Genomic DNA, 144,179 nt, shown 5'->3' with positions numbered 1-144,179 from the left:
TAGTTTTACTCATAGCTTGACCTATCCGGTGTGCCCTAAGAACGAGATATGTGCAGCTCCTATCGGGATTATCGGCACATCGGGCGGCTTTGCTGGTCTTGTTTTACCATTGTCGAAATGTCTTGTAACCGGGATTCTGAGACTGGTCGGGTCTTCTCGGGAGAAGGAATATCCTTCGTTGACTGTGAGAGCTTGTGATGGGCTAAGTTGGGACACCCCTGCAGGGTTTGAACTTTCGAAAGCCGTGCCCGCGGTTATGTGGCAGATGGGAATTTGTTAATATCCAGTTGTAGAGAACTTGACACTTAACTTAATTAAAATGCATCAACCGCGTGTGTAACCCTGATGGTCTCTTTTCGGCGGAGTCCGGGAAGTGAACACGGTCTTGTGTTATGCTTGAACGTAAGTAGTTTCAGGATCACTTCTAGCTTCATGACTGTTGCGTTGCTTCTCTTCTCGCTCTTATTTGCGTATGTTAGCCACCATATTTGCTTAGTGCTTGCTACAGCTCCACCTCTTTACCCTAACCTACCCATAAGCTTAAATAGTCTTGATCTCGCGGGTGTGAGATTGCTGAGTCCTCGTGACTCATAGATACTTCCAAACAGTTGTAGGTGCCGATGATACCAGTGTAGGTGTTGCAACCGAGCTCAAGTGAGAGCTCGATGAAGATCTCGATCGTTGTTTTGTGTCTTTACCCGGTTGATCAGTAGTGGAGCCTAGTTGGGACGATCGGGGATCTATCATTTGGGGTTGTCTTCTTTTATTTTGGTTCTGTAGTAGGACCTTGATTGTACTTTGGATGATGTATGGTTAACTTGTTATTTGTGTGAAGTGGCGATTGTAAGCCAACTCTTTATCGCTTTCTTATTCAGTACATGGGATTGTGTCAAGATTACCCTACTTGCGACTAAACCACCATGCGGTTATGCCTCTAAGTCGTGCCTTGACACGTGGGAGATATAGCCGCATCGTGGGTGTTACACAACGTATCGCCGATTTGTGCCGGCAACGGGGCATGGAGCAGTAGCGCACCGATGCTCTGAGTCGCGAGCAGAGCGCCCACAACTGGGACGACTACGTGGAGGCCGGCGCCCGACAAATAGCCCTAGAGGCTGTCGTACACGCACGCGTCGCGTCTCCGAATTTTACAACCAGCTCGTCAAGTGTGTTTCCTGCTTAGAAGCCGAAGCTTCGGTGGACCATGTCGGCATGGAAAGGGCCAATGCGCGCGAGCAACGCGCCCTATCGCACCTCTGGCAAGTCCGAGGCGAGGAGGAGGACGTCGGCGCCGGCCCTTTAGCGTGTACCGCAGATGGCAGCCGACATCGTCTAGTTAGCTAAGAGTAAGTTAGTACTTGTACACTACTAGAGTATTAGTGGGAGTAGATACTTAACTTGGCTATGATGGCTGTCAACGTGGAAGTTAAGTATTCTATATCTGGAGTAGACCTGTTACTTTGCTTTCAATGTTGAACTTTCCGTTTAAACGTATGGAATGGCATGTTGTTTTTTTAAATGGGTTATATTTGTCTGCCACGGGTTTAGAGGCTGACTTGTCGGCCTACTAGGTTGACACGTACACAATCAGGAGATGAGTGTACGTGGAGAGGATGACAGCAGGGACCCAGCATGGTCATGGTAGTATGCAAGCAAGTGCCTCCTTATTTTAATCTAAGAAAAATGGTTCCTCCTAATGGACTTCTGACATCTAGGTCCCATGTTATTGTAAACGTAGTCAATAAACGAGAGAAATGCACAACGAGCGGCTAACACCAGGGACCAGCAGCTCGCCTAGTTTTTTTTTCGAGACGGAAGCAGGGTGTCAACTGGGCTGTGCGTGGCACTCTGGCCTATCTAGCCAACCTTTTATTTTATGTTTACCACAAGACCAGCCCAACAGTTTTTTCTTTCTAAAAATGTCTAGCCTAGTTTTTTTCCTTTGCGGAATACCCAACCGAGGCCTACATGCTTTGTGAGACCTGCTGGGCTGCAAATATTTCACGACAAGGAGAGCTTCATTCGGCTTGCCCAGAAAATGGGCTATCAGTCATCAGAAAAACGGGTTATACATTTTTTAAACACACCAAACCGGCAATTAGTTTCAAATTTCATTTTTTTCATTTTGAGATTTTAAATTCCATTGATTTTTATGCGTGGACAATTATTTGGATTATATATTGATATAAAATTATTTTCCAAATTAGCTTGAATGTGACTCGAAATTTCGGGATTAAAAACAGTTCATACCGCACCGAAATATGCAAAATTTCGTATAATTTTTTAACCATGGCCACAATATGGGTTGTAATGCTAACAAAAAGAATATGGGATCCAAAAAACCTTAAGAATTAGCAAATGGGCTATAAATTATTAGAAATAATGGCCGACGAGCTGTATGCTATTTTCCACATATTTGAGGCTGACTTGTGCGTGTACAATAGGTTGGCGCGTACGCTTTTCTAAAAAAGGTTGACGCACATGCAACGCCGTGTCAACTTAGTCAACACACGAGAGCAGTGAATGTTGGATGTCCATCCAACGGCCGTCGTGCTTCTTCAGTCTTTGCTCTTCCTGCTCCAGCTGCTCAAACAAGCAACGACGGGACTGCCTGCTCCCACCTCCCATGGCCGGCTATGCTGTCGCGCAGGCCTCATCGCCCCACCCTACTCCCATGGCTGGCCTGGATATCCCTCTAGTCACCCACACATGTTCTTATTCTCTGGCGACGGCAGATGAACTAGTAAACCATCGTACTCCCCTCTACATGGGAAACAACTACCGAGTCTTTCCTGGCTCTGTGTTGTTCCCTTACTATGCACCGCCATTGTCCACCGCCCTGGTGCTCTCGGCGCGGCTTGGTCAACATGGTCAACGAACGACACCCATCGGAAGAGGACTGTACATGGAGACACTGACAGCTGGGTCCACAACTGCACACCAGGAAGTACCTCCTTATTACACGCAAAATAATGATTCCTCCACTTGACAGCTGGGACCCACAGGAATGGCCTGTGTATTTCGCAAAAAAATGTTCCATCCGCTGATAGCTCAGACCCACCAGCTATACAATACTAGGGAAAACCTTATACACAGAACTTTAGCAGTAGCGCGTGTTAAAAGAGCACGCTAGTGCTAAGTAGTAGTAGCGCGTTGGCGTAAACCGCGCTACAGATATAATTGTAGATGTAGCGCGCCTGAAGATAAAACCGCTACTACTAAAATTGCCACTACTAAGCCGATAGGCTACACATAGTAGTAGCGATCTACTGCGAACAGCGCTACCGCTACTTGCTTTGTAGCAGCGCATTTACGCAGGAAGGCGCTACTGCTAAAGGAAATAAAATTAAATGGAAAGCAAATAGAAAGTAAATGAAAATGAAAGAAATAGAAAAAGGAGAAATGAAAAAAATGTAAAGAAAAATAAATGAAAAAGGGGAAAAGAGAAAGGAATAGCAGTGGAATGCGCTATAGCTAACTTAGCAGTAGCACACTTCCTGGAACGCGCTACAGCTACTTTTGACTTAACCTCGCGGTTCGTTCTTCCCCACGGCCACTTCCCCCAAATCCCAACTCATCCGTCGTCGCCGTCGCCCATCGGCCGCCTCGCGCTCTCCCGTCGCTCTCCGCGCACCCTCGACGCCACCCCCGACCACGAATTTGACGCCGCCCCCGACCCCGATCTTGATGCCTCCCTCCGTCGTGCGCCCGAGCTCTGACCCCGACCTCGACGCTGCCTGCCCCTCCCTCGCCGCAGGCACCCGAGGTGAGCACGCCTGCTCCTCCCCTCCCCTACCTCTGCCTAGGGTTCTTCAAATTTTAATTGCATCAAATTAGTTAGGGTTCATCTAGAGGTGGAAACGAATCAGATGCGGATCGGATAGTGCTCTTACCACTTCCGTTTTCATATTTACAAAAACGAATACGAATGCGAATACGGATGTTATCGGATACAAATGTGGCTCGGATGTTTTCTTGATTCAGAACAGATACGAATAATAACGACATATTGCTTAAGTGTATTAGTCAATAGCTATGTGACATAAAGTATTCAACTTGTGACATACAATAAGTCAATGATAAATAGGTTTATGAATAAACACTATTGTAATGCATAATAATTTCTAAGGTTAATCATAAAATGAGTAAAATTTGACCACTTATTTGACTTTTAAGTTGGATAATTGGATTATCTGATCGAATACGAATATCGGATATTTCGTGTTATCCGCTACCACTTTCCACCCCTAGGTTCATCAAATTAGATGGTAATTAGGGCAGTAGTTCCTAGGTACTAATTAGTTAGTAAGAACTAGGTACTAATTAGGTACTAGTTTATTTTTATTTATAGTAAGTTTATTTTTAGTAAGAACTATTGAATTAATAGAACAAGCAGGACATGTCACATTTGTTGTTATTTTTTAGTTAAAGCAATTAATCCCGCATCGACATTGACGATGACTATCCCGATTCCTCGTCATCGACTCGACGTAGGACACCTGCTTGACCAGATGAGCCATGTCTAGGACTAGGCTCCGCCGGGCTGGTACTGGGAGGCACTACCTACCAGGGGGCGCAGCTTGGTGAGGAGTCAGCTCGTCGTTGACTCGAACCTTCTTTGGTGGCAGTCGCGTGGGCCAGTGACGGTCCAGAGGCTTGACGAAATATCGAGTGCCCTAGAATTGTGTGTTGAGTATCCTGGTAGTTGCCTTCGATCGATTTTCAATTAATGTTTCAACTATGAACATAGGAAATGTCTCACAACGAAAAGGATTTTGGTATTTGCGAATACTGTGAAGACGAGCGCGGCCTGTGCGACAGAATCTTCCTAGATGATGATAGGCGCTTCAGCATCAAGCTGGACGAGAACTTCGAAGTGGATACAGTAAGTCACAACGACAAATCTTTTTTGTTATTAAGCATGACATCTGCTTCATTTGCTTCAACTTATAATATATTTATTTTACTATTCTACTAGCGTATCCCCAGCCATGCAAGAGTTTTTGTCTTGGATAAGTGTGGGGACCCCGACTCATAAGTCATGATCACCGAATGCACGTGTACAGTGATCCCAAAGATCAATGCTCACTGAACACACAGAAGCTAAATAACAAGAGTCTTACATCCATACATATCGTCTTACACAAATTATGACCATTATGGTCAAGTCTCACATAGATAAAACCACAAGGGCTGAATACCAAATAAATTTTACTAGCGGAAATCTTTGTCGATAAGTAGAACCCATGCCATCTGCCTTAACCCTACAGGCATTCTGACTAGGAAACGTCCTAGTTCGCATGTTCGTCTCCAAAGAACTCTTCATCGAACTCCTATTCTTCCATGCTTGGCCAATTAAATAACCAGTGGCAAGCCAATGAGTACTTTGAATGTACTCGCAAGCAACCCATGTTTTGGCTCAAGATACAACAATGCATGACATAGGTAATTTTTGTAGAAAGCTAATTTTGTTGTGTTATGACATGTTCAACAACTAGTAAAACATGCATCATATGAATTCAAGTAACCTTAGGAATTGGTTACAGATATCAACATAAAGGGAGTGGGCTCCAACCCAACTCATCCATGTCAAGTCCTTTAACTTGACCCAAGTAGTTCTTCCCACACACTAGTTTGTAAACAAGTGGACGTAGCCCAAGAGCGGTTACCCAACTGTCCTTGTCCGTGGACACGGCTATTCGAATAGTTTTACACTCTGCAGAGGTTGCACACTTTACCCACAAGATCCGAGGAACTTCTGTGTCATCCACAACCTGCGGTACCTCAAGTACCCGGGGTAAGCACCCGATCATTACCTTTCCCTAGACTACACTAACATAGAGTCCACTCGATTAGTAGCAACCCTCGTGCCCAACATTTCTCATCATAAGAATTTGGAGCCATGCTCCCATATTCATCTCATACCACAAGCACGGGGTACCAACGGTGTGTCCGGTGCCCTGTAAAAATAGTCATGGCCGCTCTACCTTGCACGACCCCGTCCCGAGAGAGCGCAACAACAACTCTCTCGTCACTAGTAATGCGGGCTCCAAGCTAGTATCGGCCTAGGTAATCAATAATGCCCTTTCCCATATAAGGGTAGACTGGTTGCGCATGTAAGGTTGGAATAACGGTCGCAACTTAAACCAATCCATTTTGAAAACTACACACACACTTGCCTCGGTACACCACTTCGTCATCAAGTGGTTACCCAACTCATTATCTCCCTCGGGCATAAGTGGCACCTGACGGGGTTTTCGAAAAGTTTATGAAAACAATCTTGCTTCCATCACCATGCATATACCCAGCCCATTTGCGTTGTAGGTACTTAGCATCCTAACTACACCCACTCACATAACCCTCATAGAAAGGTAGGGTCATGCATCATGCAAGTGTCAACGAGAAAAATAGTGGAAGCAAACCACCTCAAGTGGTTACCACATTATCATGACTTTGATGCAAGCAATAAAAGTGCCATATGACATGCATAAAAAGGGTTTCTTAGACATGGTCAAAGGGCTTCTTGCCTGGCTCAGCAAAGTCTTCTGGGTCTTCAAAGTCTTCTGGTCCAACTCCATCGTCAGCAACGCAATCTATCATCGCAAAATAATAATGAGAAAAATAAGGCAATAATAAAACAGAAAACCAAAGTGCTCAGAAAAAGGTCAACTCATTTTTGTTAAATACTAGGGTGAAAACTAAGAAGGGGGAAATTCCTAGTTTTGGTCTTGGAGTGGCAGAATAGGAGAAATGGATTTTCAGAGGGTTTTAAACATATTCAAATTTGAATTTGAATATGAACAGTACATAAAAGTTGTTTGGGCATGAGTGAAAGTTATACCATTAAATAGGTGGGATTTTTTGAAAAATATGGGAGTTGGAATTATTGCATTTGGATGAATATTTAATCTTGTGGATTTTTTGGAAAAGTGACAGAAAAGGAAAAGGAAAAAGGCCACTGTGCAACTGGGCCAGAACAGCCGCAGTGCACAGGACCAAAGGTGATTCGGCCCAGGCGAGCCGAGCGGCACGCGCGCGCCAGGTTTGAACATGAAGGGCGGGGCCCAGGCGCTAGTGAGGGAGAGGGAGGCGAGGGAGAGGAGAGGTTGACAGGCGGGGCCCGCCTGTTATCCCTAACCCTGCGACACAGGGCCGGCGAGCTCATCGGCGATGTTTTCGGGCACGGCGGGGTGAGCTGATGGCACCGTTGGACTCCTCGTCGTGTCGCCGTTCGGGTGGTGCCACAATTGGCCGGAGGGGAGCAACGGTTCACCGGCGACGAGGTCCACGACAGAGGAGCATCGGACGTTGATGGCTCCAGCCGTTTCCGACAGCTACAGAGAGGGGAAACAGGGGGAAACAGATCAGTGGAGTGCGGGGGTTCCAGATCGGGGCTTAGAAGCAGCGGGGACTCCTGTACCACGCGAACTCTGGCGAGCTGAAGCGGCGGAGCTCGAGCTCGATCTTGAGCTCGGGCGGCTCTGGAGAGGAAATCGGGGTGCAGGTGGATGATTTGGTGGTGCAGAGGGTGAGTGGTGAGGAGAGGAGAGCTCGGGGAGGCCCTTAAATAGGCGAACGGTGGGGTGCCGTGGACCCGTGCGCCGGCGAGCTCCTGCTCGTCGCCATAGGGCTCAGGAGGTACTGGCGCTATGTCTGGGGTGTTTCTGGGCCTGGACTATGCCGAGGGGAACTAAGGGAGAGAGCGGGGGAAGGCCAGATAGCATTGCGCATGTGAGCCACGCCATTGGCGCGCTCGGGCGGCCGGTGCACGTGCGAGCAGGGGAAGGATAGAGGGAGGAAGGAGGGGGCTGACCAGCTGCCGTGTCTCAGACACGGAGGCGCATTGTCGGGCATGCTGGGGAGGCCCGAGGTGGCCGGAGGTGGTTGGCAGGAGCCAGCTACAGTGCCTGGCCGCACTTTAGCATGCTCTGGAGCGTGCAAATGGCATGCCATGGCATTTTATATGCCTTGTAGGCACGACCACTGATGTATGGCTACCCTAGGGGGCAGTAAAGAAGAGGGGAGGGGCATTGGGTGCCCTGGAGAGCCAGTAGGAGAGGAGTGGGCTTGAGATAGAGAGGGAAATGGGATGTCCAAAGAGAGAAAGTGGGGTTTTACCCCTCCAATAATTGAGCTATGGATTTGACATTGTTACTGGAGGTGCAAGGGGACTAGGAGGGGCTGTCGTAAAACTTTGAGCCCATGGAGATTAGTGGAAGGGGCCAGAATGGTGTTTTTGGAAATATGGCAGAAGGTGTTTGTTGCTTGTTTGGGTAAGCAAATGAACTCCATTTGGCATAATACTCCAGAGGGTGAAATGTAATATATAATTAGGGCCTCACACCAATTTTGAGCTCATTTGGGCAAAGTTTCCAATGCAACTTTTGTAAACCCTAGAAATCAATAGAAATGCATTCACCAAGATCTAGTCATGCAAAACCATTCCCCTTGACGCACCACTTGGTCTAGTGTCATAATTTGGGCTTTTGAGCATGACCACAAAGTTTGGGGGCATTTGGAATAAGTTGGCAATGTAAAGTTGTTCAAACTTGAATCTGGACAGAGAGGGTTTCGGGGCACTTTGGTGAACCAAAATAGTTTGGATTGAGCTGACACTTTTCAAGGTCATCATACTACGCATATGTGACTTGCTAGAATTTTCCTGGATTTATTGGAAAATATTTCTTGTAGAAATATTTCAAATCCTTGAAATGGGCAGAAATGGTTTTGGGAGGTTTTGTCCAATATTTTGAACATGACCATGTGTTGAAACTTTTATATATGGAAAATATATGTCCACTGCGTTTCCCTGATTTTTGTCAAATATTTTTGAAACAATAAAACAATTGTTCCCTATTAAAGACAATTTCTGGCCTTAAGAAAAAGCTTTTAAATAAAATAGGAAAATAACTTTTAAAATTATATTTTTGTGGTTTATGGGAATCCTATATCTAATAGGTTTCAAATATACTCTTTGAAATATTTTTCATACCCCAAATCAAGTACTTGTAGTGCAAACCTCAATTCAAGGGTTTTTGGAAAACTAATTTTTGAAAATACTATTTGGCCAAATTATTTTTGTAAGAAAATACTATATTGCACTATACAGATGGCATGATCATTGAGCAGAAATTTGGGGCAAGGAGATGAAGTACATAAGGTGGAGTAGTTGACTTTAAAGAGCACTTGAAAATCACAGAGAGAAAACCAACTCCAAAATAAAAAGCCAAATAATACAAAAGTTTTTGTCAAACCACACTTTATCATGATTTATTAGCTTATAAGTGTTGTGGCATGAAAATCAGGGTGTGACAATAAGATAGGTTTCAGCCCTATGAAAACTACTATGGAGGTAAAGAGAGTTTACTTGAAGACCGAGCATGGTTATACTTTCCACGCAAAATTATACAACGCAGACACCTACACCTATTTTAAATGCAAAACTTGGCAAGCAGTATGCAAGACTTATGCATTTGAGCCTGATATGGTTATCACCTTTGATATTCGTCCTGAAGAAGATATTGAATGTAATATCAACATCTGGGTCGATGTGCAAACGCCTCCAGTTATACCATTATGTGAGTTTCTCAACCATATTTATGTCTTCGATATTGTTTATTCAAAAATAGTTGACAACTAATTTCTATTGACAGCTTATTTCCATTCAAGCAAACATGTCCAGCGCTTGGTAGACATGACCGTCCACTGTCCCGGGGCTGAACTAAACTGCGTGGAGATAGGTCATTATGTTTCATGGCTTGAGGATCTTCATACTGTCAAAGACAGATTATTTTCCTGGATTTAAAAATCTTAGTACTCAAAACATGCGACCAATATTGTTCGTATTGAACTACGGTCACATCTATTTAGGAAAGATGGTAAAATGTTTACTATTTGTCCTTGGTGCATCTTTTGCATACATTATTTTTTAAGCTAAACTTCATTGCTAAGTATGTTACTATACGATGTCCTTCAACAGGGACTGCCGATGAATGTTGTGCCTTATTGGATCGAGACTAAAGGTCGCATGAGAATGGTTAGCTTACGGCCAAGACATCCTACAATGCACTTTAGTGCATTCGGGATTTCTAAAAGCGAGGAATGCTTAATAGTGAAAGACTGGAGCAAAATTGTGAACGATCGCAGAGAAGTACTAGGGGCAGCAATCAGAAGTGCAGCCCATGATTAGGAGACAGGTTCATCTGCATGCTCCAACATGATGAAGCAAGAGTGCTACACATGTTTTATGCTATTTTACCTGAGAGAGAGCAGCAGGAGTGATTAGCTAGCTAGAAATGAGTTTGAAGATGATGATGTGCTACACTATGACTATGATGATTAAATAGCTAGTGTTGGTGGTAATGACTATGATGATTATTATTAGCTAGTGTTGGTGGTGATTAGATAGCTACCGCAGCTAGTGTTTGGTGGCGATTAGCTAGCTAGAATGAGTTTGAAGATGATGATGTGCTACACTATGACTATGATGATTAAATCACTACTGTTCGTGGTAATGACTATGATGATGATTAAATAGCTTGTGTTCGCGGATTAGATTCAAGTGGAGGCAACATGTGGTGCACATCGAAAGTAGTACTAGTCCAAACTAGATCAAGTTTTGACTAGTAGTATACTTTTGACATGCACCACATGTTGCCTCCACTTGAACCTAATCCACCTTCATTTGACACACTGTTATGCACATAATGATATAACAACCTCATAATTGGTATTGTACCAAAATTTGTATAACGGCGTATAAATGCACCAAAAATGAAAAAATGAACAAAAGAATACTAGTAGCGATGGAGAGTAAACACGCTACTACTAGCTGTATTAGCAGTACCGCTGGAAACAACACACGCTACGGCTATGTGTATTAACAGTAGCGTGTGTCACATGCGCTACTGCTAAGGAATAGCTGTAGCGCCTTACTAGTAGCACGGTGCCCCGCGCTACTAGTAGGCATTAAACCCGCGCTACTACTAGGGTTTTCCCTAGTAGTGATATCTTTGCACGCAAGGAAGTGCCTCCTTATTACGCACAAAAAATGAATAATCCCCCTACTAGCTGGGACTCACCATAGTGGGAGGCTGACTTGTGGGCGTACTAAGTTGACACGGATGGAGGGCTTTGTCAACTTAGTCAATATGAACGATTCTAGCTCCAGTGACCGTACGATGTCCATCCAACGGTCGTAGTGCTTCTTCAACCTCTGGTCTTCTTGCGCCAGCCACCCAAACCAGCACTGGTCGTGCCGCCTGCTCCCGCGTCCCGTGGCCGGCTCTGCTGCCACACAAGCCTCACCGCCCCACCCTACTCCAACCTCTGGCCAGGCCATCCCTCTACTCACCCACAACCCCTGTTATTTTGTGATGACGACATCCCCACACCATGGCCGAACCAGTCAACCCTCGTACTCCTCTCCGTGTGGGAATCCACTGTCGTGTCTTCCCCAGCTCTACGACGTCCCCTTCCTAGGCCTCGCCATCGTCCACCGCCTTGGTGCTCTTAGCCCGGCGTAGTCAATGTGGTCATGGAATGACTTCCATCGGAAGATGACTGTACGTGGAGAGGCTGACAGCTGGGTCCATGACCGCAGCAAGGAAGTGTCTCCTTATTACGCGCAAAATAATGATTCCTCCACCTGACAGCAGGGACCCACCTGACTGTTGGGGAACGCAATAATTTCAAAAAAATTCCTATGCGCACACAAGATCATGGTGATGCATAGTAACAAGAGGGGAGAGTATCGTCTACGTACCCTCGTAGACCATAAGCGGAAGCGTTATGACAACGCGGTTGATGTAGTTGTATGTCTTCACAATTGACCGATCTAGCACCGAAGGTACGGTACCTCCGCGATCTGCACACGTTTGGCTCGATGATGTCCCGCGAACTCACAATCCAATAGAGCTTCGAGGGAGAGTTTTGTCATCACGACGACATGATGATGGTGATGATCTTGCTACCGGAACAGGGCTTCGCGTAAGCACCACTAAGATATAACCAAGGTGGATTATGGTAGAGGGGGGCACTGCACACGGCTAAAAGATTAATGATCAACTTGTCTGTCTATGGGGTGCCACCCTCTCTATGGCGCGCCCTAGGGGAGTCCTACTCCCTCTGGGAGTAGGACTCCCCCCTTCCAAGTAGGAGTAGGAGAGGAAGGAAAGGGGGGCCGGCCCCCTCCCAATTCGTATTGGGCTTGGGGGGCGCGCCTCCTTCTTTTCTCTTCCCTCTCCTCTATTCCACTAAGGCCCAATAAGGCCCATATACTCCCCGAGGGGTTCCGGTAACCTCCCGGTACTCCGGAAAATGCCCGAACCACTCGGAACCATTCCGAGTCCAAATATAGGCTTCCAATATATCGATCTTTACGTCTCGACCATTCCGAGATCAAATCCGGGACTCTGAACTACCTTCGGTACATCAAAACACACAAAATCATAATATCGATTGTCACTGAATGTTAAACGTGCGGACCCTATGGGTTTGAGAACTATGTAGACATGACCGAGTCATGTCTCTGGTCAATAACCAATAGAGGAACCTGGATGCTCATATTGGCTCCTACATATTCTACGAAGATCTTTATCGGTCAAACCGCATAACAGTATATGTTGTTCCCTTTGTCATCGGTGTGTTACTTGCCCGAGATCCGATCGTCAGTATCTCAATACCCAGTTCAAATTCGTTACCGGCAAGTCTCTTTACTCATTCTGTAATTCTACATCCCGTAACTAACTCATTAGCTACATTGCTTGCGAGGCTTATTGTGATGTACATTACCGAGAGGGCCCAAAGGTACCTCTCCGACAATCGGAGTGACAAATCCTAATCTTGATCCATGGCAACTCAACAAACACCATCGGAGACACCTGTAGAGCACCTTTATAATCACCCAGTTACGTTGTGACGTTTGGTAGCACACGAAGTGTTCCTCCGGTATTCGGGAGTTGCATGATCTCATAGTCATAGGAACATGTATAGTTATGGAGAAAGCAATAGCAACAAACTAAACGATCATCCTGCTAAGCTAACAGATGTGTGAAGTCAATCACATCATTCTCTAATGATGTGATCCCCTTAATCAAATGACAACTCATGTCTATGGTTAGGAAACATAACCATCATTGATTCAACGAGCTAGTCAAGTAGAGGCAAACTAGTGACACTCTGTTTGTCTATGTATTCACACATGTACTAAGTTTTTGGTTAATAGAATTCTAGCACGAATAATAAACATTTATTATGATATAAGGAAATATAAATAACAACTTTATTATTGCCTCTAGGGCATATTTCCTTCAGTCTCCCACTTGCACTAGAGTTAATAATCTAGATTACATTGTAATGATTCTAACACCCATGGAGTCTTGGTGCTGATCATGTTTTGCTCGTGAGAGAGGCTTAGTCAACGGGTCTGCAACATTCAGATCCATATGTATGGTGCAAATCTCTATGTCTCCCTCCTTGACTTGATCGCAGATGGAATTGAAGTGTCTCTTGATGTGCTTGGTTCTCTTGTGAAATCTGGATTCCTTTGCCAAGGCAATTGCTCCAGTATTGTCACAAAAGATTTTCATTGGACCCCATGCACTATGTATGACACCTAGATCGGATATGAACTCCTTCATCCAGACTCCTTCATTTGCTGCTTCCGAAGCAGCTATCTATTCCTCTTCACACGTAGATCCCGCCACGACGCTCTGCTTGGAACTACACCAACTGACAGCTCCTCCATTGAATAAAAACATGTATCCAGTCTGTGACTTAGAGTCATCTGGATCAGTGTCAAAGCTTGTATCGACGTAACCATTTACGACAAGCTCTTTGTCACCTCCATATACGAGAAACATATCCTTAGTCCTTTTCAGGTATTTCAAGATGTTCTTGACCACTGTCCAGTGATCCACTCCTGGATTACTTTGGTACCTCCCTTATAAACTTATAGCAAGGCACACATCAGGTATGGTACACAGCATTGCATACATGATAGATCCTATGGCTGAAGCATAGGGAGCACCTTTCATTTTCTCTTTATCTTCTGCAGTGGTCGGCCATTGAGTCTAACTCAACTTCACACATTGTAATACAGGTAAGAACCCTTTCTTTGCCTGATCCATTTTGAACTTCTTCAAAACTTTATCAAGGTATGTGCTTTGTGAAAGTCCAATTAAGCGTCTTGATCTACCTCTATAGATCTTGATGCCCAATATATAAGCCGCTTCACCGAGGTCCTTCATTGAAAAAATCTTATTCAAGTATCCTTTTATGCTATTCAGAAATTCAGTATCATTTCCGATTAACAATATCTCAACTACATATAATATCAGAAATGCTACGGAGCTCCCACTCACTTTCTTGTAAATACAGGATTCTCCAAAAGTCTGTATAAAACCATATGCTTTGATCACACTATCAAAGCGTATATTCCAACTCCGAGAGGCTTGTACTAGTCCATAAATGGATCGCTGGAGCTTGCACACTTTGTTAGCACCTTTTGGATCGACAAAACCTTCTGGTTGCATCATATACAACTCTTCTTTAAGATATCCATTAAGGAATGCAGTTTTGACATCCATTTGCCAAATTTCATAATCATAAAATGCGGCAATTGAAAACATGATTCGGACGGACTTAAGCGTCGCTACGGGTGAGAAGGTCTCATCGTAGTCAACTCCTTGAACTTGTCGAAAACCCTTCGCAACAAGTTGAGCTTTGTAGACAGTAACATTACCGTCAGTGTCAGTCTTCTTCTTGAAGATCCATTTATTCTCTATGGCCTGCCGATCATCGAGCAAGTCAACCAAAGTCCATACTTTGTTCTCATACATGGATCCCATCTCAGATTTCATGGCTTCAAGTCATTTTGAAGAATCTAGGCTCATCATCGCTATCTCATAGTTCATAGGTTCATCATGGTCAAGTAACATGACTTCTAGAACAGGATTACCGTACCACTCTAGTGCGGATATTACTCTGGTTGACCTACTAGGTTGGGTAGTAACTTGATCAGAAGTTTCATGATCATCATCATTAGCTTCCTCACTTACTAGTGTAGGAATCACTGGAACTGATTTCAGTGATGAACTACTTTCTAATTAGGGAGAAGGTACAATTACCTCGTCAAGTTCTACTTTCCTCCCACTCACCTGTTTCAAGAGAACTCCTTCTCTAGAAAGGATCCATTCTTAGCAACGAATATCTTGCCTTCAAAATCTGTGATAGAAGGTGTACCCAACAGTCTCCTTTGGATATCCTCTGAAGACACATTTCTCCGATTTGGGTTTGAGCTTATCAGGTTAAAGCTTTTTCACATAAGCATCATAGCCCCAAACTTTAAGAAACGACAACTTGGGTTTCTTGCCAAACCATAGTTCATAAGGTGTCGTCTCAACGGATTTAGATGGTGCCCTATTTAACGTGAATGCATCTGTCTCTAAAGCGTAACCCCAAAACAATAACAGTAAATCAGTGAGAGACATCATAGATCGCACCATGTCTAGTAAAGTATGATTACAACGTTCAGACACACCATTACAATGTGGTGTTCCAAGTGGCGTGAGTTGCGAAACTATTCTGCATTGTTTCAAATGAAGTCCAAACTCATAATTCAAATATTCGCCTCCATGATCGGATCATAGAAACTTGATTTTCTTGTTACGATGATTTTCCACTTCACTCTGAAATTCTTTGAACTTTTCAAATGTTTCAGACTTATGTTTCATTAAGTAGATATACCCATATCTGCTCAAATCATCTGTGAAGGTGAGAAAATAACGGTATCCGCCGCGAGCTTCAATGTTCATTGGACCACACACATCAGTATGTATGATTTCCAATAACTCTGTTGCTCACTCCATTGTTCTGGAGAACGGAGTTTTAGTCATCTTGCCCATGAGGCATGGTTCACAAGTACCAAGTGATTCATAATCAAGTGATTCCAGGAGTCCACCTGAATGGAGTTTCCTCATGCGCTTTACACCAATATGACCTAAACGACAGTGCCACAAAGAAGTTGCACTATCATTATCAACTCTGCATCTTTTGGATTCAATACTATGAACATGTGTATCACTACTATCAAGATTTATTAAAAATAGACCACTCACCAGGGGTGCATGCCCATAAAAGATATTACTCATATAAATAGAACAACAATTATTCTCTGATTTAAATGAATAACGGTCTCGCATCAAACAAGATCCAGATATAATGTTCATGCTCAACACTGCCACCAAATAACAATTATTTAGGTCTAATACTAATCCCGAAGGTAGATGTAGAGGTAGTGTGCCGATGGCGATCACATCGACTTTGGAACCATTTCCCACGCGCATCATCACCTCGTCCTTAGACAATCTTTGCTTAATCCGTAGCCCCTGTTTAGAGTTGCAAATGTTAGCAACTGAACCAGTATCAAATACCTAGGCACTACTACGAGCATCAGTAAGGTACACATCAATAACATGTATATCAAATATACCTTTCACTTTGCCATCTTTCTTCTCCGCCAAATACTTGGGGCAGTTCCGCTTCTAGTGACCAGTTCCTTTGCAGTAGAAACACTCATTCTCATGCTTAGGTACAGACTTGGGTTTCTTCACTTGAGCAGCAACTGGCTTGCTATTCTTCTTGAAGTTCCCCTTCTTCCCGTTACCCTTTTTCTTGAAACTGGTGGTCTTGTTGACCATCAACACTTGATGCTCCATCTTGATTTCTACCTCCGCAGCCTTTAGCATTGCGAAGAGCTCAGGAATCATCTTATCCATCCCTTGCATATTATAGTTCTGTACGTATGTGTACACTATATTAACGGGACTGTGTGACATGCTATGTCCGCGCCTCTACTATGACACATGCCCTTCCTTACTCGGCCACGGTTCATCGCTGCAGCCTGCTAACAGACCGATCGACCAGTATGTACGTACGCATTCGCGACCAAAATGACAATGCTACATACGCTTCGACCAGGTGGGTCCCGACTATCAGGGAGGATAAGGAGGTACTTCCTTGCGTGCAAAGATACAGCTGGTGGGTCCCAACTAACAGGGGGAGAATCATATTTTTTTGCCCGTAATATGGACGCACTTCCTTGCGTGTGAAGATGTAGCTGGTGGGTCCTAGCAGTCAGGGGGAAATGTTTTTTTGCGAAATATGGTGGCCCGTTTGGTGGGTCCATGCTGTCAGGTGGAGGAACAATTATTTTATGCATAATAAGGTTGCACTTCCTTGCTACGGCCGTGGACCCAACTGCCAGCCTCTCCACGTACAGTACTCTTCCGATGGAAGTCGTTCCTTGACCACATTGACCACGCCGCGCCGAGAGCACCAAGGCGGTGGACAACGGTGAGGCCTAGGAAGGGGACGACGCAGAGCCGGGAAAGACGCGGCAGTGGATGCCCACATGGAGAGGAATACGAGGGTTGACTGGTTCGGCTACGGTGTGAGGCTGCCATCGCCGCAGAATAACAGGGATTGTGGGTGAATAGAGGGATGGCCTGGCCAAAGGTTGGAGTAGGGTGGGGCTGTCAGGCCTGCGCGGCAGTAGAGCTGGCCACGAGAGGCAGCAGCAAGCGGCACGACCGACGCTGGTTTGGACGGCTGGAGCAAGAAGACCATAGGTTGAAGAAGCACTATGGCCGTTGGATGGACATTGTACGGTCACTGGAGCTAGAATCGTTCATATTGACTAAGTTGACAAAGCCCTCCATCCGCGTCAACCTAGTAGGCCCACAAGTCAGCCTCCCACTATGGTGGGTCCCAGCTATCAGGCGGAGTATTCATTTTTTTGTGCATAATAAGGAGGCAGTTCCTTGCGTGCAAAGATATAGCTGGTGGCTCCGAGTTGTTAGCGGGGGGTACTTTTTTCGTGAAATATAGAGGCCCTTCCGGTGGGTCCTAGCTGTTAGGTGGAGGAATCATTATTTTGTGCGTAATAAGGAGGCATTTCCTTGTGTGCGGTTGTGAACCCAGCTGTCAGCCTCTCAACATACAGTCCACTTCCAATGGATGTAGTTCATTGAGCATGTTGACCATGACGGCGAGGCCTAGGAAGGGAACGACACAGAGCCGGGGAAGACTTGGCAGTGGTTGCCCATGTGGTGGGGAGTACGAGGGTTTACTGGTTCGGCTACCATCGCCAGAAAATAACAGGAGGTGTGGGTGAGTAGAGGAATGGTCTGGCCAGTGATGGAGTAGGGTGGGGCAGTGCGGCCTGTGCGGCAGCACAGCCGGCCACGGGAGGCGGGAGCAGGCTGTCCCACCGGCGCTAGTTTGGGCGGCTGGAGCAAGAAGATCAGATATTGAAGAAGCAGCATGGCCTTTGGATTAACATCCCACGGTCACTCCTGCTAGAATCGTTTGTGGACTAAGATGACAGAGCATTTCGTACACGTCAACGTAGTAGACCCACAAGCCAGCCTCCAAATCTGTCCCAAACAACATACAGCCCAAAATTTCTAGCCAGATTCGAATTAATTTAAAAACTAAACATACCTTAATTTTAATCCCATGAAATTTTACCCGCACAAAAACAATGAAATTTAAAATATCAAAATCCGAAAGAAAAAAGTATTTCGGAACTAATTGCATATTTGCTGTATTTTTTCATTCTACACCCCATTTATTATTACTCATAGCCCATTTCTTATTACTTATAGCCCATTTTCTGGGCAAGCCTGAATGCATCCCTCCTTGTCTAGAAAGATTTCCGGCCCAGCAGGGCGTAGAAAAGCAAGTAGGCCTATGTTGGTTATTCTGCAAAAAAAACAAAATAGCTAGGTTAGTCATTTTCAGAAAGGAAAAAAACTAGGCTGGTCATGTGGTAAACATATGAAATAAAAGCCTGGGCTAGACGGGCCACAGCTCCCACACAACCCAGTTGATACCCTTCTTCGTCCCAAAAAAAATTGTGCACGCTACTGGGTCCCTACTGTCATCCTCACCATGTAAAGTCGTCTCCTTATTCCTCTTAGTTGTTGACCATGTTGACAACACCAAGGGCGGCACCGCGGTGAGCGAACCAAGGCGGGCGACTATGGTGAGGCCTCGGACAGGAACGAACAGGAGCCGGGGAAGATGCACAGAGTTTTAGGGTGCGATGTGGCCACAATGCATGCCCGGCATCACAGCCAGCCGTGGGAGGTAGGAGCAGGCGGTCCCGTCGGCGCTGGTTTGGCTTTGGCGGCTGGAGGAAGAAGAGACTGAAGAAACACGATAGATGTTGAATGTCAATCCAACGGCCAAGGTTGGCACAATCGTTTGTTGACTAAGCCGACACCAAGTAGCATGTTTTTTTATATACAGGAAGAAAAGAAAAAGTGGGCTCGTTTGCCTCATAACATTCCCGAAACTGCAACCGTTCGATCTTGCGTCGCAACTAAAACTGCGAGGAAAATGTGTTTGCTTGCCTTCCTCCTCCGAGGGAATATTTGCCACATAAGTGACTAGCACCCTTGGTTTTCAACCGAGAGGTCTTGGGTTCGAGTCCCAGGAACTCTCAATTTTGTCCTCCTTCCTTCCTCGCAAAAAAAGAAAGAAAATCAAAGACTTGTGAAGGCATACAGAACAAGCTAGTGTACCAGTAAAGAGACGTTGTTGAGTTTTAGAAAAAAGAGAGACGTGCTCCTATAGCTGCTTCGAATCCAAACCTAGACTATGACTATATATGGTGCTATTCTACTTTGCAAGTAATGAAACTTACATATCCAACATTCGCTTCTCCTCTTCTCTACTTACTCTGCCTAGCATCAAAGCTCTGGCCGCAGCAACCATGTCCACTGGTTGCTCGTCCACCTACTCTTCAGCGGGCAACAACTAGATATGCGCCAAGTCACCACCCGTACATCGCATGTGGGTCTCATCACACCCCCGCAGGCACACGCACCGCAGCCGGTTACTCATCACAAATAGCTGTCGTTGGTGTGGTGCCACTACTGCAAATCACGTAGAATCATCCATCATGTCTCAACCACAATCCTCAACCCTGGCCGAGTCTTCAACAAATGCCCGACTCATGGGGTAATAATATGTTTAAGTGTTGTTCTGTTGGTTTCAATTGCTGATTTTTTTAATAGTTTGGTTGATGATCCTCCAATTTGATTCATGCAGAAAAGGGAAGATTCATGTGATTTTTATTTCTGGGAAGTTGCTGATGTGGGGGAATGCAATTACGCTAATGATTTGGTTAGCCGAGGAATCCCAACACCAGCAGGTTGGGGTGTTGGAAAAGTAACTAAAGGAATGGCAGAAGAGGAAGATGCAGAGCAGAAGGTTAAAGATGCAGTTCCTCTGATCATGGCCAAGCAACAACTGTTGAACGGCCTTGACAACAATGAGGATATGAAAGAGCTTGTGAAGATAATTTTCTGATTTCGGGTTCCGGCAAAACCCTTGAGGTTCGAACACTAGGGTGCGCACAAGGATCTCCCCCCCTCTCTAGCTCGCACACTCTATGATCTCACGGCCTAGCTCGTCGAACCCAAAGAACATGAGACACAAGATTTATACTGGTTCGGGCCACCGTTGTGGTGTAATACCCTACTCCAGTGTGGTGTGGTGGATTGCCTCTTGGGCTGGGGATGAATAGTTACAGAGGAAGAACAACCTCGCAAGGAGAGGTGTTCTTGTGCTTGGTGAACTTGAGTGGTCGGGGTGCTATGGATTCTATCTAGGTCTGAACCTCCCCGTTTCCTATGGTGGTGGCTAGTCCTATTTATAGAGGCCCTAGTCCTCTTCCCAAATATTAAGTGGGAAGGGATCCCACAACGGCCAAATTCGAAGGGAGACAACTAGTACGAGCTCTCCTGACAAAAGTAGTCTTCGCCTGCCAAAGGCTCTCGTGGTGACGCCATCTTGGGCTCCATAGTGACCTCCATCCTGCTGTCACACCCTAGCTAGTCATGCATTAGAGTGTTGCATCATGTTTACTTTTTCATCAGAAACTTGAAATGGGGATGACAGAACCCCCAGTCCCCTCTGATAACCAACTAGGGTTTACTAAAATAATTTTCAATGAACCTGAAATGCCCTTCTAAAATGTCCATCATTTTTGCCTTGGTTCAGAACCTCTGCCAAAAATGGTGCACACTTTTCTAGGCCATCCTAGGGTTCTTGAGTTAAATCATAACTATTTGAATTTGGGCATTTAAAATAATATAAAATATTTAAATGCTCAAATATCTCCAAACTAAAATGTTTCATGTTGGAAATATTCCAACTATGGACCAGGAGTAGTTTGGTGATTTTTGGAGTTGCCTAGGTATTTTATTTAATTCAACAAAGTTGCAGAAATATTAAATAAAACAGAAAACAGAAAAAAACTAAAAGGGAGAAGCTTACCTGGGCTCCTCCCTGTTCAGCCCAGCCAGCTAGCCAGCCCAGCACTGTAGCTCCCCGTCGTCTTCCTCCCCACGCCCCGAAGCTGCTGCGTGCTCGCGCGCGCGCGGCCGCGCGGCCACCTCCTGCTTGCCGACGCCCCCTGGCCGCGTGGACGACGCCCGCAGCCCGTCCCGATCCCCCCTGCTCTCGCTCACTCTTCCCCGTTTCTCCCTCGCTCTCTCTCGCTCTCGGCCGAACACCACCGTCGCCGCCGTTCGCCGTAGCCACTGACTCCGGCCACCCCTCGCTCCCCCGAGTAGCTCAGAAGCTCCGCCTCGACTCCCTCTTCCTCCCCACCGCTCCACGAGTCCCCGGAAGCCCTGCATCGCCGCCACGTCGCCGTTCCCCTCTTCGGACTCCGACCACTGTCGCCGACGAATTCGCCGTCTCCAGCGCGTCCCCGAGCCCGCTTCGACGCCCACTGCAACCGCGGTGAGCTACGCCACCGTTTCCCCCTCTTCTCCCCCTCGTTCCCTCACAGTAGCTGCATCCCCACCTCGGCCGAACCTCCGCCGTCGCCGAGCTCGCCGTCGACGCAGCTCCGGTGACCATTTGGTCACCCCGGCGAGTCCAACGCGTTCACAGAACCCAGTAGAGCATCCCTAGCGCCTCACTTTGCTCGACTTCGAGCTCCAGCACCACTTCCGTGCACGACCGAACCCCGGCGGCCGCAACCGAGCTCGCCGCCGTCGACTCCGGCCACCCCGACCCCAACGGACTCCACCAAGAGCCGCGGGTCGTCCTCAGCTTCACTCCGGTGGTCGCCACGTTCCATTTGGTGGCCGAAACGTCCAAAACCACTATCGCCGCCGCACTGTTGGTCGCCGCCGGCCAGAACTCCGGCGAGCTGACGTGGCCTAGTTAATTAACCACTAACCCACCACCTACAGACGCTGACAAGTGGGCCCCAGGGGTTAGTCAAAGCTAACCAGCCCGGGGTCAACGCGGGATTAGCCCCTGTGACACTGACGTGTGGACCCCACACGTCAGGTTTGACCCGAGCCAGCCCTGTTGACCTGCTGATGTCACTATGATGTCAGGCTGACGCAGTAAATGATATTTCTGGATTTAAATTAAATCAGGAAATTCCAGAATATTATTTAAACTTCAAAAATTCATAACTTTTATTCTGTAACTCCAAATTGGACAAATAATATATGAAAAATGATCAGAAAAATCCAATCTATCCATCTGTACCATTTTCATGCATGATCAAACAAGTTAAGTTGATGTTTTAATCAGAACAAGGAAAGGCACTTTAAAAGGCCATATTTGAATTTGAAATTTGAATCTTGGATTCAAATTTGTTCAAACCCTTCTGGTTTTAGTTGCATTAGCCCAACACACTCATATTGCCATGTTTCATGCATGCATCATATTGTTGCATATTGTTTGGTGATGTTTGTGTATCGATGTCCTTTGCGACAGGATCTGTTCCCGAGGAGTACCGTGATTACCCTAACGAAGAACCGTATCCGTGCAACGAACCATCAGGCAAGCAACCAACCATTTGATCATATCGATACAATCCCATGTTCTCGCTCCTGCTCTCTTTTACTGCATTAAGACAACGCGATTCAAACTGCTGTGTGTTACGGTAGTTGAACCCATTTCCTCTGCATGACCTGTCATTGCCACAGTAACTAGATGAAACCCACTAGCATGTGTAGGAGTTGATTGAGCCATATGTATGTGTTGTTCCTACCTTGCTATGCCTGCTATGCTTAGAGTTGTGTCAGGTCTGGTTCATCTGGGTGATGGGCTAGAGTGAAATGATTATGTCGGTAATGAGAGTGATGTGGTGAACACGATTTGGTAAAGGTATCGATGAGAGGCCATGTAGGAGTACATGGTGGGTTGTTTCATTGAAGCCGACCTTAAGCACTGAGATCTGTATGTGTGATTTAAGAATCAGCTACTACCATGCATTGGGCCCGAAACCAATGGACCCTCTCGACTTCTTATTCACCCTAGTTCTCCGTCCAGGAGTTGCAAGTAGTTTCTGGTGTTTGTAGCCTACTGGAGGCCGTGGACAGCGCTGACCGTAGGGGTGGGCTGTGATGCGGTAGGTACGTGGCACGGTGTACCGAATACCCGTTAGGTATCTCGGGAACCCTGTTCACATCGTTCGGGGCCGTATGGGAAACCTCGGCCGGACTCCCTGCGGATGGAACCCGAATAGGCGATAAACCTGGACTGGAGGCTTAGGTGATTAGGTAGGTCGTGGCCGACACCCACGTTGGGCTTCCGCTTGAAGGTTGCCGAGTACATGTCGTGTAAACGACGATAAGTGGTGAGAGCGTGTATGAAGAAGTACACCCCTGCAGGGTTAACATGATCTATTCGAATAGCCGCGTCCGCGGTAAAGGACTACTTGGTTGCCTATACAGTTCATAGACAAGTAAATGGAAACTATTAAAAGCCTCAAGATAAGTGTGAGTGCCGAGGATGGCTCTTCCGTAGGAAGACGGAGGTGGATCCTCGGTAGTGTATTGAAGTGGTGAGTAGTGGACTCATGTGCGCAAAACATTTCAAGTTGGTGTATCGTAGGCTAGTCTAGCCAGGAGTCAAAGCTGGCTTGCTGCAATAACTCCACCGACCCTTCTTGATACTATGCATGTATGTAGGATCTGATGTAAGTCTTGCTGAGTACCTTTGTACTCATGTTGCTATAATCTACATTTTTACAGAAGACGCTGCAACCCCTTCTGATGGGTTCTATGTAGACGTTGACATCAACGAGTAGGCTAAAGACCCAGGTGGTGACCCTGAGCTTGTGATGGACCACATAGTATAGTTAGGCTTCCAAGCCTCTTTTATTTTACTAGTTGTCTGTACTCAGACAAGTTACTTCCGCTGTTGGCTTGTATGACTGTATGACTTGTATGTTGGGTCGTCAGACCCGTACCTGTGTGTATGATATGTATGGCTCCCTGAGCCTTAAATAAAGTACTTGTGTCATAGAGTCATGTTGTGATGCTTCGTTGTATTTGCACATATCGAGCATATTGTGTGTATGTTTGAAATGCTTGGTATGTGTGGGATCTGACTATCTAGTTGTTTATCTTTAGTAGCCTCTCTTACCGGGAAATGTCTCCTAGTGTTACCGCTGAGCCATGGTAGCTTGCTACTGCTCTGGTACACTTAGGCTGGCCGGCATGTGTCCTTCTTCGTTCCTGTGTCTGTCCCTTCGGGGAAATGTCACGCTTTGAGTACCGGAGTCCTGTTAGCCCGCTACAGCCCGGTTTACCGGAGTCCTGCTAGCCCAGTGCTACAGCCCGGACCCACTTGCTGATGACCGACACGTTCGAAGCTGGGTCATGGATGCCTGTCCCTGTAAGTCTGTGCCACTTTGGGTTTACGACTAGTCATGTCAGCCCGGGCTCTTTATCATATGGATGCTAGCGACACTATCATATACGTGAGCCAAAAGGCGCAAACGGTCCCGGGAAAAAGGTAAGACGACACCCGTGGGGATACCGTGCGTGAGGCCGCAAAGTGATATGAGGTGTTACCAGCTAGATCGATGTGACATCGAGTCGGGGTCCTGACAGCCGTCCTGCTGGTCTTGGTCTTGTTGCACCGATATGGAAACCTTTGCCTGATGCCTCGGGACTCCTCGTCTGCACCAAAGAGGAAACAAGGACAATGCGCGCTGGGGCCCGCCTGGCGCCCGCCTGGCTCAAGTCGTCATGGCTTGTGTCACAGAGACCTCGTGAGGTGCCCCTCGCCTTGATCTCTCCGCCCCTCGCGAGCCAGCCTGGTGAGGCCGCCCCTGAGGAGGTCTTGTGTCATCCGCCTCGCGAGGCTTGGCCCCTCGCGAGGGTCTTGAATGTTTGCTAGTGAAGATGGGCCATACAGGGCCACTGGCGGAGCCACTTTGCGGGCCGCAGGCAGGCAAGTCTGGGGACCCCCGTTCCCAGAATGCCGACAGTAGCCCCTGGGCCCAAGGCGCGCTCGGGCTTGGCTTCGACGCGAAGCCAAAGGGCAAGCGCGGAGCGCCATGCGCCCCATCAGCCTACGGCCACGGTTGGCGCGTGGCAACCGATTTGATGTGGGCGTCTCCGCTTCCCCATGCTGCCTCGGCAACCTCTCGACTTGATGGGTCCTTGCTGCATGCAGAAAAAGATCATTATTACCTTAGATCATGGAGGCCGGCGGTTGGCCTCCCCTTGGCTATAAATGGGAAGTGGGGGGCGGAGCGCCCGTCACCCGTCTCTTCCTTGCTTCTCCCTCTTCTTCTTCTTCCTTGCTCTACTACCGGCAGTGACACCCATGGCGCCTGCGAAGAGGCTCTTAGTTGTGGAGAAGGGGAAGGCTCATCGGAAGGGGATTGACTCACCCCGCCCATGAGGGGGCGCGGCCGTGCCCGCAAGCACACCGTGACCCCCACTGTGGCCCCTCGCGGCCACGGTGGTGCCTCTTCTCGTGGTGGCAGCCGCCCAGGACATGGTAGTCCTATTGATGAGGTGAGGCATGCCGTGGTTGCGCGGGCCCCTCGGCCGCGCTTCTATTCGGCGGAGGTGACGCCGGAGTTCATCGTGTGGTCGGAGAACCCAGCCGGTACTTGGCTCTAGCTCCTGCGCTTCTTTGTCGGTGAGCTGCCTGCCAGTGGCGCAGGCGGTCTTTGGCTGCAGGCAGACGGCTACTGCAGCAAGGCTTCCTGGGTCGCACTCGAGGTCTCCGCCGCGGGCAACGCGGTCCTGGCTCGCGGCTGGCAGACGTTCGCCCGCACGTGCGGATTGGGCAGGCGGTGCGCCCTCCACTTCAAGTACGACGGTGACGCGACCCTCTTTGTGAGGGTATTTGGGGAAGATGGTTGCCGCGTCAGGTGCTGCCCCGAGGACAACGACGGTGACGAGGTACTCGGCCTTGGCGACGGTCGTGACGAGGAGGGAGGCGGCTTCGTCCTCGGCGCCGGCCATGGCCCGTCCAGCTACGGCGGCTCCTCTTCCGACAGCAGCTCCAGCAGTGGCGGCTATGACCAGCCGCCACACCGCTGCGCCCGCTTTGAATGTGGTGGCGGGTCGTCCCGTCACCGCGCTGCAGTGAAGCGCGAGGAGGGGTCTGGCTAAACCCAGGAGAGCGCCACGGGCCCGTCCTCGTGACCTGCCGCGGGAGCACGTTCCGCTTTTGTTCCGTTCTTCCTTTCCTTCCTGCATTAGAGAGAGACAAGTATTTTTCATTTCGGGACTGGGCATCCCTAATACCTTTGCCTTACTCTCGTGCAATGACAAGTGAATAAACACTCATCGTGAGAATAACACATCTAGCATGGAAAATATTAGCCACCCCTCAGCGCCTCGCGAGCGGTATGAGCACACAAAAGAGAAATTTATTTTGAATATTAGAGATGGCACATAAAAATTTGCTTAGAACGGAAAAAGAATACCGCATATAGGTAGATATAGTGGACTCACGTGGCAAAACTGGTTTGAAGGGTTTTGGATGCACAAGTAGTGATCATACTTAGTGCAAAATTGTCAGGACCCCGACTCAATGCCACATCGATCTAGCATGTAACACCTCATATCACTTTGCGGCCTCACGCACGGTATTCCCACGGGTGTCGCCTTACCTTAGCCCGGGACCGTTTGCGCCTTTTGGCACACGTATATGACAGTGTCGCTAGCATCCATATGATAAGGAGCCCGGGCTGACATGGCTAGTCGTAAACCCAAAGTGGCACAGACTTACAGGGATAGGCATCCATGACCCAGCATCGAACGTGTCGGTCATCAGCGAGTGAATCCAGGCTGTAGCACTGGGCTAGCAGGACTCCGGTGAACCGGGCTGTAGCGGGCTAACAGGACTCCGGTATTCATCGCGTGACATTTCCCCGAAGGGACAGACACAGGAACGAAGAAGGACACATGCCGGCCAGCCTAAGTGCTCCGGAGCAGTAGCAAGCTACCATGGCTCGGTGGAAACACTAGGAGACATTTCCCGGTAAGAGAGGCTACCAAGGATAAACAACTAGGTTGTCAGATCCCACACATACCAAGCATTTCAATAACATACACACAATATGCTCGATATGTGCAAAAACAACATGGCATCACAACATGACTCTACAACTCAAGTATTTTAATCAATAGGCTCCGAGGAGCGAGATATTACAAACATGGGTCTCATGACCCAACAATCAGAGCATACAAGTCAAAGCACAAGCGGAAGCTATCATGTCTGAGTACAGACATCTATAAATGGAAAAGGCTGAGAAGCCTGACTATCTACCAAATCCTGCCGAGGGCACAAGATCGTAGCTGAGGTAACAAGCTAAACGTCGAAGTCCAAGCGGAACTACTAGTGAGACTGAAGTCTCTCTGCAAAAACATAAAATAGGCAAACGTGAGTACAAATGTACCCAGCAAGACTTACATCAGAACTATCTACATATGCATCATTATCAACAAAGGGGATGGTGGGGTTTAACTGCAGCAAGCCAACTTTGACTCGGTGGCTATCCTGAACTACGACTGCAAGCGACTCTTTTGAGGTGGCGCACACGAGTCCACATATTCACCATATCAATACACCACTATGGATCCGCTCCCGTCTCCCTACGAGAACGCCATCCATAGCACTCACGCTTATCTTGCGTATTTTAGAGTATCCACTTTCACTTGTCTATGAACTGGTATAAGCAACCCAGAAGTCCTTTTCCGCGGACACGGCTATTCGAATAGATCATATTAACCCAGTAGGGGTGTACTTCTTCACACACGCTCTCACCACTTACCGCCGTTTACACGACATGTACTCGGCAACCTTCAAGCGGAAGCCCAACGTGGGTGTCGGCCACGGCCTACCTAAACACCTAAGTCTCTAGTCCAGGTTTATCGCCTATTCGGGTTCCATCCATGAGGAGATCCGGTCGGAGTTTCGCTCACAGCCCCAAACGATGTGAACAGGGTTCCGTGACACCAAACGGGCGCCCGGTATACCCGGCCACGTGCCTACCGCATCACAGCCCACCCCTACGGTCAGCGCTGCCCACGGCCTCCAGCATACTACAAACACCAGAAACTACTTGCAACTCCTGGACAGAGGACAAGGGTGATTAAGAAGCCGAGAGGGTCCATTGGTTTCGGGCCCAATGCGTGGTAGTAGCTGAATCATGGATCACAAACACAAAACTCAGTTCCTGAGGACGGCTGCAATGAGACAACCCACCATGTACTCCTACATGGCCTCTCACCGCTACCTTTACCAAATCGTATTCACACACTTAGCTCACACATAGTAGGACATGTTCACACACCTCTGATTCATCCCGGATGAATCAGACCTGACTCGACTCTAAGCAGTAGCAGGCATGACAAACAAGCATGAATGAGTAGGCACAACAGGGCTCAAACAACTCCTACTCATGCTAGTGGGTTTCATCAATTTACTATGGCAATGACAGGTCATGCAAAGGATAAAGGGGTTCAGCTACCGCAGCAGGTAACAGATGAATCGTTGTTGTCCTAATGCAGTAAAAGAGAGCAGGAGCGAGAGAGTGGGATTGTATCGGAATGAACAAGGGGGTTTTGCTTGCCTGGCACTTCTGAAGATAACATTGAGTCTTCATCAGTGTCAACGATCACATCATCGGTATCGCGTCTATCGAGAGGGAACAAATACCGGCAACACAGAAGGGAACACAATCAATGCAATGCACAATATGATGCATGATCATGACATGGCAAAATGGATGTGTTTTGGGCTAATGCAACTAGCAACAGGTTAAATGAAGTTGGTTTGAATACAAGATTCAAATTCAAACTCCATATGTGGATATTTAAATGCCATTTAATTGATTTGTGCTAAACAGCATCTATAAGTTGTTCTAACATGCATGAAAATGGTACAGATGGATTCCTTGAATTTTTCTGATAATTTGTCATATATAATTTATTTAATTTGGAGTTACGGTTAATTTTCTATGATTTATTGAAGTTTAGGGCATTTTCTGAAAATAATAAATCATTTAAGAATTATTTAATTTCCAGAAAACATTTACTGCGTCAGCAGTGCATCACCGTGACGTCAGCAGGTCAACAGACGCTGCTGCTGGTCAAACCTGACGTGTGGGGTCCACACGTCAGTGACACAGGTTAGTTAACCGGGTTGATTAGGGTTAAACTAATACTAACGAAAATGTCAGCAGGGATGGGCCCACATGTCAGTGGCTTAAATAATTAACTAACTTAATTAGTGTTAACTAATCTAACACCTAAACTAATTAACAGGGGCTGGCCCCACCTGTCATCGACCCAGGGGGGGTTCTGCCGTGGTCAAGTGGGTCAACCCCACCGGCGTCTCGACGCCGGCGAGGTCCGGGACGGTGGCGACCGTCGGAAACATGCTACAGGGCACGGACGAGGCCGTGCTTGGGCTCATTGGAGAGCCCTTGCTCCCACACGTCGAGCGGTGCGGTTGCTAGGTCGTGGGGAGGCCGGAGCTGACGACGGCGAGCTTGGTTGCGGCCGCCGGAGCTCGGTAAGACACGGGCGACCACTAGGGAGCGCGAGAGGGCGAGCTGCGGCAGGCAACGGGCTCGTGGAAACGTTCTGAGCACGATGGTGCACTCGGGTGGGAGCTCCAGTGGCTGCAGTGACGGCGGCGACGAGGTCAGCGGCGGCCGGAGTTCGGCCGCGGCGGAGCTATGGCCTAGAGCTCGCAAACGCGAGGGGAAAGAGAGGGGTTCTGCACGGAGGCTCACCGCGGAGCTGTAGGGAGGGTTAGTGGGCTCGGGGGCGCGCCGGAGTGGCCGAATTGACGGAGAAGGGCGCCGGGCCGAAGCTTGAAGACGATGTCGATGGCGGCTGCTCGGGGCCCTCCTTGTCGCGTGAGACGTCGAGGAGGTCGAGGGAGGCACTGCGGAGCTCTGGGAGGCGTCAGGGAGGCGAGAGGGTGGTGGTGGCCGCGGCGAACGGCGTTGGTGGCGACGGGTTCCGCTCGGGCGAGGAGAACAGAGGAGGGGGAGAGTGTTCCGGGGAGAGGATGAGGACGCGGGAGAGTGAGGGAGAAGTGAGAGGGGGTCGGGGGCTGTGTGGCGTCGCGGGAGGGACCAAGGGAGGAGGAGGCAGCCAGGCAGGGAGGAGGTGGCCGGGGCGCGTGGCCGCGCGCGCCGGGCGCGTGCCCGTCCTCCTGGCAGAGGAGGAAGGCGACAGGGGAAGGAGGTGGGCTGGGCCGGCCAGATGGAGCTGGGCCAGGTAAGTGGCCCAGGTGGCCTTCTCTCCCTTTCTATTTATTTCTGTTTTGTCTTTTACTTATTGTTTTCTAATTTTTCTGCAGCTTTGTGGCTTTATTAAAAATACTAAATCAATCCCAAAAATCATGCAACTGCTCATGACCACTGCTAGAAATATATCCTACAGTAAACATTTCAGTTTGGGATTATTTGAGCATTTAAAATATTTTATAGTATTTAAATGCCCAAATGCAAATAAGTAATGATTTAAATTCAAAGTCCCAAAAATAAATCCTTTTAAAATGTTCATCATTTTTGGTTTGGATCAAAACCCTTGCCAAAAACATTAAACATCTAAGGAGAGCATTTTGGAGCAATGAATGAGATTTTAGGGTTTTTGCCCATCTTTTATTTAGGGTTTTGAGGCTTCCAATTTCCTTGAGTTCAAATTTCAGAATTTAAACATGATGCACACATGAAGCTAGCCTAGAGCATTACCAGAAGCTAGGGATGTGACAAAAATGAAGGCTAGCAAAAGATTGAGAAGCGACCAACCAAGAAATGAATAATCTCATAAGCGAGCATTAAGCATAATTAACACCAAATAATGAACCACAAGTAGGATGTAATTTCATTGCATGACTATTAACTTCCATGCTTGCATGGGGAATCATAAACCTTAACACCAATATTCTTACTAAAGCATAATTACTCATCAACATGACTCACATATCACATCATCATATCTCAAAACTATTACAACGAATCAAGTTTATTTTGTCCAATGATCTTCATGAAAGTTTTTATTATATCCTTCTTGGATATCTATCACTTTGGGACTAATTATCATGTGTTGCTTTTGATAAGCTCAAATAAATATGTGAAGATCATGACCATAATATTTCTTTCTCTCAAATTAATTTAAGTGAACCAAGAGAGTATTTCTTGAAAATTTTACTATCTCTCAAATAAATCTAAGTGAAGCAAGAGAGCATTTCTTCAAAAATACTAAAGCACATCGTGCTAAAAAAAGATATAAGTGAAGCACTAGGGCTAGTCCATAGCTCATAAAAATTTAAGTGAAGCATAGAGAGAAATTCTAACAAGTCATGACATAATTTTGGCTCTCTCAAATAGGTGTGTCCAGCAAGGGATCAAGACTAAAAACACAAAGCCAAACAAGCAAAGACTTATATCATACAAGATGCTCCAAGCTAAACACAAAGTATGTGACGAATAAAAAAATGGCTTCGAGTAAAATACCAATGGTCGTTAGAAGAATGAGGGGATGCCACTCGGGGCATCCCCAAGCTTAGTTGCTTGCTTCTCTTTGGATAATAACTTGGGGTGCCATGGGCATCTGCAAGCTTAGGCTCTTCTTACTCCTTATTCCTTCATCCATCGTAAGATAACCCAAAACTTGAAAACTTCAATCACACAAAACTCAACAAAACCTTCGTGAGATCCGTTAGTATAAGAAAACAAATCAATAATATAAGTATGGTAGCAAACTAATTCATATTTTATCCCTCCATTATATCTACTATATTCCAACTTTTCTATGGCAAAAACTCATCAAAGAAAACCATAGAATCATCAAAACAAGCACACAACGCAAAGAAACCAGAATCTGTCAAAAACAGAACAGTCTATAGCAATCTGGATATTTCAAATACTTATGTAACTCCAAAAACTCTAAAATATTAGGACAACCTAGGCAATTTGTATATAAATCTTCTTCAAAAAGAATTTGTATTTTATTGCTCTCAGGTTAGAAATGAGAATTGTTTTCATGAGCACAAAAGTTTCTGTTTTTCAGCAAGATCAAACAACTATCACCCAAGAAGATCCTAAAGGCTTTACTTTGCACAAACACTAATTAAAACACAAAAAACACAATCCTAACAGTAGAATAATTGTTCTAACACTCAAGAACATAAATCAAAAAGAAAAAATAAATTGTATTCATTGGGTTGCCTCCCAACAAGCGCTATAGTTTCACGCCCCTAGCTGGGCATAAAGCAAGGATCTAAGTTTTGTCATCTTTGTTTCGAGATCCATAAGATTCCCTCATGATTGATTCATATGGTGGCCTAATTATTGTTCTAGGGAAGTGTTCCATACCCTTCCTTAGTGGAAATTGAAACTTAATATTGCCTTCTTTCATATCAATCACGGCACCGATAGTGTGTAAAATGGTCTACCAAGAATAATTGGACAAGGCGGATTGCAATCAATATCAAGAACAATAAAATCTATGGGCACATAATTCCTATTTGCAAGAATAAGAACATCATTAATTCTTCCCATAGTCTTTTTAATAGTAGATTCTGCCAAGTGCAAATTTAAAGAACACTCTTCAATATCGGTAAAACCAAGCACATCACATAAGATTACGAAATTGTAGAAACACTAGCGCCCAAGTCACACAAAGCAAAACACTCATAATTTTTAATCTTGAATTTGATAGTAGGTTCCCATTCATCCTGCAATTTTTTAGGAATTGAAACTTATAATTCCAACTTTTCTTCTAAAGCTTTCATCATAGCATCAACAATATGTTTAGTAAAAGCTTTATTTTGTTCATAGGCATGGGGTGAATGTATCATGGATTGCAACAAATAAATACAATCAATCAAAGAGAAACTATCATAATTAAAGTCTTTCTAATCCAAAAGAGTGGGCACATCACTAGTTAAAGTTTTGACCTCTTCAAACCCACTTTTATCAATTTTCTCAACAATATTTTCACCCTCCGAATGATCGAGACGCCTTCTAACTAAAGTTGAATCAGCTCCAGACCCTTTTTCATCAATATTAACTTTACTAAACAAGGAATCAATAGAAGAAACACCAATCATTTTAGGATCTTCATCACTTTTACGAAAGTAATCACTAGAAAACGCTTTTTCTAAAAATTCTCTTTTAGCTCTAAGCATAGAAGTTCTTTTCTTACTTTCATCCATAGAAACATAAAGAGCTTTAATTGATTCCTCAAATTTAGGCACAAAAATTTTAATCTTGAGAATTTCTACATCATGATAAATTCTATCAACACTTCTAGACAAATCATCAATCTTATTCAACTTTTCTTCTATGGTAGTGTTGAAAACTTTTTGTGTGTTGATAAATTCTTTAATACTATTCTCAAGATCAGAGGTGTTCCTATTATTATAAGAAGTATTTCCATAGGAATTACCATAATTATTAGAGAAACTGCTAGAAAAAGGCCTAGGATTAAAATTACCTCTATAAGCATTGTTATTGAAATTGTTTCGTGAGATAAAATTCACATCTACGGCATCACTATTTTTCTCAATTAAAGTAGACAAAGGCATATCTTTGAAATCAATAGGAGCACTTTTACTAGAAACCAATTTCATAAGAGCATCAACTTTTTCACTCAAACAAGAAATTTCATCAACTGAATTAACTTTTTTACTAGTAGGAGCCCTTTCGGTATGCCATTGTGAATAATTTGCCATAATATTATCAAGCAATTTGGTTGCTTCACCTAAAGTAATTTATATAAAAGCACCACCCACGACTGAATCTAAAAGATTATGAGAAACAAAATTCAACCCCACATAAAAAATGTGTATGACCATCCAAAGATTTAACCCATGAGTTGGGCAACTCCTTAGCATCATTTTCACCCTTTCCTAAGATTGTGCAACATGCTCATGTTCAAGTTGGTTGAAATTCATGATCAGGGTTCTAAGGGAAATAATTTTTGCGGGCAGAAAATACTTAGTTGTAAAAAAATCTTTGCACTTATTCCAAGAATCGATACTATTGCGAGGCAAAGAAGAAAACCCAATTTTTGCAGAATCACGCAAAGAAAACGGAAATAATTTCATCTTCACAATATCATTGTCCACATATTTTTTCTTTTGCATATCGCATAATTCCACGAAGGTATTAGATGGGACGCGGCATCCTCATTAGGAGTACCGAATAATTGATCTTTCATAACAAGATTCAGCAAAGTAGTATTAATATCACAAGATTCTGCACTAGTGGTGGGAGCAATCGGAGTGCCAATAAAATCATTGTTGTTTGTATTTGAGAAAATCACACAACTTGGTGTTCTCTTGAGCCATGGTGACTATGCTACAAGATTGCACTCAAAAATAGATCCGGCAAGAAAACTGCGAACAAAAAAAAGGCGAATAAAACAGCAAATTTTGTGAAGTGGGGGAGAGGAAAATGAGAGGCAAATGGAAAATGATGTAAATTGCAAGGAGATGAGATTTGTGATTAGGAACCTGGTAGATGTAGATGATCCTCCCCGGCAATGGCACCAGAAATTCCTTTTGATGCAGCTTGAAGCTACGTCGGTATTTCCCCAAAGAAGAAGGGATGATGCAGCACAGCGAAGGTAGGTATTTCCCTCAGTGATGAAACCAAGGTTATCGAAACAGTAGGAAAACCAAGAAATACTACATAAACAACATCTGCACACAAATAACAAATACTCGCAACCTGTAAAAGGGGTTGTAAATCCCTTTCGGGTAACGGTGCCACAAATTGGCAAACGGGCGTGAGCGAGTTGTAAATATTGATAGATCGAATGCCAAATAAAATAAATTTCAGCAAGGTATTTTTGTATTTTTGGTTTAATAGATCTGAAAATAAAAGGTTAATAAAATACATCGCAAAGACAAATAATATGAGAAAGAGACCCGGGGGCCGTAGATTTCACTAGTGGCTTCTCTCAAGAAAAAATAGCAAACGGTGGGTGAAAAAATTACTGTTGGGCAATTGATAGAACTTCAAATAATCATGATCATATCCAGGAAATGATCATTATATAGGCATCACATCCAAGATTAGTAGACCGACTCCTGCCTGCATCTACTACTATTACACCACACATCGACCGCTATCCAACATGCATCTAGTGTATTAAGTTCATGGACAAACGGAGTAATGCAATAAGAACGAGGACATGATGTATACAAGATCTATTTATGTAGAAATAGACCCCGTCGTTTTATCCTTAGTAGCAACGATACATACATGTCGGTTCCCCTTCCGTGACTAGGATCAAGCACCGTAAGATCGAACACACTACAAAGCACCTCTTCCCATTGCAAGATAAATTGATCAAGTTGGCCAAACAAAACCCAAATATCATAGAAGAAATACGAGGCTGTAAGCAATCATGCATATAAGGGATCAAAGAAACTCAAATAACTTTCATGGATAAAAAGAGATAGATCTGATCATAAACTCAAAGTTCATCAGATCCCAACAAACACACCGCAAAAGAGTTACATCATATGGATCTCCAAGAGACCATTGTATTGAGAATCAAACGAGAGAGAGGAATCCATCTAGATACTAACTACGGACCCGAAGGTCTACAAAGAACTACTCAGGCATCATTGGAGAGGCACCAATGGAAGTGGTGAACCCCTCCGTGTTGGTCTCTAGATTGGATCTAGTGGTTCTAGACTCTGCGGTGGCTGGAATTGATTTTCGTCGACTCCCCTAGAGTTTCTGGAATATTAGGGTATTTAAAGATCAAAGAGGCGGTCCGGGGGGCACCCGAGGTGGGCACAACCCACCAGGGCGCGCCTGGGCCCCCAGGCGCACCCTGGTGGGTTGTGCTCCCCTTGGAGCACCCCCAGGCGCTTCTCCGGCTCATTGGGTGTCTTTTGGTCCAAAAAATCCACAAAAGGTTTCACTGTGTTTGGACTCCGTTTGATATTGATTACCTATGATGTAAAAAACATGCAAAAACAACTACTGACACTTGGCACTATGTCAATAGGTTAGTACCAAAAAGTGATATAAAATGACTATAAAATGATTATAAAACATCCAAGAATGATAATATAATAGCATGGAACAATTAAAAATTATAGATACATTGGATACGTACCAGGGTGCAACGCGAACATGACAAGAGTGATGTACAGTCAAAACCGATTAACCGGTCGTCACCAGAACCACTATTCACACCAGAACCTTCGCTGCTCGGCTACGACAGCCACTGCCCCAAAACTACACCTCCTCTCTAGCCCATTCCCCCACCTTTCGATCCCCTAGCCCGCATCAAGCGTCCCCTAATTCGCCGGAAAGCCATGGTGCACCGCAAGATCACGTACTACAAGATGCTAACGCCAGAGCGTCACGCAGAAATCGTGGCAGCGGTCGGTGCCACAGACCTCCGTTCCCAAGCTCGCTTTGCGGTGGGCCAATCCCCGAGTTCTCTGGAACCAAGCTCAGAGGAGGAGGAAGCCGATCCAATGTTCATGGCAGAGGTCGTGGGGCAGAAGGCCCCCGATGCGTATGAGATGATGGACGTCGACTTCGTGCCGGCGTCCGGCTCCCCCATGGTGCAGGCGGACCAGCGATTCAACCTGGTGATACTAAAGGAGGACCAGGAGGCGGAGGCTCAACTCGACACAGAGCGCGGAGCGTGCGCATGCCGCTGCCATCAGGCCCTCCTGCAGGCGGAACCGGATGTCATGGATGTGAACCGAGCAACGGAGGCTCAACTTGACGCGGAGCGCGCGGATGCCGCTGCCATCGAGGCCCTCCTGCAGGTGTAACCGGACGTCCTGGACTTGAACTGGGCGGCAGAGGCTCAACTCTACATGGAGCGCGCGGATGCCACTACCATCGAGGCCCTCCTGCAGGAAGAACTGGACGTCCTGGACTTGGACCGGGCAGTGGAGGCTCAACCCGATGCGGAGCGCGCGGATGCCGCTGCCATCGAGGCCCTCCTGCAGGCGGAACCAGATGTCCTGAACTTGAACTGGGCGGTGCTCTCATTCATGCAAAGCACCCGCACGCTCCGCTTGAACGAGCGGTTGGAGGCCGAGGACAACCATTGAGGACAACCACGGTGCAGAGACACACGTCGGCAGCTATGGCTTGTTCGCGTCAGTGGCCAAAGAAGTCGAGGTCGTCTCGTTCCGCGAGCAATGATAGTTTTTGTTGTTTTTAGGGATCTTTTGTTGTGCAAAAACATATATTTATGCAAGTCGCCTGACTTTCATCATTTGGTTCAGTCGACCATTTCAAGCGGTTGGATGAATATCCTACGTCTCCTAACCCTTCTTCCTCACCTCTTCTTCTTCCCCAACAAACTAGCGCATGGGCCGTACGAATCTTCCCCAACATGTGGTTGGATAAACATATTGTATGAATGGAAATTGTGTGTCAGCGGTAGGATGGCTGAGTTTGGTTTGATCACATGCGGTAGCACGTGTTAGTGAGGGTGTGTTCCCTTGGTTGGGTTTGCGGCGTGCAAGAGCGACTGTGTGAGGGTGCGGTGCGACCACGACAGCCATCCACAAGTGTACCTCCTTTCCATTTTGAAAACTTTAGGCAAGGTTGGCAAAAATGTGTGGCAAAGTATGGCAATGCAAGGCCTAGACCCAAACGGGATACAAGTTCGAATATGATGTGACGGCGAGAGATGCCCTTGAGTGTCTATATGCTAGGGGGAGGGGATAGAGGCATGTGAAGAAAATATTTTGTGTGTGTCGGCGTCCTGGGAACGGGGGTACCCAGGACTTGCCTGCCTGCGGCCCACGGCGTAGCTCCGTCAAAGGCCCGGTACGGCCCAACTTTAGCAACAACAACTCAAGACCCTCGTGAGGGGCCAAGCCTCACAAGGCGGATGACACCGAGACCTCCCTGGGGGGCGGCCTCGCTAGGCTGGCTCCTGAGGAGTGGAGATATCAAGGCGAGGTGCACCTCGCGAGGTTCACATGACGTGAGCCATGACGACCAAGGCCAGGCGAGCGCCAGCGGGCGCAGTGTACCAGTTTCCCCTTAAGGAGGCAAGCATAGGCGCGGAGTCCCGAGGAATCAAGCAAAGGTTTCCATATCGGTGCAACCAGACTAAGACCTCCTGGGCAGTAGGAAAGAGGTCATCGCGGAGCCCACCTTGGCGTCACCACCAGAGGCTTTCGCAAGCAAAGACTACTTTTGTCAGGATAACTTGTACTAGTTGTCCCCCTTCAAATTTTGCCATTGTGGGATCCCTTCCCGCCTTACATTTGGGAAGAGGACCAAGGCCACTATAAATAGGACGTAGCCACCACCATAGAGGGGGGATCATTCAGATCATCCTCTCATCCACCAGCTCATCGAGCTCAAGAACACCTCACCTCCTGAGGTTGTGCCACCACTATACTAGTTCATCCTCAACCCCTCGAGGCAATCCACCACAAAGCTAGACTAGGGTATTACACCGCAAGGTGGCGCAAACTAGGATAAAATAGTTGTGTCTCTTGTCCCTTGGGTTCGTCGAGCTAGGCCGTGGAATCGTTGAGCAGGCAGATTGGGAAGGGAGAGTTCTCCGCACGCACCTTGGTGTTCGAACCTCTCAAGGGTCTGCGAAACCCTGAATCCGAGATTTGGCGCACCAGGTAGGGGAGCGTCTTAGCCTCACTTCTCCGTCCGCTTCGGCTCACCAACCTGCTCCCATGGCAAGCACTGCCCCGCCGACTGGGCCGACGAGCGCGCACGGAGGTGCTGCGGGCCTTCGGGCTTTCTCCCCCGCCTTGCGACAGGTATAGTGGCCGCCTAAGTTCGGGACGGAGATGTCACCTTGCTACAATGGCACGACAGATCTGGCAGGTTTCCTACAGGCCTACGAGGAGGCCATTTGGGCAGCCGGCGGCGACGACAAGGTCATGGCCAACTGGTTCCCCATGGCCCTCACTGGCGTACTGCGCACCTGGCTTCTCAGTCTGCCAGGGTCTTCTGTGACCTCCTGGGAGGAGCTACGTGGCCTCTTCGTCACACACTTCGCAGCACCGGTGCCCCACCCTGTCGCAGCCCTCCTCGGCAGTTCTCAGGTGCCGCCCTTGGACCGCCACATCAAGCAGTTCTTCCGCCAAGTGGGTGCCGCCCGCGTGCTGCAGGGAGCTCCTCCAGGATGAGCGACACCAGAGGCGGACCTCACCTTCGACTCAAGAGACCATCCTGTGACCACCGCGGGCGCAGGCACGCTCCCGATGCTCTGCACCCCCACCATCTACAACGTAGTGGTAACCAAGACCCTCATTGACGGTGGGGTCGGGCTCAATGTGCTCTCCATGGAAGCTTTCGGCTTGCTTCACGTGTCACATGGCTGGCTCCGCCCAACCAAGCCGTTTTCCGGGGTCGGCGGCGGCTCCACCAGCCCCCTGGGGCAGATCCGCCTCCCGGTCACCTTCGGCACCCGCGACAACTACCACACTGAGATCATCGACTTTGCCATCGCCCGCATCGGCCTCTTGTTGACAGAGGCGAAGGTGTCCCGATGTTTCGATGAGATAGATATCATTTTCTATGGGAGTCGACTTTGACGATCCAACAACGAGTGTGTGAAGACGTCGCGCCTTAGCAATCGCAAAACCAACTTTTGAGGGTTATTGACCACGCCGGAGCACGATCAACCTGACCACGAGGGTCTATTTCCTGCGAGCAAACGAAGAACAAGCAAGAAACTGAGATTGCAATCTGGATATTGCAAATTAAAGAGGAAAGCTTTATTAATGAAGGTGGGGTTCTGTGACGTCTTGGTCTGGTCGTTGGACACAAACGAAGTACGCGAAGTTGCAGCTATGGCGAACTTTTAATCTAAACAAAACCCGAAGTCTAAACGACGCCCTAAGGGCTGTATATATGGAGGAAGAGGGGGAATTTCGTGGCCCTTGGAGGAGGGTTCGGAAACCAACCCTAACTCTTGTTTCCCCACACATACAGACTCTAAAATCAGCCTATACTTAAGTATTTCGAAAATACATGGGCCTGGCCCAATAATAAGGTGACGTAGCACCTAGAATAACCTCTGGACGAAATTTATGAAGTGGTGTCTTGTATATTTCATCCAAGGCTTCATGCACTCCTTATGGTGGCTTCAAAGTCCTGAAATCATCACTTGTAACTCCGTTCTTGATCCCCTTGCGCATGCCATCATCTCCATGCTTGAACTTGCTCCAAAGTTCATCTTTCTTGTCCAAGCTAGGCCCTTCATTTGTAAGCAAAACAAATGTATCCAATTTAGGCAACATCATATTCTCATGAACATTAGAATCATTACCAAGAAACGGAAGTACCTGATAATTCAATTGGCGTGCGCGAGCTCTAGTAATTGGTCCAGTATGTATAGTAGTAGGGGATGTGGGTGTAACAATGGTATTGATGTCCTCATGAAAGTTCATCTTGCTCACCCAAATAAGGCTTCAAATCTGCAATGTTAAAAGTGGGACTAACCCCAAAATCTGCAGGCAGCTCAAGTTTTATGCATTATCATTTATTTTCTCTCACACCTTAAAAGGACCATCAACACATGGCATTAGCTTTGATTTGTGCAAATTAGGAAATCTATCCTTATGCAAATGTAACCAAACAAGATCTCCAGGTGCAAACACGACATGTTTTCTACCCTTATCTCCAGCAAGTTTATATTTAGCATTCATATGCTCAATGTTTTCCTTAGTTAACTCATGCATTTTTAAAATCAATTCAGCATGTTCTTTAGCATCAAATTTAACCTTCTCCGAAGATGGAAGAGGCAACAAATCAATAGGTGCACGAGGTAGGAAACCATACAGAATTTCAAAAGGGCACATCTTAGCAGTAGAATGCAATGAACGATTATAAGAAAATTCAATATGAGGCAAGCATTCTTCCCACATTTTCTTATTATTCTTCAAAACAGCCCTAAGCATAGTAGACAATGTTCTATTGACTACTTCAGTTTGTCCATCAGTTTGGGGGTGACAAGTAGTACTGAAAAGCATTTTAGCCCCCAACTTAGCCCATAAACATCTCCAAAAATGGCTAAGAAATTTAGTATCACGATCTGAAACAATAGTGTTTGGCACACCATGCAAGCGAATAATTTCACGAAAGAACGAATCAGCAACATTAACAGCATCATCGCTTTTATGACATGGTATAAAGTGTGCCATTTTCGAGAACCTATCCACGACAACAAATATGCTATCCCTCCCCTTCTTTGTTTGAGGTAAACCTAAAACAAAGTCCATAGATATATCCTCCCAAGGAACACTAGGTACAGGCAAAGGCATATATAAACCATGAGGATTGAGTCATGACTTAGCTTTTTGACATGTAGTGCAGCGAGCAATAAAATGCTCAACCTCCTGTCTCATCTTTGGCCAAAAGAATTGTGTAGCAAGTATATCCTCCGTCTTCTTAACGCCAAAGTGTCCCATTAATCCTCCTCCATGTGCCTCCGGCAACAACAAAAGACGAACGGAGCCAGCTGGAATGCATAGCTTGTTAGCACGAAACACAAATCCATCGTTAAGAATGAACTTGTTCTACGTTCTCCCTTCCTTAAAATTCTGCAATACATCTTTTAATTCAGCATCATGCACATATTGATCTTTGATGGTCTCCAAACCAAATATTTTAAAGTCAAGTTATGAAAGCATAGTATAACGACGAGACAATGCATCAGCAATAACATTTTCTTTACCCTTCTTGTGTTTAATGACATAAGGGAAAGTCTCAATGAATTCAACCCATTTAGCATGTCTACGGTTGAGTTTTGCTTGACTTAATGTGTTTCAAAGATTCATGATCAGAACGTATAACAAATTACTTGGGCCATAAATAGTGTTGCCATGTTTCTAAGGTCCAAGCAAGAGCATATAATTATTTATCATAAGTAGAACAGTTCAGACTAGGCCCACTCAATTTTTTCAGAAAAGTATGCAACATGTTTGCCATCTTGTGATAACACACCTCCTAATCCAATTCCACTAGCATCACATTCAAGCTCAAAAGTCTTATTAAAATCAGGAAGCTGGAGTAAAGGAGCATGTGTCAACTTATCTTTCAATACCGTTAAGGCATCTTCCTGTGCGGTACCCCAAACAAAAGGCACATCCTTCTTTGTAAGCTCGTTGAGAGGTGCAGCAATGGTGCTGAAATCTCTCACAAAACGCATATAGAAACCAGCGAGGCCAAGGAAACTCCTCACTTGTGTGACCGTTTTGGGCTGCGGACAACTCTCAATAGCTTCAATCTTGGCTTTATCAACTTCAATTCCCTGTGGAGTAACAACATAGCCCAGAAAAGATACTCGGTCGGTGCAAAAGGTGCACTTTCCAAGGTTACCAAACAAACGTGCATCACGTAGAGCAATAAAAATAGCACGTAAATGTTCCAAATGTTCCTCCAAAGATTTACGATAAATCAGTATATCATCAAAATAGACTACCACAAATCGTCCAATGAAAGCACGTAAAACTTTGTTCATTAACCTCATGAAAGTACTAGGTGCATTAGTTAACCCAAAAGGCATGACTAACCACTCATATAAACCAAACTTAGTTTTAAATGCGGTTTTCCATTCATCTCCCAATTTCATATGAATTTGATGGTATCCACTACGCAAATCAACTTTGGAGAATATTGTAGAGCCACTCAATTCATCAAGCATATCATCTAGCCTAGGAATAGGATAACAAATAGTAATATTCGCTCTACAGTAAATATTCAAAAAAACGAATAGTAATATTATTAATGCCTCTACAATCAACACACATACGCGACGTACCATCCTTTTTACGCACTAGTATAATCGAAACAACACAAGGACTAATATATTCACGTATATAACCTTTGTCGAGCAGCTCCTGTACTTGACGCATAATCTCCTTCGTCTCCTCTGGATTAGTACAGTATGGTGCATGGTTGGGTAGCGATGCACCGGGAATTAAGTCAGTTTGATGCTCAATACCTCGAATAGGTGGTAATCCTGGTGGCACGTCTTGTGGAAAGACGTCAGCAGACTCCTACAAAATGTGAGTGGCAGCAGGGGGCAAAGAGGAAGGCACGTCCTCGAATGAAAATAATGCCTCTTTGCACACAAAAGCATAGCGAACAGATTTGTTGAAATCTAGCTCATCAATATCAGATTTTGTGGCAAGTAAACATGCACTTTTCAATTTAATTTCAGAAGCAACACTAGATTGTTTAGTATTAGGCTTCATTTGTTGCTCAAATTCTTTGGCCACAATCTGATTTTCACTCTTATTTTTCTCCTGTTTTGCTTTATTAGCTCTATTAATATCATCTTTCAAAATGGAATCAGGAGTCACAGGAAGCAAAGTAATATGGCTATCCTTATGAACAAGAGAATACTGATTATTTCTACCATGGTGTATAGAATTTTTATCAAATTTCCATGGTCTACCAAGTAATAAGGAACATGCTTGCATGGGTACCACATCACAGTCAACATAATCAACATATGTAGAGATACTAAAATGCACATGAACAGTACATGTTACCTTAACCTTGCTGCTGTTGTTGAACCAATGGATGTAGTAAGGATGTGGATGTGGTCTTGTGGTGAGAGATAGCTTCTCCACCATCTCCATGCTAGCCAAGTTGTTGCAGCTCCCTCCATCTATGATGACGCGAATAGAACGTTCCTTCACAACTCCCTTTTTATGGAACAAATTATGCCTCTGATTTTGCTCAGCTTGTGTAACCTGCACACTCAAAACACGTTGAGCAACTAAACATTCATACTTGTCAGCATCTTCAGCAGCCATGTATGGCGTCTCATGATCAGAATCATCTCCACCGTGTTCTTCATGTGTAATAAGAGCCAAAGTCTCCTCATCATAGTCACTAGCGGACTCATACCCACCATCCTCAGTTGAAATCATCACACGCTGAGATTTGCATTCTCTCGCAAAATGTCCTCTTCCCTTACAACAATGACAAATAATATCACTTGTGTTCTCTCTTGATGCCATGGAAGAAGAAGAGCTATGCGCAGGCCCGGCAGGTGTGCTCTTGGCAGATAGTGGTGGTTGTGCCTGCTTTCTTGTATCATGACTGGAGGTGGAACCTGATGGAGGTGCTGGTGCAGTGGAAGTAGAGGATACACGTGGTGTCCATGATGAAGATCGACCTGCAGAAAAGTTAGTTCACGCCAATGCTTGTCGATCATGCACTTCACGTTCAGCTTTACAAGCAAGATGGAATAAATGAGTGATATTATTATACTCCTTATACTCTAGAATGGTCTGAATCTATCTATTTAATCCACCCATAAAACGTGCAAGCATAGCTTCATTCTCCTCAACAATACCACATCTAATCATAACAGTTTGTAATTCCTGATAACATTCTTCTACAAAAAAAATTCCTTGTCTTAAACGCTGCAATTTTTCAAGTAATTCACGTTGATAATATGGTGGAACCCAACGAGTATGCATAGCAGTTTTCAAAGCAGCCCAAGTAGCTGGAATAGGATACAATCTACAATGTTCAGACCACGAAACACATGCAAAGCTAGTGAAAGCAAAAACAATAGCAGGAACACGTCTCTCCTCAGGATATTTCAAACATATAAATCATTGTTCAGTTTCTAACTCCCAAGTAAGATATATATCAGGAACATATCTACCCTCAAATGGTGGAATATTCAATTTCAGTTTAGGGAGATGGTCATGATCTCGTACCTAATAGGGAGCCCTACCATTGTCATTATTTGCATGTGGACGACCTGGTGGTTGTGGTGCTGGTGGTTGCACGTAGTTCTGATTTTGATCAACCTCATCCTTGTAATCTCCCACATAATCATCCTCCTCCGCATCAGCAGCAGGAGCCACAGAAGAATCAACAGCGGCACCAACAGTTTGACTAGGCACAAGAGGGACACGGCTCGCTCGGCGGAGGGCTATTTCGCGACGTGGAGGTAGTCGTCGTCGTTGTTGTTGTTGTAGAGGTGCATTGGGTGCAGCGGTGGTGGTGGTGGAAGACGCGCGAGCAATTCATTAAACTTGTTACCGAGATTTGTTTCGAACGTCTTCTCCATGCCATCTATCTTCTCCATGGCCTCTTCAAATCTGTTTAGCACATCTTGCACCTATCCACTCATCATTTGCTGAAATTTATCATGCAACTCATTATCCGTCATGTTCTCCTAGTCAGTCTCATCGGCTTGTGATCCTGCCATGGTTAGCAGCAATAGAAACATACAAGAATATGATCCTACAGACTACTAACAAGGTGGTGGTGGGCGTCACAAATCCGTCAAGCAAATCTCAAATTCTTACCAGTTCTTACCCAGCAGCAGGCGGTGATCGGCAACCGTCGTAGTCAAAACTCTCAAAGCTTGGATAGAGCGATTACCAGGGAGAGTCAAACACACGACGTAGATGTATGTGGAGCTAGGAAAGCTGATAATATGGTAGCAAAAAGGGTCAGCAATAATCAATTCAAAGTTGCAAAGTTTAATAAACGCTCAACAACGGTACTGTGCTGGTCCTAGGCTAGACCGTGCTAGAGACACGAGCCTAGAACACTAACAAAATCACGATGCTGCATGTAAACAAGGGAGGAGCACGCTCTGATTTTTTTCACTTCTTTTCCTCTTTGCTCCGCAGCATTTTTTTTTGAAAAAGTCTACAAATGGTCTAAAAACTGCCTAGCCAGGAATTTTCCAGACTTAGTATTTTTTTGAGTTTGGAACTATTTTTGTACTGCGGGTAGGACGGAAGTTGGGGAGTCCGACTCTGTCACGACTCCGAGTATGGCGTGATATGGAAATCGAAAACAAAGCGACAAATATTGGACTCGGACTAGGACTGGTGGCGGAGATGAATCTGGTGGAAACTCGGACTGGTGACGGATATATGTAGGGCCGTGGAACTCGGACTGGTGGCGAATCGGTGATGGAGGTGGACCCGGATTATCATGATGGCGGTGGATATGTGGTAAAGGCAGCGGTGATGACGGTGGTGGTATATGGCAGCGGTGATGACGATGGTGGTATATGACAGCGGTGATGACGATGGTGGTATATGGCAGCGGTGATGACGATGGTGGTATATGACAGCGGTGATGACGATGGTGGCATATGGCAGCGGTGATGACGATGGTGGTATATGGCAGCAGTGATGACGATGGTGGTATATGGCAGCAGTGATGACGATGGTGGTATATGGCAGTGGTGATGACGATGGTGGTATATGGTAGCGGGGATGACAATGGTGCGGCGGCGGCGTGACAACTTGTGAATAGAACTCGAAACTCTAAAGGACTAGACACTAAGACCAGCAACTAGACACGACGATGCAACCGCAAATTCAACAATTCAAAACCCTAAAAAGATTATGCAAAGGCTCAGATTGGTTCGGATATGATTAACTAACCCTAATTTTTTTGGCTTTTTCGTGGACTGTAGGTATGAAGAACAAACTCGATCTAAACTACGAAAAACTGTAAAATCTCATCGAGCAACTTGGAAATCTGATACCACTTGATAGAGGTGAAGGTGTCCCGATGTTTCGATGAGATAGATATCATTTTCTGTGGGAGTCGACTTTGATGATCCGACTACGAACGTGCGAAGACGTCGCGCCTCAGCAATCGCTAAACCAATTTCCGAGGGTTATTGACCATGCCGGAGCACGATCAACCTAACCACGAGGGTCTATTTCCTGCGAGCAAACGAAGAACAAGCAAGAAACTAAGATTGCAATCTGGATATTGCGAATTAAAGAGGAAAGCTTTATTAATGAAGGTGGGGGTCTGTGACGTCTTGGTTTGGTTGTTGGACACAAATGAAGTACGCGAAGTTGCAACTATCACTACAAAAAAATACACTTTCGTGATGATACGTGTTAGTCACAGTAGGTCGCTTTTTTGTCATGCATGTACATCCATGACAAATTTATGACAGAATCAAGATAGTCATACCTGTGCTGTCGTAGAAGTGTTCCATGACATTACCAAAATTATCATCACGGAAGTGTCCACTTCCATGATGATAAATCGCGCGTCACAGAAGTGCTTTCGTCAAGGGTGACCAACACGTGGCATCCACCGTAACGGAACGTCGTTAAGCTATCAGGCCGGCTTTTGGATCCGATAACCCGTTAACAGCCCTGACCAATGGGAAATTTCCAAGTGTAAAATTCTTATTGGCCGGACGAAACACGTGTCATCTCGTCAGTGGGTCAGATAGGCGCCTATGATACGTCGACACGTGGCACGGCCCAACAGAGGCCCATTCCTGTAAAAAGGCCGGCCCGTTTGACTTGGTCAAAGGTGGCGGGCCGGCCCATGGAAAGCCTGTCAACGGCCTGTTCGAATATAGCCCATTTACAGCCCGCTAACCCAGGGCCCGTTACGCCCTATCCGAATTAGACCCAGTAGCGTCATCTGGGCCATCCAATATGATTCCAGCCCGTTTTCACTTCTGGCCCATGTATGGCCCATGACGTCTTTCGGCCCATATGAGGCCCTATGTAACTCTTGGCCTACTAACGGCCCGTGGTGAAACTGGCCCGTAATGAACAGTGTATCACTTTTACACCCATTAACGGCCCGTGGTGAAACTGGCCCGTAATGAACAGTGCATCACTTTATACCCATTAACGACCCGTTATTCCGTTGGGCCGTTTCCAGCCCATGTTATCTTTCGGCCTTCTCAGAGCCCATTTATTATTGGGCTCATTTCCAGCATTCGTTTACTTACGGCCCGTTACTGTCATTTTCTGCTTGTGGGCCAAATTCAGCCCGTGGTTACAGTCGGCCCGTTTGTGGTCCGTTAATACGTTGGGCCGATTTCATAGCGTCATCAAATACGGCCTATTAACGATGGCCCGTTATGGTCGGCCCATGAACGGACGATTCTAACTCTAGCCCGTTTACGGCCATAATGCGGTCTGTTTGGCCCATGTTTGGCCAATCGATTATATGGCCCGTATAAGGCCCATTGATAATACGGCCCGCAGAAGGACCATTGTTTCTACGGCCCGTAGAAGGCCCATTGTTTCTACGGCCCGTAGAAGGCCCACTGTTTCTACGGCCAGTAGGAGGCCCAGTGTCACTACAGTAAATATTAGCCCATGGTTATTGTGGCCTAGTTTAAAAAATAGGTTATTGCAGCCACTAGCTAACCGCGAAAAAAGAGCTGCAATGACTACAAGAAAACAAATAAACAAGACAACAAGGAAATAAATACGCAAGCAACTAGCGCTAGGCTATCACGGCTATTACACATATTACATCCACTAAGCATCAAAGTTCGCCACCAGTGCAAATATAGGGAACAAAGCAGCATATCATATACACTGGTTGTCAAAGTTGGCGACTAGCGCAAATAAACGCCGCAGCAAAACAAATCCAGAACTGAAACCACTTCAGAAGATCTCAAGAAACAATATCCTGGGTACCCATAATGCTGGCAAGATGCTTAGCAAGCTTATTAACTTTCTCTTGTTTGGCGCTTAAATCCTCCAGCGCTTGCTGTTGCACCAGAAAATATGCATCTGAATTCTGCAGGGACTTCCTCGGTCCTTCAGCTTCCTGTCGCAGCACATCTGATTGATGTCTTTCAACTTGAAGTTGAGACTCAAGAAGATGAACTGATGCAGGCAGCGAGTTCGAAGAGCTTGTGCCAGCAGTAGTGGCCAGTAACTCGAACACTACATCAAGACAGGACTTTTGGGTTCCCTCACTGTTGTCAAGATAGTTTTTATCAGCTTTCTTGGAGACCAACAGGGATGTTTCACTATCTTGAACCTTATCTGCATTACTTCCTTTACCATTGGATAACGTGGTACTGTTCTCCAATATTTTGTCCGCATTCTAAAAGAGAAACAAGCAGACACATCACATGTTTACCATGTTGTATATGAAACTCATTTTGGTAAATGAGTTCAGTAGTAAAGTGGACAGGATAACAGCATGAAACAAACATATATCTATGTACCATGGTCATTTTATGGTCTATATCATTCTAGTTTTTGTTGCCAAATCAAGATAGAGACATAGTTCAAATAATATTTGTTCAAGACAAAGCAGAATAGACAGAATATAAGTGTGGGTAACTATAGAGCAACAACAACACTTGTAATGTGCATGACATGAGAACATAAATGTTTATTCAATTGAAACTGAAATCAACATAGAGCAGGTTACAACAGCAAACCAGTTAAAGAAACAAGTTTAAAACATACCTGTTGCGTCATTGGAGTTTCAATTCCATCCTTCAAATTTGAAAATAGTTGGTATGAGTAAATACAGTCATGCAAGAGCAAAGGAGTATGAACCATAGCTACAGAACCTGACCTGAGAACAAATCTTCTTGTCCTTTAAGCGTTGAGTTGGGATTCGGAGTGGTGGTCCTCTTGCTTTGGGCACTACAGTTCCCTTACTAACTGCTCGTGTTTGGGTGCTCTGTGGTGGAGACGGTGTTGTGTCAACTGGAACTGGGTTACTATCTGCCGGGGTTGGGGTTAGAAGGGGTGTAGCTGGTTCTCTGTCCAACTGGGTAGGGGTACAATCTGCGAGAGTCTGGGTTATGTGCGGTGGATCTGGTCCATGGGCAAGTACAACTGTGGTTCTATCTGCATCAACTGGTAGCACTATCTTTTCTGACGACCGTGTTGTTACTCCCTTAGATGCTGCCATCACGCTCTCCAATTCAAATGGCTGATAAGCAAGAAAATTAATTGAAAGTATAGACATTGTATGATAGACAGGTGCAATGGATAGTGGGGAATAAAAGAGGGCATGAAATAATTCATATTTATGTTGTCTAACCAAATAGGATAGCATGACACAATTTCACATATATGATGGCTAACTAAACAGGATAGCATGACACAATTTCACATTATGATGGCTAACTAAAAAAGATGGAAAGACATAGTTCAAAATATGAGACTATGTAAACAGGATGACATGACATAACTATATAATGTGTTTATTAAATAGGTTGGCATGCCATAATTCACATACATTCACGGATAGAATGTCATAATTCAAAATATGATGACTGTAAACACTAAATAGGATGAGATGATATAACTAGATGATGTCTTTATTAAATGGGTTGCCGTGCCATAATTCAAATAGATGATGTGTATGTACTATGTAAACATGATGGCATGATATAATTCAAATATATGATTTATATAGTAAGCAAGTAAGCAGATGGCAATCCATATATGATGTAAAAACTAAGCAATGCAAGACAACATGCATGACATGGGTAATATAACCCTGCCAAGTTTGATCATAGATCTCAGGGAGAAAATAGGACTGGTCATCAGTCTCTGAATCCTCCTCTAAGGAGCTCTCTATAACCAGCAAGATGTCTGCTTCAGCAGGTAGCATTGCCTGCTCTGAATACCTTGTTTTCACTCCAGATACTTCCATCACCGCTTCAAATGGCTGATGCACAGGAAGAGTAGTTGAATATACAATCGTTGTCGACCAATGGAACACGTAATACAAAAAAATGATAGCATGGTATAATTCACATACATGATGATTGGCTAAACAGCATGGCATTGCATAATTCACATATATAATGCCTTTGCAACAAGATAGCATTGTATAATTCACATATATAATGTCTTCAACAAGATGGCAATGCATAATTCACATATATGGTAATTAGTCACTGAACAGGTGGCATTCACACAAAGCATGTCTAAACTAATCAAATGACATAGCAATGCGAGACACCATACGCACTATATGAGCAACATAACCCTGCCAAGTTAGAGCATACACCTCAGGGGGAATAGGACTGGTCATCTGTCTCTAAATCCTCCTCTGAGGAGCTATCCGTAACTAGCGAGATATGCGCTTCGTCAGATAGCATACTCTGCTCTGAAGACCTTGTTTTCACTCCAGAATTTGCCATCACCGTGTCAAGTGGCTGATGCACATGAAGAGCAGTTGAATGTAATAACATTTTTGACAAATGTAATATGTAACACAAAAAAAGGATGGTCTGATATAATTTACATATAAGATGACTGGCTAAGCAGGATGGCATTGCAAAATTCACATATATGATGCCTGGCTAAACAAGATGGCGTTGCATAATTCACATAAACGATGAATAAACTAAATAGATGGCATTCACACAAAGGATGTCTAAACTAAGCAGATGACATATTTGATGTATAAAGTAAGCAATGCAAGACACCATATGCATGATATAACCAACATCAGCATGCCAAGTTAGAGCGAAGACCTCAGGGGGTAAATAGGAGTTGTCTTCTCCTTCTGAATCCCCCTCAGAACAGATGTCTTCCTCTCGATTACAATCCGAAATGCATGGAGGGGGGGCTGCCTTTGCGCCTACCATGGAGCGATGTATGCATGAAATTTTATTGCCATGCAAGGCTCGTCTCTTTTGCTCTACATGTTCAGTTCCATTGTTTACAATAACTGTCATGCATAGGAATAAAACATAGTGAGATTATGTAAGGAGTGCATACAGAAATCCAGAGTGATGGTAGCAACCTATGGATAGACCCAAAACCAATAATAGCAGGCAGATAATGGCTTCCGTTAAAAAATACAGATAATGGCTTCTTTACTGTTTGTTTCCCACCCAACATGAAACTCATAGTAGACACCGGAGATTAACCAGATAGTAGATAGATACTATTGATAGCGGCCCCGATATGTACCCCACAACCATTTAAAAACTCAAGTTTGACCATTAGTTTGGAGCTGACTCAGAGTCTAATCAGTGAACAGGACGATAAAGTAGCATGTAATATTAAGCAATGCATAATGTAAGCAGACACGAAAGAGTGAGACCTCTCTTGCGGACCCGTGTAGTCCTCGAGGTCATCTGCTCGGTTGATGACGGTAGTGCAGTTTTCATGGCTGGCAGCGGCGGGGAAGAAGATCTGAGGCGGCGAAAGACAGTCTGGAGGCCGGATCCCTGCTGTGCTGGACCCTTCTGTCATTGGAGCAGCTGAGCTGGAGTGGACGACGGCGCAGCAGGAGCGGGACAAACCACGCAAGGTTTTCTTTGACAACTATCTATAAGAGAAGTAATTCTGTAAGGGCTCATTTGAATTGGAGGATTCCAACAATGCAGGGATAGGAAATAGACAGGAATAGGATAGGAATGCACGTGCAAACCATAGAATTTAAAAACACAGGATTTCTGCCAATCTGGGTGTTTGATTCACAAAATTGGAAGATCACAGGATGCAAAGAAGCATGGTGACATTAAGTCAAATCACAAGAAAATGTACGGTTATAATGCTATTATGCTACTATCTCTTAGTCTTGTGCTTCATGAATAGAAATTTGAAAAGGAGGACAAGTGAAAATTAAAATTCCTACGTTTTTTTCTTTCAAGGAGACACTAAAGGAACAAATCCGTGTGCTAAGTGGACAATATATATAACATGTAGAGTAAAAAGAGATGCAACAAGTGTAGAACCTCTTTGGTGAAGCCATGTCGATCTCAGCGTGATTAGGTTGGCCGGTGAGGATGCTCTGGCTGACTTGGCTGTCGCAGGAGGGGAAGAAGATCATAGGTGTCTGGAGATGGAGCCCGAGGTACTGCTCCGCTGTGATGGAGGGCTTCATCGTTGGAGCAGCTCCGGTGAGTTGTACGACGCCGAGGCTGAAGCAGGACAAGAGAGACAATGAACAACGTTAACCCGAGTGGAATTCTAATAGCATCTCCAATACATGACGTAAAATACATAACCACAAAGTGCTAGATGGAAAATACATCAGCCGCTCATCTCTGAACTTCACTGTCGAAACTGAATTAACTGTCGAAACTGAACTTAACTGTCGAAGCTGAACTTAACTGTCGAAACTGAATTTTGCTGTCGAAACTGAATTTTGCTGTCGAAACTGAACGCACTAGCAAGGTGAGGCTACACGTCGGTCGATTGACTTTTTCATCTCTGGTCAGTCAATTTTGCAGCCATTGGATACGAAATCAAGGGCCTGCGGTTCATCTTCAACCTCCACCCCCCTGAGTCGGCCAAACAGCAGCCCCCCGCCGCCCACGGCCGGCGGTGCGCCGCCCCACCCACCCCGAAAACACTCCCCACCGCCGGTCCGCCGCCGCCCCGGCCATCCCTCTAGGCCACCCCGTGTCGAGCTTTTCCTCTGGCGATCCCCACGCCACCGCCCCGCCAACGCCCCACCACCGCCGGCGACCACCGCCCCCATCCTGAACCCTAAGATAGATAGTGGGGTATCTCTCCGGTGAGCCCCCCTCCCTGCTGCGGCTGGTTCTTCCTTCACCCCGGCGAGCCCCCCCCCCCACCACCTGAAAATCGACTGACCCAAAAGTCGATTCAGTCGAATGAAGTGTAGCTAAATCGGAGAAGCACCAAGCAAGAGCAAGAGCGAGAGCAGCAACGCGAGCAAGAGCAGACCAGTCAGGGGACCGAGAGCAAGAGCAGAGGAGTAGCACGAGCGAGAGCTAAAGCAGCATCAGGTCCTACTAATGTGGACGTCACCGCCGAGGGAGTGACGCCATGGAGGAAGTGGCCGGCGACGCCGCCGTGGATGGAGCCGCGCCGTGTCGGCTCGGGACCGAGCGCCGGTAGCACCGTGAGATCGAATCAAGAAGAAAATGCGGCGATTAGTGTACAACCTCTTTGGTGGCGCTGATTAGGCTGCAGCTTCATCCAAGGAAATGGTGATGATGATGCTCTTCCGGTGGTGCAGGTGAAGACGGCGGTGTGGGAATGGAGATGGCCCGAAGGATGAGGGGAACGTCGGGGCAACTCCTTGGAGGTAGAGGACGGGGTGGCTGAACCGGTGGGACGATGAGATCGATGACGGATCCTCATCCGGTACAGTGGATGAGGGACGTCGAGGTGTTGCTGTGGACGACGTCATCGGGGAAGAGGCTCTGGCTGTTTGGCGGACGGAGCAGGGTGTGGGGTTTCGTCGCGGGTTTTCGCGGCCTCGGTGTACGAATGGGTGGGCGGATGGGATGGCAGTGGGGAACCATGGCTTAGAGATGCGCTTGTCCGAAATGTGGGGTAAGTTACGAAAGTACCCCCACCGATTTGAGGCGGTTCTTTCGGTTCAGGGGTACCACGGGCATTTCACGTGTCTGGATTTCACAGGAGGTGGGAGTTTTCGCACGCGTTGTAATTTTGGAATAGCAAGGCGCGGGTTGAGATGGAGGGAGTTGTCGGAGCACAACGAGACAAAGATATATCTTAAATATTTCGGGCTAACAAGGCACGGGTTGAAATTTCCGGACAAGCCTAACGTGTACTGTCCCAAATCAATGCGCCATACAAATGTCATTCAAAACTTTGAATTCATGTTATATTCAATTAAAATATTTCGCTACGTGTATAATGCATGCAACCTACTACTCAAATGAACGTTTTAGTGCATTCCAAACGTATATACTACCGCTTCAATATGAACTAAATTTGAATTTGTTTCTCTATTTGAATAAGATCTACAGTAATGATTGTTGTGAAGTCAAAGCATTTGAATTCGTTTCTCTGTTTTAATAAGATCTACAATCATCATTATTGTCAAGTTAAACCATCGTTTGTGTATTATCTTCACAGCACACCACATGATTAGTCTCGAGTTACATATGAACTATGTGTACTCCTATATGAACTCCAACTAGATTTTTTGAATCCACTTTATTTTGATTTCAAATCACATTACATTTCTAGCTCTAGCTAGATCTTCATAATCTAAACCATGTCTCATATGTATAATGTGTTTATCACATTATGTATGGTGCCCTGCCCCCTACACCTACAAGTATGTAGATGTGAGTTGCAAACACCACACATTACCACAAATTCAAATAAAATGTGAGAATGTTCGATATATAGTATTGTTTAGATTGTTTGATATTTAGTTGTAAGCTGCGAACGGAACACATTATCACAAATTCAAAAAAATGTGAGATTGTTTGATGTATAGTATGGTTTAGATTGTTCGGCATTTAGCTGTGAGTTGCAAACGCCATGCATTATCACATTATGGTATAACATGTGCACAACACGTGTATCACCACTATATTCATGCATGCAATGTTTAAAACACTATGATCTCGTATTCAAATATATGAATCCGCTTTCATATCAAATTATGATCTTTGTTAGTCTCTTACACCCACACAATCCTCTAACCTTTGTAGCTACCACTAACTTTCTCTCGTGCATGCACATGCCCTCCTCGCCCCCCCCCCTCCCTCGACATTCTATCCACCTGGCACATTCATTTTTTTCTATAGGTCGTTCTCCCAGAGTCTCCACAACTCCTTTACGACACACACCGATCGATAAACCTCTCCAGCGGTGCCTGCCTACAACATACAAACACACCTTCAATCTCCTCCTTTATGTGTCCTTGCCTCGTGTCTCTCATACGGTCAAACACATGTGTAAACTCTCGCCCCTCTTTTCATCGCTCTCACAACCGCACACTCCTCCCCCTATCTAGCTAGTAGTTGGGCCTCTCGCACCACCTCCTAGCTCCATTCTCTCTATCTATCCGTCTCGCTGGGCCTTATTTGCCTCTAACAAATGGACATACACCGACCGATCTCTCGCTATACATATAGCTAGCTAGGTCCTTATAACTCGTTTTTACCCACATGTCAGTCGATCTACCTCATTAGTTGTGTCTCTCCCTTCCTCCGACAAACAACAATTGATCTACCGATCTAGTTAGGTTTGCTTACCAAACACATGGTTCCCCTTCATCATCCATGGATGCGTCCCGACAGATCTATCACGCACAGGCACACACAGAAACACATCCCCACTCTTATTGATAACATTGCAGTTCCACCCTCAGTTGTCTAGTAGGCCTCTCCCACCATCTTCGAGAAGCAACTCCATCACCCATCCAGCACTCTACCCCTCTCCCTCCCTCTCTCCCTCCTCTCTCTCTCTCTCTGTCCCATCATATTTCCCGTCCTTCAGTTATGTATGGATGTCGACCTATCTCCCTCAAGACATAGCTGGGTCTCTCCTTCTAAACACATATACGAGTCGTTCTACCTCTATAGTTAGGCCTCTGCCTACCCCTCCCACCACCCCCTCCCCCCCACACACACACTGATACATTGAGCGCTCTAGTCATGACTCCCTGCCACACACAAACTTGACGTGTGCCCTCTAACGTTCCGATAGGCTAGACGCCCTACATCTTTGACTTGTACACACAAACAATTTCGATGGCTCTCTTCATCGATCTCGCACCCACCCACTTGATCCTCTCTTTGACTCTATCGATAGCTATGACCCCTCCCTCTCTTCTCGTGGATTGCCCGACCCTCTATGTATGATATGGATAGGCCTTCATTTCACACACATTACATGCAAAATTTTGTTTGAGATGTCATCGACACATATTCCCACAAATAATTCACGAAATCAACCCCCCACCCCACCCCCACCCCAAAACAAAAAACACTCATGAACGCGGTTTGTATCTCTCACACACACCCCACGTAGGTGGGGGACGTGCACGAAGAGAAGAGGTGCATGCACGGTGTACGTACTCCCATCTCTTTCCCAACCACACCCGCGTGGGTAGACGGTGGAGCTCATTTCTGTACGAAAAAGGTAGCCCACGTGGTAATTTGGCACGTGTACTGGTTGTCCACTTGGTGGAGGGAGGATCGTCTACCACGGGTGAACAAACAAATTGCGACTTGACGTGTTATGTTAAAAAAGAGGCAAACCATGTGGGGCCTACCTTAGAGGCAAGGCTCTATACACTAGAGTACTTTTGATGTGTCCCGTCAACTCGTAGAATGAGGAGAAGCTTGCTTAGTACGCCATCTCCCCGCCCACGGGCGCGGTGGCTCGCAGGATGAGGTGAAGCTTGCTTACCACGCCTTACGCCCGCTCCCCCGCCCATGCGCGCGGTGGCTCGCAGCCCGAGGAGAAAATTTTACTACTCCCTCCGTTTACTCCTCGTCCCTACTACCTTGGTTATAGAGATTATACTATCATATTGTTTGGAATATATATGTCCTTTAGTAGATTTCAACATGAACTACTAGTACAAACTCCAAACACTGATGTATATAGACATATTTTAGAGTGTAGATTCACTCATTTTGCTCCATATGTAGCACTCTCCCTCGCCACTCGACCCTCGCCCACGTAGTGGACGTGCAGCAATTCATTCGGTCTCATATAGCCAGAACGATATATACTGCACTACCATTATTGCTGGACTTCCCGAAGAGGCGAAGAGCCAATCACAAGGTTAATATCTTGGAGATGCCAAGCGCAAGGTTATAGGAGAACGAGTAGTAGGTGCCACGTCATTTATAAATAAAGTTTTTTTTCTTCAGTGGCACGTACGCAATATGATAGGTTCATATGGAGAGAAAAGGAAACCGCTCCACTATATACATAGTCAGGACGGGCCAGCCTACACGGTTGCTTGCTGGGGTTGCTCTCTTCACACTCTCTCGCAAAAAATGACTATGGCCACATCTCTAACATCCCGGTGGATCACATCCGCTTGGGGAAGGGGTGGATGCTTAGTGTAGATGCGGTGGCCATAGCCGACGGCGAAAAACCACTTTCGGGACGTCCAGATCAGGGGTCCCCGCCATTCTCTCTCACAAAGCCGGTGAGGTTGCTTTCGTCCCTTGCTCACTGCCGCGACGTGGGCAGTTGCCGCCTCCCGCCGCCCTCCTCAAGGTTGAGCTACGTCCCTCATGTACAACTCCCTTTACAGCCGGCTTGCACCACTGCTCCAGCTGCCCACATCACTCCCTGTGGATATTTCTCTACTTCTTTGCCCCACACATACCTCTATTGGCTTCTACATACTGTATTTGTGATGAGTTTATGTCTCATCAACTAGTCCCAGTAATCTTATTCTAATCACACTTGTTCAATTTCATTGCGACAGGGATGCTCATCTCGATTTTGGTGAAACTACACAAAATGATCCGATGGTCAAAAGGTTGCAAACTTCATTTATTAGGAAGCTCGAACGTTGCCAGCAAATTGAAGCCTGGTCAGGGTTCACGGTTCAAGGGCTAGGGACTACATGGATCATTTTTTTCTTTAGCTTCCTTTGTTCCAAAATAAGTGTCAACTTTAGTAGTAGTACAACTTTGTACCAAAGTTTGCACAAAGTTGAGAAACTTATTTTGGAACGGAGGGAGTACATATTTGCTATGATCTATCAATCATTGAGATGCAATAGCATGCATGTTAGTCTCCTTTGTATTTGATGAAATGTCGCAATGGGCAACCTTGGACGCAAGATACATGTAACAGAAGCTGGAAGCTTCATAGCATTGTACAAATTTATCTCACTGATAAATTACAGTACGTACTATACTAGTACTTCCTCTGTTCCTAAATATAAGTCTTTGTAGAGATTTCACCATGAACCACATGCGGATCACTGAGCCTGTGTGTTTTCACTTCTCTTGCACGCCTCTGCTGTAAGAATGGAGAAAATTGTAATCCAGTAGGTATACCTCCTTTCGCCAAAAGCGTGGGACATCCGGCAGTCCTATGACCTCAGTAATAAAGACCAATGAGCCGTCAAATCTCATAGACCCAGCAGTAAGTTGGACAGATGAAGAAACCATCACTCTTGCGCCAGTGAGAGGTCGCGTCCGCTCTGCCCGGGCATGAATGCGGCACCGATTCTTTGGAGCGACGCTGACCATTTCAGGCGAGAAGCGCGCGCAGGCGATGGAGAGGCTTTGGGTGGGCCAGGCTGGTCAGGAGCGGCCGTGGCAGCTGTCCACATGTCCCTACTGGACACGCCCGGAAACGAGAGGATGCACCGACTCTCGCGGCTAAAAGCGTACACTACACAACATCTCTCTTTAGGAGTAGGTCGATCTGTCGCTCTCTCTAACACACACATGGTGTTAAACACACACGCACACACACACACGCGCGCGCACACGCACGCACCTTGATCCCGTTGCACCTTCTAACATGACTTATTACACCTAGACGGAGGGAGTAGTAAGTATACGAGATTCAGGAATGTATAAAAGGTTATTTCCCTCTCGTTGAACATAACAGGAGGGTTGTGTAGCTGGTTAGCCTGTTCGCTCATCAAACTTGAGGTATCGGGTTTGATAACTACACTTGAGCATAATTTGTGCCAGGAGGATTCTTTGACTGGTCAAAATGTTTTCTAGGGTTTGCATGCTTCACACTCTCTCTCCAGTATATATATACACACTGGAGCCTCAGCGCTTGTAGTTGCTCTCTTCACACTCTCTCGCCCTCTCCCGCTGGAGCCTCAGCGCTTGTAGTTGCTCTCTTCACACTCTCTCGCCCTCTCCAGATCTAAACAAGACTTCGTTGGCCTCTCTCTCCCCTCACTGCTGCTCAAAGAGCCTGCAGGATCCGTCCGCCGGGAAGGGAAAGGAGGCTTAACGTTGTCGCCGTCGGCGAGGGACTACCGACGCAGCTGTTCACTTTCCACCCAGCGGCAGCGCGGGAGGGCCTCCGACCCCTTCTTCTTCTCCACCATCCCATCGCCCGCCGAACCACGCCCCAAGAACCTTAAGGTATAATTTACTTACTCCACATGTATTGCTCTAGCTGCATGTATACCATGAATCTAGGACGCGGTTCAAAGAGGAAAGGAGTGGGAAAAGTTGTATATAGCATGAATCTCAGACATGGTTCAAAGAGGAAATGAAGGGGGAAAGTTGTATAGCATTAATCTAGGACGTGGTTCAAAGAGGAAAGGAATGGGGGAAAGTAGTGGGGAAAGTTGTATCGCATAAATCTAGGACGTGGTTCAAAAAGGAAAGGAAGGGGCGAAAGTACTAGTTCAAAAAGGAAAGGAAGAGACAAGGCTGTAGAGTTTGAGCAGGACTAGATTTGCTGTGCTCACACAGGGAAAGGCGTCTGATAACAAAACTGGGACCAACACGGACTGATATGGAGTTTTTTAGTCCCTACACCAAAATGTCCCTGTAAACAAACACCCTCTAATAATGTCGTTGCAAAATTGATGCAATGCCACAGTTAAAAGCAAATTACATGTTTAATGAATTTTATTGTTAATATAATCTCTATGTTAATATTAATCAATGTCACCGTTTGAGAAATGCTACTGTCTTGCTTTCTTTCCCATTTAGATAAGGTAGATGCTTCTTTTTGTTGGCTTCTGTGTCATCCACCGTTATTGACCAATAATTGTTTCCTTTGCACCTGTGTGTAAACAGGGTTATCTGCTTCACCTCGTTGCCATTGTGACCTTTTGTTGCACTGCACAAAACACTTTTGTTTTAAGAGTGTTTTGTGCAGTTCAACCAAAATGTCACACCGACAACGTTGCTTGATTGCTTGATCTTAGTGGAACTGCACAGGAGGAGATCTTACTTCTTATCCGTTAAGGTGAATTTGGTTCAGATCTTCCTCTTGTGAGTTGTTTGAATTCCGCATCATGAGAGGTCAGTACTAGCCTTCTTTCACATGATTCTGTAGTGTGAATTCATATGTTGGGCTACTTGTACAATAATGTTGCTTGATTTTAGTGAACTGCACAAATGGAGACAAGACTTCCAATCTTAATGTGCATCGTAATATCCCATTGAGGTAAGATAAGGATATTTCACAACTATTGGCTTGTATTTTGCCACTTTCATCAGAAAATTAAGTTTAGTACTATACTTGTGCTCCCTAATGGACATGCCAAATCTTACATTGAAGGCGAAGCTTGTTTGTTATTGAACCAAGTGATGAAGGGGAAGAAAAACAAAAATCAACTCCCAGTGCTGTAATGAAGCACTGGAACTGTGATGGCACAAGTAATGATATAGTTTTGCATATTAATTTATTGCTATGGCTGGAACGAGCAATTGTTTTGCCAATGATTTGATGCCACTCTTAATGTAATATGTAATTATCTCTACTTGTGCAAACAGGATTTTCTTTGAAGATACCATATATTTTAGTGGAACTGCACAAGAAGATGTTGGGAACATTAAACTAATCGAGGAGTATATAGTAAGCTTGGCCACCACCATAGATGCTTCATCTGTATGCTCTACACAATAAGCCGCCTGACAAAGGTTGGTACTCGCCCACTGATTTCATCCATATGATTGAGCTTTGTCATCTCTATTGGTGTTGTGCTACTGTTTAGATACTCTCATGAAAAAGTGGTATTGTCCTTGAGAAGTGCTTCATCTGTGTTGTTTTAAATATTTCCTTTCCTTTTTTTCGAGCAAACAGTGATGCTAGCATTTATTAGTCCTCTTGTCATTGCACAACAGGATCATCTTCCTCTGAAGAAGAATATGGAGTATGTGAAGTGACTAGTTCCGATTATGCCAGGATGAAGAAGCCCTGTCTATCTTATCATCAGAAGGAGCAGTTGAAGGATGGTCACATTACTCCCCACAAGACCAAACTAACTTCAGCTCAGAAGGACTGACAAAATCTCCATTTTTTGCTGTTGTTCTAGGATTCTTTCTGGTGAGTTCCATTTTTCTAAAAGTGTGCTCTACATGGACCATGTATGTGCCTATTGAAACTGTCAATTCATAGTACAGTTTGCTCTATACTAATCACTTTTTTGTATTTGTGCAAACAGGGGTGCTCAGCTTGATTTTAATGGGAACTGCACAAAATGTTCATGAATACATCGAATCATTCATTTCCACCACAAGAAAGGAGGTGCCGATAAGTTTAAGGCGTTGCAACATATAAGGGCGAAATCATACAAGCTACGCGCGAATTTGGTTGATTTTGGTGGAACTGCACCAAAAGAAAAGCTGGTTTATTTAGCACGAGGTGCCATGTCAATGTCTGTACTGATGGCAAACCCTGTCCATTACACAATCGCGGGTATTTGATATTTTGGAATGGGACAACCTTGTAAAATTTTCTCATTGATTTTAGCAAGACCTGCGTTTGATATTTTTGAATGGGACTGTCACATCCCTAGTCTGGTATGACCTAGACCAGCTAGTCATTTGTGCATCATGTTTAAATTCCATTTAATTTTGAAATGAGGATTTGTGAAACCCTCAGAATCATTTTTGAAATGACCCAAATAAAAATTTCTCCAAAAGGGTCCAAGAAAATGCTCATCTTGCTCTCTGAAAATATTGGACAGAGATAAAAATCAAACCAATATTTTTAAGAGCTCATAAGTATTTATTTTGGGCATTTGGAATTAATGCATAAATATTTGCATTGGAAATATATTAGTTATATATATTAATATATGTCCAAAAAATATGCCACCTGTTGGGGAGCTCTGGAATAATGCCACTAGTTCCTACAAAAATGGGCATAAGGAAATAAATAGATTTAGTATTCTTACTAAATCAAAACATATGTCAGAAAAATAGAAAAGAAAACAGTAATAAAAAAAGGATACTTACCTGGGCCTCCTCCTTGTGCAGCCCAGCAGCAGCCAGCGCCGGCCCAGCCCACTGGCCCCTCCTCTGTAGTCTTCGTCCTCGACAGGGAGATGGGAGCGTGCCCGACGCGCGCGCGCTCCGCCGCGCCACGCCACCTCCCTCTCTGCCTGCCTGGCGCCCTCCTCGTCGCCCTGGAACGCCCCGGACGTCGCCACGCCCCCCCGTACCCTCTCACTCTCTCTCGTTCCTTCCCCCTCCTCTGCTCTCTCTCTCTCGCGCAGCCTGAGCGGAGCTCATCGCCGCCGTCCACCGTTGCCGTGGCCACCGGCCTTCCCTCGCCCCTCCGTAGAGTCCAGAAGCTCCGCCACGACCCCCTCTACCTCCTCGTCAAGCCACGCACCTCCAGACGCGCTCCATCACCGACGCCATCGTCTTCTTCACCACCGACGCTGGAGATCGACCTCGCCGCCACACCGCCGTCCGGCCTCCCCCGAGCTCTCCGACGACATCCTTGAGCCCGCCGTGAGCCCCCACTTCGGTTCCCCCTTCTCCCTTGCCTCCCCGCGCTCTGTAGCGAGCCCCGCCATCGAAGCCGAGCTCCGGCCGCCGCCGCGAGCTTTGCTCCGGCGAGCTCCGGCCTCCCCAGCTCCTCCCACCTGCCCCACCAGATGCGTGAGAGCCCGGGCTACGCCCCGGTGCCCTTAGTCGCCGCCCCCGTGGCCTGTATCACGGACGCCGCCGCGTCCAGAGGTCACCGCCGATGACCTCGCCGGCCTGACGGGTGGGCCCCATCGGCCAGGTGATTAGCTTAGTGCTAATCACCGCCTAATTAACCACTGACACTGACCAGTGGGCCCCGACCCCTTAATCATTTTAATTAAGCAAATAACTCCACCTGTTAACTAACTGTGACACTGACGTGTGGACCCCACACGTCAGGTTTGACCCCAGTCAGCCGCAGTTGACTGCTGACGTCGTGCTGACATCATGCTAGCGCAATAACATATTTTCTAGAATTAAAATAAATCAGGAAATTCCAGAAAATGATTTAAACTTCGAAAATTCATAGAAATTCAACCATAGCTCAGATTGAAATAATTTATATATGAAAAATTATCAGAAAAATGCAACCTTTCCATATGTACTAGTTTCATGCATGACAAACCAACTTATACCTACTGTATAAGTGAAACACTAAAATGGCTTATATAAGGGCTTAATTTGGAGATGCATTTGAACCTTTGGTTCAAATGGATTTCAACCAAATGGATGCTAGTTGCATTAGCTCAAACAACATCACATCTACATGCCATGTTCATGCATCATATTGTTGCATATGTTTGTGTATTGATTGTCGACACTGTTCCTTCTCGATAGGTCCTGCTCCGGAGACCGTTCTAGAGTACCTGTCTGTGAAGCAGTGCCTCCCTTGTTGATTTACCAGGCAAGCAAACCCCCTTGTTCATTCCGATAAAATCCTACTCTCTCGCTCCTGCTCTCAGTTATTGCATTAGGACAACAACGATTCATCTGCTACTTTGTGCTGCGGTAGTTGAACCCATTCCTCTGCATGACCTGTCATTGCCACAGTAAATAGTTGAAACCCACTAGCATGTGTAGGAGTTGATTGAGCCATGTTGTGTTCCTACCATGCTATGCCTGCTATTGCTTAGAGTTGTGTCAGGTCTGGTTCATTGGGAATGAATTGGAGTGTTACGATATGTTCTGATGCTGAGAGTGAAGTGTGTGAACACGATTTGGTAAAGGTAGTGGTGAGAGGCCATGTAGGAGTACATGGTGGGTTGTCTCATTGGAACCGTCCTTAAGCACTGAGTTCTATGTATGTTGTCCAATGACTCGATACTACCACACATTGGGTTCCGGTAACTCGACCCCTCTCGACTTATTAACCAACTTGATCTCTGCCCAGGAGTCGCAACTAGTTTCTGGTGTTTGTAGGTAGTGCTATTTTTCTACCAAGTGGCACCCGGCAGGGTGGGCTTGGGACAGACTAGGCACACGTGGCCTGGTGTACCGAGTGGCACCCGGATGGTGGGCTCGGGAACCCTGCACACATTGTTTGGGGCCGTGAGCGACACCCCGGCCGGATCTCCTTACGGATGGAACCCGAATAGGCGATAAACCTGGACTAGAGTGTTGTGTGGTTAGTCAGGTCGTGGCCGACACCCTCGCCAGGCTTCGCTTGAAGGTTGCCGAGATACATGAGTGTGCATGGCGGTAAGTGGCGAGAGCGTGTGTGAAGAAGTACACCCCTGCAGGGTTAACATGATCTATTCGAATAGCCGGGTCCGCGGTTATGGACTTCTTGGATGCTTACATGGTACATAGACAACTTGAAGTGTATACTCTAAAAAGCTCAAGACAAGTGTGAGTGCTATGGATGGCCTTCTCGTAGGGAGACGGGGATGAATCCATAGTAGTGTATTGTGTGGTGATTAGTGGACTCGTGTGCGCCATATCACCTCAAGAGTTTCTGGTAGTCGTAGAACAGGATAGCCACTGAGTCAAAGCTGGCTTGCTGCAACTAAACCCCACATTACCTTCTTGATACACATGCATGTATGATAGGATCTGATGTAAGTCTTGCTGAGTACCTTTGTACTCATGTTGCTTTATTTATGTTTTTGCAGCGGAGACTTCGGTCTTAATAGTGTTCTCATGGATTTCGACGAGTAGTTTGTACCTCAGCTACGATCTTGATCGGATGTTGTAGATAGTCAGGCTCTTCAGCCTTTTTCATTTGTAGATGTCTGTACCCAGACATGTAATGCTTCCGCTTGTTGCTTGTATGCTCTGATGATGGGTCTTGTGACCCCTGTTTGAAATAAAGGCTATGATGGCTCTTTGAGCTTTATCTATGTGAGTTATTGGGTTATGCTGTGATGCCATGTTGTACAACACATACTTGCATGTTATGCGTACGTGTAACGTGTATTGCTATGTGTGGGATCTGACTATCTAGTTGTTTATCCTTAGTAGCCTCTCTTACCGGGAAATGTCTCCTAGTGTTTCCACTGAGCCATGGTAGCGTGCTACTGCTCCGGAACACTTAGGCTAGCCGGCATGTGTCCTTCGTTCCTGTGTCTGTCCCTTCGAGGAAATGTCACGCGATGAATACCGGAGTCCTGTTAGCCCGCTACAGCCCGATTTACCGGAGTCTTGTTAGCCCAGTTGCTACAGCCCGGATTCACTCGCTGATGACCGACACGTTCGATGCTGGGTCATGTATGCCTGTCCCTGTAAGTTAGTGCCACTTTGGGTTCACGACTAGCCATGTCAGCCCGGGTTCTCTGTCATATGGATGCTAGCGACACTATCATATACGTGTGCCAAGAGGCGCAAACGGTCCCGGGCATGGTAAGGCGACACCCATGGGAATACCGTGCGTGAGGCCGCAAAGTGATATGAGGTGTTGCATGCTAGATCAATGTGACTTAGGATCGGGGTCCTAACAGCCTTGGTATCAGAGCCTGACTGCCTGTAGGATTACCAAGCCAAACTGGTCGAAGTTGAGTCTAGAAATTCTTTAGTTATGTAAGGGAATTGATTGTGGGTTGGAACATAAGGCTCTTTTTACTCCTTATACCTCATGGCCTTCTGATCTGAGTCATCCTATCTTTTCTACGGGGTTAAGGAACTAGGAATTCTCTCCCGTCTATCAGGATCACGTGTTACTACTCCGTAGTCCCATAGGATTGGTTGATCAGAGTCTTATCCCCAGTTTCGAGTATTTCCGGTGTAGCCTATTTAGTTTGATCTCAGAACCTTTGGCGATGATGTTGAGTATGTTATTACCCCATTTTAGTAGGATGTCTCATTCTGAGCATTTTACTGCCATTATGCTGCCGAAATTGCCCGAGAAGTTCGAGAGTTACTAATTATCCTATCCTACATTCTATAACCTATAGATGCTGCTGATTCCGTCCTTGGTTTCGTTTCTCAGGATGTCATCAGCTAAGCGAAGTTCTGTTGCTCGTAGCCAGAACCACGGATATGGTAGGGATGAGGATCCTCCCGACCCGCCTTCGTTGACAGAGTTCATGTTAGAAATGGAGAGGAACGAGCGTGAGTCTAACAGTTTGTTGGCACGTATCGAGGAGAACACCGCACATCAATCCAATAAGTCTGCGACCATTCATGACTTCATTCGCTTGCACCCACCTACCTTTCATCATTCCATCGAGCCACTCGATGCAGATGACTGGCTCCATAGCATCACTCATAAGCTGCGTTCCACGAGCGTAGCTGAAGATGACAAGGTCACCTATGCCACATACCACCTGGAAGGTCCTGCTGGTCTTTGGTGGCAGAACTATGAGGCTATGCTTCCAGCTGGCCAGATTCCTACCTGGAAGGATTTCATTGAGGCTTTTCGCGAGCATCACATTCCCCGGGCCCTCTTTGATTGCAAGAGAGAAGAGTTCTGTAGTTTCACCCAAAGTAAGATGGCTGTTGATGCTTACAGCCGAGAGTTTGAGAATCTCGCCCGCTATGCCACAGAAGAGGTGTCCACGGACGCCAAGAAGCAGGCTAGGTTTCGGAAGGGTCTCAACCCCAAGTTGCGTCGTGATCTCCACCTGCATCATTGTGATACATTCCAAGCCCTTGTGAACAAGGCCATCAATGCAGAGACAGCTCAGCTCACTTACGAGGAGTCTCGTAAGCACACCCGTGATTTGGGATCGTCCTCTGGCTCTAGTTCCCAGAAGCGCCGGATTTGGGTTCCAAACTCCGCTCTTCCTCCCGGATATGCACCGAGGCCATCCCATGTGGTGCCTCCCCCAGCTCAGTCATATGTTCCACCCAGGCCTACTGGTAGACCGCTTGTCAGTGCGGGTCCACGTCCAACCTCAGGGACTTGCTTCACATGCGGGAAGCCAGGACACTATGCACGTGACTGCTCTCAGACTAGTTATGCTCCACCCCAGCCCGAGAAGACTGTTGGCTGTGTTAAGCCATCACGCAAGATGATCAGTGTCAAGTCAGCCCCCACTGAACATGGACGTGTGCATCACGTCTCAGCTAAAGGCGCTCATGATGATCCGGATGTCGTTCTTGGTACACTCCTTGTCAATTGTCACCCAGCATCAGTTCTATTCGATACTGGAGCATCTCACTCCTTCATTTCTGAAGGCTATGCTCGTTTGCACGACATGTCATTTTGTGATATGCCAACTCCGCTTGAAATCCAAACCCCAGGGTCTAGATGGTAGACCACCAGAATCAGCCATGGTAATGAAATCCTTGTTGACAGACTTGTATTCCTTGCATCACTTGTAGCCCTCAAGTCCTCAGATATTAATACCATCTTGGGTATGGACTGGATGACAGCTCATCATGCCAAGATTGATTGTTACACAAGATCTGTTCAGCTTACACACCCATCTGGCAAGATAGTCACTGTCTCCACTAGAGTTGCAAAGCGTCAGCTCTATTCTCTTAATGCCAGCCCTCTTCCAGACCTTGAAAATATCCCGGTAGTCCGTGACTTTTCGGATGTCTTTCCAGAGGAACTGCCAGGTGTTCCGCCTGAGAGAGATGTAGAGTTCATCATAGATCTTATCCCAGGAACTGCTCCAATCTCTAGGAGACCCTACAAGATGGCACCCTTAGAACTAGCCGAGCTTAAGAAACAACTTGATGAGTCCTTGCAAAAGGGTTTCATCCGTCCCAGTTCTTCTCCTTGGGCTTGCCCCGTCCTCTTCGTCAAGAAGAAGGATGGTACGGACCGGATGGTTGTAGATTATCGTCCCGTTAATTTGGTCACGATAAAGAACAAATATCCGCTCCCCAGGATCAACGATCTGTATGATCAGCTCGCTGGATCCTCAGTCTTTTCCAAGATGGATTTGAGGTTAGGTTACCACCAAATCAAAATCAGAAACGGGGACATCCCCAAGACGGCCTTTGTCACTCGTTATGGCCAGTACGAGTACACTGTCATGTCCTTTGGCCTAAGCAATGCTCCAGCTACTTTCTCCCGCTTGATGAACTCGATCTTCATGGAGTACTTAGATAAGTTCGTCGTGGTTTACCTCGATGATATTCTTATTTACTCGAAGAACGTGGAAGAGCATGCCGAACATCTTAGACTTGTGTTAGAAAAACTCAGAGAGCACCGTCTTTACGCCAAGTTCTCCAAGTGCGAATTTTGGTTGCCAAAAGTGACCTATCTAGGCCACGTGATCTCTGGTAAGGGCATTGCTGTCAATCCCGAGAGAGTTAAGGCCGTTCTTGATTGGACTCCACCTGCAACCGTTAAACAAGTTAGGAGTTTCCTTGGTCTAGCTAGCTATTGTCGCCGCTTTGTTGAAAATTTCTCCAAAGTAGCCAAACCCCTCACGGAACTTCTCAAGAAAGATAAAAAGTTCGAGTGGTCCCCACAGTGTGAGTACAGTTTTCAGGAACTGAAAAGACGCCTGACTTCTGCTCCCATACTTGTGCCACCGGATTTCACAAAGGACTTTGTTATCTATTGTGACGCCTCACGACAGGGACTAGGTTGCATTCTTATGCAGGATCGTCATGTGATTGCCTATGCATCTCGACAGTTGCATCCTCATGAGGATAATTATCCTACACATGATCTAGAGCTTGTAGCCGTAGTCTATGCACTCAAGACCTGGCGACATTACCTTCTTGGTAAACATTGCGAGATCTACACCGATCACCAGAGTCTCAAGTATATCTTCACCCAACCGGATCTGAACCTTAGGCAAAGACGTTGGTTGGAGTTAATCACAGATTATGATCTAGGGATTACCTACACCCTAGGCAAAGCCAATGTCATGGCTGATGCGCTAAGCCGTAAATCCTATTGCAACAATCTCATGTTGCAGCAAGGCCAACCACTTCTCCATGAGGAATTCTGTAAGCTTAATCTTCACATTGCTCCTCACGGATTCCTTTCTACCTTGGTGGCGAAACCTACTCTTGTGGATCATATCATAGAAGCCCAGAAGCATGATACGGGGATTACCCGGATCAAGAGAAACATTGCCAAAGGTGTTGCTGGTAGTTTCTCTGTTGATGATCGAGGTGTTGTTCTCTTTGGGAACCGCCTGGTGGTCCCCAAGAAGCAACATCTTCGGCAGTTGATTCTTAAGGAGGCGCATGAATCTCCTCTCACAATTCATCCCGGTAGCACTAAGATGTATCAGGACCTACGCCAGAGGTTCTGGTGGACTAGGATGAAGAGAGAAATCGCTGAGTTCATTGCTAAATATGACGTTTGTCGTCGTGTTAAGGCAGAGCATCAAAGGCCTGCTGGCACCCTTCAGCCTTTAGCTATTCCTGAATGGAAATGGGATAAAGTTGGTATGGACTTCATCACCGGCTTTCCCAGGACCAAGAGAGGGAATAACACTATCTTCGTAGTCGTTGATCGTCTTTCCAAAGTGGCTCACTTCCTTCCTGTTCGAGAGAGTATCACTGCTAGTCAGCTTGCTGACTTATACATTTCTCGAATAGTGTCACTTCATGGTGTTCTACTAGAGATCAATTCAGACCGTGGCAGTCTTTTCACTTCTCATTTCTGGGAGAGTTTCCAAACTGCCATGGGAACCCATCTTTCCTTCAGTACCTCTTTCCACCCCCAGTCGAGTGGTCAGGTGGAACGGGTCAACCAAATTCTCGAAGACATGCTTAGAGCTTGCGTTATCTCATTCGGTATGGATTGGGAGAAATGTCTTCCTTTTGCCGAGTTTGCTTATAACAATAGCTATCAATCCAGTCTCAAGAAAGCTCCTTTTGAGGTTCTCTATGGACGAAGATGTCGAACACCTTTGAACTGGTCAGAAACCGGTGAAAGACAATTCTTTGGACCGGACATGATCCAGGAGGCAGAAGAGCAAGTTCGCATCATTCGTGAGAATCTGAAAACAGCCCAGTCTCGTCAAAAGAGTCAGTATGATCGTCATCATAAGGATATGACTTATGAAGTTGGCGAAAAAGCTTACCTTCGGGTTACTCCCTTGAAGGGTACCCATCGTTTCGGTATCAAGGGCAAGTTGGCTCCTCGTTACATTGGTCCCTTTCGCATTCTCGCTAAACGAGGAGAGGTTGCCTACCAGTTGGAACTACCCCCACATCTTTCTCGAGTTCATGATGTCTTCCACGTCTCTCAACTCAGGCGTTGCTTCTCGGATCCCATCCGCGGAGTGGACCACGAAACGCTTGATCTCCAAGATAACCTCACATACCGAGAGTACCCGGTTCGCATTCTTGATCAAGCAGAGCGTGTTACCCGATGTCAGAACATCAAGTTTCTCAAAGTTCAGTGGTCTCATCATTCCGAGAGAGAAGCTACTTGGGAGCGAGAAGATCGTCTTCGACTGGAGTACCCCACTTTCTTTTCGTTGACCCCTGAATCTCGGGACGAGATTCTTCCAAGTGGGGGCGAGTTGTCACATCCCTAGTCTGGTATGACCTAGACCATCTAGTCATTAGTGCATCATGTTTAAATTCCATTTAATTTTGAAATGAGGATTTGTGAAACCCTCAGAATCATTTTTGAAATGACCCAAATAAAAATTTCTCCAAAAGGGTCCAAGAAAATGCTCATCTTGCTCTCTGAAAATATTGGACAGAGATAAAAATCAAACCAATATTTTTAAGAGCTCATAAGTATTTATTTTGGGCATTTGGAATTAATGCATAAATATTTGCATTGGAAATATATTAGTTATATATATTAATATATGTCCAAAAATTATGCCACCTGTTGGGGAGCTCTGAAATAATGCCACTAGTTCCTACAAAAATGGGCATAAGGAAATAAATTGATTTAGTATTATTACTAAATCAAACATATGTCGGAAAAATAGAAAAGAAAATAGTAATAAAAAAGGATACTTACTTGGGCCTCCTCCCTGTGCAGCCTAGCAGCAGCCAGCGCCGGCCCAGCCCACTGGCCCCTCCTCTGTCGTCTTCGTCCTCGACAGGGGGATGGGAGCGTGCCCAACGCGCGCGCGCTCCGCCGCGCCATGCCACCTCCCTCTATGCCTGCCTGGCGCCCTCCTCGTCACCCTGGAACGCCCCAGATGTCGCCACGCTCCCCCCCCCGTACCCTCTCACTCTCTCTCATTCCTTCCCCCCTCCTCTGCTCTCTCTCTCGCGCGCAGCCCGAGCGGAGCTCATCGCCGCCATCCATCGTTGCCGCGGCCACCGGCCTTCCCTCGCCCCTCCGTAGAGTCCAGAAGCTCCGCCACGACCCCCTCTACCTCCTCGTCAAGCCACGCACCTCCAGACGCGCTCCATCGCCGACGCCATCGTCTTCTTCACCACCGACGCCGGAGATCGACCTCGCCGCCATGCCGCCGTCCGGCCTCGCCCGAATTCTCCGACGACGTCCTTGAGCCCGCCGTGAGCCCCCGCTTCGGTTCCCCCTTCTCCCTTGCCTCCCCGCGCTCTATAGCTAGCCCCGCCATCGAAGCCGAGCTTCGTCCACCGCCGCGAGCTTTGCTCCGGCGAGCTCCGGCCTCCCCAGCTCCTCCCACCTGCCCCACCAGATGCGCGAGAGCCCGGGCTACGCCCCGGTGCCCTTAGTCGCCGCCCCCGTGGCCTGTATCACGGACGCCGCCGCGTCGAGAGGTCGTCGCCGACGACCTCGCCGGCCTGACGGGTGGGCCCCGTTGGCCAGGTGATTAGCTTAGTGCTAATCACCGCCTAATTAACCACTGACACTGACCAGTGGGCCCCGGCCCCTTAATCATTTTAATTAAGCAAATAACTCCCCCTGTTAACTAACTGTGACACTGGCGTGTGGACCCCACACGTCAGGTTTGACCCCAGTCAGCCGCAGTTGACTGCTGACGTCGTGCTGACGTCATGCTAGCGCAATAACATATTTTCTGGAATTAAAATAAATCAGGAAATTCCAGAAAATGATTTAAACTTCAAAAATTCATAGAAATTCAACCATAGCTCAGATTGAAATAATTTATATATGAAAAATTATCAGAAAAATGCAACCTGTCCATATGTACTAGTTTCATGCATGAGAAACCAACTTATACCTACTGTATAAGTGAAACACTAAAATGGCTTATATAAGGGCTTAATTTGGAGATGCATTTGAACCTTTGGTTCAAATGGATTTCAACCAAATGGATGCTAGTTGCATTAGCTCAAACAACATCACATCTACATGCCATGTTCATGCATCATATTGTTGCATATGTTTGTGTATTGATTTTCGACACTGTTCCTTCTCGATAGGTCCTGCTCCGGAGACCGTTCTAGAGTACCTGTCTGTGAAGCAGTGCCTCCCTTGTTGATTTACCAGGCAAGCAAACCCCCTTGTTCATTCCGATAAAATCCTACTCTCTCGCTCCTGCTCTCAGTTATTGCATTAGGACAACAACGATTCATCTGCTACTTTGTGCTGTGGTAGTTGAACCCATTCCTCTGCATGACCTGTCATTGCCACAGTTATTGCTGAGAGTGAAGTGTGTGAACACGATTTGGTAAAGGTAGTGGTGAGAGGCCATGTAGGAGTACATGGTGGGTTGTCTCACTGGAACCGTCCTTAAGCACTAAGTTCTATGTATGTTGTCCAATGACTCGATACTACCACACATTGGGTTCCGGTAACTCGACCCCTCTCGACTTATTAACCAACTTGATCTCTGCCCAGGAGTCGCAACTAGTTTCTGTTGTTTGTAGGTAGTGCTATTTTTCTACCAAGTGGCACCCGACAGGGTGGGCTTGGGACAGACTAGGCACACGTGGCCTGGTGTACCGAGTGGCACCCGGATGGTGGGCTCGGGAACCCTGCACACATTGTTTGGGGCCGTGAGCGACACCCCGGCCGGATCTCCTTACGGATGGAACCCGAATAGGCGATAAACCTGGACTAGAGTGTTGTGTGGTTAGTCAGGTCGTGGCCGACACCCTCGCCAGGCTTCCACTTGAAGGTTGCCGAGATACATGAGTGTGCATGGCAGAAAGTGGCGAGAGCGTGTGTGAAGAAGTACACCCCTGCAGGGTTAACATGATCTATTCGAATAGCCGGGTCCGCGGTTATGGACTTCTTGGATGCTTACATGGTACATAGACAACTTGAAGTGTATACTCTAAAAAGCTCAAGACAAGTGTGAGTGCTATGGATGGCCTTCTCGTAGGGAGACGGGGATGAATCCATAGTAGTGTATTGTGTGGTGATTAGTGGACTCGTGTGCGCCATATCACCTCAAGAGTTTCCGGTAGTCGTAGAACAGGATAGCCACTGAGTCAAAGTTGGCTTGCTGCAACTAAACCCCACATTACCTTCTTGATACACATGCATGTATGATAGGATCTGATGTAAGTCTTGCTGAGTACCTTTGTACTCATGTTGCTTTATTTATGTTTTTGCAGCGGGGACTTCGGTCTTAATAGTGTTCTCGTGGATTTCGACGAGTAGTTTGTACCTCAGCTACGATCTTGATCGGATGTTGTAGATAGTCAGGCTCTTCAGCCTTTTTCATTTGTAGATGTCTGTACCCAGACATGTAATGCTTCCGCTTGTTGCTTGTATGCTCTGTATGATGGGTCTTGTGACCCCTGTTTGAAATAAAGGCTATGATGGCTCTTTGAGCTTTATCTATGTGAGTTATTGGGTTATGCTGTGATGCCATGTTATACAGCACATACTTGCATGTTATGCGTACGTGTAACGTGTATTGCTATGTGTGGGATCTGACTATCTAGTTGTTTATCCTTAGTAGCCTCTCTTACTGGGAAATGTCTCCTAGTGTTTCCACTGAGCCATGGTAGCGTGCTACTGCTCCGGAACACTTAGGCTGGCCGGCATGTGTCCTTCTTCGTTCCTGTGTCTGTCCCTTCGAGGAAATGTCACGCGATGAATACCGGAGTCCTGTTAGCCCACTACAGCCCGGTTTACCGGAATCCTGTTAGCCCAGTTGCTGCAGCCCGGATTCACTCGCTGATGACCGACACGTTCGATGCTGGGTCATGTATACCTGTCCCTGTAAGTTAGTGCCACTTTGGGTTCACGACTAGCCATGTCAGCCCGGGTTCTCTGTCATATGGATGCTAGCGACACTATCATATACGTGTGCCAAGAGGCGTAAACGGTCCCGAGCATGGTAAGGTGACACCCGTGGGAATACCGTGCGTGAGGCCGCAAAGTGATATGAGGTGTTGCATGCTAGATCGATGTGACTTAGGATCGGGGTCCTGACAGGGACGCCCTTCGTTGTCAGTAGCGTCGATCAATTTTTTCTTTATTCTTTAGTTGTGAAGTAAATATTGCCTCTGACATGTGAGTCGCTGAGATGCATAATCATCGATTGTTTTGAATGTTCTCTATGGATTGCCAGGCCTGTATGTTTGATTGCAATGTACAGAAACGCTAAAAAGCTGCTCAAACTCTTTGTACTCCTTCTGTTCCTTTTTACTTCGCACATTGTGTAAGTGCATACTTTTTTGTATAAGATTGGTCAAAGTAGAGATACTTTGACTGCAGACAAAACTTGTGAAACTGCTGCAAACGAGGTGAGCACCTTGGGAATAATGCTAGTATGTATTGTTTTGCACGTTCATCCAAGGCTAGTGATACAGGAATTCGAACTAATCGAAATAAATTCATTCATACACGGTCGGATTTCATATAAACATGGCGGATTTCATTACATTTCAACTATAAAGGGGTGCGCTGGATGTATAATTAATTAACCGGCCTATCTTGTCATAGCGATTAGGGCAACTAGGAGCCAAATGATCAGGATCACCACATGACAAACACCTTTCTTCTTGTCATTCTTCTTCTTGAAGTCCGTGTGTTGCACAGCCTTGTTCTTCCCATCAAACTTTGCTTTACCATCAAACTTTCCCTTGTTCTTGAACTTGTGGGGCTGGAAGTTCTTCTGTACCATATTGGCACTAGATCCTCCCTCAATTCCTCAAGAATGTGTGTCCTTTGCACTCGCCTTTTCTTCCACATCAAGAGTGCCAATGAGATCCATGAAGGAGGAAGCTTGGTGATGAAGGAGGTATAATTAATTAACCGAAGCTACCCTCCTGTGTCTCACTGAGCCGAACAGAAGCTTCAGTGACTTAACTGCAGGTGCAGTTGCATAACTGACATGTGGCCTGTTGGGCCCACGTGTCAGTCAGCCAACTGCACCAGCAGTTAAGTTGAAGCAGCATTATTCTCCATCAGAACTCCCCGACTCCACGTCACCGCCAAGAAGCTAATCGGCCGTCAATGGTCAACCCGCCTAGCTTGGCTTTAACAGGAGGGTAGCAGCGGTGGCCTTACTTGGACCCGAGCGGCGGCGACCTACCGTGTTTTACTCTTCCTCATTTTCTGTGTGGCGCGGCCTCGTTGGCAGCGGGGCGGGGCCTCGGCGGAGCCGGCGATGTCCTCTGTCTCGTTGCCGGTGGGCGGCGCCTCAGCGGAGCGGTGGAAATCCTCCCCCACGTTGCCGGCAGGGTGGGGCCTCGGCTGACCCGGCGATGTCCTCAGCCTCGTTGTTGGCGGGGCGGGGCCTCGGCGGAGCCGGCGGTGTCCTCTGCCTCATTGTTGGCGCCGCGGGGCCTCGGCGGAGCAGGGCCTCATCGACGCCAGCGGAGCAGGGACTCGTCGGAGCCGGCATTGTCCTCTGCCTCGTCCTCGGTCTCGCCAAACAGCGCCTCGCCCGCTTCATCGCCCTCTTTGCTAGCCTCTTTGTAGGCGGCCGAAGCCTCCGCCACCCGCATGCTGTACCGCCAGCGCTCGAGGCGGCCCTTGTGGGCGGAGCAGTATGAGTCGAGCAGCGCCTCCTGCTCCGCCCGCTCCGCGGTGATCTGCTCCTCCGCCTGCAGGTGCTTCTAGAGGAGATGGTGGTTGTAGGCGGCATCGGCCTGCGCCTCCCGGAACTGCTCCTGACGCATCTGCCTCACACTGTCCATATATTGGGCATGGGCCTCGCTGATGGTCATGGTGCAATGCACCAGCGAGGATGGCGCGGAGGAGGGGGTTGGCGCCAGATCGTCGACTACCATGTTCTCCATTGGGACGTCGTCATCCTTCGGCTACCTGCCGGCCAGCCGGTCGGCAGCAATGACTGCCATACACACGACCTTTGGCAGACCCTGGATAGTAGAGCGGGATATACCCGATCGATTTACGAATCGCGAGGACGTTCCTTGACACGTGATGATGACTACCTATTCGGACATGACAAACCTTGTCACACCCGAGCCGACAACCGCAGACGGACCCCATCGGAGCTACGTCACGACGTGGCCCGATATAGAGGTGCCACACACCCACTTTGCTTCACCGATGAAGTAATGGATAACGAATTCCCTGAAGGATTCAAACCCGTTAACATTGAATCATACGATGGAACAACCGACCCCGCTGTATGAATCAAGAATTTTATTCTCCATATCCACATGGCCTATGGAGACAACCTGCATGCCATCGAATACCTCCCACTAAAGCTCAAAGGGCCAGCTCGGCACTGGTTAAACAACCTGCCTGAAAACTCTATCGCCAGCTGGGAGGACTTGGAAGAAGCCTTCCTTGACAACTTCGAAGATACATATGTCCGGCCACCAGATGCCGATGACTTAAGCCACATAGTCCAACAACCTGGAGAGTTAGCCAGAAAATTTTGGACTAGGTTCCTAACCAAGAAGAACTAGATCATCGACTGTCTGGATGTCGAAGCTCTAGCGGCCTTTAAACATAGCATCCGCGACGAATGGCTCGCCCGCCACCTCGGCCAAGAAAAGCGGAAATCCATGGCATCCCTCATGGCACTTATGACCCGCTTTTTTGCGGGTGAGGATAGCTAGATGGCTCATAGTAAAAATATGGCGAGCGACGCAGGCCCCTCTGAGGCCAAAAACAACAACGGCAAGCTTCGACGTAACAGACACAAATGCCGAAGCAATGGTACTAATACCGAAGACACTACAGTCAACGCCGGATTCAGCAGCTCCAAGTCCAGTCAGCGGAAGAAACCGTATAAGAGAAACATTCAGGGACCATCCATCCTGGACCGCATACTCGACCGTCCGTGCCAAATCAATGGCACCCCAGACAAACCATCCAACCATACCAATAGAGATTGCTGGGTTTTTAAGCAAGCTGGCAAGTTAAACATCGAGAACAAGGAAAAGGGATCACAGAGCAAGGATGATGACGAGGAGCCCCTGCAGCCAAACACAGGGGGACATAAGAAGTTTCCCCCTTAGGTCAAAACAATGAACATGATATATGCTACACACATCCCCAAGAGGGATCACAAGCGCACACTTAGGGACGTCTACGCGATAGAGCCAGTCGCCCCAAAATTCAATCCATGGTCATCGCGCCTGCTCACTTTTGATCGTCGGGATCATCCGACCAGTATCCGTCATGGCGGATCAGCTGCACTAGTCCTAGACCCAATCATTGATGGATTCCACCTGACGTGAGTCCTCATGGACGGTGGTAGTAGCCTCAATCTGCTCTATCAGGATATAGTGCGCAAAATGGGCATTAACCCATCACGGATCAAATCCACAAGGACTACCTTTAAAGGAGTCATAGCAGGCGTAGAGGCCTGCTGTACGGGCTCAATCACACTACAGGTTGTCTTTGGATCTCCGGACAACTTCCAAAGCGAGGAGTTAATCTTCGACATCGTCCCCTTTCGCAACGGCTATCACACACTGCTTGGACGAATCCCATTTGCTCGATTCAATGCGGTACCTCACTACGCTTACCTCAAGCTCAAGATGCCCGGACCACGTGGCGTCGTAACAATCAATGGAAATACGGAACGCTCCCTCCGTACCAAGGAGCATACCACGGCCTTAGCAGCAGAAGTATAGCCCGGCCTTTTCCAGCATAATCTTGATTTGGCGGCTGAGCCCCTGGACATCATTAAGAGAGTCCGGACTGTTCTGCAGCAAGACAGCCCGGCTCGTCAAGAGCTTAACTAAGAAATTTGGCCTTCTTCCCAGTCCCAATCAAATGGCAGCATTCGCACCGCGCGTACATAACTACGCACTCAAAATTCCATGGGCATCAACGGAGGCATAGCTATTTTATGATCCACAATTCGGCTAGACCGGCCCGGACACTCATACTTTCACTATTACCCTTTTTTCTTTTATTTTTCCTTTTTTACAGGCCTTTTCTGGCGGCTTGACCATCGACTCTTTTTGAAGGATAAAAACACCAGGACAACAAGAAGCGTGGACGTACTGGAAAACTCTTAGGTGATCTCTTTAACGATCCCTTTACATATCTTTGGACCCATACGCAGCTCTCTCTTGGTGAAGGCATAGTAAATAGCCTTTCTGCTTATTGCACTACCTATATAAATGTGCTTTAATGCACCAATGAAATTATAATTGAAACAGTTTGCGGCCCAAATTTTCACGGCTCTAGCTTACCACTGGTTCTTCTTTTTTCTTTATTTTTTTCTTTTCCTTTCTGGTAATTCTATCAGGTAACACCTGTACACTCGGGTGTGTTTCAATTTGCTAGGGGATTCATAGCACCCCACACTATGGCAACAAAAGTCCAAACACTTTTTATAAGTATAGTTCGGCACCCCGAATTTAGCATTATATGCATTGGCTCTGAATCATGTCTTTGGTCAATAGTTGGGTTGCCCGGCTCCTGTGCTTGCTACCTTACGTTCCGCTATATCGGCTAAGGTAGTAAAGGGAGAACTACTACGATTGTGCCTTGGTTTATCCAAAGGAAAAACTCAGTAGAGAAAGCCGAAAATTGACTGTCATGATGTGGCGAGAGCCGGTCAGCTGTTCGGAGGTTGCAAATCGTTGGAGATTTCTTCCGCATCATGCGAAGGATCGATACTTCCAGATTAGACGCTTGAAGCACTCTAGCTCGGATACTAGGGGCTGCGCCCATGTTTTTATTGTTAAACTCCTATGGCTAAGTGAGGGCGTTAACGCCGCATAGTCTGATTGTCTGGTTCGTTGCGCTAAAGAACTCCTTCAAGGACCATATAATTGGATCAAGATTGTTTAGATTCCATCCCGAACACATCCGTACTACCTACATGGGGGCAGAAGCCGACGACTGGAAAACCCTCAGATTTCACATAACATAGCCGCACAGGAGGAAAAATTTAAATACATAACAAGTATTATATTGCAAACCCGCTTTGTTCTATCATACAAGGTAGAAGGAACTTGAATACATTCATTCAAAAATAATGTCCTGCGCACACTGTGTTGCTACACTGCGAGACCCCTCTAGGACATCTACAAAATAGCGCTCGGGTGTGCGGTGCTCCTTGCCCTCCGGTGGCCCCTTGGTCAGCTCAATGGTGTCCATCTTCGCCCACAACATCTTGCAGCGGGTGAAGGCCATGTGTGCACCTCCAATGCAGGCCGATCACTTGACGGCATCCAGCCGAGGATAGGCGTTCACCATCTACATAACGAGCCCGAAGTAGCTGCTGGGCATAGCTTCGGCTGGCCATTGCCGGATTATCAAACCCTTCATGGCTAGATCGGCCACCTTATGCAGCTCCACCAGCTGTTTCAGCTGATCAGTGAAGGGCACGGGATGCTCTGGCGCAAGATACTACGACCAGAACAATTTCTCCGTGGAGCTCTCTTCTTCGGCTTGGAAGAACTCTGAGGCGTCGGACACACTGTGTGGCAGATCTGCGAAGGCCCCTGGAGAACTCTGAATCCGGGTTAGTAAGAAATACTTCTTCTTTATATATTTGCTTTGCATGCTAACCACCTTACCCGCCGCGATCTTCCTGTCCTCTTGGATTTCTGGGAGGGCACCATGGGTAAGGATGGCAATGGGTCGGGTTTGGATGGGGTTGAACAATATCGAATCCATATCCATATCTATGAAGACACTCTTTGCCCGCCCATGAAAAAATCCATGGGTGAAAAATTGTGTCCATGTCCAAATCCGATGGATATCCATATCCACTGGATATCCATTGGGTCCTCTTGAGACATAACACAATATTAACATAAACTCTTCCATTCTTCTCCTCGTGGCAGGCTAGGCTTCACTTATGGTAAATCAACATCCAGTAACAACCTAAGATCATTTAGTATTTTTCTAACAGATGAGAATTACGAGTCATTTAAGAAGGATATAAAAATAAGGGTTAAGGGAAGAAGTGTTGGAGTATGTTACAGAGGGGATTGATTGTCAACTTATAAAAGTTATGATGGGGATTGTGTAATTTCTTATGCATGTTTTAGATTAAAAAAGTGTAAAATTGCCGTGGGACATGTGAACGTGGGGCAGGGATGACAGATTTTTTTTCCCATTAAGTCATACTATCGGGTCGGGTTTGGATATATCCATGGGTACAACATTATATCCATGCCCTACCCACGAACAATTGGGTCGGGTTTGGACGCCGCCCATGGACACAAAAGCATATCCAAACCCTATCCATTCGGGTCGGATATCCATGGATATCCATGTCCATGGATAAAATTGCCATCCTTAACCATGGGCTTCAACCCGAGCCGCTTCCGCGCTTTGACGAGCCTTGGAGAGTTCGGTCTCTCGAGCCGAAACATCGCCCTCCAGGGTCTCGTACTTCTTCACCGCGTCCTAGAGCTCTTGCTAGACCTTGTTCAGCCAGGCCTTTAGCTTCTTGCGAGCCGCCTGCTCCTTGACGGCTCTCTCCTTGGCTTCAGCCAGGGCCGTTTTCAGGGCCCCGGCCTCGGTCGTCGACCCTACACATATAATGACACTATGGTCAGTATACATTATTTACTCTTTCGGAATATATAGCGAGCCATTGCATACCTTGCTGGTCTTCCAGTTGCTTCCTAGCATGGCCAAGCTCTTCTTTGGCCCGCTCCAGTTTCTGCTTTAGTCCGAAGACTTCGGCAGCATGAGAAGTCATGGCCAGCAGCGACGCCTGCTTATTAACATCAGACACACTTGGTTAGTTTCCTGCGAAATTTGATTGATCATCTGTCCGGCTTGTCTTTTCGAACACCGGACAGTGTCTCAGGGGCTACTGTCTATGTGGAGATTTTCTCGGTTAAACGCCGCTTACCTCAAAACCTGTCAGCAAGCCGCTGCAGGCTTGGGTCAGTCTGCTCTTGACGGACTGAGCCTTCTCAATCACCGTACCCATAAGGATACAATGTTCTTCCATAATGGAAGCGCCTCGTAGCGCTTCCAACAGATTATCCGGCACCTCTGGTTAGACAAAGGTCGCCGGTGGGACGGGCGCGCCTCCTTCTCTTGATGGAGGATGCTTGTCGGACTCCGGGGCCATATGGATCTCCGGATCCGTTCCCAAAGGGGGCCGAATCGAGTACGGCCCCCATCGTCAGTCTCCATGGGGGCTTGTTCCCCCATGTGTTCGGCGGCCGAGGTATCGCCCTCCGGCCGCCTTGATGGCCACCCAAACCTCTCCCTGGCCTAGGAAGGTCCTTCGGGACAGCACCTCGATGTCTCCGTGGGCCTCAGGAGAGTAAGCGGCCGGTGGTGTCTCGCTGGCCATCTCCTTTGAGTCCAACAAGCCTCTTGATGAGGAACGCTGGGAGCTGTCATGGGCCGGACTGCAATAGCATAATTAATCATGTCAATACGACAAAGAGGAGAGGTTAGATTTATGGGCATGTACGAGTCTTAGCACTTACGATGCGGCCCGAGGCTTAGTGCGGGGGCGTCGCTCCGGACTACTATCGACGTCCCATGCGGAGCTGCCCGTGAGCGGGCCTTTCCCCTTCTTGGGCGCCTCTGCCTCCAGAATTGTGGAGGCCTCCCTCTTCTTCCTCCCTCCATCAAAGGGAAAGTCGCACTTCTCCTCCTCATCGTCGTCGTCTTCGGCGACGGAAGAACGGCTCTTGTCTTCGGACGTCGCGTCCGAAGTGCCCTTGCGGCGGGGGCTACTCCGGACCCCCTTGGCCTTCCCCATGGCCTTCTTCACTGGCATCGTATAGGGCGCCGGCACCAGCATCTTCGCTAAACGCGGAATGACTGATTCTTCAGGCAGCGGAGCCGGACACCAGATCTGCTTCACCCTCTCAATCCAGTCCTAAAGAAGCTATGATAATAATAGCTTAGATATCATCCTTGAAACAAGCAAGTAGGGGATGCGTTAAAAATAACATACCTCGTTGGCGAGGTGATTGATGTCGTGCCGCGGTCCCAATCCATGGTCGGCGGTGTCTCGTTGCCCTTGAAGAGCAACTTCCAGGCATCTTCGTGAGAAGTTTCGAAGAGCCTCTTCAGGGTATGGTGCTTCTTCAGATTAAACTCCCATAGAGGGCGGCTTCGGCTTTGGCACAGGAGAATCCGGCAAACTACCATCACCTGGATTATATCGACAAGCTTGATATCCTTGTCCACCATACATTGAATGCGCGTCTGCAGCGCTATCAGCTCATCTGACGATGACCAATTCGGGCTCTTCTCAACCCAGAAGGTGAGCTGCATTGGAGCACCGGAGTTGAATTCGGCAACGGCGGCCCAATTTGTACCACCGGGTTCTGTGATGTAGAACCATTGTTTCTGTCATTCCTTGACAGTCTCCACGAAAGTGCCTTTCGGCCAGGAGACATTAGTCAGCTTGCTCACCATGGCACCTCTGTACTCCACGTGCTGGCCATCCACCACGTTCGGCTTCACATTGAATACCTTGAGCCACAACCTGAAGTGGGGTTGGATGCGGAGGAAGGCCTCACACACGATGATGAACGCCGAGATGTTGAGTAAGGAGCTCGGGGATCGATCATGGAAGTCTATCCCGGAATAGTACATCAGCCCGCGGACGAAAGGGTGGAGTGGAAACCCTAGCCCGCAGAGGAAATGAGGGATGAATACCACCCTCTCATTGGGCTTCGATGTGGGAACGACTTGCCCCTGGGCTGGAAGACGGTGGGCGATTTCCTTCGCCAGGTACTCGGCCGCCCGAAGCTCAGTAATGTCCTCCTTGACGGAGGAGACCATCCACTTGCCTTGACCTCCGGATTCGGACATGGTTGAGTGCTAGCTTGAGTGGGAAGAAGATGAGAGCTTGGGTGCTGGAGCTCAAGAGTGGAAGGGCAGAGGAAGAGAGAAGCGTGGGAGAAGAAGGGGGAATCCTTATCCCCTTATAAAGGCAGTGAATATCGAACGCCTCCCCACTCGCCTTAAAACTCGCCTATTCCCAAGGGCTGTGTAAACAGGCACGGCTTGGTTACCCACACCCGAATTGATGAAAATCCCGCAATAAGGAGACACGATCTCTGCTTTGGCAAGACGTGCCAATGGCAACCGCGTCTCGAAATGTGTAGCGGCAGACGAAAAACGGTTCCAAATTATGACCGGGCAAACGTGATGTCATAATACAAAAAGTTGTCAGCGGATTGGACTTGTGGAAAATTATATTCCCTCTGTGGTTGCCTGTAGTGCGTGTGTTGCAGGTCCGAACACATTCAATACGTCCGAATACTATCTTGGAGTTCGGAAGGAGGAACCCGCCTTGCAATGCCGAAGTCAGATCTACGCGCCGGATACCTTGTCATTGAAGCCAGGTTCAGGGGCTACTGAGGGAGTCCTGGACTAAGGGGTCCTCGGGCGTCCGACCTGTTAGCCATGGGCCGGACTGATGGGTTGTTCTCGATGTCCTGGGAACGGCGGTCCCCAGACTTGCCTACCTGCGGCCCACGGCGTGGCTGGGCTGGCAGGTCTGTACGGCCCATCTTCATCGACAAGGCATTCAATACCCTCGCGAGGCAGACGAGGCAAGACCTCATCAGGAGCGGCCTCGCTAGGCAGGCTCGCGAGGGGCAGAGAGATCAAGGCAGGCAAACCTCGCGAGGCCCTCGTGACGTGAGCCATGACGATCGAGACCAGGCGGGCGCCAGCGCACAGTGTCCTTGTTTCCTCTTTGGTGTCAAGGGGGCAAGCGCAGGCATGGAGTACCGAGGCATCAGGCAAAGGTTTCCATATCGGTGCAATGAGACCAAGACCAAAAGGACGGCAGGACGGAGGTCACCATGGAGCCCAAGACGGCGTCATCACCAGAGCCTTTGGCATGCGAAGACCACCTTTTGTCAGGATAACTCGTACTAGTTGTCCCCTTTCAAATTGGCTGTTGTCGGCTCCCTTCCCGCTCAATATTTGGGGAGAGGACCAGGGCCTATATAAGTAGAACTAGCCACCACGGTGAAGGGGGACAAAAAAGACAAGAAGAGAGAGGATCAACCTCGTCACAAGTGGGAAGCAGATTCAAGATTATATCACCCACACAAGTTCTCCAAGCACAAGAACACCTCAACCTCAGGAGGCTATTCTTCCCCTTGTAACTGTTCTTCACCAGCCAAGAGGCAATCCACCACCACCACACTGGAGTAGGGTATTACACCACAACGGTGGCCCAAACCAGTATAAATCTTGTGTCTTTCTGTGTTGTGAGTTCGTTTAGTTCATTTGCAAGATCTTAGAAAGCTAGGGCATGGATCGATAGGGAGAAAACCTTCGCGCGCACCCCCAGTGTTCGAACCTCAAGGGTTTGCCAGAACCCGTGATCCGACATTTGGCACGCCAGGTAGGGGTGCGCCAAAGTTTCCTTCCGTCGCTCCGTGCTCTGTTGCTTCGTCGTCTCCATGGCAGACGCGCGCCGCTCTCCTGCCGAGCGTCGGGCTGCCCTCGCCGCCCATGTTTCTCAGACGGCTCCCATTGGCGAGCCGCCTCGTCGTTCCCCGTCGCCTGCTGCCAACACCGCCACTGCCCCGACAGGGAAAGAGCAGCAAGCATCCTCGCTGCACCCCTCGGTGCGGCAGGATGGCCTCACCGCCACTCCATCGCTGACCCCGGCCGGATCTTCTTCCCATGCACGTCGCCCTCCCATGGATGCGCGGTCTGCGCTCCTCATGGCGCACGAGCTCCTGCGCTACCGTCCGGTTGACGACCTGTACGAGGACTGGCTCGACCGCATAGCTGAGCTTTTCCACACCGCGGGGGGATCCCTGTTGGAAATATGCCCTAGAGGCAATAATAAATTGATTATTATTATATTTCCTTGTTCATGATAATCGTTTATTATCCATTCTAGAATTGTATTGATAGGAAACTCAGATACATGTGTGGATACATAGACAACACCATGTCCCTAGTAAGCCTCTAGTTGACTAGCTCGTTGATCAATAGATGGTTACGGTTTCCTGACCATGGACATTGGATGTCATTGATAATGGGATCACATCATTAGGAGAATGATGTGATGGACAAGACCCAATCCTAAGCCTAGCACAAAGATCGTGTAGTTCGTATGCTAAAGCTTTTCTAGTGTCAAGTATCATTTCCTTAGACCATGAGATTGTGCAACTCCCAGATACCGTAGGAATGCTTTGGGTGTACCAAACGTCACAACGTAACTGGGTGACTATAAAGGTGCACTACAGGTATCTCCGAAAGTGTCTGTTGGGTTGGCACGAATCGAGACTGGGATTTGTCACTCCATGTAAACGGAGAGGTATCTCTGGGCCCACTCGGTAGGACATCATCATAATGTGCACAATGTGATCAAGGAGTTTATCACGGGATGATGTGTTACGGAACGAGTAAAGAGACTTGCCGGTAACGAGATTGAACAAGGTATCGGGATACTGACGATCGAATCTCGGGCGAGTATTGTACCGATAGACAAAGGGAATTGTATACGGGATTGATTAAGTCCATGACATCGTGGTTCATCCGATGAGATCATCATGGAACATGTGGGAGCCAACATGGGTATCAAGATCCCGCTGTTGGTTATTGACCGGAGAGTCATCTCGGTCATGTCTGCATGGTTCCCGAACCCGTAGGGTCTACACACTTAAGGTTCAGTGACGCTTGGGTTATAGAGATATTAGTATGCGGTAACCCGAAAGTTGTTCGGAGTCCAGGATGAGATCCCGGACGTCACGAGAAGTTCCGTAATGGTCCGGAGGTAAAGAATTATATATAGGAAGTGCTATTTCGGCCATCGGGACAAGTTTCGGGGTCACCGGTATTGTACCGGGACCACCGGAAGGGTCCCGGGGGTCCACCGGGTGGGGCCACCTGCCCCGGGGGCCATATGGTCTGTAGGGGGTGCGCCTTGGCCTACATGGGCCAAGGGCACCAGCCCCTAGAGGCCCATGCGCCAAAGGGACAATAGGAGGGGAGAGTCCTAAAGGGGGAAGGCACCTCCGAGGTGCCTTGGGGAGGGTGGACTCCTCCCCCCTTTGGCCGCACCCTTCCTTGGAGGAAGGGGCAAGGCTGCGCCCTCCCCCTCCCCCTTGGCCCTATATATAGTGGGGGGAAGGGAGGGCAACCATACCTAAGGCCGGGCGCCTCCCTCTCCCTCCCGTGACACATCTCCCTCCTCCCGCAGCGCTTAGCGAAGCCCTGTTGGAATCCCGCTACTTCCACCACCACGCCGTCGTGCTGCTGGATCTCCATTAACCTCTCCTCCCCCCTTGCTGGATCAAGAAGGAGGAGACGTCGCTGCTCCGTACGTGTGTTGAACGCGGAGGTGCCGTCTGTTCGGCGCTAGGATCATCGGTGATTTGAATCACGACGAGTACGACTCCATCAACCCCGTTCTCTTGAACGCTTCCACTTAGTGATCTACAAGGGTATGTAGATGCACTCTCCTTCCCCTCGTTGCTAGTCTCTCCATAGATAGATCTTGGTGACACGTAGGAAAATTTTGAATTTCTGCTACGTTCCCCAACAGTGGCATCATGAGCTAGGTCTATGCGTAGATTCTATGCACGAGTAGAACACAAAGAAGTTGTGGGCGTTGATTTTGTTCAATATGCTTGCCGTTACTAGTCTTATCTTGATTCGACGGTATTGTGGGATGAAGCGGCCCGGACCAACCTTACACGTATGCTTACGTGAGACCGGTTCCACCGACAAACATGCACTAGTTGCATAAGGTGGCTGGCGGGTGTCTGTCTCTCCCGCTTTAGTCGGGTCGGATTCGATGAAAAGGGTCCTTATGAAGGGTAAATAGCAATTGGCATATCACGTTGTGGTTTTGCGTAGGTAAGAAACGCTCTTGCAAGAAACCCGTAGCAGCCACGTAAAACATGCAAACAACAATTAGAGGACGTCTAACTTGTTTTTGCAGGGTATGCATGTGATGTGATATGGCCAAAAGGATGTGATGAATGATATATGTGATGTATGAGATTGATCATGTTCTTGTAATAGGCATCACGCCTTGCATGTCGATGAGTATGACAACCGGCAGGAGCCATAGGAGTTGTCTTTATTTATTTATGACCTGCGTGTCAACTTAAACGTCATGTAATTACTTTACTTTATTGCTAAAGCGTTAGCCATAGTAGTAGAAGTAATAGATGACGAGACAACTTCAAGAAGACACGATGATGGAGATCATGGTGTCATGCCGGTGACAAGATGATCATGGAGCCCCAAGATGGAGATCAAAGGAGCTATATGATATTGGCCATATCATGTCACTATTATTTGATTGCATGTGATGTTTCTCATGTTTATACATCTTATTTGCTTAGAACGACGGTAGTAAATAAGATGATCCCTCATTACAATTTCAAGAATGTGTTCTCCCCTAACTGTGCACCGTTGCTAAAGTTTGTCATTTCGAAGCACCATGTGATGATCGGGTGTGATAGATCCTTACGTTCACATACAACGGGTGCAAGACAATTTTACACATGCAAAACACTTAGGGTTAACTTGACGAGCCTAGCATGTACAGACATGGCCTCGGAACACAAGAGACCGAAAGGTCGAGCATGAGTCGTATGGTAGATACGATCAACATGAAGATGTTCACCGATGATGACTAGTCCGTCTCACGTGATGATCGGACACGGCCTAGTTGACTCGGATCATGTCACTTAGATGACTAGAGGGATGTCTATCTGAGTGGGAGTTCATAAGATGAACTTAATTATCCTGAACATAGTCAAAAGGTCTTCGCAAATTATGTCGTAGCTCGCGCTTCAGTTCTACTATTTATTTATGTTCCTAGAGAAAATTTAGTTGAAAGTTGATAGTAGCAATTATGCGGACTAGGTCCATAAACTGAGGATTGTCCTCATTGCTTCATAAAAGGCTTATGTCCTTAATGCACCGCTCAGTGTGCTAAACCTCGAAAGTTGTCTATGGATGTTCCGAACATCTGACATACACATTTTGATAACTACGTGATAGTTCAGTTAAACGGGTTAGAGTTGAGGCACCGAAGACGTTTTGAAACATCGCAAAACATATGAGATGTTTCGAGGGCTGAAATTGGGATTTCAGGCTCGTGCCCACGTCAAGAGGTATAAGACCTCCGACGATTTTCTTAGCCTACAAACTAAGGAGAAAAGCTCAATTGTTGAGCTTGTGCTCAGATTGTCTGAGTACAACAATCATTTGAATCGAGTGGGAGTTGATCTTCCAGATGAGATAGTGATGTTTCTCCGAAGTCATTACCACCAAGCTGCTAGAGCTTTGTGATGAACTATAATGTATCGGGGACATATATGATGATCCTTGAGATATTCGCGATGTTTGACACCACGAAAGTAGAAATCAAGAAGGAGCATCAATTGTTGATGGTTGGTGAAACCACTAGTTTCAAGAAGGGCAAGGGCAAGAAGGGATACTTCATGAAACGGCAATTCAGCTGCTGCTCTAGTGAAGAAACCCAAGGTTGAACCCAAACCCGAGACTAAGTGCTTCTATAATAAGGGGAACAGCCACTGGAGCAGATTACCCTAGATACTTGGTAGATGAGAAGGCTGGCAAGGTCAATAGAAGTATATTGGATATACATTGTGTTGATGTGTACTTTACTAGTACTCCTAGTAGCACCAGGGTATTAGATACCGGTTCGGTTGCTAAGTGTTAGTAACTCGAAATAAAAGCTACGGAATAAACGGAGACTAGCTAAAGGTGAGATGACGATATGTGTTGGAAGTATTTCCAAGGTTGATCAAATATCGTACGCTCCCTCTACCATCGAGATTGGTGTTTGCGTTGAGCATAGACATGATTGGATTATGTCTATCGCAATACGGTTATTCATTTAAGGAGAATAATGGTTACTCTGTTTATTTGAATAATACCTTCAATGGTCTTACACCTAAAATGAATGGTTTATTGAATCTCGATCGTAGTGATACACATGTTCATGCCAAAAGATAGTAATGATAGTACCACCTACTTGTGGCACTGCCACGTAAGTCATATCGGTATAAAACACATGAAGAAGCTCCATGTTGATGGATCTTTGGGCTCACTCATTTTTGAAAAGTTTAAGACATGCGAACCATGTCTGTTGGTGAATATGCATGAAGAAACTCCATGCAAATGGACCGTTTGGACTCACTTGATTTTGAATCACTTGAGACATGCAAATCATACCACATGGGCAAGATGACTGAAAGCCTCGTTTTCAGTAAAATGGAACTAGAAAGCAACTTGTTGGAAGTAATACATTTTGATGTGTGCAGTCCAATGAGTGCTGGGGCGTGTAGTGGATATCGTTATGTTCTTACTTCATAGATGATTTGAGTAGATGTTGAGTACATTTACTTGATGAATCACGAGTCTGAATTATTGAAAGGTTCAAGTAATTTCAGGGTGAAGTTGAAAGATCGTCGTGACAAGAGGATAAAATATCTATGATATGATCATAGAGATGAATATCTGAATTACGAGTTTGGCACAGAATTAAGACATTGTGGAAATTGTTTCACAACTAATACAGCCTGGAACACCATAGTGTGATGGTGTGTCCGAACATCATAACTGCACCCTATTGGATATGATGCATACCATGATGTCTCTTATCGAATTACCACGATAGTTTATGGGTTAGGCATTAAAGACAACCACATTCACTTTAAATAGGGCACCACGTAATTCCGATGAGGTGACACCATATGAACTATGGTTTAGAGAAACCTAAGCTGTCATTTCTTAAAAGTTTGGGGTTGCGACACTTATGTGAAAAAGTTTCAAGCTGATAAGCTCGAACCCAAAGCGGATAAATGCATCTTCATAGGACACCCAAAACAGTTGGGTGTACCTCCTGTCTCAGATCCGAAAGCAATAAGGGATTGTTTCTAGAATCGGGTCCTTTCTCGAGGAAAAGTTTCTCTCGAAAGAATTGAGTGGGAGGATGGTGGAGACTTGATGAGGTTATTGAACCGTCACTTCAACTAGTGTATAGCAGGGCACAAAGAGTTGTTCCTGTGGCACCTACACCAATTGAAGTGGAAGCTTATGATAGTGATCATGAAACTTCAGATCAAGTCACTACCAAACCTCGTGGGATGACAAGGATGCGTACTACTTCAGAGTGGTACATGATCCTGTCTTGGAAGTCATGTTGCTAGACAACAATAAACCTACGAGCTATGGAGAAGCGATGGTGGGCCCGGATTCCGATAAATGGCTCGAGGCCATAAAATCCAAGAGAGGATCCATGTATGGAAACAAAGTGTAGACTTTGGAAGAACTACTTGATGGTCGTAAGGCTGTTGAGTACAGATGGATTTTAAAAGGAAGATAGACAATGATGGTAAGTGTCACCATTGAGAAAGCTCGACTTGTCGTTAAGGTGTTTCCCGACAAATTCAAGGAGTTGACTACGGTGAGACTTTCTCACTCGTAGCGATGCTAAGAGTCTGTTGGAATTATGTTAGCGATTACTGCATTATTTATGAAATCTTGCATATAGGATGTCAAAACATTGTTTCCTCGATGATTTTCTTGAGGAAAGGTTATATGTGATACAAACGGAAGGTTTTGTCAATCCTGAAAGATGCTAATAAGTATGCAAAGCTCCAGCAATCCTTCTAAGGACTGGAGTAAGCATCTCGGAGTTGGAATGTATGCTTTGATGATGATCAAAGATTTTGGTGTATACAAAGTTTATGAGAAACTTGTATTTCCAAAGAAGTGAGTTGGAGCACTATAGAATTTGTGATGAATATATGTTGTTGATCAGAAATGACGTAGAATTTCTGGAAAGCATATAGGGTTATTTGGAAAGTGTTTTTCAATGGAAAGCCTGGATTAAGCTACTTGAGCATTGAGCATCAAGATCTATAAGGATAGATCAAAACGCTTAATGGTACTTTCAAATGAACACATTCCTTGACATGATCTTGAAGGTGTTCAAGATGGATCAGTCAAAGAAGGAGTTCTTGCCTGAGTTGTAAGGTATGAAGTTAAGACTTAAAGCTCGACCACGACAGAATAGAGAGAAAGGACGAAGGTCGTCCCCTATGCTTAAGACATAGACTCTACAGTATGCTATGCTGTGTACCGCACCTGAAGTGTGCCTTGCCATGAGTCAGTCAAGGGGTACAAGAGTGATCCAAGAATGGATCACAGTACAATGGTCAAAGTTATCCTTAGTAACTAGTGGACTAAGGAATTTTGTCGGTTATGGAGGTGATAAAGAGTTCGACGTAAAGAGTTACGACGATGCAAGCTTAACACCTATCCGGATAGCTCTGAGTAGAGATACCGGATACGTATAATGGAGCAACAATTTAGAATAACTCCAAGTAGAACAGTTATTTGAAATGGCTCCAAATAGAGCGTGGTAGCTGCATCTAGGAGATGACATAAAGATTTGTAAAGCACACACGGATCTGAAAGGTTCAGACCCGTTGACTAAAACCTCTCTCACAAGCAACATGATCAAACCCAGAACTCATTGAGTGTTAATCACATAGTGATGTGAACTAGATTATTGACTCTAGTGCAAGTGGGAGACTGTTGGAAATATGCCCTAGAGGCAATAATAAATTGATTATTATTATATTTCCTTGTTCATGATAATCGTTTATTATCCATGCTAGAATTGTATTGATAGGAAACTCAGATACATGTGTGGATACATAGACAACACCATGTCCCTAGTAAGCCTCTAGTTGACTAGCTCGTTGATCAATAGATGGTTACGGTTTCCTGACCATGGACATTGGATGTCATTGATAATGGGATCACATTATTAGGAGAATGATGTGATGGACAAGACCCAATCCTAAGCCTAGCACAAAGATCGTGTAGTTCGTATGCTAAAGCTTTTCTAATGTCAAGTATCATTTCCTTAGACCATGAGATTGTGCAACTCCCGGATACCATAGGAATGCTTTGGGTGTACCAAACGTCACAACATAACTGGGTGACTATAAAGGTGCACTACAGGTATCTCCGAAAGTGTCTGTTGGGTTGGCACAAATCGAGACTGGGATTTGTCACTCCGTGTAAACGGAGAGGTATCTCTGGGCCCACTCGGTAGGACATCATCATAATGTGCACAATGTGATCAAGGAGTTTATCACGGGATGATGTGTTACGGAACGAGTAAAGAGACTTTCTAGTAACGAGATTGAACAAGGTATCGGGATACCGACGATCGAATCTCGGGCGAGTATTGTACCGATAGACAAAGGGAATTGTATACGGGATTGATTAAGTCCATGACATCGTGGTTCATCCGATGAGATCATCGTGGAACATGTGGGAGCCAACATGGGTATCCAGATCCCGTTGTTGGTTATTGACCGGAGAGTCATCTCGGTCATGTCTGCATGGTTCCCGAACCCGTAGGGTCTACACACTTAAGGTTCGGTGACGCTAGGGTTATAGAGATATTAGTATGCGGTAACCCGAAAGTTGTTCGGAGTCCCAGATGAGATCCCGGACGTCACGAGGAGTTCTGGAATGGTCCGGAGGTAAAGAATTATATATAGGAAGTGCTATTTCGGCCATCGGGACAAGTTTCAGGGTCACCGGTATTGTACCGGGACCACCGGAAGGGTCCCGGGGGTCCACCGGGTGGGGCCACCTGCCCCGGGGGCCACATGGGCCAAGGGCACCAGCCCCTAGAGGCCCATGCGCCAAAGGGACAAGAGGAGGGGAGAGTCCTAAAGGGGGAAGGCCCCTCCGAGGTGCCTTGGGGAGGGTGGACTCCTCCCCCCTTTGGCCGCACCCTTCCTTGGAGGAAGGGGCAAGGCTGCGCCCTCCCCCTCCCCCTTGGCCCTATATATAGTGGGGGGAAGGGAGGGCAACCATACCTAAGGCCTGGTGCCTCCCTCTCCCTCCCGTGACACATCTCCCTCCTCCCGCAGCGCTTAGCGAAGCCCTGTTGGAATCCCGCTACTTCCACCACCACGCCGTCGTGCTGCTGGATCTCCATTAACCTCTCCTCCCCCCTTTCTGGATCAAGAAGGAGGAGACGTCGCTGCTCCGTACGTGTGTTGAACGCGGAGGTGCCATCCGTTTGGCGCTAGGATCATCGGTGATTTGAATTACGACGAGTACGACTCCATCAACCCCGTTCTCTTGAACGCTTCCGCTTAGCGATCTACAAGGGTATGTAGATGCACTCTCCTTCCCCTCGTTGCTAGCCTCTCCATAGATAGATCTTGGTGACACATAGGAAAATTTTGAATTTCTGCTACGTTCCTCAACAATCCCCTGCGCCATCCCTCTCTCCGCCTCACCCTCCACCAGCTACGGGCGACATAGCTCACGGAGCGCCTCCACCACCTCAGCCCCAAGACGGGGCCCTGGCGCCAAGATGCGCGGCTCCGCGACGCGACCCGCGCCCGCGCGTGAAGAGAGAAGCTATCAAGAAGTCCCTCGGCCGCAACAAAATGCTCCGCCGCTCCTCGCGCCACCGCGCCAGGACTGGCTGCTCCAGCAAGTCCGAGCGCCACATGTAGCGGCAGGGCACGGGCCCCATCAAGAACAAGCTCCACCCCTAAGGCGGGCCCCGATGACCACAGCTGGCTATCGTTCTTTCACCCCCAAGCTGCGCAACGTCGCTTGGCCAGGAAGTTCAAGCTAGATATGCCTCCTCGATATGACGGCACCCCCGACCCCAAGGAGTTCTTGCAACTCTATGAGCTGAGCATCGAAGCGGCCAACGGCAACGAGAAGGTCACAGCGAACTGGTTCCCCATGGCTCTCAAGGAAGGCGCCCGCTCCTGGCTCCTGAACCTGCCTCCAGGCTCAATCTCCTCTTGGGACGAAATGTGCACCCGCTTCATCACCAACTTCCAGGGCACTCGCGACAACCCCCCCGGTCACGGGCGACCTGCGCCGCATCAAGCAACACCCAGGAGAGACCCTGTAGAAGTACATTCAGTGCTTCAATAGCGCACGGATCAAGATCCCCAAGGTGACCGATGAGGCCATCATCTCTGCATTCTCTGATGGCGTCTGCGACGTCAAGATGAAGGAGGAGCTCGCCATCCATGAAGAGCTGTGCACAACCTTGGAACTGTTCAACATCGCGACCAAATGTGCTAGAGCTGAGGAGGGGTGCCTCTCCCTCCTCGAGCTCCCTACTGCGGACCCAGAGGAGAAGAAAGCCAAGGCCAAGGACTTGAAGCGCAAGGGAGTAGTCGTGCTCGCAGCAAAACCAGACACCAAGCGTGGCAGAGACCAACCAGAGTCATCCAAGGGCGGTCGTCCGTTCTGCGCCTTCCACAACTTGAACACCCACAACACCAGCGACTGTCAAGATCTTAGAGCCATTCGCGAAGGGTGCTTCGGTCGAAACCCCGAGCGCGGCAACCGGGGCTACGGCCGAGGAGGAGGACGTGGTGGTGGACGCTGGGACAACCGTTTCCCGCGCCAGGAGTGGCGCGATCGGCCTCATGAGGACCGTTGGCAGGACCAGCCTTGCGAGGATCGTCCTCAAGGCAATGTCGGGCTCCCTCCGCTGGCACCACCGCCAAGAAGGAATGACGAACACCATCAGGACGAGGGAGCTGGGGGCTTCCAGGAACCACGCACTATCGCCTGCATTTTGGGCGGAGCCCAGGCCCCAGCCTCGCAGCGTATCTTCAAGCAGTTTGCTCGTGATGTGAATGCAGTCCTCCCCAAGCTCGAAGCCACGCGCCCGCTCAGATGGTCCAAGTGCCCCATTACGTTCAACTCGGCAGACCAGCTCAAGTGCGCAGCTACCGCTGGCACCCTCCCAATGCTCTCCTCCCCAGTCATCAGCAATGTGCAAGTTACCAAGACCCTCATTGACGGTGGCGCAGGGCTCAACATCCTATCCGTCGACACGTTCGACAGCCTCGAAGTGTCGTATGACCAGCTTCAGCCCACCAAGCCTTTCTCAGGAGTGACAGACGGTTCAACCACACCGATAGGGCAGGTCTGCCTCCCTGTCACCTTCGGGGAGCGCAAGAACTACCGCACCGAGCTCATCGACTTTGATGTCGTGCACATCTGTCTGCTGTACAACGCCATCCTCGGGTATCTAGCCCTGGCCAAGTTCATGGTGGTGACCCATCACGACTACAATGTCCTCAAGATGCCGGGAAGCAGCGGGATCATCACGGTCCCATGTGAAGAAAGAGACGCGGTGTGCTCTCTCGTGCGTGCCTTCCAAGCCGCAGCAATCGACGACCCCAACAGTAAGGGCGAGGGCCCTCCTTAGGTCATCCCCAAGAAGAAGAAGAAGTTGCGGCGTGCACGGCCTCAGGAGGGTGACGCCACAGCCGGAGTCTCGTCAGGATCAGCGCCCGCTCCAGGGGCGTCTCCCTCCATCGCATAGGAAGGTGCGCCCGGCGCCCTTCTCGGGCAGGGCTCGGGGGGGTTCTTCTAGAAGGCCTCAGACTTTGCCCACATCATGAGGGAGGCACTCGGGCACCACTTGGATGCGTGCTTCGCGGTACATTTCCCTCAGGAGGGCACAGGGCAAGGATTGCCCACCGTTCGGGAGTTCATCACCAAGACCACTCAGGAGTTGCAAGATGCAAGGGCCATGCGTGGCGATCGCCGCTCACGAGATGTAGCTTCCCATCCAGGCAAGGATGCCGAGCTGCGTGTTTGCATTGACGTTCCAGGGCTCAACAGGGCCGCTTCTCAGGAGCTTTTCTGGCCTTCGCATGTGGGACGCTGCGAGGGCCCACCGCACAGCTACGTTCGCATGCCCTTTGGCCTGCCAAGTGTATTGTTCGCCTACCAGCGCAACTTGTGGCACATCCTAGCGGATTAGGAAGCTAGGCACCACGTCGTCCTGATGGAGATGGAGACGGTCCTCAAGGAACCTCCTGAGCCCACAGAGCCTCCCGAGGCTCAGAGCTCCAAAGGCTCGTGAGGAGCAACCCCTTTGTCGTGGACCTTTAGCTTCCTCAACTCTCCCTCATCAACATTACCAGGTGACATCTTTCCGAGTTCATTTAGCTGGGAGCGCCCCTCGGGCTGCATCATTCCTAGGCTGCATGGGTCCGTCCCTGTGGCATGTATCCCTTTTTTTATGTCTTTAGCTTACCTTGTTGGGGGCGCCACTCGGGCTGCATCATCCCCAAGCCACTCGGGCCTGACCCAGTGACACGTATCTCTCATGCACTTGCTTAAGCCTGCTACTCTCATGTTCGATCTACCTATGATTACTACTTGCTTGATCGCCACCCATTATGGGGACCACGCATCGGTCGTCTTTCTTCAGGACCCTTCGCGTGAGTAAATTGAACACTACGTCTATGCTCGGGTCCGTCCCTGCAGCGTCGATAAATCCAACGGCTGAGCTCTATCTAGCGAGCCGGCCCCATTTACATCACCTCCTGGGGTCATTGGTGCTTGGCCTTCTCACGCGATAACCTTAGGAGATTCGTTTGGCGCAGGTTGTCTGACCACCTTGCAGGTCCAGCACCGCAAACAAGAACCAAGACTAGGTGCAACCCGCCTTGAGGTAGGGCCTTGTGAGTCCCGCGCTGGCTCACGAGTGCCCAGATACACCTTGTCAAGCCCTATCGTGCAAGCCACATGTCAGGGCGGGGCTGTACATGCCCCGGGGGCTCTCCTCAAAGGGAGCCCCCCTCCCACGCACAAGTGGAAGCATCATGCTCCAGGCTGGCCGTCGACACTCCCGAGGAGCGGCTATGCCCGGGCACAAGCGGAAGCACTATGCTCCGCGCTGGTGATAAACAACTGAGGGCGGCTTCGCAGTCGTACTAACCTCAGGGAGCCCTAGAGCTCAGCGTCCGGCCTCACCGCAACGCCTCCCCTTGGGAGAGCCGCGTGAGGGGGCTGGGCACGGGGGCTATGCTCGGGTCACGCCCAAGCGTATGCCACCCAGTCAGGTCTCCCGGACCTGGTCTTCGCATGCCCCTCCCGAGCCGAGCCTCGGCGAGGGAAAAGGTATAGAGATTGTTTGCACGTCAAGGGGGACTCCTGAGCATCACGACTCAGGAGCCTAACTGGTCACGTAGCCCCTCACTCCTTGGTCCGTCCGGGTCTCCGATCGGCCCAACGGCGGTTGAGGTATGCGCGGGGCCGGGCTCTGCCGACGTAGAACATCAACCTATCCTCATGTACTCTCCCTATAAGCTGTTTACGCATCAAGGGGGACTCCTGAGCATCGTGACTCAGGAGCCTAACTGGTCACGTAGCCCCTCACTCCTTGGTCCATCCTGGTCTGCGGTCGGCCCAACGGCGGTTGAGGTATGCGCGGGGCCGGGCTCTGCCGACGCAGAACACGAAGCAAATAGGAAGAAAATTGCAAAATCTCGAAGCAAATATTACAAGACATATTGTCCTCACAATATCAAATAAAAGTCTTAACGCCTCCACGAGGCCTGATGCGTATCGCAGGGATGAAACAGGAAAGCAGCCGCAAGTCACTCCTGGACACCGCCATCTACAGGATCGGCGGCATCACCAGTCGAGGGAGCGAGGACGAAGCCGTGGAACTTCTTCAACAGGGCCTCTACCTGACCTTTCACGACTGCGGCGGCGGTCGCACAATGCTCGTCAGCTACAGGCTCCAGCAGCTCGTCAAGACAAGCATTGGGGTCGCGAAGGTATAGATGGCTGAAGACACGCGTCAGCGCAGCCGAAGAAAGGACACGAGCCTCCGCCTCGGCCATAGGACTGATGCCCTCCATGACTTCCTCAAGCGCCTTCACCAAGTGGGGAAGCAGCTGAGCAGGGCCGTCCTCGTCGGTGGTCAGCGGCTTCTCCAGGCCCTTCTCGTATAGTGACTTCAGCGCCACGCTGGGCCTCTTCTCGAGAAGCGAGAAGGCCTCGCGGTCTTCGGCCAGGACCTTCACCTTAGCATTGAGCTCGGCCTCCCTCGTCTTCGCCTTCTGCGCTAGTCCCTCCAATCGGCTGCGCTCCGTGGCCTGCACCTTCGTCAGCAACCCTAGCTCGGCGTCGCGGTCCTTGATGGCGTCCTCCCGAGCCTTCATCTCCTCCTCCGTCACTTCGCGTTCACGCGCTTCCTTTGCGCGCTCATCATGCAGCCTCTTTAGCTCACCCTCTAGCTCCTGGCAGCAGTCGCGGGCGGCATCGCCGTCCTTCGGCGCAGCCTCGCGATTGACCATGGCTCTGACGGCAATCTGCTTCTCCTTCTCGGAGGCCGCCGCGGCCGGGCTCAGCGATGCTCGAACGGCCGAGTCGGAGTGAAGCTAGCCTGAGGCCAGCTCCAGGTGCCCGGCCACTAGGTGCGGGTCCATGCCCAAGAGGTCTTCCCATAGCTTGGCCATCCCTGAGAAGACACGCTCAAAGGCTGCAGAGGGAGCAGAAGGATTTGGGGCCAGAGGAACAGCAGGAGTAGGAGGCGGCGTCGTTACTAGAGCCTGGAAGATCGAGGGCTCCGGAGCCCTTAGGACCTCGTCAGCAGAGCCGGGTGCCGGCACTTCCGGAGCCAGCGGGGCCACGGGGGCTGGTTCATCCTGCCGATGCTCCTCTCGGCCTTGCAAGGGCGACCGGGCTGGGGAGGTGCGGGCGTTGTCACCTCTCTTCTCTACAGAGGGAGGCACGGCCGTAGCATCCCCCTTCCTCTTCTTCGCTGAAGACTCCAGCCTGATCGACCAGGTGAGTGTCAGAAAATAGCAAGTATAAGCAGGAACAAGATGAAGCTCGAAGCACTTACTGATCCACTGCGACATAGTCCACCCTCCGCTTGGTGAGCCTAAAACCCGAAAGCGTCGGGCCTAAGGAGTGGGCACACGGGCTCCAGGAGCAGAAGACGGCGCAACAGAAGGACCGGAGCCGGCCCCAAGCGGTACCACGTTGGAGGCAGCATCTCGAGAGACCAGCGACAATCTACCCCTTGTCAGGATGAGGGGCAGCTCCCTCACCTCCTGGCGGGCGACGACCTCGGCGTCGCCTGGTAGGGCACGGAGGATGTTGGCCTTGCTCAAGGGCTCCCCCATTCCCTCAGGGATCTCTTCTGAGCCTTTCGCCTCCTCTTCCTCCTCGCAAGAATCGTCAGAAGACACCTCTACCGGCTTCGGCATTGTGGAGGCTCCAGCGAGCATCGGCGGCACCAGCCCGCACATGTCAAAGGTCGGCCTGGAAGCAACGAATTGCTCCCATTCCTTGCGATGGAACAAAGGAAGAAAGGCGCTCGGCGGGTACTCTTGGTTGTCCCCAACCAAGAGACAAACTGCGTTCAGCTCGTAAACAGGCAGGGCCACTGGGCTCAGATGAACCTTGTCTTCTTCATCTCCAAGCTTCCACAAGGGGCGCGTGCGCGCCTAGAGTGGAGCAACGCGCAGCGTCAAGAATTCCCTCAGGAGCATGACCCCAGTCACCTTGGCTGCCTTCGCGTTGCCCAGCTTCAAATCAGTCTTCATCTGCTCCAGCATCGAGGATGTCCGCTCGTCGGTGAGCTCAACACGAGACCACCCCTAGTCAGACTGGGGCGCCTCTGAAGGCAGTTCCAAGTGTGGATGGGCGCACTTGGCACTCATCATGACCCATTTGGCCCTGATGTTGTCAACCCTCTTCCCGGTGTTCAACATCGAGTTGGACTGGCCGGCCGCAATGAAGTTGGCACACCCGAAGATATGGCCACCGGTGATACGGAGGAAGAAGAAGTGGCGCAGCAGTGCCACGGACGGCATCACGCCTAGGTAGCCCTCGCAATAGTAGGCGAAGATAGACAAGAGAAGAACGGAGTTGGGATGGAGGTGCAGCGCCTGCAACCCAAAGTGGTCGAGGACCTCAAAAAAGAAATCAGAAAAGGGGGGAACCAACCCGGCAGTGATGCTCCTCGTGAAGAAAGGGAATAAGGTTCTTCCCTCAGGCTCCGGCTCGTCGGAGGCAAGCCGGAGCTCCGTCTTCCCCCTCTCATTGCTCGCCCCCACCGTCAGCAAGCACGTGGTGGCAAGGTTCTTCTTCGTGACGTTGGGCGCATCGAGGGCTGGCTTGAACCAGGCCGGCGCCGAGGAGGACTTGACCTTGCGCGGCGCCATTGGACGCTGATGCGGAGCGAAGTTGAAGCGGATCTAGAAGTTCCGGCAGCAAGAGGCAAGAAAGGGGATCTAAAGCAAGACGAGGAAGAAGCAATGAAGGCAAGCACTGTCCGCACCAGCCTTTTTGTCAAGTCGGGCAGTTGCCGAGGCAACATAGGGAAGCGGAGACACCCACGTCCAATCAACCGCCACGTGTCAACCGAGGCTGCAGGCTTTAGGGGCCCGCGGTACTCCGCACTTGACCCTTTGGCTTCGTCTCGAAGCCAAGCCCGAGCATGCCTTGGGCCCGGGGGGCTACTGTCGGTGTCCTGGGAACGGGGGTCCCCAAACTTGCCTGCCTGCGGCCCACGGCGTGGCTGGGCTGGCAGGTCTGTACGGCCCATCTTCATCGACAAGGCATTCAAGACCCTCGCGAGGGGCCAAGCCTCGCGAGGCGGACGACACAAGACCTCATGAGGAGCGGCCTCGCCAGGCAGGCTCGCGAGGGGCGAAGAGATCAAGGCAGGGCAAACCTCGCAAGGCACTATGACGTGAGCCATGATGATCGAGACCAGGCGGGCGCCAGGTGATGTCTACTACACAACCTTCTTCTTGTAGACGTTGTTGGGCTCCAAGTGCAGAGGTTTGTAGGACAGTAGCAAATTTCCCACAAGTGGATGACCTAAGGTTTATCAATCCGTAGGAGGCATAGGATGAAGATGGTCTCTGTCGGTGTCAAAACAGGCGGATCTCGGGTAGGGGGTCCCGAACTGTGCGTCTAGGCCGGATGGTAACAGGAGGCAAGGAACACGATGTTTTACCCAGGTTCGGGCCCTCTTGATGGAGGTAAAACCCTACGTCCTGCTTGATTAATATTGATGATATGGGTATTACAAGAGTAGATCTACCACGAGATCAAGGAGGCTAAACCCTAGAAGCTAGCCTATGGTATGATTGTTGTATGATTATGTTGTCCTACGGACTAAAACCCTCTGGTTTATATAGACACCGGAGAGGGTTAGGGTTACACAAAGTCGGTTACAATGGTAGGAGATCCTGAATATCCGCATCGCCAAGCTTGCCTTCCACGCCAAGGAAAGTCCCATCCGGACACGGGACGAAGTCTTCAATCTTGTATCTTCATAGTCCTGGAGTTCGGCTGAAGGTATAGTCTGGCTACCCGAACACCCCCTAATCCAGGACTCCCTCAGTAGCCCCTGAACCAGGCTTCAATGACGACGAGTCCGGCGCGGCATTGCAAGGCGGGTTCCTCCTCCAAATTCTTCATAAAAGTTTGTAAACACCAAGAGTAGTGTCCGGCTCTGCAAAATAAGTTTCCACGTATTGCCACAGAGAGAATAATATTAACACAACTCTAATCTGCTGACGTATTCCGTAGCGTGACATCACACTACGGCCAAGCCTTTATTCGAATCGTTTTCACTTTTCCACCTCAGCGTGTTTTGCGAGGCGGTTTCCTTGGCACGTCTTGTCAAAGCAGAGATCATGACCCCTTTATTTACGGGATTCTCATCAATACGGACGTGGGTAACCCAATCGTGCCCGTTAGGATGTCTTCTCTATTAAAGGTGGGTCCCAAACGGTTACGGGGAGGGCCCCTGGTATTCAACCTCTTATAAAGAGACCAGGGCCTTACTCCTTTTCTCCAATCTCAAAACAAGTTCGCCCGTCGCCTCGAGTTCCAACACCCTAGGCTCCAGATTCCAGGCGCTTCGAACCTTCGACAATGTCCGGTTCCGACCTTCAAGGCCGATGGATGCCCTCCTCTGTCACGGAGGAGGACGTGCTAAAGTTAAGGGAGGCTAAGTTCTTGACTGCCGAAATTTCGCATAGGTTGCCTGCTCAAAGGCAGGCTATTCCCAGTCCCCAGCCCGGTGAGAGCGTAGTGTTCATGTCTCACTTCCTTCGGGGGTTAGGCTTCCCAATGTATCCCTTCGTGAGGGGGCTGATGTTCTATTATGGGCTGGAATTTCATGACTTAGCTCTGGAGTCCATCCTCCACATTTCCTCATTCATCGTCGTGTGCGAAGCGTTCCTCTGTGTTACTCCTCATTTCGGATTATGGCTCAAGACTTTTGGAGTGGAGCCGAAGATGATCGAGGGACGGCACGCAGAGTGCGGAGGCGCTGTCATAAGTAGGAATGTTGATGCTCCATGGCCCGAGGGCTCCTTTCAAGAGGAGCTCGGCTTGTGGCAACGAGAGTGGTTCTATATCACCGCTCCCAGGAGCACCAAGTGGGTGGCGCCTCCTGCCTTTCGCTCGGGTCCCCCACCACGGCTAGCGTCATGGGTCAACAAAGGATTAGATCGGGGGTTATCCAAAGACGTGCCCTTGTTGCAGGGCCGCATTAGGGATCTCTTAGAAAGAGACGTCAACCTAGTCAAGGTGGCGCAGGTCATGCTGATTCGCCGAACACTGCCCGGCAAACGTCGCTCCCTTCGTCTGTGGGAGTTTAATCCGGAGGGACCATGAGCTCTCTAGCATTTTATGGGCGCAACGCCCGTGGAGATGTATAAAAGGTTCTTCGGATCACAAGCAATGTGTCCGGATTTGAACGAGGACGCAGGTTTAAGCTGCAATCGCCCGGATACTCAAGTAAGTAACCTTGTGCCCGGACTTGCTATCCGTAAAATTGTCATAAATTCGCCCCTGAAAGAGCTGTCCTTTGAAACAGGAGTGGATAGCGAAGGCAAAGCTGATCAGGTGTTCGGCTCCCCTTCCTGAGACCAGGCTGGATCCCGTGCTAGTCAGGATGTTGAAGATCGTGCCTTTGGAGGGAAGTGAGGGGGAGGAATAGGAAACTATGGCCTCCTCAAAGGAGGCTGCTCCGAAGGGAGTAACCGACAATTCCTCTCCTGAGGGGAAGAAGAGGTCCGCCTCTCACAACCGAGAACCATGGCCTCAAAGTGGGGGAAAAAGTCCTTGTCAGAGGGTCCGACACCGGGGAGATCCTCGACCGAACTACACCCTCAAAGGGATCAGCCCTCCAGCGAGCCGTAAGTAGAGAAAGATTTTCATTTAGAGGGATGAGAGAAATCCTTGCTTTTTATCTGAGAAGATTAACCAAAATTTAACTTTGTAGCTCGGACCTCAGCCCTTCTCAGCAGAGCTCGTCTTCGGGGGATCTTCTTCCGGAGATGATGGAGAGTGGAACGCCTCCCCCTGCCGTACCGCCTGGCGAGACGGGCGCCCCTGAGGTGTCGTCGCGGAGGGTTTCTCCGAATCCGGCAGGGGTGGAAGGTAGCCATATGCCCCCCCAAGGTTCTCCGCGTCCGGCCTTTGATGGAGGTCATAGGACAAGTCCGGCACCGTCCGATGCGCGGTCGGATGAGCTGATGATTCTGCTGGGGCGAGCTTCTATCTCAGAGGAGCACCGTGCATTGATGGGTACGGTGATTGGAAGGATTTCGTCCGTGGAAAGCGGATTGCATGAGGCCGTCAGAAGATTGCTGACGGGTTTTGAGGTACGTTTGATAATGTACTTCTTTGTTAGTTGCGCATAAACAAGATGTGCCCTGTGTAGATAGTAGCCCCTGAGACTCTGTGTGTTGTCAAAATTGACGGCACGCAGAGGATCATAATCCCAGGTCTAAAATGTCACCTTTGTATACAGGCGGCAAAGTGTCCGGAATCAAGCCGAACTGATGATTTTGCCGAACTAAAGCGGCAACTTGACGTGGCAGATGCCGACATCGCGCTTGTCAATGAGCGGCTTGATGAGGCTCAAGGTATGCAATTCCTCGGGCGGCGTCTGGTAAGAGGAGCTTTGTGCCAGTATCTTACAATGTGTGTGCTTGACGCAGATGGTGCGGCCGCCGTGGAGAATCTTCAGGCGGAACTTGCCCGAGCTAAGGAACAAGCCAGGAAAAGTGATGCGAGTGTCGAGAAGGCCCTTGAAGAGTTGAGAGCCGAACAGGCTGCTCACTGCCGAAGCAAGAAGGAGATGGCCGAGATGGCCGTGAAGTTAAAAAGTGCTGCTGACCGTTGCAAGTTTCTTGAGAAAGAAGACCGGGCGAGACAGACGGACTTAGAGAAGGCCGTTGCTGATGCCAAGGACGCTCGCTCTGCGATGAGAGCTGCGAAGGAGGAGCTGCGTCAGGCCGGACAGATTGCGGCTGGAAAGCCCTTTATGCTGCGGAGGAAGTTTTGCGATCCAAAGTTTTCTTCGTTGGACCGGATGTGGAGTGCGGAGGACACCTATCTGGATTTGGCAGCGAGTGCTGCTGATGCGACCGAATACTTTCGAGATCAAAAAGATCACGAAGTGGAAAGGCTTTTCTGGTCGCAGTTCCAAAATCCAGAGCGTCCACTGGCAGTGGACGATCGTCTGGCTCAATGGGCCGAACTGAATAGATTGTCTGGACTCGCCATGAAGTACGTCATGGGTCATCTGTGGTCGGGGAGATCGGAGCCGAAAAGTTATTTCAGCTTGATGCAACAATTCCTTGACGTGGTGCCACGTATCAATGCGATGAAGAGGTCAGGATGCATAGAGGGCGCACGGATGGCTCTTGCCCGTGTCAAGACATACTGGGCAGAGATGGAGACCACCGTTGTTGCATCCCGAGATTTGGACAAAAGCCGAGTACCCTCCGAGCACTATTTTCAGGAAGTCCTTGAAGGCGCTCGTGTAATAGAGGCGCAGTGCTCAAAGGATGCTATGTTCTGATAGCATATGTAATTATAAAGCAATATTTTGATGAATTGTAGTAGCCTTTTATACTTGTGCCTTCAAGTATTTGGAACACCTCCTGTGCGGCCGTTTTAAGATATATATACAAAATCTGAAAGATTGCAGTCGTTGGCTTCAGCCCCCACGCACATAGTGCGGGGGTGCTCGCAGAAGGCGCATTTCACACTTAATCCAACGTCTTGGTCCTACAAAGGAGGTGATAGCGCAGCGAGCTAGGAAACCGGACTATAATGCTTTAACACTTTCACTTAGCCATAGGAGCTTGACAATGGGAGTATTTAGGTAGCCCCTGGTGGCGACTGCGCTCGCCCGAATTCGGGGCGCGTATGTGCATGGCCGGGAAATGGCCCTTCGTTAATGCGGAGGAATCCTACAGATTCCGGAGAGTCATCGAGTGGTTGACCAGTCTCACGCCATATCATGACAGTCGGTTTTCGGCTTTCTCTACTGAGGTGCTCGCCTGGCCGAACCAGGGCACAATCGCAGTAGTTCTCCTGGTGCCGCCTTAGCCGATAGAGCGAAACGTAAGGCGGCCGAACACAGGAGCCGGGCAACCCAACATTTGACCAAAATCATGACTCGGAGCTGATGCATTTAAGGCCAAACTCGCGACGCCGAACACTCCCTAAGGTATTCTGTCTTTATGAGAGTGGGCGAGGTAACGCTCTGAGGTATAAGCCCCTAGTGTCCAGGTACGCGCAAGAATTCTGACGTGGCCACATACCAAGACGCCAGCCTCCTCCTTGGTCATAGAACCAGGGGATGTGTATCAACAAGAGACAGTAAAAAAGGTTTACGCAGGGTCTTAATCTGAAAAGAATCCTTGGAACGGGTCCCTACTGCACGTATGCGCCTGTGTCTCCGTTGTGCCGTATCCTGGACGGGCGCAGCACGACGTTCATCTGTAAAAAGAGAGCAACTAAGTTGAAAAATGGGCGTGCCGAACAAAAGTTATATGAAATAAACAAAGTGTAAAGTAAAATATGAAAAATTGAGCTTTATTGTCTCTTATTTTATGCGTGTGAAGCCTCTAGTGCAGGGGTATATGGCCACCAAGCCTTTATCAGCGATACTTTTGTGCCGGACTCGTCTATCCGTGTCCGTGGTCTTAATGACTTGTTCCGATGTTCTGGCTGGTGAAGCTATTGTATTGTGGGGCTGTTAAAGCGGCTGCACAATCCTCCGCTTGGGCGAGGTGTTCTCACTGCTTCCCCTTTAAGGAGATGATGCCGCGTGGACCGGGCATCTTAAGCGTAAGAGATGCATAATGCGGTATTGCATTAAAGCGGACAAAAGCTTCGTGTCCCAGTAGTGCTTGGTAGCGACTTGAGAATGGGACGATGTGGAAAGTCAGCTTTTCACGACGTAAGTTATCAGTAGAGCCGAAAATAACCTCGAGCCGGAGAAAACCCATGCAATGGGTGTCCGGACCTGGCGTTACTCCTTGAAAGGAGGTTTTGTTGTGGCAAATTATTTTTGGGTCGATCCCCATGTGGCGGATTGAGTCCTGATATATCAGGTTGAGTCTGCTGCCACCGTCCATAAGGACATTTGAAAACTGGAGTCCGCCAATTATTGGATCGAGTACCAGGGCAGTCCAGCCTAGGTTCCTGATACTTCTAGAATAATCTAGATGATTGGTTTTGACAACCAGTGGCGGGATTCCTTTGGGATAGGCCGTGGGGCGCGTACCTTTATGGGCGCCGCACATTTTGTTATATGGAGTAAGTTTACTGTTTTTAGTTCTTGTGGGAAATTCTTTTGTTTCCTGGTACTCTGCTTTTGGGGTTCGTCCTCGTCTTCACTTGGTGTGTCGAGCCCCTTGTGTTCGGCGTTGAGTCTGCCGGATTGTTTGAAAACCCAACAATCTCTGTGGGTATGGTTAGCAGGCTTTCCGGGAGTGTTGTGTATTTGACATATCCTATCCAAGATTTTGTTTAGGTTGGATAGGTCATCCCTGTTATCTTGGAGGGGCGGCTTTTTCTGATTCTGTCGTGAGCTTTTGAATCCGGCGTTTACTGCCGTACTCTTCGGACTTTTTTCCTTAGTCCGGTGACAGTCCTTATTGCGTCGTTGTTTTCCGTTTCCATCCCTAGTTTCGGATGTACTTGGGTCACTGGTGCTGCATCTTGCCAACCAGCTGTCCTCTCCTGCGCAAAAGCGGGTCATGAGGCTTGTTAGTGCGGCCATTGTTCTTGGCTTTTCCTGGCCGAGGTGTCTGGCGAGCCATTCGTCTCGGACATTATGCCTGAAAGCCGCTAGGGCTTCAGCGTCCGGACAGTCGACTATCTGATTCTTTTTAGTAAGAAATCTATTCCAGAATTGCCGAGCTGACTCTCCGGGCTGTTGAGTTATGTGACTAAGATCGTCTGCATCTGGAGGGCGGACATAGGTCCCTTGAAAATTTGCTCAGAAAGCATCCTCAAGCTCTTCCCAACTTCCGATTGTGTTTTCAGGAAGGCTTTTGAGCCAATGCCGGGCTGGCCCTTTAAGCTTGAGGGGTAAGTATTTTATGGCGTGGAGGTCATCTCCTCTAGCCATATGTATGTGGAGGATATAATCCTCGATCCAGACTCAAGGGTCTGTTGTTCCATCATATGCCTCTATGTTTACGGGTTTGAATCCCGCTGGAAATTCATAATCTAGGACCTCGGTGAAACATAGGGGGTGTGCGGCACCCCTGTATTTGGGTGTGTCGGATTCTGATAATGGCTTTATTGCATTGCTTACGGGAGCTTGCTTTCTTGGCCCGTAAATGGACCTGGCTGGGCCATGATGCGAATCCTTAAGTGGGTCGCATGCCGGCTTAAGTGCGGCGCTTCTTGACGCTTTATGCTGGCCATGGGGTCGTCTATCCGACCGTGTGGTTTTCTCACTTTTGGAATGCGAGGGCTCTAAGGCCTCCTCGTCGAATTCAGGCAGTAGCTTTCTCTTCGGATAGCTTTTAGTGCGGCGACTGTCACCGTATTTGTCTGCGGTATTGATTACTTTACTCCATCTGATCCTGAGTGCATCTTTCGCAGTTTTTAGCTTCCGCTTTTGCTTTTTCAGGCTGCGTGCGGTTGCAGCGAGCCGTTTGTGGAGGTTCTTCTGCTTCGTGGGCTTGTCCGGCGTAGAGTCGTCCGGAATGCCATTTTCGCTGGGGGAGGGATGTTCGGTTTCTCTATCCAGGTTATCCTGTTGGGATGGTTGCTCTAAGGCATGCTCGTCGTCTACCGGCACATCCTGCTCTATGGCTGGGTCTTTATCGAGGCGGGGCTTGGGTCGGCGTTTACGCCGACGCTTTGATTGTTTTTCGAGAGATCGATCCCTCTTTCCGTCCCTGTTTTCCTCGTTGTTGCTCCCTTTAGGGTTATCCACCATGTACACATCGTGAGATGAGGTGGCTGTCCAATGCCCTATAGGCGTTGGTTCTTGGTTGTCTCCTGCATCATCGTCCATACCGTCGATGTCTTCGGAGTCGAAGTCGAGCATGTCGGTTAAGTCGTCGACGGTGGCTACGAAGTGGGTGGTGGGTGGGTTTTGAATTTCTTCATCATCCGAATCCCATCCTTGCTGACCGTAGTCCGGCCAGGGCTCTCCTGATAAAGAGAGAGACTTTAGCAAATTCAGGATGTCGCCGAAGGGTGAGTGCTGAAAGATGTCTGCGGCGGTGAACTCCATTATTGGCGCCCAATCAGATTCGATCGGCAGGGGCGCGGGGGGCTCGGAGTTCAGAAAGGAATCCGGCTCCTCGGAGTCATGGGCCATGCGGAGTGCGGGGCTGGAGTTCGGCTTGATCGCCTCTGAGATCGGAGCCCCTGAGGCAGCGTCCAGCCGCTGATCCTCGATCGGCGCAGTAGGCTCCGAATCAATGGTCAGAACCGGTGCGTGTGCGGCCTCCACGGCACTGTTCGGCGGCAGAGCTATATCATGCCCATCGAGACAGTGCGGCACGCTTGGCTGTGGCTTGAATCCGTCGAAGATCAAGTCCCCGCAGGTGTCAGCCGTGTAGTTTAGGCTTCCAAACCTGACCTGATGGCCAGGGGCGTAGCTTTCGATCTGCTCAAGGTGGCCAAGCGAATTGCCCGCAGTGCGAAGCCGCCGAAGACGAAGATCTGTCCGGGGAGAAAAGTCTCACCCTGGACTGCATCGTTGCTAATGATCGAAGGAGCCATCGGGCCTAAAAGCGACGACACCGAGGAACTCTCAATGAAAGCACCAATTTCAGTGTCAAAACCGGCGGATCTCGGGTAGGGGGTCCCGAACTGTGCGTCTAGGCCGGATGGTAACAGGAGGCAAGGAACACGATGTTTTACCCAGGTTCGGGCCCTCTTGATGGAGGTAAAACCCTACGTCCTGCTTGATTAATAATGATGATATGGGTATTACAAGAGTAGATCTACCACGAGATCAAGGAGGCTAAACCCTAGAAGCTAGCCTATGGTATGATTGTTGTATGATGATGTTGTCCTACGGACTAAAACCCTCCGGTTTATATGGACACCAGAGAGGGTTAGGGTTACACAAAGTCGGTTACAATGGTAGGAGATCTTGAATATCTACATCGCCAAGCTTGCCTTCCACGCCAAGGAAAGCCCCATCCGGACACGGGATGAAGTCTTCAATCTTGTATCTTCATAGTCCTGGAGTTCGGCTGAAGGTATAGTCCGGCTACCCGAACACCCCCTAATCCAGGACTCCCTCAGTCTCTCTCAAGCAACCCTGCAACCAAATAACAAAGAGTCTCTTGTGTCCCCAACACACCCAATAAAATGGTAAATTGTATAGGTGCACTAGTTCGGCAAAGAGATGGTGATACAGGTGCAATATGGATAGCAGATAATAGTTTTTGTAATCTGAAAATGTAAAAACAGCAAGGTAACTAGTAATAAAAGTGAGCACAAACGGTATTGCAATGCTAGGAAACAAGGCCTAGGGTTCATACTTTCACTAGTGGAAGTCCTCTCAACAATAATAACATAAATGGATCATATAACTACCCCTCAACATGCAACAAAGAGTAACCCCAAAGTCAGTAATAGTGGAGAACAAATGGAGAGATTATGGTAGGGTACGAAACCACCTCAAAGTTATTCTTTCCAATCAATCCGTTGGGCTATTCCTATAAGTGTCACAAACAGCCCTAGAGTTCGTACTAGAATAACACCTTAAGACACAAATCAACCAAAACCCTAATGTCACCTAGATACTCCAATGTCACCTCAAGTATCCATGGGTATGATTATACGATATGCATCACACAATCTCAGATTCATCTATTCAACCAACACATAGAACCTCAAATAGTGCCCCAAAGTTTCTACCGAGAGTCAAGACGAAAACGTGTGCCAACACCTATGAATAGATTCCCAAGGTCACGGAACCCGCAAGTTGATCACCAAAACATATATCAAGTGGATCATAGAATACCCCATTGTCACCACAGGTATCCCATGCAAGACATACATCAAGTGTTCTCAAATCCTTAAAGACTCAATCTGATAAGATAACTTCAAAGGGAAAACTCAATCCATTACAAGAGAGTAGAGGGGGAGAAACATCATAAGATCCAACTATAATAGCAAAGCTCGCGATACATCAAGATCGTATCACCTCAAGAACACGAGAGAGAGAGACAGAGATCAAACACATAGCTATTGGTACATACCCTCAGCCCCGAGGGAGAACTACTCCCTCCTCGTCATGGAGAGCTCCGGGATGATGAAGATGGCCACCGAAGATGGATTCCCCCTCCGGCAGGGTGCCCGAACGGGTCTAGATTGTCTTTCGGTGGCTACGGAGGCTTCTGGTGGCAGAACTCCCGATCTATTGTGCTCCCCGATGTTTTTAGGGTATATGGGTATATATGGGAGGAAGAAGTACATCAGGGAAGCCACGAGGGACCCACGAGTGTGGAGGGCGCGCCCAGGGGGTGGGCGCGCCCCCCTGCCTCGTGCCTTCCTCGTTGCTTCCCTTACGTACACCCCAAGTCTTCTGGATTGCTTCCGTTCCAAAAATAAGTTCCGTGAAGTTTGAGGTCAATTGGACTCCGTTTGATTTTCCTTTTCTGCGATACTCTAAAACAAGGAAAAAACAGAAACTGGCACTGGGCTCTAGGTTAATAGGTTAGTCCCAAAAATCATATAAAATAGCATATAAATGCATATAAAACATCCAAGGTTGATATTATAATAGCATGGAACAATCAAAAATTATAGATACGTTGGAGATGTATCAGCATCCCCAAGCTTAATTCCTGCTCGTCCTCGATTAGGTAAATGATAAAAACAGAATTTTTGATGTGGAATGCTACCTAACATATTTCTCTATGTAATTATTTACTGTGGCAAGAATATTCAGATCCATAAGATTCAAGACAAAAGTTTAATGTTGACATAAAAATAATAATACTTCAAGCATACTAACAAAGCAATCATGTCTTCTCAAAATAACATGGCCAAAGAAAGTTATCCCTACAAAATCATATAGTCTGGCTATGCTCCATCTTCCCCACACAACATATTAAATCATGCACAACCCCGATGACAAGCCAAGCCATTGTTTCGTACTTTTGATGTTCTCAAACTTTTTCAATCTTCATGCAATATATGAGCGTGAGCCATGGATATAGCACTATAGGTGGAATAGAATGGTGGTTGTGGAGAAGACAAAAAGGAGAAGATAGTCTCACATCAACTAGGCGTATCAACGGGCTATGGAGATGCCCATTAATAGATATCAATGTGAGTGAGTAGGGATTGCCATGCAACGGATGCACTAGAGCTATAAATGTTTGAAAGCTCAACAAAAGAAACTAAGTGGGTGTGCATCCAACTTGCTTGCTCACGAAGACCTAGGGCACTTGAGGAGGCCCATTGTTGGAATATACAAGCCAAGTTCTATAATGAAAATTTCCCACTAGTATATGAAAGTGACAATACAAGAGACTCTCTATCATGAAGATCATGGTGCTACTTTGAAGCACAAGTGTGGAAAAAGGATAGTAGCATTGTCCCTTTTATTTTATCTTTTATTTTTTTGGCCTTTCCCTTTTTTGCCTTTCTTTTTTTGGGCTTTCTTTCTTTCTTTTTTTTGGGACAATGCTCTATTAATGATGATCATCACACTTCTGTTTATTACAACTCAATGATTACAACTCGATACTAGAACAAAGTATGACTCTATATGAATGCCTCCGGCGGTGTACCGGGATGTGCAATGACTCATGAGTGACATGTATGAAAGAATTATGAACGGTGGCTTTGCCACAAATACAATGTCAACTACATCATCATGCATAGCAATATGACAATGATGAAACATGTCATAATAAACGGAACGGTGGAAAGTTACATGGCAATATATCTTAGAATGGCTATGGAAATGCCATAATAGGTAGGTATGGTGGCTGTTTTGAGGAAGGTATATGGTGGGTTTATGATACCGGCGAAAGGTGCATGGTATTAGAGAGGCTAGCAATGGTGGAAGGGTGAGAGTGCGTATAATCCATGGACTCAACATTAGTCAAAAAGAACTCACATACTTATTGCAAAAATCTATTAGTTATCGAAACAAAGTACTACGCGCATGCTCCTAGGGGGATAGATTGGTAGGAAAAGACCATCGCTCGTCCCCGACCGCCACTCATAAGGAGGACAATCAAAAAATACATCATGCTCCGACTTCTTAACATAACGGTTCACCATATGTGCATGCTACGGGAATCACAAACTTCAACACAAGCATTTCTCAAATTCACAACTACTCAACTAGCATGACTCTAATATCACCATCTCCATATCTCAAAACAATTATCAAGTATCAAACTTCTCTTAGTATTCAATGCACTTTATATGAAAGTTTTTATTATATCCCTCTTCGATGCCCATCATATTAGGACTAGTTTCATAACCAAAGCAAATTACGATGCTGTTTAGGACTCTCAAAATAATATAAGTGAAGCATGAGAGTTCATCTATTTCTATAAAATAAAACCACCACCGTGCTCTAAAAAGATATAAGTGAAGCACTAGAGCAATAACAAACTACTCTCGAAGATATAAGTGATTATCAACGAGTAGTCGAATAATTATGCAACTATATGAAGACTCTCTAACATTTAAGAATTTCATATCTTGGTATTTTATTCAAACATCTAGCAAAACTAAATAAAATAAAATGACGCTCCAAGCAAAACACATATCATGTGGAAAATAAAAATATAGCTCCAAGCAAAGTTACCGATGAATGAAGACGAAAGAGGGGATGCCTTCCGGGGTATCCCCAAGCTTAGGCTCTTGGTTGTCCTTTAATATTACCTTGGGGTGCCTTGGGCATACCCAAGCTTAGGCTCTTACCACTCATTATTCCATAGTCCATCGAATCTTTACCCAAAACTTTAAAACTTCACAACACAAAACTTAACAGAAAACTCGTAAGCTCCGTTAGCGAAAGAAAAGAAAACACCACTTCAAGGTACTGTAATTAACTCATTCTTTATTTATATTGGTGTAATATCTACTGTATTCCAACTTATCTATGGTTCATACCCTCCGATACTACTCATAGATTCATCAGAATAAGCAAACAACACATAGAAAACAGAATCTGTCAAAAACAGAACTGCCTGTAGTAATCTGTAGGATTCGAATACTTCTGTAACTACAAAAATCCTGAGAAATTATGAAGTCCTAGGCAATTTGTTTAATGATCTACTGCAGTTGGAATTGGTATTTTATCTCTCTCTGGTAAAAAATTAAAATTATTCTCGTGAGCGCATATTTTCTGTTTTTTACAGCAAGATCAAATAACAATCACCCAAGAAGATCCTAAAGGCTTTACTTGGCACAAACACTAATTAAAACATAAAATCACAATCATAAAAGAGGATAGATAATTTATTTATTACTAAACAGGAACAAAAAGCAAGGAACAAAAATAAAATTGGGTTGCCTCCCAACAAGCGCTATCGTTTAACGCCCCTAGCTAGGCATGATGATTTCAATGATGTTCACATAAAAGATAAGAATTGAAACATAAAGAGAGCATCAAGAAGAATATTACTAGCACATTTAAGTCTAACCCACTTCCTATGCATAGGGATTTTGTGATCAAACAACTTATAGGAACAATAATCAACTAGCATAGGAAGGCAAAACAAGCATAACTTCAGAACTTTAAGCACATAGAGAGGAAACTTGATATTATTGCAATTCCTACAAGCATATATTCCTCCCTCATAATAATTTTCAGTAGAATCATGAATGAATTCAACAATATAACCAGCACCTAAAGCATTCTTTTCATGATCTACAAGCATAGAAATTTTATTACTCTCCACACAAGCAAAATTCTTCTCATGAATAATAGTGGGAGCAAACTCAACAAAATAATTATCATGTGAGGCATAATCCAATTGAAAACTAAAATCATGATGAAAAGTTTCATGGATATCATTATTCTTTATAGCATACAAGTCATCACAATAATCATCATAGATAGCAACTTTGTTCTCATAATCAATTGGAACCTCTTCCGGAATAGTGGATTCATCACAAAATAAAGTCATGACCTCTCCAAATCCACTTTCATCAATATAATCATCATAAATAGGAGGCATGCTTTCATCATAATAAATTTTCTCATCAAAACTTGGGGGACAAAAATATCATCTTCATCAAACATAGCTTCCCCAATCTTGTGGCTTTGCATATCATTAGCATCATGGATATTCAAGGAATTCATACTAACAACATTGCAATCATGCTCATCATTCAAATATTTAGTGCCGAACATTTTAACGCATTCTTCTTCTAACACTTTGGCACAATTTTCCTTTCCATCATACTCACGAAAGATATTAAAAAGATGAAGCGTATGAGACAAACTCAATTCCATAATTTTTTTGTAGTTTTCTTTTATAAACTAAACTAGTGCTGAAACAAGAAACAAAAAGATTCGATTGCAACATCTAAAGATATACCTTCAAGCGCTAACCTCCCCGGCAACGGCGCCAGAAAAGAGCTTGATGTCTACTACACAACCTTCTTCTTGTAGACGTTGTTGGGCCTCCAAGTGCACAGGTTTGTAGGACAGTAGCAGATTTCCCTCAAGTGGATGACCTAAGGTTTATCAATCCGTAGTAGGCGTAGGATGAAGATGGTCTCTCTCAAGCAACACTGCAACCAAATAACAAAGAGTCTCTTGTGTCCCCAACACACCCAATACAATGGTAAATTGTATAGGTGCACTAGTTCAGCGAAGAGATGGTGATACAAGTGCAATATGGATAGTAGATAATAGTTTTTGTAATCTGAAAATATAAAAACAGCAAGGTAACTAGTAATAAAAGTGAGCACAAACAGTATTGCAATGCTAGGAAACAAGGCCTAGGGTTCATACTTTCACTAGTGCAAGTCCTCTCAACAATAATAACATAACTGGATCATATAACTATCCCTCAACATGCAACAAAGAGTCACTCCAAAGTCACTAATAGCGGAGAACAAACGAAGGGATTATGGTAGGGTACGAAACTACCTCAAAGTTATTCTTTCCAATCAATACGTTGGGCTATTCCTATAAGTGTCACAAACAGCCCTAGAGTTCATACTAGAATAACACCTTAAGACACAAATCAACCAAAACCCTAATGTCACCTAGAAACTCCAATGTCACCTCAAGTATCCGTGGGTATGATTATACGATATGCATCACACAATCTCAGATTCATCTATTCAACCAACACATAGAAACTCAAAGAGTGCCCCAAAGTTTCTACCGGAGAGTCAAGACGAAAACGTGTGCCAACCCCTATGCATAGATTCCCGAGGTCACGGAACCCGCAAGTTGATCACCAAAACATACATCAAGTGGATCATAGAATACCCCATTGTCACCACAGGTATCCCACGCAAGACATACATCTAGTGTTCTCAAATCCTTAAAGACCCAATCTGATAAGATAACTTCAAAGGGAAAACTCAATCCATTACAAGAGAGTAGAGGGGGAGAAACATCATAAGATCCAACTATAATAGCAAAGCTCGCGATACATCAAGATCATATCACCTCAAGAACACGAGATAGAGAGAGATCAAACACATAGGTACTGGTACATACCCTCAGCCCCGAGGGAGAACTACTCCCTCCTCGTCATGGAGAGCTCCGGGATGATGAAGATGGCCATCGGAGAGGGATTCCCCCTCTGGCAGGGTGCCGGAATGGGTCTAGATTGGTTTTCGATGGCTACGGAGGCTTCTGGCAGCGGAACTCCCGATCTATTGTGCTCCCCGATGTTTTTAGGGTATATGGGTATATATGGGAGGAAGAAGTACATCAGGGGAGCCACGAGGGGCCCACGAGGGTGGAAGGCGCGCCCAGGGGGGTGGGCGTGCCCCCTGCCTCGTGCCTTCCTCGTTGCTTCCCTTACGTACACCCCAAGTCTTCTGGATTGATTCCGTTCCAAAAATAAGTTCTGTGAAGTTTCAGGTCAATTGGACTCCGTTTGATTTTCCTTTTCCGTGATACTCTAAAACAAGGAAAAAAACAGAAACTGGCACTAGGCTCTAGGTTAATAGGTTAGTCCCAAAAATCATATAAAATAGCATATAAATGCAGATAAAACATCCAAGGTTGATAATATAATAGCATGAAACAATCAAAAATTATAGATACGTTGGAGATGTATCACCAGGCAGGCGCCAGCGCAGTGTCCTTATTTCCTCTTTGGTGTCAAGGGGGCAAGCGCAGGCGCGGAGTACCAAGGCATCAAGCAAAGGTTTCCATATCGGTGCAACGAGACCAAGACCAGAAGGACGGCAGGACGGAGGTCACCATGGATCCCCAGACGGTGTCATCACCAGAGCCTTTGGCAGGCGAAGACCACCTTTTGCCAGGATAACTCGTACTAGTTGTCCCCTTTTGAATTGGATGTTGTTGGCTCCCTTCCCGCTCAATATTTGGGGAGAGGACCAATGCCTATATAAGTAGAACTAGCCACCATAGTGAAGGGGGACAAAAAAGACAAGAAGAGAGAGGACCGACCTCATCACAAGTGGGAAGTAGATCCAAGATCATCTCACCCACACAATTTCTCCAAGCACAAGAACACCTCAACCTCAAGAGGCTGTTCTTCCCCTTGTAACTGTTCTTCACCAGCCCAAGAGGCAATCCACCACCACCACACTAGAGTAGGGTATTACACCACAACGGTGGCCCGAACCAGTATAAATCTTGTGTCTTTCTGTGTTGTGAGTTCGTTGAGTTCATCTGCGAGATCTTAGAAAGCTAGGGCATGAATCGATAGGGATAAAACCTTCGGGTGCACCCCAATGTTCGAACCTCAAGGGTTTGCCGGAACCCGTGATCCGACAGTTGTGAAGAACACGAAGATCGAAGACTGCACCCGTGTCCGGATGGGATTCTCCTTAGCATGGAAGGCAAGCTTGGCGACCAAATATGTAGATTCCTTTCTTTGTAACCGACCTTGTGTAACCCTAGATCCTCCCGGTGTCTATATAAACTGGAGGACTTAGTCCGGAGGAGGGGGAGATGTTCAGTATCATAGTCATACAGACTAAACTTCTAGGGTTTAGCCATTACGATCTCATGGTAGATCAACTCTTGTAATACTCATATTCATCAAGATCAATCAAGCAGGATGTAGGGTATTACCTCCATAGAGAGGGCCCGAACCTGGGTAAACATTGTGTCCCCTTTCTCCTGTTACCATCGACTTTAGACGCATAGTTCGGGACCCCCTACCCGAGATCTGCCGGTTTTGACACCGACAATGACCAAGCCGAGCGCACGAACACAGAGGTCCTGAGGGGCCTCAAAGCAAGGACTTTCAAGAGGAAGCTAGAAGCCTGTGGCAGGGGCTGGCTGGGCGAGCTCCAGTCCCTGTTGTGGTCTATCCGCACCACCACAACCAAGCCAACCGGCGAAATTCCATTCTTTCTCGTCTACGGAGCTGAAGCGGTTCTCCCACATGAGCTCAGGTATCGCTCCGCACGGGTCTTGGCATTTGATGAGGCACACCAGGACGCCACGCGGGGGATGGACCTTGTGCTAGGGAAGGAACGCTGCCGTCAAGCCTCGCTCCGAGTGGCAAGGTACCAACAGGCGCTGTGGCGGTATCACTGCCGCAGCGTCCACTCCAAGGCGCTCGAGGTGGGTGATCTCGTCCTACGGTGGGTGCTCTCTAGGGAAGGGTTGCATAAGCTTTCACCCATGTGGGAGGGACCATTTAGGGTTGCCTGCTTCTCCAGGCCTGGCGCCGCGCACCTGGAGACGCAGGAGGGGATCCCCATCCAGAACGCCTGGAACGTCTAGCACCTCCGGAAGTTCTACCCATGAAGCAAGGCCTAGTGCCTCTGAAGCTCTCCACTTGTGACACTCTCACGTAATAATGAGCGGGGCTGTACACGCCCCGGAGTCTTCGGAGAGCCGCCCTCGGGCCTCGGGGGCTCCCTCCCACGTCCTAGTTGCAGCGCTTAGCTCCGCGCTGGTGAGACGACTAGACTAGGTTACAGACGCGGCTATTCATTTGCTTGCTTTCTGTAGTTGGTTTGTGATCCTCTTAATGAAATTTCGAGTTCTCGTGTTTTTAGTTGCCAAGCTGGCTTTCCCCTTTGTCTTCTCTCTTGCACTTTGGTTTTGGTCCAGGAGGAGCGGCAGTTGCCCGTCGCTCTTCCTCGCGCATCTCGCGTGCGGGGGCTGGGCAGGTGTGTGCGTGTGACGGGCTCGCCCCGCGCCGCAAACACACTTCACCATAGCCCTGCTCCCTCGGAGCTTTGGCTTTTCTATCCTCGCGAGACGCCTTGAGTAAGCTCGTGATCTACACACCCTCTTGAAGTCCATCCCCCCGAGTACTATGACGCGGTGCACTAAGCCACGACTGGCTCATGCCTGAGGGCTCGCACAACAAAGAACAAGACACCCGACCAATTTTCTAACAATTCCACAGCTTCAAGATGTCTCCTGAGGCCAATGGCTCTTGAGCCGCCAGCAAGGGGGCCTCACCAGGTAACGAGGCACGCTCTCTCGCGAGGAGGGAAACTACCACGAGTATATCAAGCTAAGTTCCTGCCGTACCTATTTGGAACATGAGCACCACAACATAACATCAGAACAATAAACATAACATAGTAACACAGATACCATGGTTCATTACACACCCCAGCAAGGCCCTCTACTTTTTTTGAATGCAGGAGAAAGGAAAGGTTAAACAAAAGCGGTACGCACGACCGAAGCAACTCACAAGGCCTAGCTCCGAGGGCCTCCCGGGCTTAGCCCGAGGTTTCCTCCCGCTTCACCGAAGCATGGCGACGGGACGACCCGCCACCGTCCTCGAAGCGAGCCTGATGACATGGCGGCTGGTCGTATCCGACGCTGCTGGTGCTCTCGCCGGAGGAGGAACCGCCGCTGTTGGGCAAGCCATGGCCGTCTCCAAGGGCAAGCTCACCCTTAGTGTCATCACGGCCATCTCAAGGTGAAGCTCATCGTCGCCACCATTGTCTTTGGGGTAGCACCCAGCGCGACGACCATCTTCCCCAAACACCCTCACATAGAGGGTCGCGACGCTGTCGTACTTAAAGTGGAGGGTGCACCTCTCGATCAGGACACACGCGCGGGCGAACGTCTGCCAGCCACGGGTCAGGGCCATGCTGCCCGCGGCGAAGATCTCGACCACAACACACGAGGCCTTGCTGCAGCAGCCAAAGGCCATCAAGACCCATGGCTGGTAGTCGCCGGCGAAGAAGCACGGAAGCTGGAGCCAAGTGCCGACCAGCCTCTTCGACCACACGATGAACTCCGAGAGCACCTCCGTCGAGTGGAAGCATGGCCGGGGAGGTCGGGCAACCATGGCACGCCTCCCCTCCTTGCAAGGGATGCCTCGCCTCCGGCGGCACCCACCACGAGAAGAAGCGCCGCCACGGCTGGCCAAGGCGCACCCACGCCCCTGAGGAGCCACCGCAAGGGTCGTGGCTTGCTTGCGAGGGTGGCCTCAACCCCTCTTGGGAGGCGGCGAGTCAGGTCCCTCCTTGGGGGCCTTCCCCTTCTCGGCAGTGGAGAACTTCCTCGTCGGCGCCATTAGGAGCTACAGCAAGATGGAGAAGAAGAAGAAGAAGAAGAAGAAGAAGAAGAAGAAGAAGAAGAAGAAGAAGAAGAAGAACAAGAAGAAGAAGAAGAAGAAGAAGCGGACTGCAAGAAGAAGGAGCCGAGCAAAGGGGGGCTCCGCCCCTCCCCTCTTTTATAGCCAAAAGGAGGCCAACCGCCGACCTCCACAATCGCACGTAATGATGTTTTTTCTCTGCATGCAGCATAGTCTCTTCAAGTCGAACAGTTGCTGAGGCAGCATGGGGAAGCGGAGGCGCCCACGTCCCATCAATCACCACGCGTCAATCAAGGCCACAGGCGGTCGGGGCCCGTGGCGCTCCGCCCTTGCGCTTTGGCTTCGCCTCAAAGCCAAGTTCGAGCGCGCCTTGAGCCCACGGGCTACTATCGGCATCCTGGGAAGGGGGGTACCCAAACTTGCCTGCCTGCGGCCCATGGCGTGGCTCCGTCAATGGCCCAGTACGACCCAGCCTTAGCAACAACAACTCAAGACCATCCTGAGGGGCCAAGACTCGCGAGGCGGATGACACCAAGACATCCCTAGGGGGCGGCCTCGCTAGGCTGGCTCCCGAGGAGCGGAGATATCAAGGCGAGGTGCACCTCGCGAGGTTCACATGACATGAGACATGACGACCAAGGCTGGGCGGGCGCCAGCGGGCGCAGTGTACCAGTTTCCCCATTGGTGCCAAGGAGGCAAGCGCAGGCGCGGAGTCCCGAGGAATCAAGCAAAGGTTTCCATATCAGTGCGACAAGACCAAGGCCGCCAGGACGGCAGGACGGAGGTCAACACGGAGCCCACCTTGGCGTCACCACCAGAGGCTTTTGCAGGCGAAGACTACTTTTGTCAGGATAACATGTACTAGTTGTCCCCCTTCAAATTTGGCCGTTGTGGGATCCCTTCCCGCCTTACATTTGGGAAGAGGACCAAGGCCACTATAAATAGGACTTAGCCACCACCATATAGGGGGGATCATTCGGATCATCCTCTCATGCACCAGCTCATCGAGCTCAAGAACACCTCACCTCATGAGGTTGTTCCACCACTGTACTAGTTCATCCTCAGCCCCTCGAGGCAATCCACCACAAAGCTAGAGTAGGGTATTACACCTCAAGGTGGCCTGAACCAGGATAAACCGCGGTGTCTCTTGTCCCTTGGGTTCGTCGAGCTAGGTCGTGGAATCGTTGAGCAGGCAGACTTGGAAGGGAGAGTTCTTTGCACGCACCCCATTGTTTGAACCTCTCAAGGGTCTGCGGAATCCTGAATCTGATAGTGTGGTGTCTGTGTTGGTATGTGTGGGTGTGAGAAGATAAAGAGACCTGGGGGCAGAGGGTGTGTCACTGCGTGAGGTCCGGTGGGCCGAGGTGAGTCCCTTGGTTCAGTTCCGTCCTGCGCCACATTGTTCGGCCCGTGACGCATTTAGGTAGACCCATGGAGGACTAGTCATACAAGACAAATATAGTAGAGTTGTGAAGGACTCTGTGTCCACTGACAAAGTCAGCTAGGATTTGTAACCCGAGGTCCTTAGACTAAGGTAACCCCTTATCTCTAATATTACTATTCATCCAACCTAACTTTAAGAGGCATCCTACAAAATGCTCTACTAGAATCATACTCGTCAATTAGGAAGAGAGGCCGAGACAATGCGTGAGAGACAGGCCTAATGATAATGTGCCTGTGGGAGACACGTAGGGAGGTCTATGTGTATAGAAATGGTCGATGGGGATTGTGCGTGTGTATGCTTGTGAGAGGAAGAGTGCTTGCGATAAAGGTTAGTGAAAACAGTCATAAATGGTTATGAGAGGGAGGGAGGGTTATATCGAGAGCATGTCTGCAAGAAAGACACCTTGGGAAAGAGTGTGTGAGCATGTGTGAGAGACCACTGATGGAGAGTGAAACTACACGTAGAAGACTAATGTACACATTGATTAAAAATATAAATTGTATCCAAATATTAGGATGGGATCATGATATTTGCGATTCACGTAAGGAATGGTCATTGATCCATCAGACATCTATATTCTATCGAATTTGAGCATGCCTATGTTATTATTCGACATAATTGATCCACAGAGTTAGTATTTTGAACTCCAGACAATTCATCGCTTTAGCAATCGAATATAAACGTGAGTATAGTCCATGTTGTGTGTGTAAAGAACATCATGAAGGAAATATGCCCTAGAGGCAATAATAAAGTTATTATTTATTTCCTTACATCATGATAAATGTTTATTATTCATGCTAGAATTGTATTAACCGGAAACATAATACATGTGTGAATACATAGACAAACAGATTGTCACTAGTATGCCTCTACTTGACTAGCTCGTTGATCAAAGATGGTTATGTTTCCTAACCATAGACATCAGTTGTCATTTGATTAATGGGGTCACATCATTAGGAGAATGATGTGATTGACATGACCCATTCTGTTAGCTTAGCACACGATCGTTTAGTATTCTGCTATTGCTTTCTTCATGACTTATACATGTTCCTATGACTATGAGATTATGCAACTCCCGTTTAACAGAGGAACACTTTGTGTGCTACCAGACATCACAACGTAATTGGGTGATTACAAAGGTGCTCTACAGGTGTCTCCAAAGGTACTTGTTGGGTTGGTGCATTTCGAGATTAGGATTTGTCACTCCGATTGTCGGAGAGGTATCTCTGGGCCCTCTCAGTAATGCACATCACTTAAGCCTTGCAAGCATTGCAACTAATGAGTTCGTTGTGGGATGATGTATTACGGAACGAGTAAAGAGACTTGTCGGTAACGATATTGAACTAGGTATTGAGATACCGACGATCGAATCTCGGGCAAGTAACATACCGATGACAAAGGGAACAACGTATGTTGTTGTGCGGTTTGACCAATAAAGACCTTCGTAGAGTATGTGGGAGCCAATATGAGCATCCAGGTTCCGCTATTGGTTATTGACTGGAGACGTGTCTCGGTCATGTCTACATAGTTCTCGAACCCGCAGGGTCCGCACGCTTAACGTTACGATGACGGTTATATTATGAGTTTGTATGTTTTGATGTACCGAAGGTTGTTCGGAGTCCCGGATGTGATCAAGGACATGACGAGGAGTCTCGAAATGGTCGAGACATGAAGATTGATATATTGGAAGCCTATGTTTGGATGTCGGAAGTGTTCCGGATGAAATCGGGATTTTACCGGAGTACCAGGAGGTTACCGGAACCCCCCGGGAGCTTAATGGGCCTATATGGGCCTTAGTGGAAATAGAGGGAAGCAAGGGGAGTGTGGGGCGCGCGCCCCCAAGGCCCAAACCGAATTGGTTTAGGGCAAAGGGGGCCGGCCCCCTCTTTCCTTCTTCTCCTCTCTCTTTCCTTCTCCCGAATCCCATTCCAACTAGGAAAGGGGGAAGTCCTACTCGCGGTGGGAGTAGGACTCCTCCTGGCGCGCCCTCTCCCTGGCCAGCCACCCCCCCCTTGCTCCTTGATATACGGGAGCAGGGGGCACCCCATAGACACAACAATTGATCTGTTTGATCTTTTAGCCATGTGCGGTGCCCCCCTCCGCCATAGTCCACCTTGATAATACTGTAGCAGTGCTTAGGCGAAGCCCTGCGTCGGTAGAACGTCAACATCTTCACCACGCCGTCATGCTGACGAAACTCTCCCTCAACACTTGGCTGGATCGGAGTTCGAGGGACGTCATCGGGCTGAACGTGTGCTGAACTCGGAGGTGCCGTACGTTCGGTACTTGATCGGTCGGATCATGAAGACGTACAACTACATCAACCGCATTGTGCTAATGCTTCCGCTTTCGGTCTACGAGGGTATGTAGACAACACTCTCCCCTCTTGTTGCTATGCATCACCATGATCTTGCGTGTGCGTAGGAATTTTTTTGAAATTACTACGTTCCCCAACACTGGTATCAGAGCATGGTTTTATGCGTAGATGTCATATGCACGAGTAGAACACAAGTGAGTTATGGGCGATATGAAGTCATACTGCTTACGAGCATGTCATACTTCGGTTCGGCGGTATTGTTGGATGAAGCGGCCCGGACCGACATTACGCGTACGCTTACGCAAGACTGGTTCTACCGACGTGCTTTGCACACAGGTGGCCGGCGGGTGTCAGTTTCTCCAACTTTAGTTGAACCGAGTATGGCTACGCCCGGTCCTTGCGAAGGTTAAAACAGCACCAACTTGACAAACTATCGTTGTGGTTTTGATGTGTAGGTAAGAACAATTCTTGCTAAGCCCATAGTAGCCACGTAAAACTTGCAACAACAAAGTAGAGGACGTCTAACTTGTTTTTGCAGGGCATGTTGTGATGTGATATGGTCAAGGCATGATGCTAAATTTTCTTGTATGAGATGATCATGTTTTGTAACCGAGTTATCGGCAACTGGCAGGAGCCATATGGTTGTCGCTTTATTGTATGCAATGCAATCGCCCTGTAATGCTTTACTTTATCACTAAGAGGTAGCGATTGTCATGGAAGCATAAGATTGGCGAGACGACAACGATGCTACGATGGAGATCAAGGTGTCGCGCCAGTGACGATGGTGATCATGACGGTGCTTCGGAGATGGAGATCAAAAGCACAAGATGATCATAGCCATATCATATCACTTATATTGATTGCATGTGATGTTTATCTTTTATGCATCTTATCTTGCTTTGATTGACAGTAGCATTATAAGATGATGTCTCACTAAATTTCAAGATAAAAGTGTTCTCCCTGAGTATGCACCGTTGCCAAAGTTCGTCGTGCCCAGACACCACATGATGATCGGGTGTGATAAGCTCTACGTCCATCTACAACGGGTGCAAGCCAGTTTTGCACACGCAAAATACTCAGGTTAAACTTGACGAGCCTAGCATATGCAGATATGGCCTCGGAACACTGAGACCGAAAGGTCGAGCATGAATCATATAGTAGATATGATCAACATAGTGATGTTCACCATTGAAAACTACTCCATTTCACGTGATGATCGGTTATGGTTTAGTTGATTTGGATCACGTGATCACTTAGAAGATTAGAGGGATGTCTTTCTAAGTGGGAGTTCTTAAGTAATATGATTAATTGGACTTAAATTTATCATGAACTTAGTACCTGATAGTATCTTGCTTGTCTATGTTTGATTGTAGATAGATGGCCCGTGCTATTGTTCTGTTGAATTTTAATGCGTTCCTTGAGAAAGGAAAGTTGAAAGATGATGGTAGAAATTACACGGACTGGGTACGTAACTTGAGGATTATCCTCATTGCTGCTCAGAAGAATTACGTCCTGGAAGCACCGCTGAGTGCCAAGCCTGCTGCTGATGCAACTGCAGACGTTAAGAACGCTTGGCAGAGCAAAGCTGATGACTACTCGATAGTTCAGTGTGCCATGCTTTACGGCTTAGAACAGGGACTTCAACGATGTTTTGAACGTCATGGAGCATATGAGATGTTCTAGGATTTGAAGTTAATATTTCAAGCAAATGCCCGGATTGAGAGATATGAAGTATCCAATAAGTTCTATAGCTGCAAGATGGAGGAGAATAGTTCTGTCAGTGAGCATATACTCAGAATGTCTGGGTACCATAATCACTTGACTCAGCTGGGAGTTAATCTTCCAGTTGATAGTGTCATTGATAGAGTTCTTCAATCACTGCCACCAAGCTACAAAAGCTTCGTGATGAACTATAATATGCAAGGGATGAATAAGACAATTCCCAAGCTCTTCGCAATGTTGAAAGTTGCGGAGGTAGAAATCAAGAAGGAGCATCAAGTGTTGATGGTAAATAAGACCACCAGTTTCAAGAAAAAGGGTAAAGGGAAGAAGAAGGGGAACTTCAAGAAGAACAGCAAGCAAGTTGCTGCTCAGGAGAAGAAACCCAAGTCTGGACCTAACCCTGAGACTGAGTGCTTTTACTACAAGCAGACTGGTCACTGGAAGCGGAACTGCCCCAAGTATTTGGCGGATAAGAAGGATGGCAAGGTGACAAAGGTATATGTGATATACATGTTATTGATGTGTACCTTACTAGAGCTCACAGTAGCACCTGGGTATTTGATACTGGTTCTGTTGCTAATATTTGCAACTCGAAACACGGACTACGGATTAAGCGAACACTGGCAAAGGACGAGGTGACGATGCGCATGGGAAATGGGTCCAAAGTCGATGTGATCGCAGTCGGCACGCTACCTCTACATCTACCTTCGGGATTATTATTAGACCTAAATAATTGCTATTTGGTGCCAACGTTGAGCATGAACATTACATCTGGATCTTGTTTGATGTGAGACGGTTATTCATTTAAATCAGAGAATAATGGTTGTTCTATTTATATGAGTAATATCTTTTATGGTCATGCACCCTTGAAGAGTGGTCTATTTTTGATGAATCACGATAGTAGTGATACACATATTCATAATGTTGAAGCCAAAAGATGCAGAGTTGATAATGATAGTGCAACTTATTTGTGGCACTGCCGTTTAGGTCATATCGGTATAAAGTGCATGAAGAAACTCCATACTGATGGACTTTTGGAACCACTTGATTATGAATCACTTGGTACTTGCGAACCGTGCCTCATGGGCAAGATGACTAAAATGCCGTTCTCAGGTACTATGGAGAGAGCAACAGATTTGTTGGAATTCATACATACAGATGTATGTGGTTCAATGAATTTTGAGGCTCGTGGCGGATATCATTATTTTCTCACCTTCACAGATGATTTAAGCAGATATGGGTATATCTACTTGATGAAGCATAAGTCTGAAACATTTGAAAAGTTCAAAGAATTTCAGAGTGAAGTTGAAAATCATCGTAACAAGAAAATAAAGTTTCTACGATCTGATCGTGGAGGAGAATATTTGGGTTACGAGTTTGGTCTACATTTGAAACAATGCGGAATAGTTTGGCAACTCACGCCACCCGGAACACCACAACGTAATGGTGTGTCCGAACGTCGTAATCGTACTTTACTAGATATGGTGCGATATATGATGTCTCTTACAGATTTACCGCCATCATTTTGGGGTTATGCTTTAGAGACGACCGCATTCACGTTAAATAGGGCACCATCGGAATCCATTGAGATGACGCCTTATGAACTGTGGTTTGGCAAGAAACCAAAGTTGTCATTTCTGAAAGTTTGGGGCTGCGATGCTTATGTGAAAAAGCTTCAACCTGATAAGCTTGAACCCAAATCGGAGAAATGTGTCTTCATAGGACACCCAAAGGAGACTGTTGGGTATACCTTCTATCACAGATCCGAAGGCAAGACATTCATTGCTAAGAATGGATCCTTTCTAGAGAAGGAGTTTCTCTCGAAAGACGTGAGTGGGAGGAAAGTGGAACTTGATGAGGTAACTATACCTGCTCCTCTATTGGAAAGTAGTTCATCACAGAAACCGGTTTCTGTGACACCTACACCAATTAGTGAGGAAGATAATGATGATGATCATGGAACTTCAGATCAAGTTACTACTGAACCTCGTAGATCAACCAGAGTAAGACCCGCACCAAAGTGGTACGGTAATCCTGTTCTGGAAGTCATGCTACTAGATCATGATGAACCTATGAACTATGAAGAAGCGATGGTGAGCCTAGATTCCGCAAAATGGCTTGAAGCCATGAAATCTGAGATGGGATCCATGTATGAGAACAAAGTATGGATTTTGGTTGACTTGCCCGATGATCAACAAGCAATTGAGAATAAATGGATCTTCAAGAAGAAGACTGACGCTGACGGTAATGTTATTGTCTATAAAGCTCGACTTGTTGCAAAAGGTTTTCGACAAGTTCAAGGGATTGACTACGATGAGACCTTATCACCCGTAGCAATGCTTAAGTATGTCCTAATCATGTTAGCAATTGCCATATTTTATGATTATGAAATTTGGCAAATGGATGTAAAAACAGCATTCCTGAATGGATTTCTGGAAGAAGAGTTGTATATGATGCAACCAGAAGGTTTTGTCGATCCAAAGGGAGCTAAAAAAGTGTGCAAGCTCCAGCTATCCATTTACGGACTGGTGCAAGCCTCTCGGAGTTGGAATAAATGCTTTGATAGTGTGATCAAAGCATTTGGTTTTATACAGACATTTGGAGAAGCCTGTATTTACAAAAAAGTGAGTGGGAGCTATGTAGCATTTCTGATATTATATGTGGATGACATATTGCTAATTGGAAATGATATAGAATTTCTAGATAGCATAAAGGGATACTTGAATAAGAGTTTTTCAATGAAAGACCCCGGTGAAGCTGCTTACATATTGGGCATCAAGATCTATAGAGATAGATCAAGACGCTTAATTGGACTTTCACAAAGCACATACCTTGACAAAGTATTGAAGAAGTTCAAAATGGATCAAGCAAAGAAAGGGTTCTTGCCTGTGTTACAAGGAGTGAAGTTGAGTAAGACTCAATGCCCGACCACTGCAGAAGATAGAGAGAAAATGAAAGATGTTCCCTATGCTTCAGCCATAGGCTCTATCATGTATGCAATGCTGTGTACCAGACCTGATGTGTGCCTTGCTATAAGTCTAGCAGGGAGGTACCAAAGTAATCCAAGAGTGGATCACTGGACAGTGGTCAAGAACATCCTGAAATACCTGAAAAGGACTAAGGATATGTTTCTTGTTTATGGAGGTCACAAAGAGCTCATCGTAAACAATTACGTTGATGCAAGCTTTGACACTGATCCGGACGATTCTAAATTGCAAACCGGATACGTGTTTACATTAAACGGTGGAGTTGTCAGTTGGTGCAGTTCTAAACAAAGCATTGTGGCGGGATCTACATGTGAAGCGGAGTACATAGCTGCTTCGGAAGCAGCAAATGAAGGAGTCTGGATGAAGGAGTTCATATCCGATCTAGGTGTCATACCTAGTGCATCGGGTCCAATGAAAATCTTTTGTGACAATACTGGTGTAATTGCCTTGGCGAAGGAATCCAGATTTCACAAGACAACCAAACACATCAAGATACGCTTCAATTCCATCCGGGATTTAGTCCAGGTGGGAGACATAGAAATTTGCAAGATACATACGGATCTGAATGTTGCAGACCCGTTGACTAAGCCTCTTCCACGAGCAAAACATGATCAACACCAAGGCTCCATGGGTGTTAGAATCATTACTGTGTAATCTAGATTATTGACTCGAGTGCAAGTGGGAGGCTGAAGGAAATATGCCCTAGAGGCAATAATAAACTTATTATTTATTTCCTTATATCATGATAAATGTTTATTATTCATGCTAGAATTGTATTAACCGGAAACACAATACATGTGTGAATGCATAAACAAACAGATTGTCACTAGTATGCCTCTACTTGACTAGCTCGTTGATCAAAGATGGTTATGTTTCCTAACCATAGACATTAGTTGTAATTTGATTAACGGGGTCACATCATTAGGAGAATGATGTGATTGACATGACCCATTCCGTTAGCTTAGCACACGATCGTTTAGTATTCTGCTATTGCTTTCTTCATGACTTATACATGTTCCTATGGCTATGAGATTATGCAACTCCCGTCTACCGGAGGAACACTTTGTGTGCTACCAAACATCACAACGTAACTGGGTGATTATAAAGGTGCTCTATAGGTGTCTCCAAAGGTACTTGTTGGGTTTGCGTATTTCGAGATTAGGATTTGTCACTCCGATTGTCGGAGAGGTATCTCTGGGCCCTCTTGGTAATGCACATCACTTAAGCCTTGCAAGCATTGCAACTAATTAGTTAGTTGCGGGATGATGTATTACGGAACGAGTAAAGAGACTTGTCGGTAGCGAGATTGAACTAGGTATTGAGATACCGACGATCGAATCTCGGGCAAGTAACATACCGATGACAAAGGGAACAATGTATGTTGTTGTGCGGTTTGACCTATAAAGATCTTCGTAGAATATGTGGGAGCCAATATGAGCATCCAGGTTCCGCTATTAGTTATTGACCGGAGACGTGTCTGATACGTCTCCAACGTATCTATAATTTTTGATTGCTCCATGCTATATTATCTACTATTTTGAATGTTTATGGGCTTTATTATACACTTTTATATCATTTTTGGGACTAACCTATTAACCCAGAGCCCAGTGCCAGTTTCTGTTTTTACCCTATTTTAGGGTTTCGAAGAAAAGGAAAATCAAACGGAGTCCAATTGACCTGAAACTTCACGGAACTCATTTTTGGAAGGAAAGAAGCCCAGAAGTCTTGGAGTGCACGTCGGGGGATCTGCGAGGAGGTCACGAGGCAGGGGGGCGAGCCCACCCCCCTGGGCGCGCCGTCCACCCTCGTGAGCCCCTCGTGCCCCCCCTGACGTACTTCTTCCGCCTATATATCTCCATAGACCCTAAAAACATCCGTGAGCACAATAGATCAGGAGTTCCGCCGCCAGAAGCCTCCGTAGCCACCGAAAGCCAATCTAGACCCGTTTCGGCACCCTGCCGGAGGGGGCAACCCCTCTCTAGTGGCCATCTTCATCATCCCGGTGCTCTCCATGACGAGGAGGGAGTAGTTCTCCCTCGGGGCTGAGGGTATGTACCAGTAGCTATGTGTTTGATCTCTCTCTCTCTCTCTCTCTCTCTCGTGTTCTTGAGGTGATACGATCTTGATGTATCACGAGCTTTGCTATTATAGTTGGATCTTATGTTTCTCCTCCCCCTCTACTCTCTTGTAATGAATTGAGTTTCCCCTTTGAAGTAATCTTATCGGATTGAGACTTTAAAGATTTGAGAACACTTGACATATGTCTTGCCGTGGATATCTGTGGTAACAATGGGATATCACGTGATTCACTTGATGTATGTTTTGGTGATCAACTTGCGGGTTCCGCCCATGAACCTATGCATAGGAGTTGGCACACGTTTTCGTCGTGATTCTCCGGTAGAAACTTTGGGGCACTCTTTGAGGTCCTATGTATTGGTTGCATAGATGAATATGAGATTGTGTGACGCATATCGTATAATCATACCCACGGATACTTGAGGTGACATTGGAGTATCTAGGTGACATTAGGGGTTTGGTTTATTTGTGTCTTAAGGTGTTATTCTAGTATGAACTCTAGGGCTGTTTGTGACACTTACAGGAATAGCCCAACGGATTGATTGGAAAGAATAACTTTGAGGTGGTTTCATACCCTACCATAATCTCTTCGTTCGTTCTCCGCTATTAGTGACTTTGGAGTGACTCTTTGTTGCATGTTGAGGGATAGTTATGTGATCCAATTATGTTATTATTGTTGAGGGAATTTACACTAGCAAAAGTATGAACCCTATGCCTTATTTCCTAGCATTGCAATACCGTTTACGCTCACTTTTATCATTAGTTACCTTGCTATTTTTATATTTTCAGATTACAAAAACCTTTATCTACTATCCATATACCACTTGTATCACCATCTCTTCGCCGAACTAGTGCACCTATACAACTTACCATTGTATTGGGTGTGTTGGGGACACAAGAGACTCTTTGTTATTTGGTTGCAGGGTTGCTTGAGAGAGACCATCTTCATCCTACGCCTCCTACGGATTGATAAACCTTAGGTCATCCACTTGAGGGAAATTTACTACTGTCCTACAAACCTCTGCACTTGGAGGCCCAACAGCGTCTACAAGAAGAAGGTTGTGTAGTAGACATCAGTGTCTCGGTCATGTCTACATAGTTCTCGAACCTGTAGGGTCCGCACGCTTAACGTTACGATGACGGTTATATTATGAGTTTGTATGTTTTGATGTACCGAAGGTCGTTCGAAGTCCCGGATGTGATCAAGGACATGACGAGGAGTCTCTAAATGGTCGAGACATGAAGATTGATATATTGGAAGCCTATGTTTGGATGTCGGAAGTGTTCCGGGTGAAATCGGGATTTTACCGGAGTACCGGGAGGTTACTGGAACCCCCCGGGAGCTTATGGGCCTATATGGGCCTTAGTGGAAATAGAGAGAAGCAAGGGGAGTGTGGGGCGTGCCCCCCCAACGCCAAAACCGAATTGGTTTAGGGCAAAGGGGGCTGGCCCCCTCTTTCCTTCTTCTCCTCTCTCTTTCCTTCTCCCGAATCCTATTCCAACTAGGAAAGGGGGGAGTCCTACTCCCGGTGGGAGTAGGACTCCACCTGGCGCGCGCTCTCCCTAGCCAGCCGCACCCCCCTTGCTCCTTTATATACGGGGGCAGGGGGCACCCCATAGACACAACAATTGATCTGTTTGAACTTTTAGCCATGTGCGGTGCCCCCTCCACCATAGTACACCTCGATAATACTGTAGCGGTGCTTAGGCAAAGCCCTGGGTCGGTAGAACATCAACATCGTCATGATACGTCTCCGTCGTATCTATAATTTTTGAATGTTCCATGCCAATATTATTCAACTTTCCTATACTTTTGGCAACTTTTTATACTATTTTTGGGACTAACATATTGATCCAGTGCCTAGTGCCAGTTCCTGTTTGTTGCATGTTTTTTGTTTCGCAGAATATCCATATCAAACGGAGTCCAAAAGGAATAAAAACTGACGGATATTTTTTTCGAATATATATGATATTTGGGAAGAAGAATCCACGCAAGACGATGCTCGAGGGGCCCACGAGGTAGGGGGCCGCGCCCTGGGGAGGCAGGCACCCCCTGACCCTCGTGGCCACCCTGTAAGGCGGTTGATGCCCTTCTTTCGCCACAAGAAAGCTAATTTCCGGATAGAGATCGTGTCAAAATTTAAGCCCAATCGGAGTTACGGATCTCCGGGAATATAAGAAACGGTGAAAGGGAAGAACCTGGGAACGCAGAAACAGAGAGAGACAGAGAGATAGATCCAATCTCGGAGGGGCTCTCACCCCTCCCGTGCCATGGAGGCCATGGACTAGAGGGGAAACCCTTCTCCCATCTAGGGAGGAGGTCAAGGAAGAAGAAGAAGGAGGGGGGCTATCGGTGTCAAAACCGGTGGATCTCGGGTAGGGGGTCCCGAACTGTGCGTCTAGGCTGGATGGTAACAGGAGGCAAGGGACACGAAGTTTTACCCAGGTTCGGGCCCTCTCGGTGGAGGTAAAACCCTATGTCCTGCTTGATTAATATTGATGATATGGGTAGTACAAGAGTAGATCTACCGCGAGATCAGTGAGGCTAAACCCTAGAAGCTAGCCTATGGTATGATTGTTGATGTGTATGTTGTCCTACAGACTAAAACCCTCCGGTTTATATAGACACCTGATAGGGTTAGGGTAACATAGAGTCGGTTACAATGGTAGGAGATCTGATCATCCGTATCGCCAAGCTTGCCTTCCACGCCAAGGAAAATCCCTTTCGGACACGGGACGAAGTCTTTAATCTTGTATCTTCATAGTCCAGGAGTCCGGCTGAAGGTATAGTTCGGCTATCCGAACACCCCCTAATCCAGGACTCCCTCAGTAGCCCCTGAACTAGGCTTCAATGACGACGAGTCCGGCGCGCAGATTGTCTTCGGCATTGCAAGGCGGGTTCCTCCTCAAAGTACTTCATAGAAGATTTTGAACACAAAGATAGTGTCCAGCTCTGCAAAATAAGTTTCCACATATTGCCATAAAGAGAATAATAATTACACAAATCTAATCTGCTGACGTACTCCATAGTGTGACATCACACCACGGCCAAGCTTTTATTCGAACCATTTTACTGTCCCATCTTAGCGCGTTATGCAAGGCGGTTTCCTTGGCACGACTTGTTAAAGCAGAGATCGTGTCCCCTTATTCCGGGATTCTCATCAATACGGGCATGGGTAACCCAACTGCGCCATTGATTACGGCGCTTGGAGATAAGCGAGTTTTACCAGGCTGGTGGGGACACGTAGTTGCGTCCACCCATATAAGGGGATAAGGATCCACCTTTTCACCCACGCCTTCTTCCTCCTTTGTCTATCCATTCTTGCGCACTCGAGCTCCAGCGCCCAAGTCCGCACTACCACCTCAACCTTCTCCAGTCATGTCCGGAGCAGGAGGCAAGTGGATGGTCTCCTCCGTCATGGAGGGACACATCAAAAAGCTGAGGAAGGCCGGATATCTGGCTAGCGACATCGCGCACCGGCTTCCCGAAAAGGGGCAGCTCATCCCCACTCCTAGGCCCCATGAGAGGGTGGTATTCCTCCCTCATTTCCTCCGCGGACTGGGCTTCCCTCTGCTTCCATTTGTCTGGGGGCTCATGTTCTACTACGGCCTGGATTTCCACGATCTGGCCCCGAACTTCGTCCTCAACATCTCGGCGTTCATCGTCGTGTGCGAGGCGTTCCTCCGCATCCGCCCCCATTTCGGCCTATGGGTTAAGACTTTCAACGTCAAGCCAAAGATGGTGTGCAGCAGCCAGGCGGAGTGCGGCGGTGCCATGGTTGGCAAGATGGCCAATGCCCTGTGGCTCGAGGGCTCCTTTGTGGAGACCCTAAAGGGGTGGCAATCATGGTGGTTTTACGTCACCGAGCCGGGCGACGCCGAATGGGTCGCACCCCCTGAGTTTCGATCTGGCCCCCCTACGCGGCTCACGTCCTGGAAAGAGACGGCCTGTCGTGGGGTAAAAAAGGAGAGCTGACCGGACTCCAAACATGCATCAAAACCTTGGTGGACAAGAAGCTCAGACTTGTCAACATAGTCCAGGTTATGCTCATCTGCTTGATCCTCCCATGCCAACAACGGGCTTTCAACCTGTGGGAGTTTGACCCGGCGCGGCACCAGACTCTGAACAGGCTCTTCGACACAACGTACGAAGATGCCTGGAAGGTGCTTTTCAAGGGCGCTGAGGCTCCCGCATCCGCTACTGAGGATCGCGGATTCAGTGCGCAGCGTCACGCTCTCGCGGTAAGCTGTTTTTCCCTTTTACAGGGTGTCAGTTTTTCATAGTTTGAATCTATGCGGGATCTAAACTCCCTTACCTTTGACAGGATTGGCAGGTGACGTCCAGACAGATCAACTGTACGGCTCCTTTGCCCGAAGGCCCAGTGGACGCTCACTTGGCGAAGCTGCTGGTTCTGGCACCTTGCATGGTGCCAGAGAAGGTCAAGAAGAAGGCCACGGGGACTCGAAAGAGTGCCCGACACCCGGAGGTGTCAGATTCATCATCCGACGAATCCAAGCGCACTCCTCCTGTGAAGACGAGGAGGAGGAAGAAGAGACCCCTCCCCCTCCAGTGGGGGAAGGGAAGAAAAGGAAGGTCGCCCTCTCTGAGGAGGCCGGAGGGTCCAAGAAGGGGAAAACCCTTCCTCCGGACTACTCCGCCGACGACGGCGGAGATGAGTGGCAGCCCAGGGCCAAGCCCCTGACAAAATCATAAGTATCCGGATACCGGAGTAATTCATAGTATTCGTTTATTTCTCAGCTTTCCCTTATGTCGAATATGCTTATGCAGCCCACCCAAAGACCGGCTCGATGCGTCGTCGAGCAGCTCACTGGACTCGTCGGAGGTGAACTCGCTTCCGACGGCTTCCTCCCCCCGCCCTACGGACGACACCAAGGTGTTGTCCCAACAGGTTCCAAGCAGGGAGGAGGTGGTCCCGGAGGCGCCGCAAGGCGACCTCCCGGACTCCAGGAGTAAAGGGGATGAAACCCCCTAGGGCTCCAAGTCCGGCTCTAGGCCGGACACCGCTCCGGAACCTTCAAAGGTTCCAGAGTCTGGCGGGGGACCTCCTTCCAAGAGGAGCAAGTCCACCATGCCGGTGGCCTCCGTCCAACCGGAGGCGCCAGACAATATGTTGGAGGCGCTCCAAGGCGCCTCCATCGACAAGGAGCACCGCGCTATTATGAGTGCGGTGGTCCAGAAGGTTCTGTCTGCAAAAAATGGACTGACTGAAGCTTGTACTAACCTTTTGACAGGCTTCGAGGTAAGTAAAGAAAGTGTAAATAATAGTACCGCATAAACAGTAGCCCCTGATGCTCTGTTTGGCGTTCGGGAAGAAAAGCTGAATAGAGGATGAAATAGAATTCGCAGGAGTCTAACAAAAATGAGTCAATATGCATGTGCAGGCTACCCTCCTTGCGTTCGCCGCACTGACTGCGGAAGTGGACACGCTAAAGCAGGACCTCGAAAGGTCCGAGCTCGAGCGTGCCAAGAAGCAGCTCGAGGACAATGAAGGTAAGAAATACCTTGTTAAAAAATATATATATATATATAAAAGGTGCAATTGCAAAAAATGACAGGATTATCGTGGCTATTGTAGGGGCCACGTCTGAGGTGGCGACCCTTAAGCAAGCGCTGGACGAGGCCGAGAAGAATTCGGCCTCAGAGCGCACCGAGCGAGAGAAGTATGAGGCCGAGGTTGGCAAGGTGCGGCAAGAGCTCCAGGCTCTCATGGAAAAACATGAGAGTATGGAGCGTGACTTGAAGACGCAAGCGTACGAGCTTATGGTGGCTATTGAAAATGCCAAATCTGCCAAGGCCGAATCTCAGAAGACCCTCCAGGAGTTGGATGAGGTGAAGAAGATAGCGGCGGGTAAGGCATTCTTTATGCAAAGCAAACACATAAACGTGAGTTACCTGTTACTTACCCGAATCCGGAGCTCTCCAAGAGCGTTTGCAGATCTTCCCCGGAGTGTATCTGATGCCGCCGCATTCTATCGAGCCGAGGAGGGCAGCTCGACGGAGAAGGTGTTCTGGTCTTAGTATGCTGAGGCCGGACACCCCGTGCCCCTGAGCGACCAGCTGAAGCAACTGGTCGAGCTCCACAAGGCGGCCGAACAGGCCATGAAGGTCCTCGTAGTTCGGCTGTGGCCCAGAGAGGCTCAGCCTGGGAGCTATTTTGGGCTGGTGCGGCGGTTGGTGAAGGCCTGTCCAAGGCTCGAAGTCATCAAGTGCTCCGTCTGCATTGAAGGTGCCCGTAGGGCCCTTGCCCGTGCTAAGGTGCACTAGGGTAAGCTGGATGCTGAGAAGCTTGTGAAGGACGGGCCACCGCCGGGGAAAGAGCATCACAAGCCCAAGAATTATTATAAGGATGTTCTGAAGGGTGCCCGCCTTATGGCGGATGAATGTACTATGGATGTAATTTTCGAGTAAAACTCGCTCGTTTTGTCCTGTGCGCTGAAAACTTGTTCATATGCGCTGAGCAATGCTGCTTGAATTTAAAATATTACCTTTTGTGCGGCTGTTTATCAATACTGAGAGATGGCGAGTCGTCGGCTTCTGCCCCCTTGCCGCTAGTGCTGGGGTGTTCGGGGATAAACCTGGGCGCTCTTTTTCCCATATTTGGGTCCTTCGAGGGAGGCGCTCAGCCCAACGAACAAGGCAATCGGACTATAATGTGTGAACACTCTCACTTAGCCATAGAATTCTATAATTTTAAATTTCGGCGAAGCCCCTAGTATTCGGAAGACCGAGTTCAGGGCGCTATCCACGCCTTGGCCGGACAGAGCCGGCTCCTCGCCCTAAGCGGCATAAGTCTTTAGGGACTTGAAAAAACCTCTCGAACAGCGACCAACTCTCGCTTCATCATGACAGTCAGTTTTAGCTTTCTCCACTGAGGTGCTCGACCCAGCTCAACCGGGGCACAATCGCAGTGGTTCTCCTAGTGCTACCTTAGCCGATATAGCGGAACGTAAGGCACCAAAACATAGGAGCCGGGCAAACCCAACTATTGACCCAAGACATGATTCGGAGCCGATGCATATAATGTTATAAGTTCGGGGTGCCTCACTTGTTAAAGTGTTCGAACTTCTCACACCATATTGAGGGGTACTAAACCCCTTGGCGTATTTTGGCCGTACCAATGTGTACGGGTGCAACATGTCGTTAAGGAACATATAAAAAAAGGTAATGCAAAAAATAGATAAAAGCTCTGCATTGTTTATTAAAATAGTTGTGATCAAAGCATAACGATACAAGTAATGCGATAAACGAAAAGTTGGACTATTTAACATGTCTGCTCCAGGGGCAAGCTGCGGAATAGTATGCGAAACAGGTATACTGCTCGTGATAGAGACCACATGGGATTTCCATAATGCGGCATGGCTTGTTTGCTTCCCTGGTCCTTGCATCGTTTGTGCGGCAATTGAACTGCCGAACAGGCCTTCCAAAGAGCAGAGTCCTGGAAGTAAGAGAAAAGTAAAAAATCGGCAGCCCCTGGTGCGGTTTAAGCCGTGTTTTGGGCGTGCCGTGATGGTGCCCCTCCCCCTATGCCCATGGTATTTCCAGAGCGTAGTTATGGACGCGAAGTACTGGCGTCGCCTTTTTGCAAGGGTTGGGGTTGGGGCCGCATTGCTACGCCTGCTCGGAACGTGCCAGGCATTCTTGTTGTAGGTTACTCTAGGCGCGCTTGATGGTGTCCGGACGTTTAATGGCCGGACTGGAGAACTGCCTGGAGAGGCTGCTTTGTACTTCCGCTGCAAGGGCCGCCGTGTGCTCCTCCGTTCGGAGGGAGCGTTCGGTGTTTCCATTGACCGTAATTACTCCACGAGGGCCTGGCATCTTGAGCTTAAGGTATGCGTAGTGCGGTACCGCGTTGAATTTGGCGAATGCGGTTCGCCCAAGCAGTGCGTGATAGCCACTGCGAATTGGGACTATGTCGAAGATTAACTCCTCGCTTCGGAAATTATCCGGAGATCCGAAGACCACTTCAAGTGTGACTGAGCCTGTGCAGTTGGCCTCTACACCTAGTATTACGCCTTTAAAGGTCGTTTTGGTGGGCTTAATCCTCGAGGGATCTATGCCCATTTTCCGCACTGTATCCTGGTAAAGCAGGTTCAGGCTGCTGCCGCCGTCCATAAGGACTCTAGTGAGATGAAATCCGTCAATAATTGGGTCTAGAACCAATGCGGAGAATCCGCCATGACGGATGCTAGTGGGATGGTCCCTTCGATCAAAGGTGATCGGGCAGGTGGACCATGGGTTGAACTTTGGGGTGACTGGCTCTACCACATATACGTCCCTTAACGCACGCTTCCGCTCCCTTTTGGGGACATGGGTTGTGTATATCATGTTCACCGTCCGCACTTGTGGGGGAAAACCCTTCTGTCCACTGTTGTTCGGCGGCCGGGGATCCTCGTCGTCATCGCTATGCAGCCCCTTGTCTTCAATGTCGGCGCTTAACTTGCCTGCCTGCTTGAACACCCAACAATCCCTGTTGGTGTGATTGGTCGGCTTTTCAGGGGTGCCATGTATTTGGCACAAGCGGTCGAGTATTTGGTCCAAGCTGGACGGGCCCCTAGGATTCCTTTTGAATGGCTTCTTCCACTGACCGAATTTAGAGCCTCTGAATCCGGCATTAACTATCGTATCGTCAGCATTGTCGCTGTTAATGCGGCGCTTCTGCTTGTTGCGACGTGACCTGCCACTAATGTCCCTGATGTCCGAACTACTAGGGTTCTTGGTCATATTGTTGCTACGAGCGAGCCAGCTGGCTTCTCCCACGCAAAATCGGGTCATGAGTGTCGTGAGTGCTGCCATAGATTTCGGCTTTTCCTGTCTGAGGTGCCGGGCCAGCCACTCGTCACGGATATTGTGCTTGAAGGCTGCTAGGGCCTCAGCATCCAGACAGTCAACTATTTTATTTTTCTTTGTTAGGAACCGTGTCCAGAATTGTTTGGCTGATTCCTCTAGCTACTGGATTACGTGACTTAGGTCATCGGCATCTGGGGGTCCACATAAGTGCCCTGCAAATTGTCGAGGAATGCGGCTTCCAGGTCCTCCCAACAACTGATTGATCCTGTTGGCAAGCTATTGAGCCAATGCCGAGCTGGTCCTTTAAGCTTGAGTGGGAGGTATTTGATGGCGTGAAAATCGTCGCCGCGGGCCATGTGGATATGAAGGAGATAATCCTCGATCCATATCACAGGGTTTGTTGTGCCATCATATGATTCGATGTTTACGGGTTTGAAACCCTCGGGGATTTGATGATCCATTATTTCGTCTGTAAAGCACAGTGGGTGTGCGGCGCCTCTGTACTGGGCGATATCATGACGTAGCTCCAATGAGCTTTGTCTACTATGTTCGGCCCTGCCGAATTTGTGGCCGGCGTGACGGTTGCCGTCTCGAGCCGTGGGGTGCCCACGCGATCCATAGATCGATCGTGTTTGCCTTGCCTTGTCCTCCAACATGTCTCGTAAGTCCGCCGAATATTCCCGTGCCTTGGTACGGGGTGCGGCTTGAGTGGAGGGCCGGGAGGCCTCTCTATCGTGGCCACGAGGTGGCCATTCGGCTGCATCAAGTGCTTCCTCCTCTAATTGGTGTAGCAACCTGCGCTTTGGGTAACTCTTGGAGGGGCGTTCGAGTTTATGCTCTTCGGACGCAAGGACTTTGGTCCATCTGTCAACCAGCAAATCTGATCAGCTCGGAGCTGTTGCTATTTTTTCTTGAGGCTTCTTGCCGTGGCCATAAGCCTGCGTTGGAAACGCTTTTGCTCAACGGGATCCTCTGGCACGACGAATTCGTCGTCGTCGAGGCTTGCCTCGTCTTCGGAGGGAGGCATATAGTTATCGTCCTCGACCTCTCTGTCTGCCACTCTCTCATGAGGGCTAGTTTATCCATCCTCCTGTGCTAAACCTTGCTGGAGGGGGTTTTCTTTGGCACTCTCCGGAGTATTATTATCTCCCGTGCTGGAATCACCGTTTTTGTGTTGGCGGGATTTTGAGCGGCGCCACTGACACCGGTACTTGGGCTGTTTCTTGGAGGGGTCATCCTCCGCTGTTCCATCGCCCTCTCCCTCTTTTGGGGTGTCCACCATGTATATGTCATATGACGAGGTGGCTTTCCAGGGCCTAGTAGGCGCTGGTTCTTTATCATCTCCTTCATCGGCGTCCATACCATCGATGTCTTCGGAGTCGAAGTCGAGCATGTCGGTTAAGTCGTCGACAGTGGATACAAAGTGGGTGGTGGGTGGGTTTTGAATTTCTTCATCGTCCGTCCCCCAACCTTGTTGACCGTAGTCCGGCCAGGGCTCTCCTGATAAAGAGAGAGACTTCAGTGACTTCAGGATATCGCCGAAAGGCGAGTGCTGAAAGATGTCTGCGGCAGTGAACTCCATGATCAGCGCCCAATCGGAATCGACTGGCAGGGGCGCGGAGGGTTCAGAGTCCGGAGAAGAATCCGGCTCCATGGAGTCACGAGTCTTGCAGAGTACGGGGCTGGTGTTCGGCTCAACCGCCGTTGGGATCGCAGCCCTCGAGGTGGCGTCCAACCGCCCATCCTCGATCGGCGCAGTTGACTCCAAACTAAGGGTCGGAGCCGGTGCGGGTGCGGCCTCCAGGGCACCGTTCGGCGGCAGAGTTAGATCATGCTCGTCTTGACAGTGCGGCGCGCTTGGCAGTGGTTCGAATCCATCGAAGATCAAGTCCCCGCGGATGTCAGCCGTGTAGTTTAAACTTCCGAATCTGACCTGACGGCCAGGGGCGTAGCTTTCGATCTTCTCTAGATGGCCAAGTGAATTGGCCCATAGTGCGAAGCTGCCAAAGACGAAGATCTGTCCGGGGAGGAAGGTCTCACCCTGGACTCCATCACCATTGATGATCGTAGGAGCCATCGGGCCTAACGGCGACGGCACAGAGGAACTCTCAATGAAAGCACCAATGTCGGTGTCAAAACCGGCGGATCTCGGGTAGGGGGTCCCGAACTGTGCGTCTAGGCCGGATGGTAACAGGAGGCAAGGGACACGAAGTTTTACCCAGGTTCGGGCCCTCCGATGGAGGTAAAACCCTACGTCCTGCTTGATTAATATTGATGATATGGGTAGTACAAGAGTAGATCTACCGCGAGATCAGAGAGGCTAAACCCTAGAAGCTAGCCTATGGTATGATTGTTGATGTGTATGTTGTCCTACGGACTAAAACCCTTCGGTTTATATAGACACCGGATAGGGTTAGGGTTACATAGAGTCGGTTACAATGGTAGGAGATCTGATCATCCGTATCGCCAAGCTTGCCTTCCACGCCAAGGAAAGTCCCTTCGGGACACGGGAAAGAGACTTCAATCTTGTATCTTCATAGTCCAGGAGTCTGGCTGAAGGTATAGTTCGGCTATCGAACACCCCCTAATCCAGGACTCCCTCAGGGGCTCTCTCCCCCTCGCTTCCGGTGGCACCAGAGTGCCACCGGGGGCCATCATCATCACCGCGATCTACACCAACACCTCTACCATCTTCAACAACATCTCCATCACCTTCCCCCTCTATCTACAGCGGTCCACTCTCCCGCAACCCGATGTACCCTCTACTTGAACATGGTGCTTTATGCTTCACATTATTATCCAATGATGTGTTGCCATCCTATGATGTCTGAGTAGATTTTCGTTGTCCTATCGGTGGTTGATGAATTGCTATGATTGGTTTAATTTGCTTGTGGTTATGTTGCTGTCCTTTGGTGCCCATCATATGATTGCGCGCGTGGATCACACCCTAGGGTTAGTTGTATGTTGATAGGACTATGTATTGGAGGGCAAGAGTGACAGAAGCTTCAACCTAGGATAGAAATTGATGCATACGGGATTGAAGGGGGACCAATATATCTTAATGCTATGGTTGGGTTTTACCTTAATGAACATTAGTAGTTGCGGATTCTTGCTAATAGTCCGAATCATAAGTGCATAGAATTCCGATTCAGGGATGACATGCTAGCAGTGGCCTCTCCCACATAATACTTGCTATCAGCCTAGTAAAGTAGTCAATTGCTTAGGGGCAATTTCGCAACTCCTACCACCACTTTTCCACACTCGCTATATTTACTTTATTGTTTCTTTATCTAAACAGCCCCTACTTTTTATTTACGTACTCTTTATTATGTTGCAAACCTATCCAACAACACCTACAAAGTACTTCTAGTTTCATACTTGTTCTAGGTAAAGCGAACGTCAAGCGTGCATAGAGTTGTATCAGTGTCGAGAGAACTTGAGGGAATATTTGTTCTACCTTTAGCTCCTCGTTGGGTTCGACACTCTTACTTATCGAAAACTATTGCGATCCCCTATACTTGTGGGTTATCAAGACCTTTTTCTAGCACCATTGCCGGGGAGCAATAGCGTGGGGTGAATATTCTCTAGTGTGCTTGTATGCTTAATCACTAAGTAATTTTTATTTACCGTTCTTAGTTGTTTTCTATCTTTAGTTATGGGTAGGAAACGCAAAATACCAAAAAAATTTAGTTGTACCTACTGAACCAATGCTTGAAGAACCACTCAAAATCTATCACACTGCTGAAGCTTATTACTTGGATCATCTTTGATCCCTATGTGCTCGTGCTGAAACCCCAACTAGCTTAGTTGAGGGAAAATCTTTAGATGAGCATGCTTGTTATGTGCGACACCGAATATCTGAAAAAGGGGAAACTTTACTGGATCAAATTCATCGTTTGCAATGCTATGCTTGGAATTTATGTGAAATATATGATTTTACTTGTTGTTCTAAAAACCCTAAGAAACACCTTCCCTATCAATGTGAGATTAGTGATAACGGAATCGTATCTTCGTATGCTAAAGGTGTTTATAGTTACTATGATGTTCAACAAATTGAAGAATTTGTTGCTTTTAAGGGTGCTTATGAAATTGCTTCTTTGATTGAAAAGTATGATGCTACTCTTTACAAATCTGAAAATTTTGACATATTTAAATATTGCTATGATAATTA

The sequence above is a fragment of the Triticum aestivum genome, chromosome 1A, assembly GCF_018294505.1.
Source record: "Triticum aestivum cultivar Chinese Spring chromosome 1A, IWGSC CS RefSeq v2.1, whole genome shotgun sequence".
Taxonomy (NCBI): domain Eukaryota; kingdom Viridiplantae; phylum Streptophyta; class Magnoliopsida; order Poales; family Poaceae; genus Triticum; species Triticum aestivum.
This window is presented reverse-complemented; position numbering follows the sequence as displayed.